The 144,179-nt window shown below is 46.3% G+C and overlaps 3 long non-coding RNA genes across 4 annotated transcripts; 1 reads left to right on the top strand and 2 right to left on the bottom strand.

Annotated features, from left to right (window-relative positions):
* Positions 1 to 38,310: 38,310 nt before the first annotated feature.
* Positions 38,311 to 45,499, bottom strand: LOC135909566 (uncharacterized). The gene is made up of 4 exons (XR_010566740.2): positions 45,340 to 45,499; positions 44,985 to 45,200; positions 43,629 to 43,724; positions 38,311 to 38,779 (listed from the first exon to the last, which is right to left on the bottom strand). It is a non-coding gene; the product is annotated as an uncharacterized lncRNA (long non-coding RNA).
* A 7,178-nt stretch (positions 45,500 to 52,677) lies between these two features.
* On the bottom strand, positions 52,678 to 104,138 carry LOC135909586 (uncharacterized). 2 transcript variants are annotated; one of them, XR_011507549.1, is made up of 3 exons: positions 104,046 to 104,138; positions 89,784 to 89,941; positions 52,678 to 52,946 (listed from the first exon to the last, which is right to left on the bottom strand). It is a non-coding gene; the product is annotated as an uncharacterized lncRNA (long non-coding RNA). The 2 variants fall into 2 exon arrangements; XR_010566748.2 differs by lacking the exon at positions 52,678 to 52,946 and adding an exon at positions 75,626 to 75,773.
* LOC135909585 (uncharacterized) lies at positions 74,453 to 133,989 on the top strand. Its single transcript, XR_010566747.2, has 4 exons — positions 74,453 to 74,646; positions 91,099 to 91,351; positions 93,578 to 93,673; positions 133,699 to 133,989. It is a non-coding gene; the product is annotated as an uncharacterized lncRNA (long non-coding RNA).
* Positions 133,990 to 144,179: the final 10,190 nt, after the last annotated feature.

Below are 144,179 nucleotides of genomic sequence, written 5' to 3'. Positions count from 1 at the left end.
CACTCGTTGCAATGGTTTTGAGACCACTCAAAGACCGTGTCCTTCCTCATTAAGCTTCGCAGTAGCGTTGTTCTTACTGCCAAGTAGAGTATGTATTTACCGAAGTAGTTTACAACCCCCAGCATTCTTTGGACGCCTGCTTTGTCGCATGGCTGAGGCATTTCGCTTAATGCTGACGTCATTGTTGGGTTCGGACTTATTCCGTGTTGGCAGATCACATTACCCAAAAAGTCAATTTTGGTCACCCCGAATCAACTATTTGTTGCATTAAACGTTAGGCCGGCCTTCCTTGCTAAATTCAGAACCGTACGGAGGCGGCTATCATGCTCTTCCCTCGTGCTCCCCCATACGAGTATGTCGTCGATATATATACGCACACCTGGGGCCTGGTCAAATCTTTCATTCATAGTTTTTTTGGAATACTTCCGGTGCGGAAGTGATTCCAAAGGGCAGTCTCAAGAAGCGATAACGACCAAACGGCATTCCAATTGTGCATATCCTTGAAGTGGCATCACCAAGAGGGATTTGATGAAAATCCGAGTACGCGTCGAGGCGTGTAAAAAATGTGGCTCCGGCCAGCTCTGCCTCAATATCTTCTCTTTTTGGCGATTGATGGTGTTCTCGCTTTATGCCTGCGTTAATGCGCCTTGGATCAATGCATATGCGAAGTTTGCCAACCTTTTTCCTTGCCGCGACAAAGGGGCTTACCCAATCCGTCGGCTCGCTGATTTTGACGATAATGCCTGCACGTTCCATGTGGTCCAACTCTTCTCGGAGGGGCTCGCGCAATTTCAGGGGAACCCGTCGCACCGGCTGGACCACCGGTGTTGCTTCCTCCCACAGGACCATATGGTACGGGCGTGCCAGGCAGCCGATACCCTGAAACAACTCTGGAAATTCCTTCGTCATTTGGTCAGTACTGTTCATGTGAACACAACCCACAGTACGCGACATCAGTCCCAAAGTTTCGCTCGCCGACAGCCCAATGATGGCTTGGTTGCTCGCACCGCTCGCTCTGAGTACTCGCTCCGGTTGTTCACAGTCACTGGTTTCGTAGCCACGCCGATATGCTTGATGATGTTGCCACTGTGTGAGCGCATAACAGAGGGGCTTATCTTCAAACATTGATTCACCGTGAGCCTTTGAAAAATGGTGCGAGGCAGCAAGTTGGCTTGCTAGCCCTTGTCTACCTTCAGAGACACCAGTTGGGACTCAACTTGGGCGTCAATAACCCAATCAGCTTTGTTGCCCACGCCAACATCCAGGATTTGAAAATCGGCGTGCTCGTCCCTCACAGCGCTTACTTGAGGACCTTTCCTACAAAAAGCCGAATAGTGGTTAGCGCCACGGCAGGAGAAACATTTTTTTCCAAAGACTGGGCACCTTCCACGTTCGTGGATGCGGTTGCAATTGGAACATTTGAATTGCCTCTTTGTTTTGATCTGCGCTACTTCTGTTTCAGGTTGAGCGTAACATTGCTCGGAGCCCGAGGCAAGTTTCTCGCGCGCCAGACATTTGCACTGCGCACGCTGAACATTCGAACTGCGCATTTCGATTGCTGCCATTGGTTTTCTGCTTGACCCCATGCGTTGTTGTACTCAGCACATACTTCTTCCGCCTTGCAGATTTCTTCGCCTTTGCGTAATGTAACGTCCTTAAACTTCAGCATTTTCTTTCACAATTTCGGGTCAACGGTGCCGAAAACAATCTGGTCTCTGACCATAGAATCAATGAGGTCCCCAAAACTGCAACTGTGGGCTAGCTTACTCAGGTCTCGAGCGAAATGCTCAAAAGGCTCCCCCTCAGCTTGAGTCCTTGTACGGAAGACATAGCGTTCATGCACCTCGTTTTGCTGTTGCCGACAAGATTCTTCAAGCTTTTTCGTCACTGTTCCATAATCCTCTTTACTTTCGTTGTCCGAAAACGAAAAATTGTTGAATACCTCTAGGGCGTCCTCTCTGGCAATGGTGAGCAGGAGCGCAGTCTTGACTGGCTCAGACCTTGGTGCTTTCGCCGTTTCCGTTGCTTGCAAGAACAGCTCGAATCTCTGCTTGAACAGGCACCAATTCCTTGCGGTGTTCCCGTACAGCACCTGTGGTTGCGGCGGCTTCACTAAATCCATCTTGTCGGTTCACTGAGACGCCCGTCTTTCGATGCGTTACTGCTTGCGCAATTCTATCCCACTTCTGACACCATGTTCCGGTGCGTAGTGACGACCACCAGCATGGGTGCAACAAGAACAAGAAGTGCGTTTTATGCAGGGATGCTTACAGGTATATATAGCTTTGGCTGACTGCCCGATAACAGACACGTGCTTCGTTGATCAGTCTAATCGGAAGGGGCCCTTCCAGGAGCGCATGCGCGACCTGACGATACAAACGCGATCAGCGTCCGAGAATCGCACGCTCTTCTAAACCCAGTGCAATGGCATTTCTTCATCACAAGCACCACGCAATCAACAGTTCCAACACATTTCTACGTTCGAAGACTCATTTCATAACTGCGCCCAAGAGTCCTCACCTGACCAAATGCGATCGCTGCGGCGTCGTTACGATATCCATTTGCGAGCGCTGCTCGCTCCAGCGGAGGTGATCTGCAAGCACCTTGGACTGCACAACACACTCAAATACTGCGTACATGCGCTCAGAGGCACCTTCACTGCGCAAGCGATGACAAGCGATGAATTGTGTCGCTGGGAAGCACGAACTTCTTCGCAATGTATCGCAGAGGCTTCGGGAACAAAGATAAACTGGTACATTTTCACTGAACTGCGTCACTACGGACCCTAAAACAACGTACCGCCACTTTGCAGCGACAGTTGCTGCTCCCGTAACTATGACTAATGTGTCGACTTTAGTTGGTGTAGCGGGGGCCTCAATAGCCTAGTGAAACGCCTGCGATCAACAGCCGTACCGCAGCGCTGCGTTTCTATTCCCCTAATAGAGGAAGAGCGATCATGACCCTCCATGGGACAGGAGTGACTTTATTGAGAATAGCACTGCAGCGCACCTTGGCGAATTCTCAGCGCATGAACTCCCTCGCGCGTGCGGCCCTCTTCAATGTATCCGCTTTTAAGCTTTCGCCTCACTTCTCCACACGCGGCAAGAAGCGCAAGATTTAATAATTTGGTCGATGTCCGTTTCTCATAAGAAATTACTAGCACTCAAAACGAAAAACAGATACTTAAAGAAATAAAAATATTTGTAGTTTTATTTGCTGCGTTTTAACGTATTCGTTTGAGCGAAAGGGTAGGTGCAAGTATGCGCCGGATGCACCCTGTTAGCATTAATTAGAGGATAGAAAGATAGTGCCCGAAAGAGGAGGCACGCCTTTGACGCACCCGCGCTCACGGGAAGTTTGCAGACAGACAGCGGGACTGTCACGGTATATCCAAGTTGGGATAATCCGTTCATAATTATAGGAGGCGCTGGCGCGTTTCATTGTGCAGCCTTCTGCGCTTGACACGCGGAAGCAGCGTGCCGCGCAGGGCGCGTTCACGCTGCCATACGCAGCTTTTTGTCTACATATTATTTTGCCTGTAGCTTTTCCGCGTTCCGCGCTATCTCCGTTCTCTGACTGTCGTCGAACAAACTCGGGTAAAACTCGGGTGAACGAGAAATTCGGCGCATCCTGCATTGTGCCCCTGTATAACATAACGAAACAGATTGTAAGAGAAGGCTGACAAGCGAAATTACTATATTAAGAAAACCTAATTATATGAACTACAATTGTGTTTAGGATGCGGAAGGCGACTGCCAACAAAGCACCGTTGGTTCCATCACTGTGTTTGGTAGCTCCTTTTTTCATACCTAAAGCACCCTTTATACGAAACACACGTATGCTGTAAAAACTGTTATGCACGCAAATGAAATGAATCTTCATGCATATTCCATTTACACGAAATAAATGAAGCAAATTAAGAGAAAATCCACGACCGACGGTAGTAGAAGTTCTCAACCTCCAATATCCATTTTGTCGAATTAACAAACCAATAAAATACGAAAATTCTACTTAGAAGAAAAATCGTAATTCATGTATTCAAATTACAGAAGCAATAATTGCTAGAGCAAGAATAGAGAGCTTCATTACAACAACGAAGACCAAGTAGAGACCAGAAATAAGTCGTTTAAAAAGAATGTAACCAACTGGTACAAACAAGAATCTGGTTTGTTGTGTCCCCAAAAAAATGAAAACGAGAAACACGAAAAACTAGCACATCAGATCCATACGCCACAAAAGTCGCAATGAAATATCGAACGTATATAGAGACAAAAATAACAAAGAACTGCGAGTGTACAGTTTAGCCCCATTGCTTTAAGTTAAAGAATAAATTAGCCATGCCCGGCATTACTACCCGAGGAATATTTTTACACAATGCGTGAAATTAGTTTCAAAATCGAGGTAGCCTATTTTGAAGCGAGTGAAGACCGCATGTATAACGGCACGTCAGCACCTTCCAGAATTTTGTCGTCCGTATTTTAGGTGTGCAATTCTTGCGTTATAATTTACCACGCTATATAAAAGCCAACTTTTTCTAGTTTTTATCAATAAGGTAATCCCTGGCTTATCTGTAACTCTAGAAGTAACTGATTCCTAATGCACGGTAGTAATTAAACAAGTGTGCCTGGTATTATTCAAACAACGTAAGAAATCACGCATAAAGCGTTTTTTCAATCTTTAGAAGCCGGATTAGGTTATCCGGCCTTGGGGTTAGCTTTGTGAAAAAACAATATCCCAAAACTATTTCAGCTTTCACAATCTAAATGCTTGAAATGCTATAGGAAGTTCAGTCACCAGGAAATATGCCTATTTCTTTCTGTAAAAATCACTGCCTTTGCCTTTGTACTATTTAACTAGCGTTGGTTCGTATAACAATGAAGATTACAAAGCTTGGTTAGACTTTGCGGAAGGGCCTGTACTTTATGTGGTGGGTAAAAAATACAGGTGTCATGAGCGTAAACTACGAACCTACAGTGCGATTATATATAGACTATACCCCTCCATTGCACTTCAAATACGGTATTTTGAAGACTGCCTGAGGGACCTGTAAGATCATTTTCGTTCTCGTTGACAATACGTCTCTTACAAGAAATAAACTGATACCTTTCGGAAAGATAGCTCTTCATGAATGCGAGGACCTGTGCACGGATACCATATTAAACGAGTTCCTGGTAACGGGTGTTATGTTAATTTTATCGATTACTTCGGTAATATTGATAAAAGCTCCAATCACCAAATATTTTATATTCAATAGTGCCGAGAATATATTTTTGATCTATCAAACCAAGATGGATTTCTCTCGGGAAGATAAACTGACATTTTGTTATAATCTTGTGATTATTGCAAAAAAAGGAAATCTCGTTATCATCACATTTTCTAACTTAAATGAAGCCCTGTCTTGTACATAGAGATGTCTTACTTCTTGCCTTCCTTATGCAGTGGTACAACCGGTGCGAGCTACATTTTTAACGGAAATATGGCTGTATAGACGTTCAAATTTTAGAGATATGAGTTATAACAGAAACAATACGTCACAGGCCTAACTTATGTGCCGTCCAACGTCAGAACTGGATTTTTCAAGTTTATAAATAAGATGCCAACTTCCTTAAGATCAGTCAGTATGCTCTACATGTAACCTACTGATGGATCCCCCTACCTAAAGTACTATAACCTTGTGATACGAGTTTGGAGCATTTGAATGGCATTTGAATGAAAAAACGTGCCACCTCAGCTGCTGTGCTTTTCTGGATTGCCTTTGTTTCAGCATAACGTGTGAGATAGTCGGTTGCCACGATGGCAAAGTGATTGCCTACAGTAGAAGTAAGAAGTGGGCCCGAAATATCCATTCGATTTGATCAAATGGTCTTCCAGGAACATGGACGGGTTGTAGGAGGCCGGCTTGTTTCGATGGAGGCAACTTGCACCTCTGGCAGTCGAAGCAAGTGCGAACGTGGTGTTTCACGGCAGTGGTCAGTCTGGGACAAGACCTTTGCTGCACTCTGACCAACGTTCTCTTGTAGCCTAAGTGACCAGAAGTAACCTCGTCGTCAGAGGCTTGAAGTACTTCCCTGTGAAGAGCTGCAGGAATAACGACCTTATAGGGGGACCCTGTCAAAGACAAGTTTCTTTCGTAAAGGCCTTAGGCTCGCAAACAAAATGACAACAATCCTCTTGCGAAAACTCCAGGGGGTTTCGCAGATCTGCCCTCTAAGTAACAGATGAATTGAAGCAACTCAAGGTCGTCCTGTTGTGGTTGCGCGATGGTGGATGTGTCCAGAACACAAAGAACTGCTAAGTCTTATTCGGGTAGAGCAGGTGACTGTATCGGTGATCGAGACAGGCAGTCAGCGTCCGTATACCGTTTCCCCGACTTAGACATGGCAGTCATTTCAAACTCTTGCAGCCCTAGGCTTCAATGTGCCAGTCGTCCAGAAGGATCTTTAAGGTTTGCCAACCAACAGAGTGAATGGTGGTAGCTGACAAGTGTGAAGTAACGGTCATACAAATATGGGCGAAATTTCATAACTGCCCATGCCACAGTGAGGCGTTCTTTCTCAGTTGTGGAGTAATTAGCTTCTGTGCGTGAGAATGTTCTACTTGCATAGGCAAGCACCCTTTCTGTGTCCTCGTACCGCTGCACAAGAGAAGCTCCCAAGCCAACATTGCTGGCATCAATGTGGAGCAATGTAGGAGTGGTCTCATCAAAGTTAGCAAGCACTGGAGGTGCCTCGAGACGTTGCCGCAAGTTGTTGAATTCACCTTGCTCTTCGTCGCCCCACACAAAAGTAACGTCGTCTCTCGTAAGGCCAGTTAACGGCGTCGCAGTGCGAGCAAAGTCTGCAATAAACCACCGGTAATAGGCGCAGAGGCCGAGGAACCGCTTGACAGCCTTTTTATTGGATTGTGCGGGAGACTGTGCGACGGCGGCAATTTTTTCAGGATGCGGGCGCACACCTGTGTGGCTGGCGACGTGACTGAGAAACTGTAGTTCCACGAAGCCAAAGTGGCACTGCTCCGGTTTAAGGGTAAGGCCGGTGGACCGGGGGACTGCAGAACCGCTTGAAGTAGTTCTAGGTATTCTTCAAATGTTGGGGAGAGCACGATGACGTCATCGAGGTACGCTAAGCAGGTTTGCCACTTCAGGCCTGAAAGCACGCAGGGGCAGAGCACAAGCCGAAAGGCAAGACCTTAAATTCGTATAGGCCCTCTGGTGTAACAAAAGCACTTTTATTGCGAAAGCAATACTGCTCGATGTTTCCGCTCTTGGCCGTCGTCCCGGAGAATCCACCATTGACGTTTAGCGTGACCTATGTGAGACGTTACACCAGCTGTGGAATAGCGGGGCCCCAAATCGGCTGGTCGCGATCGTCCCAGCGAATCCTCCATGCTGCAGCTGCGCGCCGCTGCCGCGAGCCGGGCTCGCTGCACGTGACGTCATGCCAGCTGTGGAAAAGCGGCCCCCAAACTCGCCTCGTCGCATTCGTCCCAGCGAATCCTCCGCGGTATGTCGGATGATGTGTATAAGGTCAAGCTGCAACGATGTGCTGTAGCTAAGAAGCGGCGGCGTGCGGAAGAAACGGATGAAGTGCGGGAACAAGGTTTAGCTAAACGGCATGCATATTATGCAGCCAGGCGAATGCGTTCCTCTCTTGATCTGGGTGCATCCACAAGTATCGTGCATGCTGGCAATGCTGACGCGACTTTGGCGACACCAGGCTTGCTGTCGAACGATTAGGACCTGATCGTTCGACAGCAAGCCTTATGGATGCTTTAGGTGGCGATGAGACTGCATCTACAAGTTCGATGAGCAGTATGGAACTATAGAACCTGAACAGAAGATTGCTTTAGCAATCCACTAGGCTTAGCCAAGCTAAGCCACCGCCAATTTTTTCATGGTCTCTCGGGTCTACGTCGATTGGCCAATATCCGCTTTTTAATTCTATTAAAGAGAAATAATGTGCGTGCTGAAGCCTGTCGAGTGACTCGTGTATACGGCGAAGCGGGTGCACGTCTTCCTTTGTCACCTGATTTAGTTTTTGGTAGTCCATACAGAAACGCAAGCTGCCGTCTTTTTTCTTGACTAGAACGACAGGAAATACCCAGGGACTCATTGATGGTCGGATCACATCGTCTTCAAGCATTTTTGTCACTTGTTGTATGACTACCCGTTCTCTAGGAGCAACACGATAAGGATTTTGGTGAATTGGCCTTGCCGTATCCTCTGTAGTTATTCCGTGCTTTATTAGAGGTGCCCTACCGACGCTGGACGTCGACGCAAAGCAGTCGCTGAATTTGGACAGTAACGTCAGAAGCCGTTCTCGTTCGTGCGGCGACAAAGCATTGCTGACGTGAAGTGCAGGAGTTGGGTTTTGCGCAGGCGCTTCTTCGAGTAGTGAACAGCAGCCGCGAACATCCGCAACACCGCCAGAATAAGCCACAGCCGTGACATTTGGAAGGGGCTGTTGCAGTGTGCTTAAATTTGATAGCAGCAGGTTTGTGTGCCCCTCGGTGACATTTACGATTTTTCGTGCGACCGAGATACCATGAGTGAACAACAAAGTGGTTATTTGGTCGGCAACGCCTTCGCAGTGCATCAGTACCTCACATGCTACCGAAACATGGGTACATGATCGAGGTGGGATGAAAATTTCGTCTTCTGTTAGACGAAAGGAGTGCTGTTGCGACGATGAGCATTGGACTAAAGCAGGACTTTTATAAAACGTCACCATGCGATCCGCCATGTTAATTACGGCGCCATATTATTTCAGAAAATTCATTCGAATAATAAAATCATTAGAGCACACAGGAAGAACGATGAAAGCAACCACGAAAGAAGAATCCCCGATATTAATTCTAGAAGCACATCTTCCAGTAGGCATCAGTAATTGGCCGCCTGCCGTCATTATGTGAGGTTCCATCCATGGCGTTTTTACTTCCTTCAGGCGGCGGAGGAATTCTTGACTCATTATACAGGAGTAGGCACCAGTGTCGGCTAACGCCGTCACCAGCTGCCCGTCCAAGGAAACATCAATGTCGACGCTCACAATTTCTTCGGTGTTTATCGGCTTCACAGCGTTCTGCAGCGGGAGTGTTGGGGGCTTTTTATTGTCTTGCGTCGCGCCTGCAGCATTACCCCCAGCGGTCGCCGCCTTTAATTTCCGCGGCGTGGGCTGGACGACCTTCCCCTTCGAAGGCCAGCAAAAGTACGTCCCGTAGGTGAAGCCATCTGACGTGAAGGGGTTGAATAGCGCGACCAGGGGCCGAAATCAGACCTATCACTGAGCATGGATTCATCATTCTGGTGCGCTATTGGAGGTCCCCAAAAAGCAGCGTCGTCTTGGCGTAGCATGGAATCGTCATTTGCACTTCGGCCATAGGAGCACGCATGAGGCGGTCAAAACGATGTGTCGTGATGCCATCAATTACGCGAAATGTGGCCGGAGCCTCCGCAGTGAAAAGAAAGTGGTCAACTCTCGACGGTGCACCATACGTCGGTTTTCCAGCCGTCCCATAGCATCGTTTTGCGGCACTGACCAAGGCGCGGTGAACGACGGCTGGTGGTGTGACTGCAGTGGCATAGCGGGTGCGCGCCTCGAAGCCTCCTCGTGGGGCGGCCACCAAGCAGTGGCTGTCGGAGGCTCGTGGTACGGCGGTGTAGTTGTGACGGTTGGTGGACATCGGACAGCGGTAGCGTAAGTCATGGGATGCTGGTGACCTTGAAGATCGGCTGCAGGGAACGCCAGCCTGATTTAGTCGCGCACCACTTCGGCGATGGATGCTACGGGTCTATCCAATGTCGGTGTCAGTATCTTTTGCACTTCCTCTCTGACAAGCTTTCTGATCAATTAATGCAAGGAAGTCTGATTCTCGGCAGTCCCAGCGGCGGAATTGATTATAGTGCTGGTGGACAGTCGATCGTTCTGCCGGCACCGTTGATGAAAGGCACACCCAATAGCCGTACCCTCTTTGATAAAGTCAGCAAAGGCGACTAGTGGATTCCGCACAAGCCCCGCGAGCAACTGCTACTTTACACCTCGCATGAGGTAGCGCAACTTCCTATTTTCGGTCACGTTCGGGTCGGCTCTACGAGAGAGGGGGGCCATGTCCTCGGCGAACAATGTTACTGACTTATTATGTTGTTGCGCCCGTAGCTCCATCATCTGCTGGGCGGGGTCGCGTTGGTCGGCACTTCCAAAAGCAAGCGTGATCTTCGGCCGAAAGTCATTCCATGTCGTTAGCCTAGGTTCACGGTTCTCATACCAAGTACGGCCATTATAGATGTGGGAGAGCTTTTGCTGCTCAGTCCACTGCTTAATCTGTGCGACGCATTCATATTTGTCAAGCCAGTCTTCAATGCCTTCGAAGACTGCAATGCGATAGCGATGGGGAATCAGGGGATGTAGAACGGTTACCTGTTGTGGACTGGCAAACCGGCTGCTCTGGGGTGCTTGCGGAGGGCTGGTTTCGGTCATCGCGAGATGTGTGCAGCACCCGGAGAGAGGTGGTCGAAGAGGAGAGAACTCCGGGACAAGGCCTAGCAGTCGACGGCTGAAGCGATGCACGGGTGTCGTATCTGCTTACCGAACGTCCAGGTTAGACGAACGAATTCCAGAAGGACTCCGGAGCATCAGGCGAGCTCATTACCCAGCACTACCACCAGTGTCACGCTACAGCATACAGCACAGACAGACGACAGGGAGACGTTCTTCAAGAACAACAGGACAACCTGTTCAAAAACAAACGGAATAGAGGCACCTCTTTTTCGTCCTTACCCGATCTCAGCCACCCACTAGACAGAGTCCGTTAAAGGGAAGCTGAAGAGTCTGTAGAACTCAATAAGATGGTCATATACGAATGCGGGAAACTTATAAACCATGCAGGTATATTTTTTGGGGGGGAGGGGGGGGAGGCGTTCACTTAGGAGCGACGTAATCGTCCGTTAACATTGCGCTGTCCCTTCGCCCCCCCGTCGAGTGCCGCGCACTGCTGCTGACGCTGACGATGCGATCGGAGACCGGAAACCGCGGCGTAGTGACGTCAGCAGTGGTGTTCCGCTCCTTCGCAGTCTCTGCGACCGTGCCTGACCATGCTTGTTTCTGCGTGTATGCCGTCATAATCTGCTTCGCTCGACCCTGCATTGCTTTGTTTGTGTGCATGTAGAGTGGTAGGTGACTTGCGCAGCATCAATTGAAGTGGTGGGCCGATCACGCTGGCGTTCTGTGCAGCCTACGGTTGCACGAACAACAGCAGCCGCGACGATGTTATGATTTACCGTTTCTTCCCGCAAGACAAGAAGCTATCAGCCGCTGTGAATTGAAAGAATTTCAGGCACTCAAGAACAACAGTGGTGCGCTCTAACCACTTCCGCGACAACAATTGCTATCAGAGTTTATCAATAATGCCTGAATGAGTGAGAGTACGACTTGTTGCAAGCTGGCTTTCTAAACGCAGCTCGAAAAGATCACGGCAACGAACACACAAAGAAGGAACGGGCGCGGGCGGACGGTTGGTAACTGGATTTGGAAGACCTTATGAATACACGAACTCGTCCAAACCTGGGTTTTGATTTACTGCTAGCTCCTTCGGGTTAGCACGCTGAACAGAAGGTACATGTTTATCTGCCGCACTTGGCGCAGGTTTCATCGCAAACCACCGTTATTTTTCTATTTGCACGTGTGTTGTGAAGCAGCCTACATGCAGCTACCATAACACAGTGCAAGTGCAAACTTTACATGTGTTTGAAAGCCGACGCACACCTGGACGCTGCGCTCCCCCTTCTCTCGCGCACAGGGAGAAACCGGCCGTCTCACGTAGCCGAAGGAATTTGCCGCCTTTACGGCTCCGGTTACGAGCAGCGTGCGGATGTTGCACTGATGAAGGTTGCTACACGCGCTACAAGAGCCGGAAAACTTTCCCCGCATGTACACGGTCTGTGTATATTGCCGACAGCTTTCGAGCAGCGCACAAATGCCGACGATGACATCCCCACTTACGTTCCATGAGGAGGCATGCCGGAAAATAACAGTACCGTGGTTCGACCCCAAACGAACTCACTTGATCGCTGAATGCAGCTTTGCTAAAAACATAATCACCAAAGAACATTTCTAACATGAGCAGATGCTAACACTTCGCTTTCGTTCGCGTCGAAAGCACTGCTTCCTACCAGAATCTTTTGCCTCTTGGGGAGGCCGGCTCCTCGCAATCAGCTCGTAGATGTAGAGAGCAACGCCGAACTCCTCAAAGAAACGCAAGCTCTCGAAATTTACCAATACCGTCTCACCAAAACAACAGCGCCAAACAACCTTGCACAATGCTTCATGTGTAGCCGCAGCGGTCGGTCTGGGAGAACGTTATTGTCGACGTCACGAGACGCCCGACTAATCAAAGGCGGAAACGAGGTGCGCGAGCTGCCCCGAGTCTGCTGCTGCATTTCTCGTCAAAATATAATCTGTTTGCGCTTTCTTTAAGTCAATTTCGATGCGATATTCGAATTCGGAGGGTTGAAAACCATGACGTGCAGCTCTTCACTCATTTTTTCGGGAAAACCTTTCAGCTTCCCTTTAATGTCCCCGTCGTCGCTGTCTTCTGCATAGAATACACGCGCAAATGACGATTGAACATCGAAATGAAAACGACAAAAGAAACCTGGTTTATAAGGCAGAAACTGGTGAGTAAGTTCCTCAACAGAAATATCACCTAAGTGCATCGTTCACTGGACTGATGACTTCACCAAATGACATGCGGTACTTAGTCACCTAAGGCAGAAAACTCACTGTCGCTTCTAATAACGTGCACCTATTTACTTCACTCTTTTTGGACCATCACTATCTGAAAGTTAGGAAAAAAAACGGTATTCAGACTTCTTTTGTTCAAAGTATAGCAGATCACAACAGTGTCCTTCAGTCCTAAGTGAGATTTTCACTAAGTACAGGCTCTCACCCTGCTGTCGCATGGCCCTCATTTTCTCATTTCAAGCGTGCATCGCATACTGTCTCACAAACCGAACAATAGCCAGCGTACGTTCTTGTCTAGTCGCCATTCTATGTAGTGATATGCTGTCGCCGCCAGAAAGTCCTGCAACGCCTAGTTTCCCTGAAATCTCCTTTGACTTAGCCGAGAGTTTTCCATGTGTAACATGCACCGGGAATTTCCAAATTTAAGCTCCTACTACGTCACTCCAGATCGACAAGATCTGGCTTCATGTTAAGGTCACCCGTCTCCACATCCCTGTCAATGCTTTCGACCGACGCTTTGATATCTTTAATATCTCTGTCATGCCCCTTTGAGCGCTCTTGAGTTCTGTCCAAACGAAGCTACACTAGCGTTCTATTCCATCCACTTTCTCCTTAAGAGGAAGGGAAGAAGTAAGCTTGCCATTCAACCCTGTTACCCATTGGCACCTTTTTGGGTTTTGTTGTCTGAGCACTGTTCTTTGGACCGCCTGGTGGGCGCGCTACAGACATGCAATTTTTCTTGGCGTGTCCTCTCTTACCAGCACAAGCTTCCCGACTCCAGCCAGAGCATGTCATTCCGCGAAAACTAAATTCGCATAAACTACACGTGATGACGCTGTCGTTTTCACAAATAGGACAACGGCAAATACATCAACGTGGCGTGTTCTTGACAGACAGATAGGCAATATTGCAAAGAAATTAAGGTATGTAGACATTCGCCACCAGAAAAAAAAACACTTCACAGAAGCGCCGGCGTAGCAAATGTCCTCTTCGAGAAATTGGTAAGAACAGTAGCTAAATTAACCTCTAAAACAAAGCAGAGTTAGCAGACGTGCTTCTTCTGCCATTGCCGCGGCCAAAGTGCGCTGCTAAAAAGGACTCTGTTCCGAGCAACCGGCTACTGTGGTGCCGCTGCTTATTATTTTTAAATATTTGGCGCCGCAAAACGACCCAGTTTTTCCAACTAGACAACTAAATTTGACGCGGTAAATTCGAAGTTCAACATAACGATTGTAGAAAGTGTCATGAGTCTGAGCGCTACGAAAGTTTTTGAAGTGAGCGTCCTTAAAATAGAGTAGAGTTACCGTACGTATTCTACTATCGCGGCTGAGCGAATTTAATGCAGTCAAGTATCCTTCAACCTGATGAGAGGTTGGTTGACAACATCAGAACACCCACGCTCCCTCAGGCGATGCTTGCTCGTCGGCAGTATTGAGACGTACGAATCGACGCATCTAATTATAATGATCGGTTATAAGCTGCTTTTGCGACTGCTTCGTGGCTTTATCGAGGTATAGTGAGCAAAAGAAAAAAAAAATGAATAAGGAGCTCTGGGGCCATCGTATTGCTCATTAATAGCGCATGCCGCTGTTAACAGACGAAAGTGTCCGTCAAGGCGCATAAACCAATGACATTAAAGCATATAAAATATGTAATAGATATACGATCATGCATGCAGCCAGGTGTGTCGTGTCAATCGAAGATAACTTGCAATAATAGGAGAAGAAATCCGAGGGCACCTAAGCACTTTTACGAGTTGTGAATGCGAACGCACCAATGTCCAATTGAACGGCGCTGAGTGGTCTTCCGAGTTTAGCGCTGCGACTTATACAACAGCGGTACGTCCTGCCCCAGCCAGCAAGGAGCAGCGCCCTCCGATGCCAGCACCGCATACCACCGCCGCGGTGTTGCCCATCGGGCGACGAGACTAGCGGCGCCCTTTGCCCTCTCGCAAGACTATCGCTACAGCAAGTGTTCTCTTTCAGCCATTCTCCGAGGCGTTGGCTCTGCCCCGGAAGCCTTAGTGACGAGAGCGAGAGTGAGGGAGACGTGGAATAGCGGAGATGCAGAGTCCCTTCAAGGAACATACGGTGCGCTAGAGCAGCAGGCGCTTCCGGTCGTCCACTGTGCTCCTTCGAAGAGCAGTTCTTGACGTGAACTCGCATCCAAGGGCAATGCCAGTTCGACTGCCTCTTCGCTGTGTCCGACGACAGGCGCCGGCTTTTTTGTTCGATGACTCATTTCCTGCTTTCGAATAAAAAATATTATGGAGAAACTCCACAGGAGTTGTCTACATGAGCTTGAGTATTGTGCATGTTCTCTTATGCACGCACACATTGCAATGAAGTATGTTGTTTAACGTGATTGACAGAGCAATGGACGGTTCATTAAATGTATGCTTTATTGATCTTGCAGTCTGTTTTGGCTCTTGGTTAGATCAGTGTATAAACCCTTTTAAGCCCTAATAGGTTGTGATCAAAATGATCGCACTCGATCCAACCATTACTAGCTTTTATCAGTCGTTATCAAATCTATTGCACCTACTTTACCCTTATCAGCCGTTATATTGTTACGTGTAGCTGCAGCTCAGTGCTATATTCAATTTACTTACAGGCACGCTAACGGAAGGCCAACATGGCGACGCTATATCAAGCGGGCCCCCACGTCGTCTTCTTCCTACTTAGTGCAGCCACACTGTGGCGGCTGTTCCGTATCATCACCCCCGGCAGTACAAGCACCGTCCCGGTGCTTAATCTACACATCTGCGGTGAAAGGTGCGTGGTATCACTTGAGTCTTGACACATGAACGATGTCACTTGCAGCCGACGATGACGCTGAGAGGTCGGTGGGGATGACTTCATATGTCACATCGGTCACTTGTTGCACAACACGGTATGCGCCAGTGTAGTGCGACAGCAGCTTTTTGGAGGGTAACCAGAGAAGCACCAGAGAACCCGGAGTAAAGTGCACGTCGCGATGGTGGCAATCATAGAGGCGTCTCTGATGTTCCTGTGGGGCCTCGAGACGCGTGCGGGCGAGCTGGCGTGCGTGGTCGGCGTGTGCGATCGCGTCGCCGGCGTATTCAGTGGCTGAACGTGTGGCCGAGGGCAACAAAGTGTCTAAGGGCAACGCAGGTTCTCGGTCATATTGGAGATAGAATCGTGAATAGCCGGCGGTGTCGGGACGCGATGAATTATACGCGAACGTTACATATGGTAAGTGAAGATTCCAGTTGTGGTGGTTGGTCGCGACGTACTTCCAAAGCATGTCAGTCATGGTCCGGTTGAGGCGCTCCGTGAAGCCGTCGGTCTGTGGGTGGTTGGACTTGCTGAACTTGTGCTTCGTCGAGCAGGAGAGGAGGGTGTCCTCGACGACTGCCGACAGAAAGCTACGGCCACGGTCAGTGAGTAATTTGCGCGGAGCACCGTGCACTAAAATGATGTCATAGAGCCGAAAGTCAGTAACGTCAGTAGCACAACTTGTCGGGAGGGCTCTGGTGATTGAGTACTGCGTAGCATAATCGGTAGCGACGGCGACGCATTTATTTCCGGAGCGCGAGAGAGGAAACGGTCCAAGTAGGTCTAGACCAACACGGAAAAAGGGTTCCGGTGGCATGTCGATTGGCTGTAGAGGTCCAGCTGGAAGTGTGGATGGCTTCTTCCGGCGCTGACAGGGCTCACAAGCGGCAACGTAGCGCCGCACGGAGCTGGCGAGACCGGCCAAAAGAATCGATGTCGTGCACGGTCGTATGTGGGCGAGACGCCCAAGTGTCCAGCCATGGGAGCGTCATGAAGTTGTTGGAGGACAGCTGAACGCAGGTGCGATGGAATTACGAGCAGAATGTCAAGGCCATGTGGATCGAGATTGCGGCGGTATAATGTCCCCTCCTTAAGGAGAAACATACGGAGAGAGGCGTCACCAGGCGTTGACTCCAGATGGTCGATGACGGCTCGTAATGAAGGATCGCAGCGTTGCTCGTTGCCGATTTCAAGCAACGCCAGCGATGGCGTCCGCATCAGCCAGTTCGCGGGATAAACAATCGGCATCCTGGTGCAAGTGTCCCGTCTTATATACCACGGAGAAGGTACATTCTTGCAGGCGTAACGCCCAGCGAGCGAGTCGTCCCGTGGGATCCTGAAGCGAGGATAGCCAGTAGAGCGCATGGCGATCAGTGATGACAGAGAAGGGGCGTCCGTACAAGTATGGACGGAACTTAGCAACAGTCCACACAAGAGCGAGGCACTCGCGCTGTGTGATTGAATAATTGCGCTCGGCGTACGATAGACCTCGACTGGCATAGGCTATAACGCGATCATGTCCACGCTGGCGTTGTGCTAACACTGCTCCTATGTCGTGACCACTGGCATCAGTTCGAACTTCCGTTGAGGCAGACGAGTCAGAGTGGGCCAGAATTGGAGGCGTGGTAAGGAGAGTAGTGAGCTGCGAAAAAGATGCGGCATGGTCAGGTCCCCAAGAAAATGGGGCGTCTTTCTTCAAGAGTTCGGTAAGGGGACGCGCGATGGTCGCAAAATCCTTCGCGAAGTGACGGAAATAAGAGCAAAGCCCTACGAAACTACGAACGGTAGACTTCGGAACAGGAAAGTTCGTAACAGTGCGAATTTTGTCCGGATCAGATATTACGCCTCTGGCGTCCACGAGGTGTCCAAGGACGGTGATTTGGCGGTGAGCGAAGTGACATTTTGACGAGTTCAGCTGGAGACTGGTGTGGCGGAACATGTCAAGAATCGCTGAAAGCCGGTGTCGTTGCGTGTAAAATGTTGGCGAATAAACGATGACGTCGTCCAGATAGCACAAACAGGTGGACCACTTGAAGCCCTGAAGCAAAGAGCCCATCATTCGTTCGAAGGTGGCGGGCGCGTTAGAGAGACCGAAAAGCATCACCTTGAACTGATAAAAACCGTCAGGGGTAACAAATGCAGTCTTGTCTCAGTCAATGTCATCGACGGATATCGGCCAGCCGCTGGACAGTAAGTCGATAGATGAAAAATAGGTAGCACCGTACAGGCAGTCTAGAGCGTCATCAACACGTGGCAAAGGGTACACGTCCTTTTTTGTGATCTTGTTCAGGTGGCGATAATCTACACAAAAGCACCACGTTCCATTCTTCTTTTTGACAAGTACGACGGCAGAAGGCCAGCGACTACAGGAAGGCTCGATATTGTCCTTTGCTAGCATCTTTTTGACTTCCTGTTGGATAACAACTCTTTCGGACTCAGAAACACGATATGGACGTCGGTGAACAGGGTTCGCATCGCCATTGTATATGCGATGGGTTACGAAGGACGTTTGACCTAAGGGTCGATCGTCAAAGTCAAAAATGTCGCGATAGCCTTCAATAACGCGGCAAAGAGCTTCAGCTTGAGCAGGTGTAAGGTCAGAGGAAACCATCTTCTCAATGTCGACGTCAGTACCATGCGATGACGTCATGGTATGGGCTGAGATGTGATGATCTTCCATTGTGAATGGCTCAATTTAATCATCCTGCAAAGCTCTAATTATAGCCAATGAAATCCCCTGAGGCAAAACTTGCGCGGTTAGCGCGAAATCGACAAGGGAAAGGAGGTGCGGGTGCCAGTAATTGTCAGCACAGTGTGCGTCACTGTAACACCACGTGTATACATAACTGCCGGAATTGGTGCGACCGCGTAATTACCGTCAGGTACAGCTGGTGAGGACAACATGTCGACGTATGTCGCAGAGTGAGGTGGTAGGCGAATCAAATCCATGCAGCTCAAACGGATTGGAGGCGGGTCCACAGGGTCGGCAAGAAGAGGCAAGTCAAGGCGAAGTGAGCCGCCCGAACAGTCAATGCGGGCAGAATGATTGGCAAAGAAATCCAGACCGAGAATGAGTTCGTGAGGGCAGTGCTCGATGACGGTGAAGAGAACGACGGTGTGTCTCTCAGCAACGGTGGGTCGGGCTGAGCACGTACCCACAATAGCGACAGTCCCTCTGTTGGCGACTTGTACAAATCGGTTCGGGGCGGGCGTCAGGACTTTCTTGAGCCTTCGACGAGAACGTCCAAAAGATTCTTGGTCGTGGGTAAAGTGAAGCGAGGATTTTGTGCCAATATCGTCATTTCAGCTTCATCTCCAGAAGCTGTACTGTCTAGTCTTCCGGCATGGGGTGCCGCGAGTAGGTCGGAGAAGGAGCACGGCATGACGGAAGCGAACGACATTGAATATGGCAGGGAGAAGGCGAGCGGGAGTAGCGGCGTCGTGTCAAAAGTGTCGTAGGGTCAGCTGATGAAGCGGGCATAGAAGGGGGGAAGGAAAAGGATGCGCTAAAGGGCCGAGGGTGGTAATCAGGAATATAGCGTGTCGGAGAAGTACAGTGGCTGCAGCAGTGGCGAGTGACATGTCCAATGCGTCGGCAGTTAAAACAGATCGGCTTGTCCTGCACGCTTCGCCATTAGGAGGGGTTGTGCTGTCCATAAGAGCAAGACGCGGAGAGATAGGTTCCGAGCATACGGAACGAATGGATTGCAGGCCGACGTTAGACAACTTTTGACGGACGACGGCCTGGATCAAGGAGATCGTCACCGGAGAATGATCAGGTGACGGGAATTAAGGGGCCGCCGGTTGTGCCACTTCAACCTCATGACGAATGATGCGGGTCGAGTTGTCACATCGCGACGGCTGGTGGAAGGGCGCGTCACACGATGACGCAGCAGCTGTGTTGGGAAGTCGCGTGATGTGCTGGGATACCCGGCGGCTTTTAGCATGCTTGAGAGGGCGGCACTCCTTGAGGATCGTATCGATGCTGGTGACGTTCGTAAACACCAGTGAATTGAAGGCGTCGTCATCAATGTATTCAAGGACGTGATTAGCCTTATCGTCCTCAGACATGGTCGGGTCAGCCTTGACACGAAGGGCCAAGATGTGGAGAATGTACGACACGTAACACTCGGTCGATGTCTGTACACGTGTGGCAAGGGCTTTCTTGGCATTGACTTGGCGACCGAACGGATTTCGATCTCGCGATCTCCTCTTCGTGCAGGCAGAGCTCCGTCGAGGTAGAAAAGAACGTTCGCAAGCATAATAGGAGGATCCCACCTGTGATTGGTGCTGACACGTTCGTATAAGCAGGGCCAGTCGTCAACATCAGGACTGCCTACTCCGTTGAAAACACCAGGATCCCGAGGAGGGGGTGGGGGGGGGGGGGCAAACGGTGACGTATGTTGGGGCTGCAGGCGGAGACGGTTGTGTAGATGAAGTGCCGCCAGCAGGAGCCGAAGTTGCACTGTCGCCGTTGCGAGCGCTGCGAAGCTCCATGACGGGTAAGGGGAACATCCACCTCGACCAAATTAATGTTACGTGTAGCAGGAGCTCAATGCTATATACAATTTATTTACATGGAGGCTAACGGAAGGCCAAAATGGCGACGCTATATCAAGCAGGGGCCCCCCACGTCATCTTCTTCCTTCTCAGTGCACCCACACTGCGGCCGCTGTTCCGTAGCAATATCATCATCATTATCATCACGATCAGCCTGGTTACACCCACTGCAAGGCAAAGGCCGCTCCAATACTTCTCCAAATGCGCCAGTCATATAATAATTGTGGCCATGTCGTCCCAGCAAACTTCAAAATCTCATCCGCCCACTTAACTTTCTGCCGGCCCCTGCTACGCTACCCTTTCCTTGAAATCCAGTCCATAACCCTTAATGACCATCGGTTATCTTCCCTCCTCATTACATGTCCTGCCCATGCCCATTTGTTTTCTTGACTTCAACTAAGATGTCATTAACTCGCGTTTGTTCCCTAACCAACTCTGCTCTTTTCTTATCCCTTAAGGTTACTGCGTTATTGAAAAAAAGGATGGTAGCATCAGATTTCGCGTTGATTATGGGCGCCTTAACAAGACCATGCGAAAAAATGTTTATCCGTGGCCTAGAATTGAAGACGCTCTGGACTGCTTGCAACGAACAGAGTTGTTTGCCTTTTTGGGCCTTCCGTTTGACTGGCAGGTCCCTATGAATGCAACTGACCATCCCAAGATTGTCTTTGTCACCCCAGATGATCTATATGCGTTCAACGTGATGCCCCTCGGCGCATGTAATGCGCCTGCCACCTTCGAACATCTCATGGACAACATAATTAGAGGCTTCAAATGGCACACGTGTCTTTGCTACCTGGACGGCATTGTAGTCTTTTCAAGGAACTTAGGCTGCCATCTGACCCACCCGGCAAGAGCCCCGACTTGCCGTTCACACGCTGGACTGCAGCCTAATTTGAAGTGCTACTTTGTCGCCCACTGGCTTACCTTATTAGGCCATGTTATCAGTAGGGACCGTGTCCTTCCCGAGCCTGCAAAGCTTCGCGCGGTCGTCGAGTTCTCCAGCCTGTCTGGCTGAATGAACTCCGTAGCTTTATAGGCCTGTGTTTGTACTTTTGTCGGTTCGTGCGTAGTTTTGCATCCATAATCGCCCCCTTAACGCCAGCTTTTGATATATCCACCTATACTACGCGACATTAACCGGGCGCTCCTGCCAAAATACACACGGACGCTAGTGGAGTTGTCCTCGGCGCTATTCTTGCCCAGCCTAAGTCTGGCTTCGAAGAGTACGTCGTCTCTTATGCATGCCGCACTCTTACCAAAACAGACAAGAATTATTCGGTCACCGAAAAAGAGTGGCTTGCAATCGCTTGGGTAACCACTGAATTTCGAACTTCCGGATATGGCCGTCCATTTAAGGTCATGAGGAATCAACACGTCCTGTCACCTGGTACGTTTGGCGCTGCGCCTACAGGACTGACATCCATGTTGTCTACCAGCCCGGCCGTAAACATTCGGATGCTGACGCCCTTCCGCGCTCACCACTGCCCGATGAGCGTGGTTCTCTATCTGTCTCCAGCTACAATTCTTCGTCTATTTCATTCGCTGACATGCCAGCAGAGCAATGCAGGGATGCTCGGATAGCCTCTCTTCTAGAGTGCTTGTCTCCACTGTCGCCACACACCATCGGCCACTCGCTTCGTCACGCTACTCACCACTTTGCCATCAGCGAAGGGCTCCTGTACCACTGCAACTACCGACCTGATGGCCGTAAATGGTTGCTAGGGATTCCTCGCCATTTACGTTCCGACGTCTGTGCCCCTTTTCATGCGAAACCGCAATGCGGCCATGGCGGTGTACTCAACATATATGCAGGCCTACGTCATCGCTAATACCGGTGAGGGAGGTGCCGCTTCATTCAGCTGTACGTCCACTCGTGCTGCAAGTGCCAACGCTGAAAAAGGCCACGTCGTAAGATAACAGGCTCGCTCCAACCATTGCTTTGTCCTGCCTGGCCTTTCCACCATATTGACATTGATTTGTACGGTCCCCTACCGTACACCCCTTGTGGCAACCGCTGGGTTATCGTCGTCGTGGACCACCTCATGCGCTACACCGAAACTTCAGCGCTCCCGGCGGCCACACAACGTGAAGCAGGCTTGTTCTTCGACATGGTGCGCCTTGCGAGCTACTGAGTGAACGTGGTCGTTCGTTTCTATGCGAAGCTGTACAAGCCCTCCTTCACGAATGCAACATTGTCCACAGAACTACACGTGCCTAACATCCGCAAACCATTGGTATGACTGAACACTCTTACCGTACTCTAGGCGACATGCTCGAAATTTACGTCTCCGCTGACGACACTAACTGGGACCACATCTTCCCCTTTGTTACGTATGCTTACAATACTACCACTCAGTCTACCGCGGAATTATGTTTCTTCTTTATTCCTTATGGTCGCTGTCACGATCCGCCTGCTTTCGTGAAGGAGGGAGGGCTCGAGGCAGCCTCCCTTAAACAGACGCTCCACAGCGTGGTGGTGATGAACGATGACTGAACGCTGAGCAGCCCATTCATCAATGCGATGCAATGAGCAGCAATGTTACCTACCGAGCCTGGAAGGCCACTGAGCATGGCGGGCCAATGAAGATTATGTTCGAGGGGGCGACACCTGCTTGTTACACCCCTTACCTCCAATTTGTTTGTTAACAACAAGAAATGTCAAAGTTAAAGTGCAAGGTACTGTCGCTGTTCCATCCAAGTCGACGGTGCCTTCTATCCAGGCGAGTAACGGTCCGGTGGCCTCCACTGTCGAACCCTCCGCCTGGGCACCGGTGATGACGGGCCAAGTGTGGCAATGCAAGGGTGTGGCCTGAGCCAGCCTCGCTCCGTCCGGGGGGTCCGCAGTGATTGGCCTTGTAAGTGGTGCCGGACTTGAAACCTGCCCGGCGGGTGCCGCACCACTGGTAACGCTTGCCGCCTCCGAGTTAGGCGGCCCTGCGATGGAAGCAACTGGTATTGCCGCTAGTCCTCCTGCTGGCTGGAACTCTGAAGTGGCAGTTGGCGGTATTAGCTAGGGCCCGATGCGAGGCCGAGCATGGTCGGCATGTACAGAGCACGCGGCGGTGTCTGGCTTGCGGACGAGCAGCGATGAGGTGCTGCACCACCAGTCAAGTAGACGAGGGAGGGCCAGGATGAAAGTTCCTGGTGAAGACTGGAGTTCGCAACTCCGGCAAAAGCCCGCGATGGCACCCTCGGTGAGCAGCCAGCTTGTGCTTCAGCTGCTTCAGGAGCGCTGTGGGACCAGAGTTCTGAATGCAAGACGTGCAAGGGTGTCTTGATACACCGACCCAACAGGAGCTCACCAGGGGCCATTACCAGTGACATCATGTAGCGTGGTCGGGTACTGGGGCAGTACCCGGGCAATCTGCATCCGGAAATTCCCAGTTGGCTCTTCTTGAGCTTGTCCTTGACGTTCTGCACCAACCACTCAGCTGCGCCGTTTGAAGCAGGGTGGTATGGTGGAGCCAACATCCGGCGGATTCCGCTCTTCGTCAGCCAGGCCAGGTACTCTGTGCTGGCGAAAGCAGGACCATTGTCGGACACTATGACGACCAGCAACCCCTGAGCGTCGAATACCTGTTGTGGCGCTGCAGTGCTTGCGCCTGCTGATGGAGTGGTGACTGATAGAACCTCCATCCATTTTCAAAAGGCGTCCACCACCACCATGAAGTAATGGCCCTTGAGGGGCCCCCAAAATCCACGTGCAGGCGGGACCAGGGTGTCTTGGGAACGGCCAGGGGATGATTCCGACATGACGTGAGGTCCGCTGGCACTCCGGGCAGATATGGCAGTTCTGCACCATGTGAGCGATGTCCTGGTTCAGGCCAGGTCACCAAACGTGGGACCGGGCAACATCTTGGTCTTTTCCATGCCCGGATGACCCGCGTGCAGCAACTGCAGGACCCTGGACCGGGGACATTGTGGGATCACCACCCTGGAACCCCACAGTAGGCAGCGCTGCTGCAAGCTTAGCTCGGTGGCCTGGTAGCTACAGGCGTGCTGTGGGTACGCGTGCTCCAGCATGAACACTTCAGCAGATTCTGGAGCAGCATCAGGCACCTCTGGCAGGGGCAGGCGGCTCAGAAAATCAGCAGGTCCCAGGTCCTTTCGCAGAGGATAAACCAGCTGGTAACTGGAAGCTATTAGCCTCAAGGCCCACCGTACCACTCGAGGTGATGCCTGCACGGGAACTGCCTTGTGAGGCCCCAGCAGCCACAACAGCGGCTTGTGGTCCACGACCGCCTCGAACTTCCGGCCCCACAGATACTGATGGAAGCGTTCGACCCGGAACATGTGGGCCAAGCCTTGCTTTTCCAGCTGGCTGGAGCGTTGCTCTGCAGCATGAAGCCAACGAGAAGCAAACCGCACACGCCGTTCCTGGCCATCCTTGTCCCGATGCGCCAGGACGGCTCGCACACCATACGGTGACGCATCTACGGTTAGGACGACAGGCTTGGCAGGATCGAAGTGTACCAGCACTGGAGCCATGGTGATTAGCTCCTTGCTGTGCTGGAAGATCCAGTCCTCCTTCTTCCAGACCCATTGTTGACCATCTCGAAGCAGAAGATGGAGCGGCTGCAGATTCTCCGACGGGTTCGGCAGGAAAGTCCTGTAGAAGTTAATGAGACCGAAGTAGCTCTGAAGCTCCTTGTTTATCCGGGGCTTAGGCGCCTTCAGCACAGCATTCTCTTTGCGGGGAGGCGGGGGCTAGGCCAGCCTGGCAAATGACAGGTCCTAAAAAATTAAATTATGGGGTTTTGCATGCTAAAACCACTTTCTGGTTATGAGGCACGCCGTAGGGGGGGGACTCCGGAAATTTCGACCACCTGGGGTTCTTTAACGTTCATCTAAATCTAAGTACATGGTTGTTTTTGCATTTCGCCGCCATGGAAATGCGGCCGCCGTGGCCGGGATTCAATCCCGTGACCTCGTGCTCAGCAGCCTAGCACCATAGCCACTGAGCAACCACGGTGGGTTGACAGGTCCCAAGTACTCAATACTGGGGGCAAGGGAAACGCACTTTTCCAGCTTTAGCTTAAGACCGGCGTCCTGCAACCGTGCCAGGACGTTGTGCAGGTTCTCCAGGTTGTCCCCATCGTCGCTGCCAGTAACCATGACGTTGTCCAAGTACCCCGCCACATGCTCCTGACGAGGTTGTCCATCTCTCTCTGAAATAGGGCTGGGGCTGAGGCAACGCCCAACGGTAAGCGCGTGTACTGGAGGAGCCCAAAAATTGTGGATATTGTGAGATACTTACTGGAGGCATACTGGAGCTCCAGCTGCTTGTAAGCAACTCTGAGGTCGAGCTTGGTGAAATTCTGTGCACCGGACAACGTTGGCCAGTGATCTTAAATCCGGGGCAATGGGTACTTCTCGACGGTAGCGACGGGGCTTCTGGTAACCTTGAAATCCCCGAGACCCTGACACTGCCTGTCGTCCTGACCATACATTCCTAATTTATAGACACCATTTGTGAAGACCCTTATATGGGGGCAAAGGTTCGTGTGCTCAAAAGGTTCTTACGGTTCTCTTGGGCGGAGCCTCCGAGAACCCAATTGAGGACAAAGCCGTTTGTTTCGAACGCACACACAAACGTTTATTGGAACTAAAGGCTAAAAAATAAATAGAAGAAAATAGCAAACATAAAACAAACACTCAAATAGACATCAAGGCACACATTTGGGGCTAGTATGGAGCTAAGTAGTGCGCGAGTGTGGGCTTGCCACGGCGGCAGGGATACATAACAGTCTCGAAGCTGCGACGCTCCGACAAGCTGGTGAAAGGAGTGGTGCGGGTCTTACCAAAGGTCGCGGTCTAAGTTGGTTGACCGGGCGACCGGAGCTGGTCAGCTCTGTCTCGGATAAGTGAACCAGGCGGCTTGGTGGCACAAGCAGACGGCGGCGGCGTTCTGGCCGGGCAGCTGGTTGTAGATCTCGGGTCCGTAGCCCGACTGCTCTTGTCCAGCCCACGGGCACAGAAGCTCGAACGCCGGCCTCGGGCAGCAGGCGGCACGACAGACGGGGGCGGCGTTCTGGCCGGGCAGCTGGCGTAGAACTCGGGCCCGTAGCCCGACTATTCTCGTGCTGCCCACGGGCGCAGAAGCTCGCCGGCCTTGAGGAGCTGGCGGCACGCTCAGGTAGACGTGTGACGCACAGGAGCAGGTTGGCAGGAGGCCCCGGTCGGGTGAAGCCCTGGTGGCTCGGGTCCGGAACCCGACGGCCCGTCTTCAACGCCCGCTCCGGTGGTTGACCTCCTCCTGCCGTCGCTTCCTGGGACTCTCCTGACGTCTCCCCTGCGTCTCCTCTGCGTCTCCTTGCGTGTCCTCACATTCTGCCAGCGCACGACGCTTTTTCTTCTGATCTGGCCGATTTGGCATTTTCCGATTGGCTGCCTGATACCCCGTGGTGTTTCCTAATTCGCTGCTTTTCTTTTTTTTTGTTGTTTTTCATGGGCCGCGCGTTCTCGTGCCGGACGCTCTACGGCGTCGTTGTTTTCCTTCTTCCAGCGTGGAATCCACCTCGGCGCGCGTACACTCATTTTCGTCTGCTCCTGACCGTCCCGATCACCACACCATGTCCCGCGCCACACACCACACCATTCTTTTGTATCGCCTCGACGCTACCGAATCTACGACATTCATGCCAAGGAATGTCGTCAGATCGCTCACTCACTCACTACGCAACACCAGGTCAGCCACAAACATAGGCGTTACGCAAGCTTGACCTTGCCATCATATTCACCTGGAAGACTGGTATGGCTCCGCGTTCCTTTTTCTACTCCAAGTATTTCTACAAAGTTCAGCTCAAGGCATGACGGCCCTTACCGGGTTCTACCACAGGCGTCCCCGGTCATCTACGTCAATGAGTCAATGCAGCCACCTACGGGCCAATGGCGTCGCGGACGTGGAACTGTTCATGTCGACCGACTGAAGCCACACTAAGACCCACCAGTGCGGCCTGTTCCATAGGTCGCTAGGATGGCTCCTTTTTTACTGGGGAGTGATTGTAGTGAGAAATACGAGTGCCAGCATAATACGAAGAGAGGAAGAAGACGGTTCTGGTTGGTACTCGCACTTGCCCCGCTCGGCTGTTGTCTCTTGCTGTGCATGCAATAAAGCGCCGAGCGCATCAAAGGTTAAACGCGTGCTATATACATACATACATACATACATACATACATACATACATACATACATACATACATACATACATACATACATATATATATATATATATATATATATATTAGGTGACAAGCTTTGCCATGAACCACGGCTGCCGCGCAGACATCCCGATGGAAGAAAGACGAGAACGACGTCAGCCAATCTGCCTTGGGACCCCTCAAACCGCGCCTATCGATCAGATTTATATAGTTCTGCATTAAACACCATGGGTGTAACATTATATATATTGTTACGTCCAAGCGCGCAAAAGGGACGCGGTTATCAAGAAGAGAAAAGAAGAGGAAAACGAAGACTGTGCAGCGGTCATTCCTGTTGTGCGTAGCCTGCGGTTCCTGCTCTCGCACGCCTAATACACCCCTTTTCCCCGTGCTTGTAACAAATTTGTGGACGGTGCGGGGTACACCTCGCAACCACGGAACCTACGCTGCTACAACTTCGCCGAAGCCGTCGACTTGCCGGACTTCCGTCACCCTCACCTAATATGCCTGAATACGCCTGCCAGATTTCCGAAGGTTCTGACGCGGCTTCAAGGCCGGCACCTGGCGTTCCGTGGCAATACTACCGGGTACCACTCACTATTGGAGGAAAAGCCGGAGAAGATGTCGACGAGTGGCTCACGAACTACCGAAGGGTGAGCCGATCTAACGGTTGGAACTTGACCGCACAGTTGTCCAATGTTGTGTTTTCTCTTACCGACACAGCGCTCGTCTGGTATGAGAATCACGAAGACACGCTCACTTCATGGGAGCTTTTCGTAGATGAGCTCAGAGCGTGTTTTGGAGACTGTAGCGCAAAGAAGAAACGCGCTGAACAGACGTTTTCGCAAAGAGCTCAGATTCCCGGTGAGACCTGTACGACTTATGTCGAAAAAGCTCTGAAACTGTGTAAAATAGTCAACTCTCAAATGTCTGAAGATGACAAAGTTGGACATTTGTTGAAAGGAATAGTCGAAGACGCCTACAATTTTCGGATCAGCAAGGAAAGCTTGGATTCCGTGTCTGACGTCATTCGCCACTGCAAGACCTTTGAGACGCTAAAGATGAGACGGATAATACCAAAGTTTGGTCGCCTGGCTAATCTCACAATGGTGGCGAGTGTGGACCCGAGTTCGTATGTTGACCTTCCATCAACAATACGGCAGATTGTTCCCGAAGAGTTGTTCCACCGGGAAGAGATGCACCATTGCACACCCGGCATCTCTGGTGCGTACTTACCACACGAGATGAGAAACACGGCCGTTTCGACCGCATGTCAACCCACGGTTTATTCAGCGACCATCAAGTATAGTTCTACCCCACAAACGAGAGGCTCCATAAGCTATCAAGATCATGACTACGACCAACGCTCGCGCCGCACGCTCGCCTCCCGGCGGCCGATGCCTAGCCACGATGAATGGGACCCACCTGCTGGCTATGCGGTCGACAGCAACATGCGTGACTACATGGAAGAACATCGAAGTTTGCGGCATCTGCCGCTGCGTTTCCAATGCGGTGTCGCGGGCCAAATAGCGAGATTTTGCAATCGTCGCCCAACAACGTTGAATCGTCGATCGGGAACTTCAACTAGGACCACACCTCCTACGAGGACAACTCAACAGCCATACACCACCTCTTGGTCAGCTGGCGTCCCTCCTGGCAATGATTACTGGCAGAGAAGCTTCCGGAGCCGCTCGCCGGCATCTGACAGGAGTGTGACACCGCCGCCAACATCTCGTGCACCGCGTTTACGTCAATCTCCATCGCCAGTGCGCCGCTCCGCCTCGCCTTCACAACCGAAAAACTAGCAAGCGCGGCCGATGGGGGTGAGGTCGCTCGACACGTGCTATCGACAGAAATGCCCCCTGCAGTTGCTATGATTAAGAATGAAGTGCATGTACTTCTTGATGGTGTTTCTACAATGGCTCTAGTGGATACCGGAGCAACTGCATCCGTAATGAGTCTCGGTTTTAAAGGTCGGTTGGGGCGCAAAGTTGTATTTCCGTGGGACCAGGCTGCAACGTTTTGTGGAGCGAGCGGCGAGTCGTTGCGCCCTGTTCGTGTGTGCACTGCTGAAGTATCCTTGGCTGGTGGAGTTTTCGCGATGGAGTTTGTAGTTATTCCCCGATTGACGCACGAAGTGATTTTGGGCATCGACTTTTTGCGGCAGTGTGGTGCGACCATTGATTGTCGCACGGGGAAAGTTTGCGCCGACGGCCATGTTTCATCCGGGTCTTAGAGGAGACTTGCAGTCAAGGTGAACTTTGTGCTTCTGCAGATACTGTTGTGCCTGCGTCCACCTCTCTGTGCGTGCCGGTTGCATGTCGCGGTGAAGTTCCAGACAGTTTCGATGCCACCGTAGAGCCAATGCATCTAAATTGTGTGAAAGAGAACGTTTTTGTCTCTCATTGTGTGGTATCCACCGGCAACGGGCGTGCTAGCTTGTGGACGGCCAACTGCTCGGCAGAACCCGTCCTGCATCCAGACGGCTTGAATCTCACCTACTTTACAGAATACAAGTCTTCATCCGTAGCCGTACTAACAGAGCTGTCATGTGAACCTGCTGACCTTCACCACGTCTCAGGCAAAAAGCTTCTGTCTATTAAAAGCAAGTCGCTCAGCACAAGCGAGCGCCACACCTTGTTGGATACACTTTCTAAGCATCTGTCAGTGTTTGACTTTGCGCCGCCGGACAAAGCGTTCTCGATTCCCGAGTCACGAACGCGTCATACTATCGTTACGGGACCTGCGCGCCCGATCAGACAAAAGCCTTATCGGGTGTCGCCTAACGAGCTCAAGATAATTGGAGAACAAGTGAGTGACATGATGAAAAATGGGATAATGCAAGAGTCCTCGAGTCCTTGGGCAGCTCCGGTCGTACTCGTCAGAAAGACAGACGGTAACTGGAGATTTTGCATCGATTATCGAAGATTAAACACCGTGACTAAGAAGGATGTCTACCCGCTGCCCCGGATTGATGATGCAATTGATTGCCTTCATTCGGCCTCTTATTTTTCTTCAGTGGACCTGCGCTCAGAATATTGGCAAATCCCAGTACACCCAGCAGACAAGGAGAAAACAGCCTTCATAACCCCGAATGAATTATTCGAATTTATTGTGATGCCTTTTGGGTTGTGCGAAGCTCCAGCAACCTTTGAAAGGTTCATGGACACCATTTTGCGCCGGTTAAAATAGAACATCTGTATGTGCTATCTTGACGACGTTGTAACATTCAGGCGCACATTCAATGAGTACAATACGCGCCTGGATATTGTCCTCGACGGCATCAGAAACGCCGGCCTGCTTCTGAACTCCAAGGAATGTAACTTTGGTGACCGTCAAACGTTTGTGCTGGGTCATCTTGTTGACAAAGATGGTATCCGGCCTGATCCCCTCAAGACGGCAGCTGTTGAGGCATTCAGTGCACCGCAGTCAGTGAAGCAACTTCGTAGTTTTCTGGCTCTTTGCTCTTACTTTCGCCAATTTATTCCTGGTTTTGCTGACGTAGCTTATCCTCTGACAAATCTGCTATATAAAGACGCACGATTTGAGTGGACACCCGAGTGCGAGTCTGTATTTCGTCAGTTGAAGTTCCTGCTGACCTCCTGACCTATCCTTCGCCACTTCAATCCCACTGCGCCGACAGAAATCCACACACATGCTAGTGGCGTCGGTCTGGGTGCTGTCTTGGTCCGACGTTATGACGACCGTGAACACGTGATTGCTTATGCAAGCCGCTCATTAAGCAAACCTGAACGAAATTACACGGTGACAGAGCAAGAATGCCTAGCTGTATTCTTTGTAGTTCAGCGATTTCGCTCGTACTTGTACGGACGCCCATTCCTAGTCGTCACAGACCACCATTCCCTGTGCTGGCTCGTGAACCTTCGCGACCCTTGTAGCCGCCTTGCGCGCTGGTCTTTGAGGTTGCAGGAATATTACTTCACTGTTGCCTACAAGACTGGCCGAAAACACGCTGACGCAGACTGCCTTTCCCGTATGCCGCTTACTACGACGGATTGCAACGCAGACGATTTTGATCATCTAGTCGCTTCTGTGACATCGACTTTTCCGGATATCGATGCGTTCAAAGCAGAACAATGGACAGACACCAAATTGGAGCCACTCTTCACTTCTGCCCATTCAAGTGCTACAAGCAGCTACTGTCTGCGTGACGGGCTCCTGTACAAAAGGAACTACTCAAGCACGGGTGCACGCTTCCTTCTAGTGGTGCCGGAGCGTCTCCGGCCAGCAATCCTTCAGGTTATGCACGATGACCCTACCTCCGGTCACTTAGGCACTGTGCGCACCCTTTACCGCATTCAAGAACGCTTTTACTGGCCCCGGATGCGACATTCGGTTGAGTTTTATGTCGCCAACTGCATACAGTGCCAACGTCGGAAACGCCCAACCACTGCCCCATCTGGTCTCGTTCAAACTGTGCCGCCTCCCAGCTCACCCTTTCGGCAAGATGGAATTGATCTGTTAGGCCCTTCTCCAAAGTCATCTAAGGAGAACCGCTGGACAATTGTCTGCGCCGACTGTTTCACGCGCTATTGCGAGAGGGCGGCTATACCATCAGCCACCGCCACCGAAGTATCGCTCTGCTTACTTCACGCTGTTGTTCTACGACATGGACCGCCTGGTGTTATCATAAGCGACCGGGGACGTCGATTCACGGCGGACATCGTGGAAGAGCTTGTGCGCTTATGTAACTCGCACCTCAGGCACTCGACGCCGTATGATGCGCAAACGAACGGCCTCACTGAGCGCACTAATCGAACAATCACAAATATGCTTTCCATGTATGTTGCGTCCGATCACAAGAATTGGGATGAAGTTGCACCGTTTATTACTTACGCCTACAACACCGCCAAGCACGAGACAACCGGCTACAGCCCCTTCTTCCTTCTATATGCTGGGCCGCCCCGGTATACGCTCGACAATGTCCTCCCTTTTTACCACCACGACAATCCTACGGTTGCCGATACGCTATGCCTCGCTGAAGAGGCTCAGAGACTTGCGCGACTGCGGACTTTGGCATCACAAGAAAACTCCAAAGCACGCTACGACGCACGACATCGGCCCGTTACATATATATATATATATATATATATATATATATATATATATATATATATATATATATATATATATATACTCAAATCATAGGAAACCGATAAACAGTGTGAACCAAAGAGAGCACAAAATAAATCACTGGCATTCCGTTAATATTTACAAGTAATTTCAACCTATGCTGTCTTTTATGTAATTATTTAATTAAAGAATTAAGTTATGGGATTTTACGTGCCAAAACCACTTTCTTATTACGAGGCACGCCGTAGTACCACCTGGGGTTTTTAACATGCACCTAAATCTAAGTGCGCGGGTGTTTTCTCATTTCGCCCCCATAGAAATGCGGCCACCGTGGCCGGGATTCCATCCCGCGACCTTCTGCTCAGCAGCCGAACACCATAGCCACTGAAAAACCACGGCGGCTGTGTCATTATTTAACGGCTTCTTAGAAACTCTAATATAAAAATTGGGCTCTTCGGTTTTCTTATCACTCAGTTATATTGTAAAGAAGAGATGTGGACAGCCGTTCATCCGCCAGAACGCTGGTTTACATCTCTCGTTGCGACCCTGGTCCCAGCGCTTATGCCCAAGGGCGCATCTTTGTCTTCGCACTCGGCCACGCTGCGGACCTGGAAAAATACAATTCACAGTTCACTTAAAACTTGCCGCTCACTTCAATCACCGGAACCCTTTGTTGAGGCGAGACACGTGCACGGAGAAGTTATTTCTTGTACTCCTGTCGAGGCGGGCACCCAGAACTAGGTGCTTATGCGCCAGTTGTTTTCTTCTATGCGCTCAGTAATTGTGAAGGACCCTGCAAACCTCGGTAAGGAATTCTCGCGTGGTGATCTCACTCCCCTTTGTGCACACACCCCGTCACCACCGTTATACAGCGGAGCAGCTCGATGTTGGCGGTCATAGTGGCTCTTCTGCGTTACTTGTGCTTGTGAAGCTCTTCTCATCACTCCTGTTCTGATCTTTTCGAAAAAAGGCGCTTGATCGGTGGAGCTGGAGATCGTAGCGGGAGTGTCTGGGCTGAAGAGTGCTTTCAGCTGCAGCACCTTTCCAATGACCATCTTATACGTTGCTGTCCCTGTAGACGTCGGAAGCGTCGTGTTAACGGCGTAAGCAGCTCACTGAAGGGGAACGTCTCAGACGCATTCTCTCTTCCCTATTCTCGTAAACGGAGCGAGTCAGCCCCTGATCGTTTTGTTAGTTCATTTCGTAAGGCAGTTTGGCCAGGGAAGAAATGCGGACATGTAATGTTGCTGCACCCTTGCCGTGCAATGATAATTCCTTAGTTCGCGATTGCGCAATGTAGTAGCACGGTCGCATACTAATTTTATTTGCATTCCATGTCTTCGTTCAGGTGTTAGCTTCAGGAAATTGGCCAGGGGACCGGACACGAGAGATGGCTCAGCAGCAACATCTACGTACTTCATAACTTGTCAATCGCCGCAATGATGTAGCAGTTTCCTGCAGTTGTGATTGGTAGAGGCCCAGTGTAGTCGTTGCCAACAATATCAAAAGTAGCTCTTGGTTGCGGAATAGGTGCATTTCTTTATCTTTCTCTGGTTACCGTTTGTCCTCGGCTAACAAATATCAAATTTTATGGCTTAGCGCAAATGCACCGGCATGTATCGGAAGTTTCTCAATTGTTATCGATGGTTCTATCCGTTGTCACAAACCTTCCGTAGTCTGACTGTATGCGCGACGCAAATTGCACAATACTTTCTGGAAAACGCGGGTGCACCAGCGTTTACTCTAGACCCTTCGATTACTCATGTATTCACGGCCTAACAAAGTTAAAAGTTGTCGCTTAGCACAGGATGCACTTGCATGCATCGGAAGTTTCTCGAATATTATCGATAGTTCCATCCATTCTCACTTAACCTTTTTTAATCTGACTGCATGCGTGACGCGAATTATGCTGTAGGTCCTGGAAGACATGCGGGCACCAGAGATCATAGAGGAACCTTCGATGACTCAAGCATAAAAGCCGACGCAATTGTCCCGCAGATCAGATTTCGACTATCGCCGGCTGTGTTCGCCGCTATTGTCGTGCTTTGAGTGTGACGTTTTTGTATTCAGACGTTCACCCAATAAATGGTTCATTTCGTCATTCACTGTTTTGCTACTGTGTTTTTCATCGTCACTACTACATGATAATACTGATTACGCAACTAGCGACGTAGGCGTGGACATTCCTTTCCATCTTCGGCCACCAGAAGCGATTTCTGATTGGTAAATCCGGCACTAGCACTTTGGCCAACCTGCCCATCTCAAAACACGTGCACCTCCCTAACCAATCATTTGATAAGATGAAAGTGAGGTTGCTTGAATCGGGAATTCATTCAAATAACGACAGGGAAGCTCGTGAATCCTTTCTTATTGATGTTTTATACCGTCGCGTCTGGTTTCCATGAAAGTGTGGGAAAATTGAGTTGCCAGTCTTCATAGCCCGTCACATCTTCCCTCTTTTCCCAAATTTTTTAGTAGTAGGTTACTTTTTAAAATTTTTATTTCTTCATTTGGTGTTGCTTGGTTACATAGCACCTATTCGCTAACGTTTTCTGCAATCACCTGACACTTGCCTTTCGAAATTCTTTCTTGTGCGTAACTTCAGATGATTTGTTTGCCGACTCGAATTGTTTAGACATGTATCAGCTGTTCATCGGAATTAGTGAACCGGATCCCGTTCACTCATTTTCTTTGTTTTTAATGTATACATATCTTCACACGGTCTTACATAAACTGCACGCAGCTATACCATGAATCGTATTGTGATGACAATTGGACCCCGGCCGAAACGTAAATAAACCGCTTGATCCGTGCATCGACTTCACTGTAGGCCAACTATAGTCATTGCGTATAGTATATATAAGGTGTATATAGCAACGGATGCGTATAGCGAATTCGTGGGATCGTTCTTCACCTGCAGCAAGTTGTTTTTCCATCCACTTTCATTGCCACTAATTTATCATTTCTCTAATTCAATCAGTAAGTAGAAATTCCCTAATTTGTCTTTGGGGTTTTTTGCTGGCTTCTCATGGCATGGCTTCTCATGGCGGTCCCTACGAGGGACTAGCCGGGTGGCGCGGGGTCTCCCCTGCGTCTTCTCTGGACCAAAATAAAGTTACTTCACTCACTCATCTTAGAATATCGAATCGAATACTGAATAAGTGCATCGTGTTAAAAGTTTGCAAAACGTGGTCACAACCGCTTTGTGACCCTTTAAAAACATAATATTGCATTTTGCAAGGCTGCTGCAGGTCACCAGACCATCATTACAAATAATGCGCTCACTTAATGACAGGTAATGGTCTCACTAAGGTAATGCACCTGTTAATGATTATCAAGAAGGAAAATTAACTGCTCAACATGCACAGAAATAAACGCTCTGTATGCACTGTGACAACATTTCTAACGGTCGAAAATTCACTTGGAACTGAGGTGGCAGGGATGGCAAAGTACTTCTAGGCAAGTGTACTTAAAAGCGGGTACGGGAAGCGGCCAATGGACTGCCATTACTAACAAGGACCCTTGCCCATTTCGAGAAGGAGCTTTTCCGTATAGTCTGTAACTTCCCTCTCAGAGGCAGATACCAAATGTGCGTTCTCCTTGTTCACCACTAGACCGTCAAAAGCTTTCCATACAGTGGATAGCACCAGTGAACACAAACTTTACGCTGGCACGGCAGTGTCCTCACTGGTTTCTACGCCAGCTGCGCGGAGCTCCCTTGTTACAATGTCTTTCAGCCAGATCATCTGACCAGACGCCTGATGAATTGCGTCCTTAAAAGTGCGAATCATGAAACATGGCCAGGTTGGCGACTTCTTCAAATTCGCGCTCAGCAAAACGAGTCTTGATATATTTTGCGAGATTGTTAGCAAACGTTGAGTTGCCTTTGCAATCTGCGAGCCAGTGCAGCATTCCAAAAATAATTTTAATTCGACATGACAATGAGGGGTACTTTCCAGCACTTCACACAGTTGCGTCAAATATGGGCTTCAATGCCTCGAAAAACTCCAGTGCATCTCTTCACTCTGCAGATTTAAAGGTATCTACGCTCGTGTACGAAGTGGTGAGCTCAAGTATGATGGGCTCTTAGAGTTCAAGGAGCCTTGAGAGCATGAGGTACTAACTGTTCCATCTTGCGTCGACATCCTGCACAACAGAGAACACGTCTTTGAACAGCTACGTCTGCAGAACGTTCAGTCCTTTCTGTGCACTAGGGCTACGCTTGTAGTGCCCTACAATCGCTTTCGCCTTCTTGCAGAGTCTGTTCATTGCCCGAGCACATGACATTTCATTGCTAATCACCAGGTGCAGGGTGTGAGCAAAGCAGGCTGGTACGAGCCAAGGCAGTCTCCTGGCAGCACTCGGATATTGCGGCCGCTGTCCATCAAGATGTACTTCACGGAGTCGATTGTTATCTCCCAGTCGACGCATAGCTGCTCCAATGACGCAGCTATGTTCACAGCCGCGTGACTCTCCGGCATATGTCGCATCTTCAAAGTAAACTTTTTCATGTCGAATTTCACCGCAGGAAAATGGCGCATGAGGCTTACAAAACACTCGTTGGCACGCGAAGTCCAGATTTCGGTCGTAAAAGCGAGAGTGCTTGTTCCGTGTGCAAGTGCTTTTCGAAGCTCGTGTCATACCCTTGCGCTTGTGTCGTTGTACAGGTGCGGGACGAGCACACGTGGCAATTTTGTTCCAGATGGATGACTGTAGCACATCTGTACAGCTGCTTCGACCATCGCTCTGAACTGGTGTGGCAGAAATGGTGAACAAATGAATGGCTGCCACATCCTTGTGATGTGCGTTTTCTTTCTTCTGAGGTAATGACTGCTCTCTCTGCTGAAGTATATGATCCAGTATCGGTTGGTTCTTTTTTGTACTTTTCTATCAACAAAGGGTGCTCCGTCATTTAATTTTGAAGAGTAGTGGTTATTCCCGTTGGCACCTTAAGAACATGATCGCACGACTTGCACCGAGCTGTCGACGGCGAGAGTTTTGTGTAGTGCCGCCAAAGGAGACTTCTTCCGGCTTTCTTTTCTTGCTTGCTCGGTGGCTCGTAATCTGCAGTTGATGCCATTCTTGGAGAACATTCTTGATCGAGGGCTGTATCAGCACTGAGATAGTTGCAAATAACACCGTGGCGAAGTTAGCGTGTTTTGCGTTTGTCTCATGGAGCAGCAGCACAGAAGGTAGCAAAGAGTCGGCGATTACATGAAAAAAGGGGAGCACAAGTCGGGAGTCGTCGATGGCGATGCAACGTTCTCCTCGTACAGAAATTGTTTTCTTTTTTAATTTTAAAACATCTGAAAATTGTCCAGGTAACACTTTGTGGGATGCATATTTTATCGCATATATTTGCAGAGCCCTAAAGGACATCATATAAGGTTATGAAAGAGCCATAGAATAAAGCTTGGTAAAAAGAAACTGAAATTGATCGTGTCTCATAGGCATCATGCAGATAGACTAAAACAGAGCATACAAATAATGAGCCGGTCATGTGAAGTTCTCAGTGAATAAGCATGTTCTTAGGAGAATGCGAAGCAAGCATGTAATTCATTACTTGCTCAATTATTCCTGATGTTCGGGAAATGCATATTTGGGAATTTTCGAATAGGCATTTTTCGAATCGAATACGCTTCGAATAAGAAAAATATGCGATTCGTGTGTGAAATTTCGAATATTCGCACACCCCTAATATATATATATATATATATATATATATATATATATATATATATATATATATATATAAAAACACTGTTACGAATCTATCACATTTCTTGCGCACATTTCCGTCATTAAGCGCCATTCACCAAAAGTTTGGTTTCAGTTTAGTGCCTAATTACAAGCTGTCTAAAGGAGCAGCAGGGGTAAGTAGTATTTCCCTAACATCCATCTAAACATTTTATAAATCTAGAATTTAGCAGCTGCACTTCGTTAAGCAAAACAGCAGATCGTTTGTGTTGTATCGAACAGTGCGTATTTATTTTCAGTCATAATTAAAACATCCATAATTCATGTGTGCTTTATTCTTGTCCTGACCTTGTGTCCATTTGTCTCTGATCGTCAAGCGCTAAATGCTTTCTTTACTGCAACTAGGTGATTTAGTTGTGTCCCCATTTGATGAGATTAAATATTGTTTTCGTTAGTCTTAGCCTAAATTTCTCAATCCATAGGGAAAAAATTACGTCATGTTTGACACACTATGGAAACCTTGTTTGCCACTCGAGGTGGAAACCATTGGTTATGTGGGCTTTGCACATGGCTGTTAAAATGTGTTGCCTAGTACTCTTCAGCTTTCGCCTAATTTTCCGGATAGCGACGGCGCTTTGGCGCCATGAAATCATTGCAGTGAACCCAATCGAGCACGGCGCTTTCTGCTTTGTTTTCCTTCACTGTGAACATTGAAGTGCACTCGCCGGAAGCCTGGGAAAAGGAAATGGAAGAAATACATCACCATTCCGTATGACATTGACATGGCTTGTAGTTCTTAGGCAAGTGGGTAATATTAGCTTGTAGCGTTAGATATTTTTGTTTAGTACAAAAATTTGCTAAGTGGCCATGGGCATGGCTTAACCGCGCATTAGTACACTTAGTTTATGAAAGACATAATTACTTCATATGTGAGGTGAATAATTTCCACTAACCGCTCGTTCAAAATACTTCCTAGCAATCTTAATAAAAGGTTGTTTAGCTTCTTCCCTGCACTTTGTTCGTGCTGCCGAAGTATCTATACCATTTCCTCAAGCATCTGCAGAGCTTCTGAAGACATCATTCACTCTGCCGGGTCTTTTTTTCTAAAATGAAGAAGTCATAAAATGCCTGTTGAATGCCCTTGCGATGACCGCAACTAGGCTTTCTGGCTAGACGGACAATACGACAACAACAAAATTTAAAGTTATTTATCTAAAATTTTCGAGCTTTTATGATTGTATTACTAATTATCTTCCAGCGAGACGTTTACATTTCCATTAAAAGCGAATATCATGGAAGCCCAATTCTACATTAGATGTCCAGATTTACGAACAAGGCACGCTGGTTCCAGTTGAATTTCTCCTGAACTGCTAGAATACCTTTGGAAAGCTGTTCACTCAAACTACAGCATAACTTTTAGACAATCACAAGCATGTCTCTTGAAAGCAGAGTTTGTTCTATGCAAATTGCTCTATGTTCTATATAAATAAGCAGACACACCTAAACACTTATCAATTTAGATAATTTGCAGGATTATCGCCTAAATAGGACATGTTACTAACGTCTGTTTAGCCATGTAGCGTAGTTGCAAATAGGGCTGAGGAAACCTTGCAACAGTACTTCATTTGATAATTGTTCCGCGTTATAAAAAAAGGCATTCAGTAGATTAAACATCTCACTTGAGGATTATGATTCAATGAGACCAATTTGGTAGCCTCGAAAACCTAATTGTGCCGTCGCAGCAAAATTGGATCTATTTCGCCCAGCTCTCAAGTCATTTTGCGTTTGATCAACCAGGAAGAAAATTATTTGGTGATGGAGGCCAATCAGTGGACAACACTAGGCATTATAACGAATGTATTATTAAAATATGATCAGAAGCAATTGAAATGGCGAACGAAGGTGTAATAACTGATGCCGAATAGCGCATGACCATGTGAAATAGTTTATTAGCTTGCAGCTTCCCGTGCTGTTAGATGTGGGCAAATATGACCTCCAACTGCAATATGCACGCATAATAATAAGAGCAAAAAGGAGCGTGCATAACAACAAAGGCAGTGGTAAGGAATGTCATTCACCAACCACAAGCAATTTTTCTTCAGAACAACTAGAACATCTCCTTTTTGAGATGACGACATGTATACTGAGTCAGAGTTCTTGGCTATATTTGTTCCTTTCCGATCCTCCGCGTTCTGAGATTGTGCAAAAGGTGTCCAAATAACTAACCCACGCATCTTTTTCTCACTAAACGTATTACCTGCCTCCACGCGGGCTTAGCTCTGTCTACACGAATATCAGTGCCCGTTTGCTGGAAAATTTCTACAACTTTTTTGATGACGCAAACTACACGTCTAACTTTTCAGTCTGCCGGCTCAATGTTGTGAAAAGGGGAGTTATATTTTTGCAAGGTACTTCGTAGATGGTTAGGGTGCCTGGGCTCGTCGTTGTTTTCACTTCACACATGAGCTTTAAAAATTACCACATGAGATTTCTCGGAAAATACGCTGCAAACTACACTCCAGGCAATCAAGGTCTGTATTGTTCATTTAGGAACACAAAAAATATTTCATGCACAATTTCAGTAAAGCCTAAAGTGTGATAACTAAAGTTTTAATGAATTCTTTTTTGTCTCAAAGGCCAAATCTATTGTTTCTCTGCATAGTACGAAAACTTGATTCTATGAAAGAAGCCTAAGGAATGTTATGCGAAACCACATGGTATACTTGTGGATGATTTCAAGCACATTTTTCAGGCATTTTCTTCACTGCCCCACCATCATTATCTTCTGACGTTGAACATAAATTTGAACGGAGTTGAAATCTTTGTCTTATTCTCTGATGATTCTGCTCCTTCCTTGAAATCCCATAGCGACACGCTTACGCTATTTAGCTTCCTTTTTTGTTAATGTTTTTACCTGGTAAGCATGGTTCCAATGTTATCGATTGGCGAAATACGCGTCCCTGTGTATCCTAAATTTGCTGAGTGTTCTTGCAAATTGCATAGCAGCACCGACTCGTTTAATCAGCTTGCATGCGCAATGCGAGAATTGCGTTCCTTTTGAAAACGTAGGCTAGCCCCAGTGATTGCGCTGGAATGTACGAGGATCACGAATAAATAGCTGAGAACTTTGACCTTGCGTGACTGGTTTACCCATAGATCATATATCGATGAGCGATGATAGCGTTCGCCGCTGCTGTTATCTATTCAATGTTACTTGCCTTTCTGCGCAATAAAACGTAGCAATTGTGACTAACAGTTGTTACACTGGTTGGTTTGCCAGCATCACTACCATGTGACGTGCAGCGCAGCTGCTTCCTCCCGTATCAGACAACCCCTTAACAATCGGAGCAATGCTCAAGCCATCAAACAACGTCAGCGTCACCGCAGACCAGCGAGTTTGCCGTAGGCTGCAAGGGCGGGTGCCGGAATAGAAACATCACCCAAGAAAAACAGTAAGACTATGACCTAGTCAAAAGCCATTATTGCAGCAGCCGTGTCGCCTGAAGTCAGTGGTGTAGACACGAGGGCTTTGTTTCTATGTTGCTTCCGCTCGTGATATTCCTTCTGTGCGCCGGCACATTCAATGCGGCCACTCCCTAGCCGGCCATCTCCGTAACCAAATTACCCTCTCGTTCACCCATGGAACTCCTCCAACACATTTCGCTAGCAACTGTTTGTTTAATATTCCAGCTGTATGAGACACTTATCAGATATCCAATTTAACGCACCGCCTGGATTTGGAATCGTCGCTCTGCCTTCCTTACCTGCTACAGCGAAGCTATCATATACCAAGCCACTCGTTTAATAATTTCTAAACAATCTCGCACTGTAACTTTATTTGCTTTCAAAATTTGTCTCAATCTGCCTGACCGGGAGTAATAATAAAATCAATACTTCAATACACAAAATATGTTACACCACTCAGTACCTACAAAATTCATTATTCTCTACTCATAATTACAATTGCGTGCCCACTGACCACAACTTCAAAATGCACGACCTAAGTTCCCGTGCAAATGTTAATGCTAATTCCTATTTGCCAAGGAGAGGAGCAACGTGTAACCGCCGCGTTAGTTCCATAGCCAGCAAGGTGGTTTCATCACTGTTCATAACCGCAATCACTACGTTTTGTATCTAATTCTACTCTTTCTCCTCTAGGTAATGCGTCACGTGACATTAAGAGAACTTATACAAGTAAATAAACAAAAAAATGTTAACAAATAAATAGGCTCCTACGAATAAGTGTGGCTTACTTATCTGCTTACATCCTAGTATTGAACCTATTGTGCCCCTCAAGCAATGAAACACTTCTAGTATAATATTTCCAGGTCAAATGGAAAGTAGTTCCTCCAGCATGACAGTTGTGATAATAACAAAACACAGCTCTTTCGTCACTGCAGACTGGGCTCTCGTAAAACAATCCCAAATTGTTGAAGTGCCCACTTACTACCTAACGAGCAAATAATGTTTTCTCTAAGAGAACAAGAGAAAAGACTTCTCTTTTTTCATCAATCTTCTTACCAGACTCCGTAAGCGAGTTCGAAGATTCACTGTTTCATTATTTTTACGGCAATAAAAAAACACAAAAACATTGAAGTGTGAAACAGTGTAAATAATGTGGCTCTTATATGGAAGTTCCTGCTTTTTTGGTGTTGCTGGTTTGTCTGCAGGCCGTGTAACATTTCAGTTACCGTTTCATAGCCGAATGTCTCGCATGCTAAGATAGCTGTTTTTCCAATCCCCCGGCGTGTGCTCGCCCATTTGAACTCGTTTATGCAGGACGTTTTTGTATAATCTGCCCTGAGAAATCTCTAAGACAATGTAAGCACTTCGCCCGCGCACGGTCTCACCGGCTTAATCTTGGCAGCGATCTGCCTAGTGGGCGCAGTCTGGGCGGGCCGCCGGTACGGAGCTGTGATTTCGCTGAGTTTTCACCCTTAAGTTTGCGCCAAAACTTCACTTCGCTCCCTGCTGCTGCCGCGATTACTCAGCCAGCGTTTTGACAGCGAGTGTCGGCGGTCACCGAGCGTGAAGTGTTCATGTTTGTCCGTGCGCGCTAACACCACGCTACTTAATTCAGCTAGTAGGCGAATATTTACAAGGGGGTGCTTCATTCCGGTGGCTGCTGCTTATGGCGCGGCCGCGAGAGCGCTGCCTTGAATATAATCTGTGATGCGGACCGAGGGCCGATAGCATCGTATGCGCTGTGGCACCCATACTCTGGCGCGTCACCCACGTTCACAAATTGGAACATCACTGTAACTTTGTGGTTGTGCTTGTCAGTCGCATTTTCTGGAACCACCAAACATTTTTTACGCATTATCTCGTGGTATACGCTTCCTTCTGCCGGGTTATTTCATTTTTAGTGTACTTCAAATCGATAAGCAGCAACTAGCTAGGTAAAAAATTTTTTTCTAATAACAGCACAAAGGCAAAACAAAAGAACATATCTTCTGACACGGCCTATTTGAGGATATATTCAAAAAGATTTCTTGTTTGCATACAACAATGCATGTATGCACAAGGCGCACAGCGTAATGCAGGGAACGAAGTTGTCAATGCTCTGAGAGAAGAAACTTACCTTGGGTGTGACTGCTTTGCATTTTGCGGAATCAAATGTTTCATTAACGCTGCATGGCGTAGGCGAGTAAGTAAACTCAATTCTGTGCTTTTCACCCTGTCGGATGACATAATAAAATGCGAGAATAAATGTTCGTTATCAAAAGAAAAAGTACTTTTTCTTTTTCTTACAATGCCTCTCTTGAAACCTTCTATACTGAACATACACATCACTTGATAATCCAAAAATAAAATTCAGAGAACAACGTCAATTGACAGTAAAATAAAATGTTTACAATATGCCGAAAATTTGTGACCACTACTTCTGCGTTTTAAGTGTCCTTGTCTAGAAATTTTGTGAATCCGAAATTGTGCTTATCCATTACCTTGCAAGTCTATTGTACGGCCTCTTTGGGCCCTATGTCATGTTTTCATTTATCCCGCTATACCATATCAGACATAACACTTAGAAAGTTTTCATTCCTTATTCAACTGTTCAGACTAGGGCCAGAGAGACAAACAAACGGGGGAACAAGAGCAATGTTTGAATTTCTGTGGCGTATATTCACTTTTCCTATTTCTGGACAGGCCCTTTTATTTGTCGAATACATGTTTCATGCAACCAGACAGCTCGCTTTTTTCATTTTAATACAGATATGCTGTAAACATTTGCACTACATTGGAGCGCTGGCAAGTTAAATTGGAACATTTTACCGACTGGGTATGTTGGCAAATGATGTCGCTATGTTATATGTTCTACTTGCACAATGCGTACAACATGTGTCTAAATAAACCCACATGACTACATATATACGCTGTGCAGCGCTTCTTCTTCTTCAGAGCTACCAATCGTACATAATCATATACAAGTTTTGTACATGTTTACACCCCTCGCATCAGTAATACCTTTTGTACCTTGACGCAATTAAACAAATTACAAAAACCTTACCGAATAGTTTAGGTGTTTATTTCGAAATAAATGCTTCAAGTGTCCTCGCGCCGGCAAAAAGATGGGGCTGGTATTTCAAAGTTATCGCCACTGAGGCATTTCAGGACTTAAGGGCCAATGGTGCATTCTTCTGTAAATTCCTCACCAGCTGCTCCTATATTCGTTACATAGGGACCCCATATATGTTTTTTTTTTCTGGAAAGGTGGAAAACAATCGGATATGTCGAAACCTCCAACTGTCAAACTGTTCATTTTTAAGAAATTATGCCAATCTGAGGCAATGAACCCCAATATTGGTTGTTTATATCCGAAGCAGTCGGTCATAGGGGTAACGGAAAACATGATTTCAGCTACCAACAACTTTCACGATTGTCCTTTCTCTCGTAGCGATAAATTTCTTTTCGAGAGCACAGTATTTCTTAAGCCTACCTTTTTGTTCACTGATATCACCTCATTCAGCACCTGGTAGAAATCTATATGTTTGGTAAAGTTCGAAGCAGCCTTCGATGCCAGTGTTTTGTACAAAGGATTCCCTTGAGCATCCATTTCCTTCAACAGTTCCGCCTCTGACTTCATCGTGGCCGTTGTTCCGTGCGCTAGTGTGAAGGCAAGCAGCGTGATGGACCAGAACATCATGCTAGCTTTCTGAAAATTGAAATCGACAAATATGCTGCTATGAACTCTGTATTTCGAGAATCTCGACTCCACAGCGGGAATGTTTGAAGGTTATGAGAAAAAATTGCTGACGTGCAAGTGAAATTTAGAAGTATAGTAATCTACTCACATAATGAGAAGACAACTGGCGTGACACTGCTCCTCTCAAGTATACGCGACGTATTATTTGTTTGTACCGTTCTTCGCGTGCGGCAGAATCAGCTGTTTCAAGAGCGCATACATAATACATCTGCGTTTAGTTCCTTTCGCAAACACAAGCGCCTATTCTACCCGTGTACCCAGACTAAGGCGCAACCAAAAAAGCTGTTACGAACTTCGTGGAAAATTAAAATCATCGTGACTTTTTAGCGAATAAAAAACAAAAGACTTTAGCACTTCTTGAAAAGTTGTTGCTTGAACAATAGAAAAGTTGGGCTTCGTTAATGACCACGCCATTTTGCATACAGGGTGGTGCGGTTATTATAGAAGTTTCATGAACGCTTGTTCAGCATTTAACCAAATACCGGCAACTATAACGCCATTAACGAATTAGCTATTGTTAATGACATTCTTTTTAAAGCTGTATACCTCACTCAGCCGCTTTCTGACGAATTGCTTCCACGTTTCACTTAAAGGCCCTCGAATACCTGAGATGATTTAGAAGATCAAATCAACTTTTAGTATCATCACTAAGTCCACTGTTCAGTGCTGCCATACAAACAGATATGTGGTCTTTTTTTATTTCTCTATGCAAGTAGGCCGCAAGCTTACTTTTGTAAAGCCGGGCTACCCTCAACATTCTCTGGCACTCTCAGAAAGACTGAATGCTTTCGTTATGTTTTAGGCCTTCTAAAGCCGCAATTGACTTTTTTTGTGGAATAAAAATGTTTTCAATATTGGAAAGAGTAGTGATACCCCATATAAGGAGACAATCACCAATGTCGCGTCGGCCGCATTTCAATGAAGAGATTCGAAAACACCCATTTTATTTACTTAGATTTAGGTGCACATTAAAGGAGCCCAGGGGGCCCAAATTTCCATAGTCCCTTCTACGGCGTGCCTTATAACCAGATAGTATTTTTCTCACGCGAAGCCCCATAATTTGATTTAAGACAATTATAGATATTTTAATGAATAAGTGAAAAGCCTATATTTCCTATGACTTAATTTCCTTCGAATTATACTTCCTATTTCACGTAATGCTCCTATTACTCTGGATAGCTTCATTAGATGTAATTAATGTGTATTCCAAGACAGGTTCACGCAAAAAAGAAACACCTAGACATTTATTAGAATCCACACTCAACACGCTCTATGACGTCGTTACAAAAATATGATGAGGTATTGCTAGCTATAGTACTACGATCTGTAAAAACGCCGTACTTTGTTTTTTGTTTTTGTTTTCAACTCTAAATGATTTGCATCTGGCCATTCAGTGAATTCGCACAGCCAGTTCTTCGCATGTCTATCTAGTTTTGATAGATTAGTGCCAGAAAAAGAAACATTGGTGTCGTCGGCGTGTAGAGACGCTTTTGTGAGTGGGATAAATCAAATATAATTTATGCACAGTACAAAGGCAGCGGCCTAGATTTAACCCTGGGACACATCCGTCAAAATAGACTCTATGTTAATAGTGAAAGTCTTCATTTAGTTTTTCGAGAACCTGGCCTGTGCGAACGCCGACTAAAGCTTGGCGCTGTCCACATGCATGAATGAATTTCTCATGCTTTTGCTTTATCACTTGCTCTGATTCATCTGTCGACTTATTCCCTTTCGGCAGCTTACGATGCTCCGAAAATTTGACTATGAGTTGGTTGGTACGTCATTCTTCAAAACGAAGTTTGTGCAGCACAAATAAAAAGCCCACAAAAGGGACAAACAGGGTAAATTGATTTTCTCCAGCTATATCATATTGGAAATATCTAATCAACCTCGATGCATGTATGCATCCTATTAATCAATACATTTATATTATTGCTGACCATTACCACAATATTGACGATATAATAAGCAGTCTCTGAATTGTGAACATTGTTCTGTATTACTTCTATTATAAGCTTTATGCACCTATCAAAGTTGCTTTCTTGATTGCATAATAAAATAGCAGCAAGTGAGCACACCTCTAAACTGTTTCCCTTATTTTATATACGATACATTTGTGCTACGCAAATTCTGTCACCGCCAACTTCCTTCCCCATCTCTTCCTTCCCAGAAATACCTTCCTTGACGTGGAGCAGCAATCCAAAGGCATGTCACTGAAACCGATCTCTCAATTTGTTTCTCATTTAAGTTTCTCTCTCGATCTCTATCTCTCTTTGAAGAGAAATAGAAATTCGATAGAGAAGTGTTTCTTCTTTCAATTTGCCTTATGTGCGACCGTTAGCTTTCTTTGTTTATTTCTATCTCTCGACAACACTGAGCAGAAATATAGCTGGTTCAATATAACACGTGATAAGAAAGAAGCACAGCAGCTTTTGAGCAGTGCGAACGTTATCAATTCTTTACCAATATGCGAATAGCGCTCTTGGATACTGCGCCTTGTCCTGACTCCACTATTGGGATTGTTGAGACTCATGTCCTTAATATTTGTGTCACATTCATTATATTGAATGCCGATGTTTTTAAAACCGAATTTCTCGTATAAAGAAGACAAAGTACTAAGGAATTCCAGGCACATAGTCTCAATTGTAGGGTTCACTTCCTTCAGAAGTGTGGTGCCTCCGTTAACTGCAGCACATGCATAATTTATGCGCGAAACCTTTGCAGACACGTGCTAAGGTGAACAGGTTTTTTGGTGTGTTGAGCGATTTGTCTTTACCATCACAGTCGCTTTCACGTGTCACTGTTCTCGGTACTGCTGCCGACTTTTCATTGTCTGACGTGGCATTGCGATGACTTCCTGCTAATTTTGTAGGAAGAGCCACACCTGTTCTGCGTTGTGTCGCAACTGCGAGCGACTGCACGCCGTAATTCTGGGCACTAATTTCCTATTTATTTATTTATTTATTTATTTATTTACATATACTGCCATCTTGCATAGCAAGATATTGCAGGAGTGAGTGCATACATAGGTCAATCAGTTGAAGAATACATTTGAGTGGCAAAAAGAAAACAGACAATTGAAAAAAAACAATATCAGGAATAACTAGTTGATTAATGAACATGATTAGGTAATAGGTTGGCAAATACATCGCTTGGTAACTCGCGCAAGGACCCCTCAAGGCCATTCCAAATCACAATTGTATGCGGAAAAAAGGAAAACCTAAAACAATCAATCGTTGCATTCAAAGGAACAATGTTAAGATGATGACTTCTTCTGGTGGGCCGAGAAGAAGGGTTAGTGAAAACAATAGGTGCGTTGACATAAGTTTTCCCATGAGCAATTTTATGTAGCAGAACAACACGGTCACAAGTACGTCTATGGGCCAGTGGCTTTAGTAGTAGCTTGCTCGCATGTGATGTCGGTGAGAAATGGCGGTCATAACGATTATAAATAAACCTTATGGCCTTTTTCTGAATAGACTCAAGCATGTCTATGTCTTTGGAATGATGTGGCGACCACACTACCGACGCGTATTCAAGTAGAGGCCTTATTAGTGATCTGTATGCCGTTAATTTACATTCTTTAGTTGCATCTCGTAAGGTTCTTTTAAGAAAACCCAGTTTTCTCAACGCCTTGTTGGTTATACAGTTAATCTGAGCATGCCATTTTAGATCAGGGGAGAAAGTAACACCAAGGTATTTAAACGTGTGGACGCTTGCAAGCTTGTGCGCTTCATTAAAATATGTAAATTGTAATGGTTGTTTTTTATTCGAAAAAGTCATTGATACGGTTTTCTTAAAATTAAGTGACGTTTGCCATGTTCTGCTCCATTCGCAAAAACGGGTGAAGACTTCATTCAGCCCTAACTGATCATGATTACTACTTATACTAGAATAAAGGACGCAGTCATCAGCATATAGTCTTATTTTGACAGAAGTGCCCGCGGTTACTTCAACGACATCATTTACATAGACTACAAACAGCAAAGGACCCAAGACAGACCCCTGTGGTACACCGGATGTAACATTGACACGAGATGAGTGAACATTGTTAAATGCAACAAACTGGGTTCTTGTACTTAGGTAGTCCTGTATCCAACCTAGTAATTTATAATCATGAATTATTGCCTTGAGTTTAATGAGAAGCTTTTTATGGCACACTGTGCCAAAAGCTTTACTGTAATCAATAAAAATGGCATCAAGTTGTCCTCTAAGGTTAAGTGTGGATGCAATATCATGGGAGAATTCTAGAAGTTGTGTTACCGTGGAGAATCCGGAACGGAAGCCATGTTGAGCATGCGAAAGAAGATTATGTTCAGATAAGTACTCAATGATATATTTATGAATAATGTGTTCCAATAGTTTACAAGATGTTGATATTAAAGAAATAGGTCTGTAGTTAGATATTTCCTGCTTATTACCGTCTTTGTGAATTGGAACAACTTTAGCACATTTCCAGAGTATTGGAACAGTGGATGATTCTACAGATTTCGAAAAAATTAGGGATAAGTACCGAGAGCTCCATTCAGAATATCGTCGTAAAAACATATCTGGTATATTATCTGGCCCAGTACTTTTCATAGTATCGATCCTGAGTATAAGATTGTGTACACCAGCTGAAGTGATTGCCATACTAGGAAAAGGTGATGACGAAAGAGTAGTGCAAAACGTGGGGGTGCGTCCATCATCACAGGTGAACACTGATTTAAAGTAATTATTGAAAGCTTCAGTAATGCTAAGATTATCTGAGCATGGTTGATTAGCAATTATGAATGAAGGAGAGCTCTCACTTCGTGGACTGATGGTTCGCCAGAACTTTGATGGCTTGTTTTTAATGAAGTATGACAAGGTGCTATTAAAATAGAAACTTTTCGCATTTGACATAGCAGATTTTAAGTTGTTTTTAAGTGTGGTCAATACTGAAGCTTTCATTGGATTGTTTGCATATGGTTGTTTGTGCAGACGCCTGATGCGACGAATTAGGTGTATAATTTCACGTGTGTACCAAGGGTGCTTGGGATTGCGCTTTATACACTTGGTTGGAATGTAATCAGTTATACATTGATTGACAATTGAGTAAAAACGGTTCACTAACACGTTAACAGAGGAATGGTTTACGCAACTCGAAAATTCATCAAAAGAGCATGCGAGCAACTCAGCTATGGAGTTGTCATCAGCACGTTCAAAGTTCAATACTGTCTGATGTGAGGGGCGCTTAGGCATAGTTGCTAAATTCAAATAAACAATGACCCCTTTATGGTCCGAGAGGCCTTCAACGATAGTACTATCGTAACCATTTTGTCTAAGTTGCTTATTTATGAAAACAAGATCTAAAATTGAGCTTTCTCGTGTTGCGGAATTCACAATTTGCGTCAGATCGAAAGAAATAGACATGTTAATCAAGTAATCACAAATGGCTTTGTGACGGCCACCAGCAGATAGCGTTGGCCAATCTATGCCAGGTGTGTTGAAATCACCAGCAAGTAACATTTTACAACAGTTAAGTTTATGTTTGGTTATATAATCGGTAAGATCGGAAAAGACACTGAGATCTGTGTCAGGTGGTCGATAAACAGCTCCTACAGCCAAAGTGAATCCACAAAGCCTTATTTTGCATCATAGTGATTCGCAGTTAGGAACGTCAGGCAATGCTGTAAACTCAATGTCTTGGTTTACGAAGAGTGCCACACCGCCACCGCGCCGGTCACTTCTATCTTTCCTGAGGACGCTGTAACCTGGTGGTAAAATTTCAGTATCTAAGATGTGTTCACCAAGCCACGTTTCAGTCACGCAAATCACAGAAGGATGATAAAATGCCACGAGGTGGTGAAAGTCTTGAATTTTGTTAAGAAGATTGCGGGCATTAACGTTTACCAGCGAGAAATTAGCATCGGAATGCAGTCAAGTTTCATGTACTGCAGAGGTTTGCTTTTTGGTTTTAATCATTGAATCACCTGATTCATTCAGCACATAGCGTACATTGTCTATCAGCAAGGAATCATACTGCAGACGAAGGTAGATGCATTTTTCCTTTGATTTACAGAAAGCCTCCAAAGAGCTTTGCGTATCTTTCGAACCCGTTCAGAGAAGTCCTCATTTATATATATATCTGTACCTTTAAGCTTTCGGGCATTCTTTAATATTGCAATCTTTGACCTGTAGTCCAAAAATTTGAAAATAGCAGGACGTGGTTTATCACCTCTACGCACCCCAAGCCTGTGCCAACGTTCAATGTCTGCACACTGAACACCAAGTTTATCAGATATCAAGTTCGTGAATGCCTCAAGTAGTTGCCCGGAGGGCTCAGAATGGGGTTCAGGTAATCCATAGACAACAAGGTTATTTCTGCGGGACCTGTTTTCAAGATCGTCAGACCGACTTTCCAGCTTCAATACCACGTTTTTAAGATGAACGACAGTTTTTTTCAAGTTCCTGAACTTGCGGAATCACTTCCGCGACTGGCAGTACTGACGTCTCAAGGCTGTTTAGCCTTTATTCAATGGAAGAAAACTTGGCTGTCCAAGAAGATATTTCGGAACGAATTTTTTCCTGCCCTGCGAGCAATTGCAATAGCGTTTCCTGTAACTTATCGGGACCAGGATTGGTCTCGACGTCACCAGATAAGATCAACAACATTCTACGGACAGAAAAAATAGAAAACGCTCTCATCAGTGGGCCAGGCAGCAGCACTACACATCGATCATCGCTTCTATAACAAGGAAAATTGTACTTCGGGCATACCTGAAAGACAGTGCAGACAAGCTTGAACCATGTGCTCATCGTGCCGCTGCAAGACCCACTGAAGAGCATAGCGTCCGTCCTCGGCTTTATAGTGCAGTGTAAACGACCAGGTGACGCTGCGGTAGTGCTCCATGCGCAGAAGGGCTCGCCAAAGGTCAAGCCACGCAGGTCCGGTGCTTCAATCCAACGATGATGCGATGTTTGTATCACGTCCTCCGATATGGCGGTCCTGAGTAACGTTTCGAAGGATGGGCCAAAGGGATCATGCGCAGAGGTAGCACATTCCTGAAGACATCTGGATTTGGTGCAGGCGGCAATCTGAAAGACAGTGCAGACAAGCTTGAACCATGTGCTCATCGTGCCGCTGCAAGACCCACTGAAGAGCATAGCGTCCGTCCTCGGCTTTATAGTGCAGTGTAAACGACCAGGTGACGCTGTGGTAGTGCTCCATGCGCAGAAGGGCTCGCCAAAGGTCAAGCCACGCAGGTCCGGTGCTTCAATCCAACGATGATGCGATGTTTGTATCACGTCCTCCGATATGGCGGTCCTGAGTAACGTTTCGAAGGATGGGCCAAAGGGATCATGCGCAGAGGTAGCACATTCCTGAAGACATCTGGATTTGGTGCAGGCGGCAATCTGAAAGACAGTGCAGACAAGCTTGAACCATGTGCTCATCGTGCCGCTGCAAGACCCACTGAAGAGCATAGCGTCCGTCCTCGGCTTTATAGTGCAGTGTAAACGACCAGGTGACGCTGTGGTAGTGCTCCATGCGCAGAAGGGCTCGCCAAAGGTCAAGCCACGCAGGTCCGGTGCTTCAATCCAACGATGATGCGATGTTTGTATCACGTCCTCCGATATGGCGGTCCTGAGTAACGTTTCGAAGGATGGGCCAGAGGGATCATGCGCAGAGGTAGCACATTCCTGAAGACATCTGGATTTGGTGCAGGCGGCAATCTGAAAGACAGTGCAGACAAGCTTGAACCATGTGCTCATCGTGCCGCTGCAAGACCCACTCACCGTCACCGGTACTATAATACCAGGCAGGAAGCTCTGCATGTTGACAATATAGCACATGTATCATTTACGGATAGTATAGATTTTATGCATGATGTAACTGCTTCAGCATTTCTATGTGCTCATCACCATAGTATAAAAATGATGAGAAGCTTAGCGCCCTCAGATGAAAACCAGTTTCCCTCAAAAGTTTACAAGCAGGCTTCATCCACACATTTATGTCATCATCACATAATTAATACACCATATTCGTCTAACACTTGTGACATGTCATCGACAACGATGATAGTTATCGTTAGGGCGTCGAAAGGCATGCTCCGCAAAAGTGTTTTCCAATAGTCTACTAGCCCGTGGACAGCACAAGTTACCCACTTCACGCACGATAGCTGCTGCAGAAGGATTTATCATATATGCCAGACTAAACGTAGTTGCCAAAATGAATGCGACCTCTAATGCCGCCATCCAAGAACCATCCAGCCCTAATTCACAACATAACAGTGTGCCTGCAATCCTGTGTCTATATTTCATCACTTTATTTGTCATCAGGTTGTTGGCAGATACCCTTGCACCCAATCTACAAAAAGGCATTGGCCTTTGTGACAGCAGGTGGTCTTCAGAATGTCGTGTTTCAGTGACGTTGAAGGAACGCCGTAGCTAGACTGTGAATGACAGAACTAAGTTATTATTGGACAAATTTGTGTCCACAAACGGAAGTGACACTCTCAGCACAACGACAGTCGCGAGCACTACCGGAGATCTCCGAAACATGATCAGCGGGTAGAGCACCTCGGATTTTATACATGAGTCGTCGAAGGTTCCAGCGTAGTCGCTGGCTACCGTGTGCCCTCTTGGGACGTGCTACACAATTTGCGTCGCGCAAACACTCGGGTTACACAAGGTTCAATCACAACAGACACCGCATATAGCCATCGATACCATTCGTAAACTTCTGATATATTTATTTAAAAATTAAATTGTGTGGTTTTACCTGCCAAACAGTACATGACCGGGGTAGTTGGAGAAGTATGGGAGAGGCCTTTGCACTGCAGTGGGCGTAACCAGGCTGATGATGATGGTGATGACGTGCCAAAACCACTTTCTGAATATGGGGCACGCCGTAGTGGGGGACTTCGGAAAGTTCGACCACCTGGCTTTCTTTAACGCGCACATAAATCTAAGTACATGGGTGTTATCGCATTTCGCCTCCATCGAAATGCGGCCGCCGTTGGCGGGTTTCGATCCCGCGACCTCGTGCTCAGCAGTCCAACACCATATCTACTTGAGCAACCACGGCGGGTTCTGATATATTTAGAATAGCTTCTTGCCGGGCGAGTCGGTGCATGCCTTTGCTAGAGAGAGTTGCTCGTATGAAAGGATTAACACAGGAAAAAAAACGTGGTTAGAAGAAATTAGACCGAAATGGTGCTCTTTCCGTCTATTTCGTTTTTTTTTCCTGCGTTTGTCCTTTAATACGTGCAACTCTTCCAAACATAGCTTTCGATACATGCAGGCGCGTCCTGCGCCAAGCGATGACGTCAATCCTCTGGTAAAAAGCAATCACCAGAGAATAATAAATAAGTACATGTGTGAACATGTACTTCTTACAGATGGGCATCTACATGTACATGCCCATCTTAGAAGTCAGTGTGCTGATGCTTCAAAACAAATACAAAAGCAAGAAATCAATGTACCCGTAATAAACATAAAGAAAGACAAAGCAGACACATCTAAAGCGTCTTCAGCGCGCAGGCGTAGAAACGCATAAGACGGTCGCACCACGTGGACGACTTCAGGACGTGAGCGGCACCGCTGTGATAGCGAAATGCCGTCTGGCATGACCTCGTAGTCCAATATGCCAATAGGACCGGTTATCTTGTAGGGTTCGCATTACTGACGCAAAATTTTCTAAATAACTGCTCGTCGGCTGTTGGCTTTCAAACCCCAACTTGGGCTCGGAGCTAGTATTCCACGCAGCTGAGCCGAATACTGTAGTGGCGGCTGTCAGTCCTTTGCAGACTCTTCTTGCGCAGGCAGGCAACATTTCATGCATCCTTCAAATTACTACACTTAAGCGAAGACGTCTGGATTTTCCTCATTGGTGACTTGTGGCAGCAGGGCGTCAAGGGTCGCCGTCGAACGCCTTCCGTAAACGAGCCTTAACAGCGCGATCTGCGTTGTTTCTTGCCCTGCCATGTTGTATGCGATTGTTACGTTCGGAAGGACGGCATCCTATGTCTTGTGCTCGACGTCTACGTACAAGGCTAACATGTCGGTGAAAGTCTTCTTGAACCCTGCCTTTACACCTTCGCGTGGTAGGCTGTTGTCCTACGGTGACTTGTCTGGCTGTATTGCGGAATCGATAAGGTAACGTTAGCTGCAAAGGCCGTTCCTCTGTCGTTAATGAGGACCGCTGGCGCATAATGTTAGAGCAGGATGTCTTCGTCAGGATTTTATCTGCTTCCACCACCCTAACGTTGTGCAGGCTTTCGTTTCCGCGTAGCGGGTAAAGATGACGGTCATCCCGACGATCTACTTGTTTCCAAATATTGACGTCGGAAAGGGCCCCATCAAGTTTATCCCAATCTACTGAAACGCTCGGCCAGGATGCTCGATTGTCTGTAGCTGTCCCGCGGGTGAAGTTGTGTGTTGCGTCGCTGGCAGTCTCTGCACATCTCGCCGTTATGGGCAATGTTAGTGTTCAAGCGTAACCAGTAATACTGCTCCTGAAGCTTCATGAGCGTAGGGGCGATGTGTCTGCAAGTGATCGGTATACCGTGATACCGAGCAATTGGATCATTATGAAAGGCGTGGACAGCTTGTGGCAGCATTGCTGAAGGCGCAACCATAGATAGTTGGTACGGACTAGCGAAAAGTTTTCTTTACAATGGCGTCGTTTTGCAAGGTAAACGAAGACAATGTGTGCCTAAATAACCGTGGGAGAAAGTCAATCCTCAGAAACATATACAAGGGTCTGGGTCTTCTCGCTGCCGTCCGGCGATCCCATCGGCACTTATTGCCCTTGCTGCACTTATTGCCTATTGATGTAGTCGGCATAAAAATGTTTTCGGCCGGAATTGTATATCACAGTGATGTCAAGTTCTTTTACACAGAGGCTCCACTGAGCTAGGCATTCTGAAGGTTCCATTAAATCGGCTAGCCAACAGAGTGCATGATGGCCGGTCATATGTTTAAACGCACTGCCATATAGAGAAAGGCGAAATTTTGTGGTAGCCAACGCTAGACAAGAGCATATTCGTTTTTCATTGTTGAATACCTCAAGTTCGCTTTCGTCAGCGACCAAATAGCCCATTGATATCTCCCGTTGAACTGCCTGTTTACTCTCGACTAGGATAGCGCCGATGGCTTGGCGGCTTGCGTAAGTTTGGTTTGCAATATCGGTGCCCTTCTGGAAGTAGGCGAGTACTTGTGATGACTCCAGGCGCCGTTTTCACCCCTCAATTACCTGAACTTGCCTTCTTGTCGACGGTCTGCGGAAAGTTTGCAATGGCAGCTGTTTTTTTGCAAATCAGGAAAGACGCGTTATTTGCTGATGACGTGGCCCATCAACAGAAGTTCGTAGTAAGCGAATCGACATTTATCCAACTCCGGGGGGAACCTATATAATTTCATGGCCTGTAGTAGTATCGCAAGGCTCTTAATGTGATCGTGTAAGTGTGAGACGGGGACGGCAACATCAGGGTAGACTAAAAAGGTGTGCCATATAAACCGAGTTACTGCCGGGTCCATTACACGCTGCGAAGTTGTGCGCGCCGAGTAAAGACCAAATGGAATGATATTCATTTCATAAATGCCACTTGGCGTGATAAAGACGGTCTTCTCTCTGTCCCTCACGTCAACTTCGATTTGCCAGTAGGCCGTCTTGACAGTCATCGAGAAAAATTACATTGCATTGCAGCGAAGGAAAAATGGGTCGTGTGTCCGTGAGAGGGAATATACGGATGTGATATGATGCGTGCGACATCGGACTTGCGTTAGGACGTTGTGTCGACGATTGCAACATTATCCCTGTCAGAAACAAGCAACAGTCCAGAAATTGTCTCGGGAAAGTCTTGGGTTCGCTTTCCTAAAGAGATTCTATGCGACCAGGCATGCGTCGAACTTGATGGGAGAATGAAGTGAATTGCTGGTAATGAAGCACTTAAGTTTTACGCCGTACCATCGTATGTGCAACAGAATGGTAGAACACTTCAATTGTACCCTGAAGGAGGTGCTGCGATAATTATGCCAGGAACAGCCGAAGTCCTGGGATCGTTTCCTGGCACCCCTTCTCTCTGCATACAAAGAAGTACCTCAAACAAGCCTGGGCGTTTCGCCGTTCGAATTGGCATTTAAAAGGCACGTGAGGGGACCACTGGCTGTTCTAAAAGAGCTTTGGACTAAAGAACACCTAAGTGACTAGATCAAGACTACATACTCTTATGTTTTTTTATCTTGGGCAGCGTCTTGAACGAACCATGGAAGAAAAATATCAGAACTTGCGGCGAGCTTAAAAGACTCAAAGAAATATTTTGACAGTAGTTCGAAGTGCCGGCAACTGAAGGTCGGAGACCGAGCGTTGAGCCTGCTCCGAACAGACAACAACACATTGCTCATGCAATGGAAGGGACGATTCTCGTTGATTGGAAAGAAGAATGATTATGATTACTGGGTGGACTTAGGTCATTGTAAGAAGGTCTTCCACAGAAATATGCTAAAACGCCACGAGGAACGCTTTATCCGACCTTGTCAAGCTTCAGCGTTTGTCATCGTCGAAGAGGCCGAGAGCAAAACACCGCTTCTGAGTTCTGAAATTGAAAAGATCAAGTGAAATGAGGTGAATAATATCTCTGGTGAACAACACAACAGTCACCCTGCCAATTCGCATAGACATTTAAAGATCTTGAAGGACATTTTTTGTGAAATTTCTGCGAGAACAAAGGTATTCGAATGTCGCTTCTAACTGACTACCCCCGAGCCCATCAATACCGCTGAATACCCGCTGCCGTTTGCCTTGAGAGAAGCTGTGGAGAAGGAAGTCGATGACATGTCGAAGCGCTCACAGTCCCCTACAACACGCCTTTGGCCCTTGTACGAAAGCTTGACAGAAGTTACCGCGCATCCATGGACTTTCGCCGTATCAACAATGTGCTCACCGTCAATCCAGTGTTCATCCGGAGAACTGATGTAATTTTTGCGGAAGTTGCTACAAAGACATATTTTTTTCAAAATTTGGCCTAACGAAAGGCTATTGGCAGCCGCCATTAGTAGAGTCTTCAAGGGCCGAAAAGCTTTCTTCACTCACTGCGGTCCCAATCATTTTCTTTTCTTGCCATTTGGGATCAAAACAATATCCGCTATTTTCACTTGCTTGATGAGGACCTTACTTCAGGGCATGAAAAACGTCGTGCATTCTGTTGACGATGTACTGGTGGCAACCTCGACATGGCCAGAACACCTCGAAACTGTACAGTAGCTCTTTTATCGAATACGAATGTCCGGTCTTACGATAGAAGCACAAAAGTGTGAGATCGGAGCGTCGTCGATAACGTGTTTAGGCCATCGCTTAAGTCGCGTACAACTCCTACCTGTAGAGACCACAATCACTTAGATTCTCAATGCATCGAAGCCGCAGACAAAGAAGCAAGTACGGTCGTTTCTAGGCTTGGCGGGATGCTATCGTGTCCTCATTGGACGGCATGCCGAGACAGCACAGCCTCTTCTGGGAATGACGAGGAAAGCGGAGGCAAACAAAGTGGTTTGAGTTTGGCCACCTTCGCGGAAAGCCGCATTCTCCAGACTTAAAGTCGCTCTTTAGTCACGACCCATGATAAGGGCATCCAGATCTTGACAAAGAATTTGTACTCTGGACAGACGCATCCAACACAAATTTGGGCGCAATTTTCCTGCAAAAATACGATGGCATGCTTCACCCAGTCTCATATGGTAGCCGGCTACTTCTCCCACGTGAGACACGGTACTGGGCCATTAGACGTCATCGCCTGGCACTCATATGACCAATAGACAAATTCCACATATTTTGTATAGAACATTTTCCGTTGTGCAGATGGACCATCAGCCGTTGAGATATATTTCCCACTCTAAACATTTATACAGTATGGTGCTGCGTTGCAGTTTGGTCTTGAAGGAATACTCCTTGCACGTGGAACACATCAAAGGATCGGTAAATGTTGGTGCCGACTACATGAGCCTGTGTGACAGTGCAGGGACTTCATTATATATGCATGTACTCTGATCGAAGCAATTATCCTGTGTGAATATTGGGGATCTGCTTGAACTCTGAACACACATGAGCCTGCGTGACAGTGCCAGGACATCATTATAAGTGCATGTACGCTTTTCTTTCTTCCGCTCCATGAACCGACACCGCCTCCTTCGCGCCAATCTTCTCGCCCCACAGCGCACGCTCTCCCGCCTCGTGCCTGGCGCTTCTTTTAGAGCGCAGCTCTTTGGCGTCCGTTCCTGGGTTTCGCGTCGTCGTCGGCGTTGTCGTCGGCCTCGTAACCAGCTCCGCCCCCCTTTCATCCCCCCAGCGCTAGCAGCGACCGACTGATACCGCTGGATGCCGCTGACGCCGCTAGAGAGTCAAGATAACGTGACTGCATAGAACACCGTCGCCGCCATGCAGAAAGAGGAGGAAAGGGTCCCCCCCCCTGTTCTTGTGTGGCGGATAGGGTGCTCTTCAGTTGCCGACGCGCCGGTTATTTCACGTAGGCCCCGGCACGTCGACGAATACGTGACCACCTTCCCACGGCTAGACCTGGTTCTTAGCGCTGCGGAAGCGAGGGTATCATATTGTTTGTGTCGGCATCGGCGGCGTTGTCCCTGAAACCAACTCCGCAGCTGGGGTTGACTCACTATCGGCGTCAGCGGCATCAGTCAGTCGCTGCTATCTCTTCCCTCCTCCCTTTATCGTGTTGTCCGCTTGCTGCGCGCGCTTCTGCCCCCATCGTTTGCCGCTGGGTGTATACGCCGCCCCCCTCCCCCCTCTTCCTGCGAGTCTCCGGTTGTCAAAGCGCCGGCTCGAACTTAATTCCTTTCTTCGCTCCTCCTCCAATGCAACCCCTGTGCGGTGGCAATCAGAGAGCCAGATCAGTGGCGGCGGATCTGTATATGTGCACCGCCCGAGCCGAAATTGCCGCTGCCGTTCGCCCTGTGCGGTGGAAATCAGAGAGCCAGATCGGTGGCGGCGGATCTGTATATGTGCACCGCCCGAGCCGAAATTGCCGCTGCCGTTCGCCACTGCGAAATTATCTGCCAGTTCTTTCTGAGCCATGAGCGAGACGACCGATGGAAGTCCTCCGTCTGCTGCTGCTGCTGCTGCTGCTAAACGAGCTGCCAGAGCAGAGGCCCAGCGCCGTCGCCGTCAGAATCCAGAGGTGCGTGCCGCCGAAGCAGAAGCTTACCGTCGCCGCCGTCGAGATGATCCAGGAGTACGCGTCGCCGAAGCAGAGGCTAAGCGCCGCCGCCGAGGAGACCCTGCCGTTCGCGCCGCCGAAGCGGAGGCTCATCGCCGCCGTCGAGAGCAACCAGCAGTAAGCGAGGCTGAAGCAGAAGCTCATCGCCGCCGCCGAGAAGACCCTGCAGTTCGCGCCGCCGAAGCGGAGGCTCATCGCCGCCGTCGAGAGCAACCAGCAGTAAGCGAGGCTGAAGCAGAAGCTCAAAAAAAGGTGAAACAGCTTATTTGCTGCGCTCAAATTTCGCATTAGGAAGTAACGTAATCGTCGGTAATTTTTTTTTCTTTTTTTTCTCTCGCACATGTGTGTACCAGCATTCTTTAATAAAAAACTGCGTTCAAAGGGGGCGCTTTTCGGATATGATGCGCGTGACGTTGGACTTGTGTTCAGACGTTGTGTCGACGACTGCAACGAAGTTCTTAGGAGAAATCAGCAACAGCCCGAAAAAAGGGAATAGCAGACAGGTGGCTGAAAGCTGAAGATGGAGAAGGAAGAGAAAGAAGCGCCAGGCACGAGGCGGGAGAGCGTGCGCTGCGGGGCGAGAAGATTGGCGCGAAGGAGGCGGTGCCGGTTCATGGAGCGGAAGAAAGAATAGCATGCCTAGGCAGAGCCAGGGGGCCGCCCTGCCATTCCAGGGGACCGGGCTGGTCCAGGTACGTCCAAGAATGATGATCCACGGTCGAGCTGAGCCTGCTGGATGGAGGCGCTGGCCGGTCAGGCGAGAGGACCCATGCCAGCCGTACAACCTGGACCCCGGTGGCCGTTGTTCAACGCTGCTGCAGAGCCCCGGCACGACGACACTTTCCGGAGAGCGCGGCTACGACCCGTGCGCCAGCCATCCTTAAATACCGATCCAGCACCCAACCATACTGATGTCTCCCGGAAAACGCAGCTGGGTCCTATTCAGCGACCGTGCTGGTGGCGACTACCAAGCTTCGCGTTGGGGCCACCGTAGACAACAGACCCTGCCGTTTATCCACTGCCGCATCCTCGGCAACGACCCCGACATATGGCCGACGCAATTTTTCTCGGTGAACCGGCGTGCATGCGATCACTGATTCTGACTTGTCGCCTCATTAATGGGCCTAGTAGTGAAACGTGCAGAGCAACTCTATAGCTGGCATCAAACCCCGCTTGTTGATGCTTGCCAGCTATAACGACGTTTTATTCTGAATGCTCCTGCATATGTGCTGTTAATATAGCTTGTTAAATATTGTGAGACTGCAGTGAGAAAAGATTGCATTTCGCCTGCAAATGCCTCTGTCTAATATTTGCATAGAGGTTGCTCTTGCATGCTAGAAATCCTTTCAAGAACCTGACATTACAACGGCATTTCTCGTGATTTCTTCAGGCAGTCGTAATCAACGCAGAAACGCAAATATCTTTCACTTTTTTCAACCCAAACTACAGGAGACGCACACGCGCTTTTTAAATGTTGGATCATCTAGTCGCACAGCATTTCGTTTACTTGTTCCCTCAAAGATTCACAGTCTCGCGTCCAAATTCGGTAAGCGCTCAGGCTATGTGGCTGAGCGTGTTCATCGGTTACTATTTAATGCTTAACAACAGGTGTTTCTCAAATGTATGATGAGGACGAGAAAGAGTTCTTGTATTGATTGAGGAACCTTATGAGCGCTGCTTGCTTATGAGGGAAAGACACGGATTATTATCGAAGGTGGTTTTAGTAACACGAACTGCCTTTGTAGGTTTCATTGAATCCGAGAGGTCGAATTTATCACTGACTACCATAACTTCTTCAACGCTGTCAATAGTGGTGCCCTGGTACATGTGTTTCAATTGTTGACTCAAGCTTGTCAGCATTTTCACTTTTCCTCCATGCAGTGGAGTGGTTCCACCTGCGAAGAAAATTTCGCACTGGAGCAGTCAATTTAGGTCGCCCACGACGACCCCATCTACGTCTGCGCATGTTTTGGTGCTAATGAAAACAGTAATACTTTAGCGAGGAGGGACGATGACTTGACTTTCTAGCAGATTCAAGACACCCTTACTCAGAGAAATCTGCAATGGTGTTTCTTTGTCTTCGGACAGCGTTATCGACATTGACCTCACGTTGCTGATAGCGCCGTATTGGTTGATACAGCGAGCTGCGGAATTTTGGTGGCTCCCTATGCTGGCGGGGGGGTGTCTGCAACACCAGTGTTGTAGGTGGCACAAGGCTTGTTATCGTGGCTGCTATTGTAGCCGCGCACTTCTCGGTCTTTTCGGGAAGAAGTATTTACTCCGTGAGCAGGTTTTGCAGCACGCAGCTAGCTCGTTGGCACGGGGCGTCATGGTGTTTCCTTCGCGGCTCCCACTTGGTTCACAGCTCAATGGGGGCGTCCGCTACATGAATGCAAAAGTGCCTCCACTAGATGTCGCATTGTAGTGACAGCGAAGGATACGGTAGAAAAATTGTGAATCATGGAACTAACTTTTTCTTGGGCGAAATTGTAACGTCTATAGCAAGTGCCAAACGAAACACAACGATAGCAGGGAGCGCTGTCGGCAAACGTCGAAATCTTATCAGCGGGTCAAGAGCGTCGGCTTTTAAACATAAGTCGTGGAAAGTTCGACAGTAGTCGCTGGTGCTCGCGTGCGATCCAGAAAACCTTAACCATTCGCGTCGCTTATACAATGAGGTTACGCAAGGTTATGTGAAAAGAGACCACGGAACGAACTTTTCATGACACACGACAAACTTACCATACATGCTAGTGCAACCTGCGCCATGCGATGCTATCAGTTAGCTGGTGAAAAGGGGTCGCCAGAAAAAGATGAATGAATACGCTTGTCATCATATCCCGTTCGGCTTTTGCGGAGTGCCAGCGACCTTTCAAGGAATTATGGATACCATTTCTCATGGCCGTCCAGGGGAAATTTTGTTATTATGATGTAGATAATGCCAGTACTTTTGGATCCCGCATTCAGTGACTCTAGCATAATTTCTAGCATTATGTTTGAATGTTTTGAGACAACATTCCTCATATTAAATTCCATTTTATGCCATTACAGTGAAAGCGACGCATAGGTTCTTCGCCAACTGGTATACAGAGGCACCATGTAGAAGATGACAGTCAGCTCCGTCTTACCACCGACATCTGGGCGTGAGCGTAAAGGTTTCTTAGGCCTCTCCTCCAATTTGTATTTCATTTTGTCAAGATTTCTCGAAGTAGTCTACTCAGTGACATCATCATCATCTTCAGCCAGTTTCTGTGTCCACAGCAGGACGGATGCCTCTCCCTGCGATCTCCAGTTACCGTTGTCCTGCGGCAAGTGAATACAACTTTCGCCTGCAAATTTCCTAATTTCTTCAGCCCACCTCGTTTTCTGCCATTCTCGACTTCACATCGCTTCTCTTAGCGCCTATTTTGTAACTCTAATGGTCCGCTGGCTGTCCATCCTGCGCATTACGTGACCTGCCTAGCTCCGTTTCTTCCCTTAATGTGAATTAGCATATCGGCTATCCACGTTTTCTCTCTAATCCAGACCGCTAACTTCTTGTCTCTTAACGTTAAGCCTAACATGCTTAGTTCAATCGCTCATTGCGTCGTTCATAACTTGTTCTCACGCTTCTTTGTCAACCTCTAAGTTTCTGTCCCATATGGTAGCACTGGTAGGTTGCAGTGATGGCGCTCTTCTCTTTTCAATCATAGTTGTAAGCTCCCAGTCAGGATCTGGCAGTGCCTGGCGTACACACTCCAGTCAATTTTCATTCTTCTGTTATATTCCGATCCATGATCAGAACCACTTGTGAGTAATTGACCCAGATAACCGGACTCTTTCACATAGTCTGGAGGCTGAGTTGTGATCCTGAATTCCTGTTTCTACCCCAGGTTACTGAAAACTATTGTGGTCTTCTGCATGATAACCTTCAACCCCACTCTTAGACTTTCTTTTTTCAGGTCCTCAATCATTTGTTTTAGTTAGTCCCATTGTTGTTGAACAGGAAAATGTCAGCTGCAAACCGAAAGTTGAAGAGATATTCACCGTTGAACCTCACTCTTTAGCCTTACCCGTTTAATAGCTTGAACACTTCTTCCAAGGATACAGTGATTAGCATTGGAGATATTATCTCTCCTTGCCTGCCACCATTATTTCTAAGTATCGTTCTGTTTGTCTTGTGGAGAAGCAAGGTTGCTCTGTAATCTTTAGATATTTCCGAAGATATTCACCTGTGCCTCGTGTACTACTTGAATACGTAATGCCTCTATGAGTGCTACTATCTCTATTGAATCAAATGCCTTTTCTTATACTTATAGCCGTATAGATGGCTTGTGTGTACGGTGCACCTTTCTCGATTAACTGAGTCAGTGACACACGTTTTCTATAGGGGCGTTTCTTCCAAAAGGGCACTGCCTTGCGACGACTCTTCCTGAGAGCTCAATTTTCTACGAATGTAGGAGAACACATTGCGTTCTTTTTTGTCGATGTAATGTCTTCTATTGCGGTACACACTGATGCTAGCGGCATCAACAACAGTGCCATGGTAGTGCAATGACATTACATTTGTGAGCACATAAGCGAGTCGCTTTTTGAATAAGTTCGAACGAAATACAACGTCAGTGAACAAGGCATGCGAGCTGTTTCTGCGCTGGTTTGCTATCCTTACTGAACACAAGATTTTACGCTGGCTGATAAATATCTGCAATCTGTGCGGAAGCGCGGTACGTAAGCCTCTACGGAATCAAGTGTAGGATATTGGTCATTTCCTTCAAGTTTTGTCGTCACCATGAAAACGTCGACTGTCATTCCCGTCTTACCGTTATAAGGACGGAAGATGAAAGAGAAAATTTTATAACTTGTTTTGCTTTTATTGTTTTCTCATTTTCAGAAGCTGTGAACGAACGATAAGCAAAGGACATTGCATTCGCTAGAAATGACTTCTTGCGGCTTTTTTTCATCCTGTAGTGACCGGTCAATTTCGGGCTCCATACAGCTGGATTTGCAAAACCATATAATCGTTAATTGTTTCTCACGTTTTCAAAGTGTGCCAATAAATCTATAGGACGCCATGATAAATCTGTAGGACGCAGCATAGATGACGGTCTAAGTACCAATTTTCGATATCCTGCAATCACGGATTGATCGGAAACTTTGCCCGGACGCAATCAGTGTCACCGTCTAGTTTGTCTTTTCAACAAGTGAGTAAAGGTATCTTGGAGCCCTTCTGAAAATCATCCGGCAAATTCCTACTGGTAATAATACGCGTCTATCGCTTCAGCCACTATGCAGAATATTGACACGTGTACTTGTCTTTATCGGGCGACAAGTTTTGCCGCCTAACAAATGTTATCGCACAGCGCGGTACGCGCCTGCATGTATCCGACGTTTCTGGAAAGTTATCGATGCTTCGACCCAGCTGCCTGTTGTCGCCAAACCTTGTGTTATCTGATTTCATCGCGTAACGCGAATGGTGTAGAACTTTGTGGAAGGCACGCGGGTCCGAACGATTAGTCTGGAACATTCGAAGACTGCTCTATAAAAGCCGACGCGCTTGACCCGCTGATCAGATTTCCGACGATCGCCGACCGTGTTCGCCGCTATCGTTGTGCTATAAGTGTAGCCTGTTTTGTGGGCACAGGTTCGCCCAATAAAAGCTAGTTTTGTATTCCACCGTACTGCTTCTTTCTTAACCGTCACTACCACGTGACATCTGGTGGAGGTGCTTGTGCGTTCATGTACCGAACGCCCCCGCAAAGCCGCGATACAAGCCCGAAGCCCGACGACAAAACCAACGTCGCCCAAGACCAGCGTGCTAGCCTCCGACTGCAAGGATTGCCCCCGGAGCACGACGTTCCGCGGATCAACATTGGAGGACCCGGAAACCTGGCTCGAGACGTATGAGAGGGTCGCTACGTTTAACAGTTGGGACAGCGACGACAAGCTGCGGCATGTCTATTTCGCACTGGAAGACGCTGCCAGGACCTGGTTCGAGAATCGAGAAGCCACTTAAACGACACATGGGACCTGTTCCGAAGCGGCTTCTTACAAACGTTTACAAGCGTGGTACGAAAAGAGCGAGCCCAAGCACTACTAGAAACCAGAGTGCAGCTGCCAAACGAGACGATCGCGATCTTCACGGAGGAGATGGCCTGTCTTTTCCGGCACGCCGACCAGGAAATGTCAGAGGAGAAAAAAGTCCGCTTCCTGATGCGGGGCGTCAAGCAAGAACTTTTCGCAGGACTTATTCGTCACCCGCCGAAGACCATAGCTGCGTTTTCTGCCGAGGCATCGACGATCGAGAAAACTCTAGAGAGGTGCACCCGGCAATATAACCGCCAGGGGCTCACGCCGCAGTACGCCATCCAAGGACTGGATTCTGGCGACCTTCAGGAGACCATCAGGGCCATTGTGCGCGAAGAACTCCGCAAGGTCCTGCCTTCGTGGCAGCCCCAAGTGGCTTCGATCGCCGACATCGTGAAAGAAGAAGTTCAGCGATCGCTCGGAGTTCCCGAGTTACAACCACAATCATCGCAGCCCCAGCCAGAAGCGATGACCTACGCCGCCGTCGCCCGCCGTCAAGGTCCCCCTCCACGACCGCGCCAGGGCCCTGCAACGCCGCAATTCCGTCGACCACCGCCGCCGCCGCCAGCACGCCCACCCGTCGCCCAGCGCAGCTACCCGAGAAAGACAGACATTTGGCGAGCCCCCGACCACCACCCGCTCTGCTATCACTGCGGAGAAGCCGGCCGTGTGTATCGCCGATGCCCATACCGCGACATGGAACTGAGAGGGTTCGCCGTCAACGCGCCGCGTCCACAGCTTGGAGAGCGCCCACGTGACATCGCCGACTACCTCGCCGCTACTCAATGGAGCCCTCGACGACCGTCCCGTTCGCCGTCATCAGGCCGCTACCTGTCGCCGCGGCGCCGAGCATACACCGGCCCAGCCCGGGGCCGCTCTGCGAGTCCATATCCGGAAAACTAAAAGCAGCAACCGATGGAGGTGCGGTTGCTGTTCGTCGAACTGACGAAGATCCTCCGCCGCCGACGAAGACGACGAAGAAACCTTCTCGACGACCTAATGACGACACGCCGCCATCCCGAAGATGTCGGGAAGCCAAGACTACACCGACGAAACACGACTTGACGACGCGACGTTCCAGCTTCAGTTCAACACGACGCATCCGTGATCCGACGCCAAGACCCAATTGCAACGCCAGACAAAGAACCACCGACCTCGATGTACTTCTAGACGGCAACGCAGTCACTGCCTTAGTCGACACAGGGGCCGATTACTCCGTAATGAGTGGACACATCGCCGCCCAGTTGAAGAAGGTTAAGACTGCAAGGGAGGGCCCCCAAATTCGGACTGCTGGAGGACACCTAATTACCCCAACTGGAATCTGCACGGCAACAATTACCGTTCATGACCGGACTTACCCTGCCACCTTCGTTATCCTGCAGCAGTGTTCGCGAGACGTCATTCTCGGCATGGACTTCCTGAACCAACACGGCGCAATCATTGACCTGAAGTCGAAGTCCATAACGCTGTCGGAAGATCGAGCGATACCACAGGAGAGCTCTAGTAGTCACCGTGCCTTAAGTGTGCTCGAAAGTCAAGTCAGCATCCCGCCTCGCTGCAGCATTGTTATTTCGGTCAGCACTAAAACGCCTGCCGACGTAGAAGGCGTCATCGAGGGCGACCAACGTCTACTGCTAGACCGTGAAATTTGCAGTCGCAAGAGGGATCGCTCGACTGCATGGAGGGAAAACTGAAGTGTTGCTGACAAACTTCAGCCAGGAGTTCAAGCACATCAACACGGGCACGACGATCGCGTACATCGAGGGAATTCTAGAAACCAGTAATGCGTTTGTCCTCTCGGATTCCGCCGCATCTACCCCGACGACCATGGTTCCCGAACCAGACTACGACATTAATCCCAGTCTTCCCATGATTAAGCAACAGCAGCTCAAAAGTCTGCTCCAACGATACAAAGGCTGCTTTTCGACGTCTTCGAGGATTCGACAAACACCAGTCGCCAAGCATCGCATAATAACCGAGGAAAGCGCTCGACCACTCCGCCAAAGCCCTTACCGAGTTTCGCCGCGAGAACGTGAAGCTATAAGACAACAAGTCAACGAGATGCTGCGCGACGAGATCACCCAGTCGTCGAAAAGCCCGTGGGCATCCCCTGTTGTCTTGGTGAAGAAAAAGGACGGCACCTTACGTTTCTGCGTCGATTATCGTCGACTGAACAAAATCACAAAGAAGGATGTATACCCCCTACCACGGATAGACGACGCATTAGATCTGCTCTGCAACGCAAAATACTTCTCGTCGATGGATCTCAAGTCTGGCTACTGGCAAATAGAAGTCAACGAGAGAGATCGCGAAAAAACCGCCTTCATCACGCCAGACGGCCTCTACGAGTTGAAGGTCATGCCATTCGGACTCTGCTCGGCGCCTGCAACATTCCAGCGCGTCATGGACACGGTGTTAGCCGGATTGAAGTGGCAGACCTGTCTTGTTTACTTGGATGAGGTCGTCGTCTTCGCCGAAAATTTCGACGATCACCTTAGGCGGCTTGCGACAGTACTAGAGGCCATCAAGTCATCAGGGCTCACTCTGAAGCCAGAAAAGTGCCGCTTCGCTTACTATGAGCTTCTATTCCTAGGCCACGTCATCAGCAAGTCTGGAGTTCGCCCCGACCCACAGAAGACAGCTGCCATTGCAAAGTTCCCGCAGCCCATCGACAAGAAGGCAGTGCGTAGATTTCTTGGCATGTGTGCCTACTACAGGCGATTTGTCAAGGACTTTTCACGCATCGCTGAGCCGTTGCTACGGCTAACTAAATGTGATGTTGAGTTCAAGTGGGAAACGCCGCAGTCCGACGCATTTGAAGAACTCAAACGACGCATGCAGTCGCCGCCGGTACTTGCGCACTTCGACGAGTACGCCGATACCGAAATCCATACTGACGCCAGTAGCCTAGGCCTCGGTGCCGTTCTAGTCCAGAGGAGAAACGGAGTCGAACAAGCGATAGCTTACGCTAGCCGGTCGCTCTCAAAAGCGGAAGGCAACTATTCTACGACCGAAAAGGAATGCCTCACCATCGTTTGGGCTACAGCTAAATTTCGCCCTTATCTTTATGGCAGGCCATTCAAAGTCGTCAGCGACCATCGCGCTTTTTGTTGGCTAGCGAATTTAAAGGATCCTTCAGGCCGGCTGGCTCGGTGGAGCCTAAGACTGCAAGAATATGATATCACTGTAACCTATAAGTGCGGACGAAAACACTCTGATGCCGATTGCCTATCACGCGCCCCCATTGACTCGCCGCCGCAAGATGACGAAGATAATGACGCCTTCCTCGGCATTTTAAGGGCAGAAGACTTCGCTGAACAGCAGCGAGCAGACCCGGAATTGAAAAACCTCATCGAGTATTTGGAAGGGCACACCGACGTTGTTCCTAGGGCATTTAAGCGAGGATTATCTTCGTTCTCGCTTCAAAACAACCTGCTCGTAAAGAAGAACTTCTCACCAGTGCGCGCCAACTACCTTCTTGTTGTCCCGCCAGGACTGCGTCCAGAAGTATTCTACGCCCTACACGGCGATCCAACCGCTGGGCACCTTGGATTCTCCCGGACGCTGTCGAGGATACAGGAAAGGTATTATTGGCCGCGCCTGACCGCCGACGTCGCCCGTTATGTCAGAACATGCCGAGACTGTCAGCGACGCAAGACACCACCGACAAGACCAGCCGGATTACTACAACCAATCGAGCCTCCTTGCCGACCATTCCAGCAGATCGGGATGGACTTGTTGAGACCCTTTCCGACGTCAACAACCGGAAATAAGTAGATCGTCGTGGCGACGGACTACCTCACCCGCTTCGCTGAAACTAAAGCACTGCCGAAAGGTAGCGCCACCGAAGTAGCGAAATTCTTTGTCGAAAACATCCTGCTGCGACATGGCGCCCCAGAAGTCCTCATCACCGACAGAGGAACGGCCTTTACAGCGGAGCTCACTCAAGCCATTCTGAACTACAGTCAGACAAGGCACAGGAGGACAACGGCCTACCACCCGCAGACGAATGGTCTTACGGAACGGCTGAATAAGGCCCTCGCCGACATGCTAGCGATGTACGTCGACGTCGAACACAAGACCTGGGATGCCATCCTGCCGTACGTAACATTCGCTTACAACACGGCGGTGCAAGAAACAACGCAGATCACGCCGTTCAAGTTGGTTTACGGCAGGAACCCGACGACGACGCTCGACGCCATGCTGCCGCACGTAACTGACGAAGAGAATCTTGACGTCGCTACCTTCTCCAGCGCGCCGAAGAAGCCGGACAGCTCGCCCGCCTGCGAATCAAGAACCAGCAGAGGACCGACAGCCGACACTACAACCTCCGACGACGCTTCGTCGAGTACCAGCCCGGCGACCGTGTTTGGGTATGGACCCCGATACGCCGACGAGGACTGAGTGAAAAACTATTGCGACGCTATTTCGGACCCTACAAGGTCATCCGACGTATTGGCGCACTGGGCTATGAGGTCGTGCCAGATGGCATTTCGCATTCACAGCGACGTCGCCCACGACCTGAAGTGGTCCACGTGGTGCGTCTTAAACCATTTTACGGACGCTAACGAACTTTACATATTTTGTTTTTTTTTCTCTTTGCTATGAGTGCTTATTTATTACTTTCGTTTGTTTGCAGCATCGGGTCGATGCTTTTTAAGAGGGGGGTATTGACACGTGTACTTGTCTTTATCGGGCGACAAGTTTTGCCGCCTAACAAATGTTATCGCACAGCGCGGTACGCACCTTCATGTATCCGACGTTTCTGGAAAGTTATCGATGCTTCGACCCAGCTGTCTGTTGTCGCCGAACCTTGTGTTATCTGATTTCATCGCGTAACGCGAATGGTGTAGAACTTTGTGGAAGGCACGCGGGTCCGAGCGATTAGTCTGGAACATTCGAAGACTGCTCTATAAAAGCCGACGCGCTTGACCCGCTGATCAAATTTCCGACGGTCGCCGACCGTGTTCGCCGCTATCGTTGTGCTGTAAGTGTAGCCTGTTTTGTAGGCACAGGTTCGCCCAATAAAAGCTAGTTTTGTATTCCACCGTACTGCGTCTTTCTTCACCGTCACTACCACGTGACAATATTTAGCCTTGCCATGTTATACAGCTGCTCTCGTTTACATGTTCTCGTTTTACTTTTTTATCCTTCGTGCTAACCCTCCATGTGTCATCAATAGTTATCGTTGTTGTCTGTTGTTGAGGCGGGGCTAGAATTGCTTCGTCTCTGCGGCTCGTAACTAAATTATTCGACATTCAGCCATACCTAGACCAAAGGTCCTGCAGATCATAAGAATAGACCTTTAACTAACACGCTGGTGATGTGGGCGGTTCCTCTCATCACAAGGACTGAAATTCGTGCTTCCACTCGCCACATATTGTCGTCGTTTTATTCCAGTCGTCTGTATGGCCACAACAGTATCCTTTAACTTTGAAGGCGAGTACTCGATTCCCAAAATGGTGTGAATTGCCGAAAAAGGAAGTGATATCGTTCGCATATCGTTCGTATTTGTAGTGGGGTGTCCCAATGTCAATTGAAGGAGAGCTATGATAGCGGAAAGCACTTTGTCGGAAGGCGATTCTGTCTGGCTCTATAGCGCGTAAAGCAAACGTATCTAATACCAAAGTTGCTGCCCCGCTATACTTATCCATTTGTCGTCGTCGCAGCTGACTTCGGTGATTTGACCTACTTGGTGCCTGACGGGGGCTGGCTGCCGGCCTAACCACCTGACTCCTCGCATGCAGCTCTTTTACCTAGCCATTCTCCAGCAATTGGATTCATCCAGCGGGTTTCCTCTGCGAGCTGGGAATTGCAATTACATGCTATGAAACATCATAAAAAGTAAATGAACACGAAATATAGCTACGCACTCTGTACAAATTCATCACCTAGACTGCAAGTAAGTGATATCATCACGTAACAATATTTGTCGCACGTGCAAATTGTAGTGCGTACGGGTTGCACGTGCACATGCACGTGCAGGCAAATAATAATTTTTCGGCGTATCAAAAAACAGATGTTTTGATGAAATATTCTCCCGTTCTTAAGAATTATTGAAGTATGAAAACGTCCGGAAAGGAGCAGTGAGAAATACCCGATCGTGTTGGGAAAACGTAGGATGCGGAGTCATCTGATGTGCTAACTTGCACTGGTGAAACCCGCAGGAGTACACTTGGCCGCTATAATTCCATAATTATTGCGCTTACATTATTTGACTAAAATAAAGATTTACCTCCAAAACTCACAAAATATTTATATATGGGCGGAATATGCAGAAAATTTGCCAAGTTCGGTACTAGCGGCATCTGTGTTAAAATATGTTGAAGCAGGGACCAGTTAAACATTCTATAACATTAAAAAAGAAACACAATTTTGTGACTGCAGTAAGGCCATGCCGTACTTGTTTGTGTTTCGTCAAAACTACACCAGGCACATTTATTAAGCATTTCCCCCTACATAAAGACAGCCTGGGTGAGCTCTTGGAAAGCGTAAGGTATCTGTAAAGTCGATCGCGCTAGGCCTTCGCAACCTTCGTCTTTCTCCTTCTAAGTACAATTCTCGCCTCGGTCTAGATTTATTTATTTATTTATTTCCTCAGGGGTCTCTTGTTGAGAAATTACATGAGGGAGTTGGCGGTTAATGGCAAACAAAAATACTACAAGTTACAACTGGATATTTTTGATCAGCCGCTTGCATGCAAGTTAGTCGATGAGATAGTGACAACTTTGGTGAGCAGGCCATTCCAGTCTCACTTTATGCGGAGAAAAAATTATTGCTGAAACGTCATAGTATCGGCTTGTGGGAGATATATTTTGTTAGAGTGACTGTTTGGGGCAATGTGACGGGGTTTCTCTAAAGACAAAGAGTGGAAAACTTTATGAAAAAGGTTCAGACATGAGGCTGGAGAGGGTGACCTTATTTGGGCTTTTAGGGCTGAGATGTTTGAATTTTACGAATGATTAGACAGAATAAATCATGTCGCGCAGTTCTGAGGAAACTTGAGGGTGGTATTAAGGTTATTGTGGGTGGGGTCAAAATTAGCATGGGTACATCCAGCTTTGGGAGCACAAAAGTTTGAAAAACAAGTTTTTTAATAAAGGGTAGAGCGAAGATAAGGTTACGAGGTTCATAACTTGGAGTAAAATTAGCAGAATTTATTATGCGGTTAACATGACAGGTCCAAGTTAAGCCCCGTGAGATATATACACCAAGATATTTGAATTAATGAGTTGTGGCAATCTCCATAGTATTGATGCTATAATTAGGCATATCGTAATTACGACGACGATGAATAGACATCACCGTAGTATTAGATGCATTTATTGATATGAACCAAGTATTACACCAGTTTTTTTGCGCGATAGGTCATTTTGTAGCGCGGAATGGTCGGTGGGGTTTGTAATTGCTCGGTGGGCATTTTAAGCTTTCACTAGCGTTCTATGGGGCACGCTGCTATATTTTTTCCCGTAACTTTCAAGATCTGATCCAAGATAATTTCACGGAATGCGTAAAAGTACAATATAGCAAATACGTTCACTTTACATGCTCGTCAAGAATCAGCGTGTTCAGTTGTGTTGATACAACGTATGCGTAGTAGCTTTCGATATTGAAGGCTATATATTTGCGCGCATTCAACAGCACGTGGCTTCCACGAAGACACGCTTTCGTTCGGTGAATTTCTCTGATCAATATGAGGAGCGGGTCACGACGCAAAATAAGGCTTTTGCGAATACTGAATATTCCGAAGTAGAATACCTCCTATTCCTTTTTTATTCGTGCCCAGCTCTCTCTGGTAGAGACAGCTTCGCTTCTGGGTATGCCGGTGCCCCCACCTAACCGATTTTTTTGCATCTATGAGAGCTTCTACATGCTCGTATTTTTGTCCCTGAATCTCCATACTTGGAGTGGGCGTCGGATTATTCACAGGCTACTTTTAAGACCGCTGGCTGGTGAGGGTAAATCAGTAGCGACGTGTTAAAAGGCCCGAGCACCGGCACTTGAAAGAACTGCCAGCATTTGCCGCGGAAATTTTTCGTCGTTCCCCAGGCAGCGTTTCCCTCGACTACGGCAAGAAGCATATTTCGCACCCCTACTGAACATCTGACTGTTTAATACATCAGCACCAAGGTTCACTGCAGGTAAGGCTAATACATAACCGCGTCCGTCAGCCTAGCTTATGCCAATGTCGTGCGTTTCTAACTTTTGCATGATATTCGCCTATAAATAAATGTGGCCACTATTAGTGGTGCATATTACAAAACATACTCCAGCAGTCGCTACCCACTGTATAATTATTACGACCAAATGGATCACTAGCAATTAACTGATGAATATGCGATGAATATTTGGTAGGCCGCCATTCAAATCTGAACCTGGTAAAACGGGTGGCATTGATTTGTTGCAACCTGGTAACACATCAGTTAATCAATTTGTTGACCTGTTATGAATGTATGGCTTTTCAAACAACATTGCTCTGCCTACTCGCGTCTCTGCATCCAGTGAATTCTTTAATGATTTGTGTCTGACTAATTATATTGAAAGTGACGTGAAAGCGGGAGTGCTTGTAAGTGCAATCAGTGATAATTTACCTGTGTTCTGCTTCATTCCTAAGCGCACGTTTCCACAGGTTATCACAGAACACTCGACAAAAACTACGCGGGTGATAACTAAGCGCGCAATAGATAATTTCCGTCAAAATATCCCACCTGTGAACTGGAATGAAATTTTACATAAAGATAAATCTGATTCAAACCTTTTACACCACAGTTTTCTCGTGGAAATCATTGAAATTTACAAACATTCTTTTCATTTGGTAACTGTTAGAAACCTTAAGAAAGCGAGAAAACCTATGACTTAGTCATAATTACCTATGACTTAGTCAAGAAAATCAAAGCACGAGATAGGCTCTTCGGCAACTTCGCGAAATATAAGGGCATAGAAATTATTAAGCAATAAAAAAGTCAGGAAAATGGTAAATGCCGGCATAAAAAAGTCACGAGTTATTTACTACGCTAACAAATTTACGGACATTCTTTATGACCCTAAAAAAACTTGGCGAACTCTGAAGGACCAATTGCGGTACCCAAAAAACAGCGTTCACCAGGAACTTACGTACGGCGATAAAGTGCTAAGCGGTAAATCCCTCGCTGAAGTATTCAATCAACAGTTCTTGTGATTTCGCTCCTTTGACTCGGAAGTTAGCCACAGCTCAAGGACCATATTAACACCAGTTTGCATAATACTATGTATTTTCGTCCTGTTACACCTACAGAAATAGCACACATTCTTAGCAATTTAAAGAAAAGCTCTTCTTGTGGTTATCACGGTATTTAAGTAGCACCAATTAAAGCAGTCGCGGATTTATTGTGCATTGTTCTTTGTGACATAACAAACATCGTCTTTTCTACAGGCACATTTTCGGATAACATGAAAATTGCTAGGATCGTCGTCTTGCATAAAGGTGGCGCAACTGATTGCATCACTAATGGCACATTCACACCGAAAGCGGAGCGTCTAAGCGGCCAAGCGGATCTTCAACGCGGCGAGGCGGTGAGCGCGCGCGCCTGTTCAGACCGGACGGCTTGCCTGGCGGCCCGCGTGACAGCGAAGGTGGAGCATCCGGCGTTCTCGTGGCACACGTGTCGCCATCTCTTGGCACCAGTCGCCCTTCCTCAACGCGCGCGCGCGAGCGTCGTCACCGCGCCACCGTCATCTGGAGGCCCGCTCGCGCTTGCTAACCACTTGTGAAGCAGCTCGGACGAAGACGACGAAATAGTTGGCATTCTACTCGTCGCTACTTCAGGAGCTTTTCAAGACAAGCAGCAGAAAGCTCGAAGACCACCCGCCAACACCGCTGGTGGGTCCGCCCCGCCTTGCAAGAACGAGAGCGAATTGGTCATGTCAGTGCTTTGATGCTTGTATTCAGTGTCCTTGAGTACGTCGTGTCTCTTGTCACATAGCATCGCGCAACATTTAATGGTGTCGATCAAAAGTGCAGCGCAAAATCCAGCTGTCTCGGTGGATGCCTTTTGAGTCGGCTTGTCTTCTCGAGCCCTGGTTTGCTGCGGGAAAGCGGGAAGCTCCGGCGGGGCGGAAAAAATCGGTCCGAGAGAGATCGGGCTGCCCGCCGCGTTTTCCGCCTGCTTTGCCCGCTCGGCGAGGAGGTTTTCGCCGCTTTCCGCTTTCCGCCTGCCCGCTTTGCCCGCCCCGCCTTCGGTGTGAATGCGCCCTAATTATCGGCCGATATTCATACTTCCAGTTTTTTCTAAAATTATTGAAAAAGCACTAAATTCTAGAATAACTGGACACATGCAAAAGTATAACCTTATATCCCTGATTCAGTATGGCTTTTAAAGGGGTAAATCCTCTGAATCTGCGTTACTTGAAATACGTAATAAAAGTTTTGGCAATATAGAAAACCAACGATACACATTAGGCCTACTTTTAGACTTTAAAGCATTTCATTCAATCAAACATCACATACTTTTTTCTAAATTACCCTTTTATGGAATCAGAGGTATTGCTTTAGACTTACTGCGTAGCTGTCTACCACACCGCTCCCAATTTGTGGAAATCAACAGCATAAAATCAGATTTAGCAAACATTAGGTACAGTGTCCCACCGGCTTCTATCTAAGGTCCTACGATTCTCCTGCTTTATATTAATAATATCGTGACAATGCCAGAAACACCCGATATTGTATTATGTGCCGATGATAGAAACGTTTTTTCTCCTCTGATAACATCTGTACTGTAATTCCTCTTATTACCAACTGGTTAAATTCCCTTTCAGTGTGGTTATCGGCTAATCACTTGAGCCTACCTGTTAAAAAAACAAAGTATGTTGTTTTTACTGCTAATAGCAAGTCAGTTAAATTCGCATCTTCTGTAATATTTCAATCTCAACCACTTAAAAGGGTTACCCAGTACAAGTTCTTGGGTGTACACTTCCTTGACAATCTAGGGTGGACGCATCACGTAAGTTATATTAAACGTAGCATAGCACAATTAATCGGTATTCTGAATAAGCATGGCACGCAGTTACCTTTTAACCCTTAAAAGCCCATAGTGCTTCTACTATGAAAAAATTGGCTAAACGTTTCGAAAACAATCTTTATTAGTCTCTCAAGCCATCTTCAAGCAAAAGAATGCATCAGCTTGTATGCGGTGGGAAACACAGCTATGGAAATATTCTTCCCTGTGGGCTATGAGGGCTGTCCTACTTATGGTGAAACTTCATGAAGCAAGGAACAACGCAGAGGTGAACCTTGCACGTTGAACAGATGATCTTTGACCTTTTGTCGTTATTGGCAGAGGAGAAATACCTGCAGCGCTTGTACGATGTTGCCCCTTCTGGGAAGTGGGGTGTGGCGGCAAAGCGAGTTTCATCTGGCACGCGAAGATTTTTTTCAGGCTTTTTGATGGAAGGTCGTCGTGGCGCAAGGGCAGCTGATCTTTTCCTGTTTGTGTAGCCGTTGACAAGCTGCCTTGACAGCCTTATTAGGAAGTGTACGTGGTCATCGCAACCAACATTTGACAGATGGTACAGCACATAGCTGTTTACAAGAGCGCAGTCAAGAATGAAATAAAAGAGACGCATCCACCACTTTCGAGACTTTCTGCTGACCGTGTAGTACTCCCTTAGCTTGTCCAAGCGGTTTACTCCACGCATGTATTTCGTGTACTCGACTATAGCAAGAGGACACTGCAGGTCAATTTTAGTGCCATCCTGTGCTTTCTTAGAGACATTCACTGTGTGGAGGGATTGTGGGCAGTCGTGAGTATGTTCACAAGCCTCTTGTCTTGCCACTGTAGGGCCGCCACATTCCCTTTTACACGGAAGGTGTGATCCCCTTCTTTCATCTTCTTCTTGTTCTTGAGAATCTCGGGAAGCCCTTTCGTTTGCTGTCGTACTGTGTTGACTGAATAGATACCTTCTTCGAAGAGGTTCTGGAGCAGTTCTGGCGACGAAAAGAAGTTGTCGAACACCACAAGACACTCGGTTTGTGCCAGTTCCTCATTGAACTTCTTTACCACACGAGTGCCTAAGCCGCTTACATCACTCTCTTTTCCGGTATAAACGTCAAACTGGATCACAAAACCAGTAGTGGCATCTGCGCGCACCCAGACTTTGAAGCCGCGCTTGATAGGTTTTAGAGGCATATACTGCTTGAAGGACTTCCTCCCCTTGAAACGAACCATGCTCTCGTCAATTGAGTAGCAGGAAGATGGTTGGTAGCACTTTCCAAATTCGCTCATTACTGACGTCATAAGCAGCCGTATCTTGTGCAATGGGTCATGACCTGGCTCACCTTTTGGCACTGACGTTGTGTTGTCATTAGCATGGAGAGCCCGTAAAAGCATAAAAAATCGGCATCTTGGCATGATGCTATTGATCGCAGTTACGGTGAGGTCGCTGTCGGTACACCAGCAATACCTTCGGTTCTCGAGCTTGTGAAAACCCATCTTTATTATCATACCTACAAATGCACGCATCTCTTCGATTGTTGTGTCTTTCCACCCTTTTAACTTTTCTTGTTTTGCAAACAAGTTGGTTTCACGCACAAGAATTTCCTCAGTTTCACCAAACAGTGCATCGAAAATCTGCAGAGGTGTGCACGTCTCGGGGAGCTGTGACGACGCTGGCGGAAATGACGAAAATTTCGGAATGCTTTTTTCATGTGGAAGAGAGCACATGCCCCAATCTTCATCATCACTTTCATGTTCTGCAACGCTATCGCTGCTCCAGTTGGCATCTGAGGAGTTGATGCAAGCTGCAATGCTGTCGTCTAGATCTTTCGATCGGGTAACTGCTGCTGGCTCATCAACATCGTCATCTTCTTCACTATCCGTCGAGTGGTCTATATCGTCAGGAAGTGGAAAAAACAGATCTAAAGCCTCTTCTGCAGTCAGACGTCCGGCCATCTGGAGGCAGAGAAAAGATAGGGACACTGGCCTGAGTTTCCATGCAAAGCCCGTAGGGAAATATGTTCCCACATGACAGGCCTGATTAACACCACATTTTTCTCACATGACAGCTTGAACAAGGCTTTAAAACACTATAATACGTTATAGGAGACTTCAAAATATCGATTGTATATAATTTACTTACTTCACTGGCAGCAGGGGACACAGCATCCGTAATTTGATCTCCTCGTGGCGATCGACGTGCGCCAGGGCACTCGGAACAAAAAAAAGGCGCCAAGTTCCAGAAAACGTGCAGTGGCACCTAGCGGGTCGCAAAAGAAACCATTCTTTTTTTTAGCTACGTTTCCAAGACCTTACACTGGAGGGCGCCACACTATTGTAAGCGAAGTCACATGCCTTCGGCAAGCATAAGCATTTGAATGAAGTGGGAAATATATTCCCTGCGGGCGCTTAAGCGTTAAACTTAAACGCCTGTTATACTTCTCTACTATTCATTCTGGATTCCACTACTGTCTACTTATCTGGGGCGCTACTTCTAAAGCCAACTTGGAAACTCTATTCCAAATGCAGAAAAAGTGTGTTCGTGTTATTGATAACCTATCGATGTACGAACATAACTCTGAGTACTTTCACCAGGACAGTTGCTTGAGCGACGCTAATCTATATAAACAAAAGTTTCCGAAAAAGAACATTTCGAATTCATGAGTAATCGTGAGAACTTTTTTCTATATATACTAATACCACAACTTGCACTTTAAGAGCTAGGAACTTCATTAAGGGAAAAACCAGAAAAAACTACGGCAATCACCTTTTACAGTGGCAGATGCCTAATTAACCTAATGATGAGCATGCTTTATTTTATATCATGCAAGATTCCTCAGCGATTTCAATATTCAGAAATAAATCAAAACTGTATTGTCCGACAATTGACACCTGTTTTTTCTAAATATTTTCTGTTTTTCGACTGATATGCAATTTTATCCGTTGCAACACTTTTGGTTCAAATTTGGCTTTTGGCCTTTCCGTATTCTGTACCTCCTTTATTTCTTCACTTGCATTATTTGTACCTATTGTGCTGCATTGATTTATTGTTTGTATATTTTTGTCATTCTTATATATACATGCATATATAAGTATGTATATAGGTGTGTATTATGTATATATACGTATAAATTTTTGTGCACGGATGTCTGCTATGCTCGTGGCGCCACTGGCCTAGTCAGGCGTGTAGAGTCTCGCCTTTTGCTCCGGCGCCATGACAATCTTGTATTGTCAAAATCATAATAAACTTCAAACGTTTAACGATAGAACATTATCTAGTGAGGCGAGACCAGCAGTGCTATTGGAGGAATTAGAGGTCAGTAAATGGTATATAATAGGGCTCAGAGAAGTTAGGAGGACGAAAAAAGCATATACAGTGCTCAAAAGTGAGCACGTCCTGTGCTACCGGGGCTTAGCGGAGAGACGAGAACTACAAGTCGGATTACTGTGTAATGAGGATATAGGTGGTAACATACAGGAATTCTATAGCATTAACGAGAGGGTGGCAGGTCTTGTTGTGAAACTTATTAACAGGTACAAATTGAAGGTCGCACAGGTCTACGCCCCTACATTCTGTTATGATGACCAGGAAGTCGAAAGCTTCTATAAAGACGTGAAGTCGGCGATGGGTAAAGCCAAAACAAAATACACTATGTTGATGGGCGACTTCAATGCGAAGGTAGGCAAGAAGCAGGCTGGAGACAAGTCAGTGGGGTAATATGGCATAGGTGCTTGGAATAGCAGGGGAGAGTTATTAGCAGAGTTTGCACGACAGAATAATATGCGGATAATGAATACCTTCTTCCGCAAGCGGGATAGCCGAAAGTGGACGTGGAGGAGCCCGAATGGCGTAACTAGAAATGAGGCGTAACTAGACTTTATACTCTGCGCTGACCCTGGCATCATACAAGATGTGGACGTGCTCTGCAAGGTGCGCTGCAGTGACCATAGGATGGTAAGAACTCCAATTAACTTAGACATGAGGAGGGAACGAAAGAAACTGGTACATATGAAGCCGATCAATGAGTTAGCGGTAAGAGTTAAAATTGAGGAATTGCAGATCGAGCTACCGAACATGTATTCGGCCTTAACTCAGGAAGAGAACCTTAGTGTTGAAGATATGAACGACAATCTTATGGGCATCATTGAGGAGTGTGCAACAGAAGTCCGTGGTAACTCCGTTAGACAGGATGCCAGTAAGCTATCGCAGGAGACGAAAGATCTGATCAAGAAACGCCAATGTACGAAAGCCTCTAACCCTACAGCTAGAATAGGACTGGCAGAACTTTCTAAGTTATTCAAGAAGTGTAAGACAGCTCACATAAGGAACAATAATATGGATAAAATTGAACATTCTCTCAGGAACGGAGGAAGCCTAAAAGCAGTGAAGAAGAAACAAGGAATAAGCAAGAATCAGATGTATGCGTTAGGAAACAAAATTGGCAATATCGTTACTAATAAGGATGACATCGTTCAATTTGCTGAGGAGTTCTATGGACATTTATGCAGTACCAGTAGCACCAACGACGATAATATGAAAGTGGATAGTCTAGAGGAATTTGAAATCCCACAAGTAACGCCGGAAGAAGTAAGGAAAGCCTTGGGAGCTATGCAAAGGGGGAAGACAGCTGGGGATGGCCAGGTAACAGCAGATTTGTTGAACGATGGTGGGAACATTTTTGTAGAGACTGGCCACCCTATATAACAATGCCTCATAACCTCGAGCGTGCCGGAATCTTGGAAGAACGCTAACATAATCCTAATCCATAAGAAAGAGGACGCCAAAGATTTCAAAAATAGTAGACCGATCAGCTTACTCTCCGTTGCCTACTAAGTATTTACTAAGGTTATCGCAAATAGAATCAGGAACACCTTAGATTTCTGTCAACCAAAGGGTAAGGCAGGATTCCGTAAGGCCTACTCAACAATAGGCCACATTCACATTATCAATCAGGTGATAGAGAAATCAGTGGAATATAACCAACCCTTAGATATGGCTTTCATTGATAACGAGAAAGCGTTGGATTCCGTCGAAACCTCAGCTGTCATGAAGGCATCACGGAATTAGGGGTTAGACGAGCCGTATCTAAAAATACTGAAAGATATCTATAGCGGCTCCACAGCCACCGTAGTCCTCCATAAAGAGAGCAACAAAATCCCAATAAAGAAAGGCGTCAGGCAGGGAGATACGATCGCTCCAATGCTATTCGCAGCGTGTTTACAGGACGTATTCAGACACCTGCATTGGGAAGAATTGGGGATAAGAGGTTGTGAAGAATACCTTAGTAACTTGCGATTCGCTGATGATATTGCTTTGCTTTTGCTTAGTAACTCAGGGGACCAATTGCAATGCATGCTCACTGACCTGGAGAGGCAAAGCAGAAGTGTGGGTCTAAAAATTAATCTGCAGAAAGCTAAAGTAATGGTTAACAGTCTCGGAAGAGTACAGTAGTTTACAATAGGGAGCGAGGCACTAGAAGTGGTAAGGGAATACATCTACTTAGGGCAGGTAGTGACGGCAGATTTGGATCATGAGGCCGAAATAATCAGAAGAATAAGAATAGGCTGGTGTGTGTTTGGCAGGCATTCTCAGGTCATGAACGGCAGGTTGCCATTATCCCTCTAGGGAAAAGTGTATAACAGCTGTGTCTTACCAGTACTCACGTACGGGGCAGAAACCTTGAGGCTTACCAAAAGGGTTCTACTTAAATGGAGGACGACCCAACGAGCTAGGAAAGAATGATAGGTGTAACGTTAAGGGATAAGAAAAGAGCAGATCTGGTGAGGGAACAAACGCGAGTTAATGACATCTTAGTTGAAATCAAGAAAAATAAATCGGCATGGGCAGGACATGTAATGAGAAGGGAAGATAACCAATGGTCATTAAGGGTTACATACTGGATTCCAATGAATGGAAGCGTAGCAGGGGGTGGCAGAATGTTAGGTGGGCGGACGAGATTAACAAGTTTGCAGGGGCAACACGGCCACAATTAGTACATGACCGGGTAGTTGGAGAAGTATGGGAGGGGCCTTTGCCCTGCAGTGGGTGTAACCAGGCTGATTATGATGATGATGATGGTGATAATGATGATGATGTGGTAAAAGAGAGATTCTGAAAAAAAATAGGGTCGTTCAAAAAGGAGCCGAGTAAAAGCGATAGATGAATGGTTTGGTTTCACTTGCGATCACTTCTCTCTCCCACATTTGGAAGAAGACACTCTAAGTAGGCATATTCACAGACCACACTGGAATTGGACGCTTTATCTATAAATACAAAAGCTGATTACATGATGGTGACAAATTACAGGCATATTTTCATGATTCCCCTTTTGTTCCTGAGCGTCTAACTGAGCGTATACCATGTAATAGAATCACCGTCATAAACGGTGATAAACCTCTAGGATTGGCGCAGTTCGGTCTTGCAAGACGTCCGAAGAATCTGTTCTTAATAGCAAAAAAAGAGGGGACCTTTCGGGAAACAGAGAAAAAAATGTTCACTCTATCCGCGCAAGCGTATACTAAATGTTGGAGTGTCCCACTAGTAACAATTCAGTGTGGGCGTAGCTGTATATTGCAAGAAGAACGCAGTATACAGTTAAACATGCATATGGAGTGGCCCAAGTATTTATTTTTCGGCGAATGTTGTTTTACTGCATTTTATTGGCATTGCGAATATGGACTGGTCCAATATTATATTTTACATGGGCGACAGAAGTGTATTCTTTGCAGGCCCTGATCTATGTATAGATGTGAACTTTAAAAAGAAGGTAACAAGTGGATGCAAAATTGACCTTCGAGTTATATTCAAATAATGTTTTTTTCATAATTAGAAAACAATGTACTTGTATTTAAAGGCTAAACTCTAACACTGAGCGGGGATTCCCTGTCGAATTTGAAGAGCTTTTTCCAACGCTCAATAAATATTGGCTTTGTCGGTGCCCTACTTCAAGAAAATTGCACGTGATCTACTCATGTTCTGTCATTCAGTTGACATTTAGGAGAATCGATTGGAGCAATAAATTTGTTATTGGGCGACAAAGAAATCGAAAGGAAAACAATTCTGTAATTCACTCACGTTTCATCCGATTCTGTGTCCTATGTTATTCAACAACACAGACTAACCTTAACTGCTGCTATTCTTTGCTAAAACGAGCAATTAGAGCCATGATAAATTTTTCTCTCACGGAAGGCACTAAGCCTTACTCTGGATTACATAAATTACTGGAGCTCGACACCTCAGATACAAACTAAAATCGACATTTTTCATGAGTATAAAAAAAGGTTTTTTTTTGACACTAAGTATCCTATTGAGACGTGAGCCTGCACGCCTATAGGACAATCACTCTATAACGTTGTTTAGATATTAACTATGTTGATGAAGAATTGATTGGAGTAAGTAATGTCACAAACACCACATCACCTCTATGTAAGGCAATCTGACTTACAAAACCCTATATATTATGCAGAACGCCTCTCCCAATGATGTGCATGACAATGAAACAATGTATTGACAGTTGAGATTGCTGAAACGATATATATTAAACATATGTAGTGGTTATTTGGATAGTTGCTGTTTGACGGGTATGCTAGATACTCCAATGTCTTCGCACTTTGGAATGAAACTCTCTTGCCGAGGTCGCTTATTACCGTTCAGGCATGGCAACGTCTGTATGACGCTGACGCTGGGATGGTAGAAATATGAAGAACGAATGACATCGATGGAGCAACAAGACGGCGTAGTGACGACTGCTTTGCGGCAATGACATGAAGATTAATAAATAATGATGATGGCATAGTGACGACAAGGCAACGACGATGGCATGGCGAGAAGGAGATGATGATTGCGTGAGTACAACAGTACGATAAAAACCGGTTGAAAAAGCGCAAATGGCCACGACAGCACGACCAGGATGGCATCACAGCGACGGTATGATAACGGGTGCATGGCGACTGTGAGACGACGATGGCCTGACGACGACGGCATGACCAGTGTCAGCTGGCAAAGCAGGAATGACGGCAATGCAATGACCCGACGGCATCGCATCCACGACGACCTCTTAAACCTATTAAACTTAACCTATTAAACTTTGCTATTACATAACTTGGGTGCCTCAGCCGCGGTAGATGGCGTGACAATGATAGCATGCCGAGAATAAAATCATGAGGGTGGAATGACAAAAATCCATGAACATGACAGCATCTCGACCAGGAGCACATACCTCTACAGCACCCCAGATGGTAGACAACTTAAGGCATTGGGTTGGCGTAAGGGGATAGATAGATAGATAGATAGATAGATAGATAGATAGATAGATAGATAGATAGATAGATAGATAGATAGATAGATAGATAGATAGATAGATAGATAGATAGATAGATAGATAGATAGATAGATAGGCAGGCAGGCAGGCAGGCAGGCAGGCAGGCAGGCAGGCAGGCAGGCAGGCAGGCAAGCAGCAACACCATTGAAAAGCTCAAGCAGGCTACGAAACACGCACACGACCACCATTTTATTGCAACATTCCCAAGCTTTTTGAAAAGTAATCCAAAACGATTTTGGAATCACTTTCGTAACCATAAAACGACTACATCTGGAATGTCCCTAGAAGATAAGATTAATACTGCTGATGCACAAAACAATTTCTTCTTTTGAATTTTTACTAAAGGCAAGGGCATCTGCCCCGACTCGTGCGTATCGTCCCATGTAAATATTGAACTGCTCAGAATTACTGATGGTGTGATTCTTAATGTTCTCCTGATCCTAGATCCTAAAACCTCATGCGGACCAGACGATATTCCGCACGAGTTTTTAAAAAGATGCGCAATGGTGTATCAAATACCTTTGAGTCACTTTTGTCGAATCTGTTCCTCATCCTAGAAACTGGCCAAGATTATATCTATTCATAAATCAGGGGGCATTGCTTCACCCTCCAACTGTAGACCAATTTCTCTTGCAAGCACATCATGCAAAATTGTCGAACATATGATTTTGAAGCACATAACCACTTTTATTGAGCACGATGTTATGCTATCACCTAATCAGCATGGATTTCGACATGCACTTTCAACAGTTACTCAACTAACTGAGGTTGTACACGATATAGCACTTAGTATTAGCATCTGTAGCCAGACAGATACTGTAATGCTACATTTCGCAAAGTCATTCAAATGTGTATCACACAATAAATTACTAGCTGAACTAAAAACTGTTATCGTGGAGAGGGAATTACTCTCTTGGTTGACATATTTTTTGTCAGATCATTCGCAGTTTGCAGTTTTCGACCAAGTGCCATCTAAAACAGTTCGCGTTACGTCGCAACTTCGTGAGGTATCCATCCTAGGTTCGCTGTTTATTCTACTATTCATCAATGGCATAACAACTGGCAATAATTGTTGTATTAAACTGTTGGCAGACAACTGCATTCATTACAAAAACATTAACAGCCCCGAAGATCAGTTTCGTTAAGTAGCTCGCCTAAACAAATAACCGAATGTTGCAACACCTGGCAAATGACAATAAACACGCACAAATTCGTTTGTGTGAGCGTAACAAGGAAAAAATAGCCATCATGCTTTTCCCATTCTGTAAATGGCATACCGTTAACAAAAGTGAGACAACATATCTAGGTGTCACCCCATCTTCTGACCTGAGGTGGGACTATCATAATAATGATATCACATCTGCTGCTGTGCGAAAACTTTGCTTCATCAGGAGACGCTTACCACCCACACCAGTACCTACTAAGCTCCTCGTCTACACAACATTCGCAAGCCCAATTTTATAATACGCGGACGCACTTTGGTTCCACAATCAGTCACTGAAATCACAAAACTTGAGGCTATTCAACGCAAAGTGCTACGGATTATTCATAACAAATATAAGCGCACCGATTTACCAGCATTGCTTCCAGCTTCATCTTGCCTTACGAGATCATTAAGAGCAAAACAAAGCACACCTTAATTTTTTGTTTCAATTATGACACAATCACTACAAAATTGGACTGCGAAAATACGTAACCTACTCGCAATCAGGACCATCGCGGCACAAACACCCATGCGCACTAACCGAGTATGCATGCCATGTTGACACGTTGAAGAATTCTTTTTTCCTCGAAATATTAGCGAATGGAATCGCCAGGGTCATGATCCTACTAGTAATAATTCATTATCTTCATTTTTGTCACAGATAGAGCATTTGATGAATCCAGAGCAGCGATGTATTAGTTATGTCTGCCAACCTTTGATAAACCTGAATAATGTATTTCTGACAACCTTTGATTATTTTTGATCTATATTAATGACCTACCGCATAACATCTCATGCATGCGCTTATTTGCGGATGATTGTATCATATATCGCACAATTAGAGATGTCGAAGACCACGTCACTTTGCAAAATGACCTTAACATTATTTCCCATTGGTGCAAAACTGGTTTATGTCCCTTAACCTATCCAAATGCAGGCTCATAACATTCAGTCGCAAACGCAATAATTCTAACTTTACATATGTCTTGGATACTTTACCTGTATCCTAAGTTCCATCATATAAGTACCTAGGCGTGCATCTAACACATGGTCTTTCCTGGGCCTTGTACATCACGACCATTTGCGCCAAGGCTTCCAGAACTTTGGGTTACTTACGTCGTAATTTACCAAACTGCCCGAACAATGTCCGTAAACTTGCCTACCTAACATACATCCATCCTCAGCTAGAGTTCGTATCATCAATCTTGTCTCCTCATCAAAAATATCTAATTTCCATGAGAGAAGCGATACAAAACCATGCTGCTCGTTTCATCTCTCGAAAATACAGCCGTCATCTCAGTATAACTCAAATAAAAACTGATAATACTCTCGAATCTTTAGACACCCGTCGTTCTGTCGCTATCGTTTGTTTGCTACAGAAGTGTATAAACTTCGCTTATCTTTCACCTTCACCCCTAGAATCCCCCATGCGCATGCCCAATCGATTAAACAAACATCCCTCTTTCAAACGCATCTACGGCCACACGCAAGCATTCAACTCATGGACAGTGCCCAGAGCAGTAACATTATGGAATGATCTTAACAACGAAATCTTTTTATAACCGATCACGCATCGTTGCGCAACCAAGTGCATCAATTTTGTACATCCTAAACACTGTAACTATGTCTCGTTGTGATTACGTGGGAGTGTATTGTCGCAATTCTTCTTTTTTTTAACGTACCAGTTTTGCCGTGCGCTTCTTACCTGCCCATTGAACAGGCTGTCTCCCCCCTTGTGTATCTTACATTCTTGCGTTATCGTGCCTTTGCAAACAACAACCTTTTTGTAACTACAGTGCACTCGTGTCATGTTCACCTTTCTTTTATTTATTTAACCCAATTGTATTGTTTAATCTGCGTTGCTTCTCTTAAATTTGTATTTGATTCAATCACCCCCCTCACTCAATGCTCCTGTCGGAACCTGTGAGGAAACCTGAATAAATAAAAATATAAAAATATAACTTTTACAACTTGCCATGTATGCGAAGTTCACTGCTTGTAAAGTTGGGCCTGGTATTGTCAAGGACGTATTCTTATATATCTTCCCGGCGGCCAATTTAACTCTTTTGCCTACCTATATTCGATGTTGCGCTAATTTTGTGATATCCTTCTATGGTATTGCAATGAGACCGGCAGTATTGTAAATAACGGGAACCGAAATAAATAAGTAAATAAGGATTGCGAAATATGAGGTGTTCTTTCTAGGCCCAATATCCCACCAGCGAGAAGTCGGAAATTGAGCGTAATTATCAATTCTCTACATTCCAAATTTCACTTCTAAAAGTTCGATATTTAGTAGGCAGTAAAATTCTGCTATTCATGCGAATAATAGACAGGGTACATTTAGAATGTAGAAACAGTCAGAATACCTTTATTTTCAAACAGACCTAGCACATTACGAGGAAATGAATTGCCATCGGTTTTGAGATTTTTTTATGTGTTCGTTATGCGATACTGGAGCTTATTGAGTGCGGAATGTTAATATCTTTGTAGACACATCTCAGGCACCAAACTTCAAAATAGATTTCAGCCTTTCTTTTAAAGCTGCATAGCCTACTCTGTAGTATTTTCTTAGTTTACAACATGCTTTAAGAAATATCAAGCTGATACAGTTGCTGAACAATTCCTGTTATTTCTATTAGGGAGTAGTGCGCCATAATATGACCTCTTCCTTTCGAATTCGTTGTTTAGATACTAAATAATTGTAACTAATAATGTTTCAAATACGCATTTAAAACACCAGAACTCTGGTGGATTTCTAGTATTCACATACAGGTACGTACATTGACAGACGTCCCTCTTGCAATGGGCCTATTATTAGGTGCTATGGTTACAGTTCAGTAAGAGCCATAATATTCGCGCAGAAAGTAGAAGATCTACTCATACAAACAATATATTCTCAATAATGATATGCATCCTTGGCGTCTTCGCAGAGCAGTGGCTGTAAAAAAATTAAAAGTGAGCAAAATAAATACTAGCCTGTTTTGTCTGCATGTGCACTTAAGATGTCCTACTAATTGTGTGGTATCAGATATTTCCTGTTTTAGATTCAGTACCGTTTCGCCCGTTAGAAAACAAAGACATGAGCTTTCATGCTATGCTTTTTATCCTGTATGTGGCGCGTACGCCATGATTTTCTTCTTCTCCTTGTAATTAGCACATAGCAAAAGGCTAGCGAACTCCATTTAAACTTCATCAAAGCATCTGTTTGTGAAAGAACGCATGTGGTCAGCCCTTAAAAACTGTGGTTCTTTAGCATATTAGTCAACTGCCAGCTATTTGAAAGCAGCAAAGGAGCACGTGAGATGCATTCGATTCATGATTGTTTTGAATGCTGAAATAAAAGAGTGTTCAGTTAGAGTGATGTGGATTTGGTATCAAACTCGAAATTGGATAAAGTAAACGTACAATTGCGATAGCTGTTGGAGGAAGCTCAAAGCAATGGAGACGCAATAATAAGATTTTCTTTCCAATACTATACAAGCAATATATAACACAAGGTATATAATGGAATGTACATGTTGAGTTGTCGTAAACGAAAACATAAGTAGGGGTAAAATAATCGGTAAATCACCGCAAGTGTAATGTACAAATTCGAGTTCTTTCCTTTGCACCAGGTTCTTTGTTCACCTATGTTCTGTTTCATCTTACTCATTAATTTCACACTTCAACTTTCCGCAACAATTATTCTCGACTTTGACCTCTCGGCCTTCATTTCGAGTTTTTTTTTTCATGTGGCTGAATCTAATACCACATCGAGAACCACGGCAGAACTATTCTTCGCGCAGAAGGCCACTTGCTAGAAATTCCATAGAACAGTTGAAATAGCGGAACTATATATAGGCTGCAAAATACTATGTGGTGCCCCTGAACCTGTCAGTAAAACTTCCTTTTCTTTAGGCATTGTAAGAAACGCAGGAGTGCAGGAGACTATAGGTGAGAAATGTTTTGGCAGCATAATGCATAGTGAGCTGATTTTACATATCAAACGGAGAAACTTCGCCGCATCGCGGCGACATCGCGGCGAAGTCCTTCCATTAAATCCTTCCATTTACATTAAATGGCCCGATTTTGTCTGTTTCTGTTGTTCCTGTGTAGGTTATTTATACGGGTCATCATGTTTATAACAATTGGAAGCATATGTGGTCTTCTGTTGCTCATTCTGGCCCTGACTCCGGCGTCGTTGCAAAGCAGCAAGCATGAAAACGATGAAACAAACGGCTGGAAAGAAGTCAAGGGTGGTGCAGGCAAGCCGCATTATGCTAAGATGGCAGATTTCGCAGTTCGGCATTATACAACTGCCGTGGAATACTACCTTGCCGTCAACAAGCTGCAGAAGGTGCAACAAAAGGTGGGGGCTGAACCTTCGTCACAATTTTGCATAGTACTTTTCAGCAAGTTGCATACTCCATCAGCGCGATGTCCAGTACAAATACTGGATGCTCTAAATCCAGTGCTTGCAACTCTCGAGTAAGCCCCATAGCTCACCCGCCGCCTCCTATTCGCGCAACGACCGCTGGCCCTTTGGTCGTCCCAGATGTGATCAACGCAGCTATGCAACTCCACTTTTGTGTCACGGCGCTTCACTGTGCCCATAGTCATCACTTCCTTTCTCTTTTCTTCTTTCTATTCCGCCTTTTCCTCACGCCTAGTGTAGGGTAGAAAAGTGGACGCTCGCCTGATTGACCTTCCTGCCTTTCCTCGCTTTGCTATCTCTCTATCTCTCCCTCATCAATCAAAATTATTTTAGTGCTTGCTACTCAGCGTAAACTTTTTAAATATATTTTTGTGGCTTAGCTTTATATCAAAGAAACATAGCTGCTTTACATAACCTCAAAGCTAAAACTTGGGCGCTATAACGTAAAGCTACTAAAACTGATGCTATTTAAGTTCTGCAGTGAGCCTTCCGTGGCTGGTCATATATTTTTCGGGCTACTCCCCTTTGTCCTGCGACATGAAACGTTTCGGAAACCGCGAGAACTCCCCATCAGATAAGATGTAGGCACAGTTATTATGAAAGATTAGAGCAAAAAAATGAAAACTATTATTATTTCTGAATAGACGCCTTTCATCCATTGCTTTCCGCTAATAGCCTAAAGCTGTCACACTTGCACCGACTTCTCCTTTCGGCCACGTGACGTCACAAAACCGCTATTAGTCACCACGGCAAAGTGACGTTTTTCATGATTTTCTTCGGAATAGTGGGATACAGGTCCCGCTCTCAAATGAATAGATGTCTGCTCATTTATCGCTCTGATATTACTGCATACTCGGAGCTGCCGAAGAGAACAAATTTGTTTGCTGTAAATTTTTGTTACGTGGCTGTATAAGGTTGTTCTGTTATGGAGATAACAATATGGGCTAATAATGTAGACGATGATAACATCACCGAGCCCTTTCAGCACGTGTACGACATACCTCTGTAAATTCTTCCTTAAGGGACCAATTTCGCGGCGTTTTGAAGGTATACTGTGAGCATCTCATTGGTCGGCAGCTTTCATGCCCGTCGATTAAAGCAAAGTTATCATGATCAGAGATGGCTCATACCCCTAAGCAAGCAAAAATTCAGCCTCATTCCCCTCGTAGTGCAGAGGTTACAAGCATTCAGGAAAATGAAAAGAACAATGCATACATTCTTTGAAATTACGCACCAAATGTAGCAAACAGCATAGGCTTCAATAAAAGAAAGCTCAAAGCAAGCAAATGTCATCAACAGAGGCTCTTACCCCTGTAAGCAAGCAAAAATGGAATGGCTCGTGCACCCGTAAGCAATAGCTCATAACCCCGAAGCATGAAAAAAATTCAAAGGCTCAGACCCCCTTAAGGCAGAGGCTACAAGCGCTCAGCAAAGTGAAGTCAACACTGCATACATTCATTGGAATTACCCATACAGCACACAGAACAGCATACTTTTCAATAAAGAATAAGTTCGAAACAAGCATCGAGGCCATCAACAAAGCATTAAATGCCGCCTTCAGCAGTTGTATTGATGTATTTGCAATAGTTTCGATAGACATCTACTTTCGAGACGCATGATGGCGAGTCGCTTCTTTAAATGCGTAAGCATTTCTATACGTACCTAACGAGAGAGAGATTGAAAGAGAAAACATTTATTTGAACCATCGAGGTCGTTGTTCAAGGGGTTGAATGGAAGGCGTCCTCATCCCTGGACTGCATTTGCCTTGGTTGCTCAAGGAACTTGCTGGATGAGCGCTTCTTGGCCCGCCAAGATATCACCGGTCAGCTGTACTTCTCACCGCTCAACTGACGTACTATGTGTCTATGAGTGTTGAGGTTTGCCCCTGCACCTTTAGGAGATCTTGAAGAGTGTAGGACATATGTCGCCCAACCCAAGGAGAAATTTGTCCGTCAATAACGTAAGACTAATGCAGGGGCTCATACGCCCGTAAGCAAGCAAGAAATACAATGGCTCAAATCCACGTAAAGCAGAGGATGCCTATGCCGAATAACTACCTATGCCGAATAATGCACTATCAAATTAATTAGGATGCTGCACTTGTGACCGAATAATTAGCAGGCGCTCTATATAAACATTTCTATTTCTACTTCAATCCAGGGTCATCACTACAAGCTCACATTCTTGTATACCCCGACGCGCTGCCTAGTGACAAAAGTTTTCGAACCTGAACTTTGTGTGGCAACAAGCGCAAAGGTAAGAAAGAAAGAGTGGCCTTATTTATAAAGGTATGACTTAGCATTCATGTATGTTCTCTACTAGCCCACAAAAATAGGAGAAAAAGGTCAACGGAAATGTATTCCATAGACACTGTCCATGAATATGCTTCTCCCAACAGTGAATATTATCAACACAAGTACGGCAAATGGCCGCAAGGGCATGCTATCTACATCTCCAAAATATGTATGGACCCTTGCATATTATTGTATGTGACCTGCAGTTATCAAGTAGCGTGCATAAATAGGTGAAAACACATCCTGGAATTATGGAACGGTTAGATTTCGAACGAGTTCCCATTAAGGAACGCCATCAGCCGTCGCCTGGCTGTCATCATTCCTGGTGGGCATGACCACAATTTTGTTGCCGTCGCAGAGGTTGTCAATCATTTGCACAGCGAACTAGTCGGCTGCAACTAGTGGGTCCAAGGAGAATTGGTTCGCTCAAGGCTCACGTTTGCACCTATAAACATTTTGACCAATCATGCAGGATCTCTAGATTGAAATAATATTTTCACACGATCGGCAACATCATTCTTGCTACCATATTATCTCTGCGCGTCTTATTGTGCTGCAGCTAGTGCAGCATAGTGGAAATGTATTGGTTAATAAACGCTCCTCGTTACGTTTAGAGCCAGCCTCCTTAGGTCTCATACCGGACGTCCCTCCTTGGTTGCAAAATGAGACTAATTACCACTTACGATGTGTACCGGCTACTTCCCTTGCTTGTTTCCAAGCCTTTCACTGCCTATAACAATATATGATTGACAAACTCTGGGACAGTGGACAACTTCTACAATTTTATGTGGGAATCAGTGGCAGTCTGAACTATTGTTTTCATGAGACCAATACCGAGGCCTCATTTGCTGCCCATAAGCAATGTACAGGCAATTTAACAAATGACCGAAACAAAACTAGCTTACAACATATTTTACAACATGTACATTTGTTTAGAATTTCTATGCATTGCTACACAAGCATTCGTGCTGCTTTCCTACACTCTGATCGTAGCTTGAACCTGCGTTTACGAAATCTTGTCTTTGTTTTTCTCTACGGAAGTCTTTCCGAAATTATGTCTAACAGGCGATCCCAAACCCACTTGCGGTTGCCTCCCAGAACTGTACTGCACGCCTGTTACATTTGATAAACTTGGGCTTTCAGCACTACATAACAGCTATACATTTTTGTGCACTTTTATTAAGCTTTAATTGACAAAATCTCGTTATATTTTAAAAATATACCCTTACGAACGTTATACATACGTGTACTTCGGATTAAATGCTGTGTCTGAGCTGGCGCCTCACCGAAAAAATTCACACTACCATAAGTGTTCTCCAACATCATGGCTAAGTCCCACGTGCTTTTCTAAACCAAAGGGTCATCTAAGCTGCATAGTGCGCTGGACTATCAAATGAGGCACACGACACATTTTGCTTTGTCTTACTAACACCTTTCAGCATGACACGCCGAATAAATACCGCGTAACACGTTTTTATGTAGTTTACGGTCGTCTGAGTGGCGCAAAAAGCCAGATGAGTGTCAGATTCACCATCCTGGCAAGGCGTTTATTCGAGTTTAAGAGCCTCCTGTATCCCATTGCACTGGAATTTTCTCAAAGTAGCGTTGTTCTCGTAAATACGAAGCAGAAATATGTGTTGAATAATCCCTGTACTAATTTATTAGCAATATATTTGCCCTTCTCAAAGCGTACTTCATCTGTCAAACACAAAGTGATTTTGCTCGGTAAACAGAACAGTAGTTCATTAAAGCGTATTTAACAAGGCACAACCTTATAGCATTACCATGATGTAGTTTAGGCGCCGTTCAAGATTATTTATTACCGAAAAAGAACGCTGATCAATATTATCTACTGGTATTTATTTTTTCTAGATGATTATAAATCCTTGTCAATAATTTCTATCGTGATTTACTTCCATCATGGCGCAATATGTCAGTACTGATTCTACAAGCAATATGCATGTCAGTGTTATCTATTCCCAGAGTAACAAGCAGCTGCCCGCTTTGTTGAGCCTACTATCGGTGTTTTGTTCCCGACCTCCTTGCACATGCCTAATAATCATGTCCCATAAAGAAAACAAATCACTCAAGCGCCTCTCTATACCAGGAATACGCAACCTAAAATTGAACGCAGTCATCACAACTCTGCTAATCATGCGTAGTCCACACAGGTTTTGGAAATACTTTCGCCCGCGTTTAGGTGTGTCACCCGAACGGTCTCTAGAAGAGAAAACAGCTCGAGCAAACACATTCAACAACTTTTTCTTCTCGGTTTTCACTTCAGACAATGGCTTACTTCCCTCCCTACCCTGCCCACCTAGATCCATTCATTCATTAAGCATTACCAATGCCGGTATTCTTAATGTCTTGCTTAATATCGGCATCAAGAAAGCTAACGGGCCAGAGGATATCCCGAACGAATTTCTAAAAATGGATGCAGAATGGTGTAGCCAATACCTTGCCATTATATACCGCGAATCACTCGAGTCCGCACAACTACCAGATGACTGGAAAAAAGCGAAGGTGATTCCAATACATAAATCCGGCGACAGCAATGAACCTTCCAACTACAGGCCAATCTCACTTATCAGCACATCTTGTAAAATATTGGAACATATTATCTTCAAACACATCACTATATTTCTCGAGCAAGAACATATATTAATGCCTCAACAACACGGCTTTAGAAGTGGCCTCTCAACGGTCACACAATTAACCGAAGTGGTGCATGACCTTGCGCTGACAGAAGCCAGACAGACATGAACCTCCTCGACTTCAGTAAAGCGTTTGATTGTGTAAGCCATGTAAAATTAGTTGCAATACTGGAGGCTGCAGTCAGAGGTGGTCAAATTACTGCACGGATAAAAAACTTCTTATCACATCGAACCCAATATGTTATTGTAGATAACACCCCTTCACGGTCTGTAGTTGTCACCTCCGGTGTTCCCCAAGGGTCAGTACTGGGCCCATTGCTATTTTTGATCATTATTAACGACATTGCTGCTAACATTGAATGTGACATTAGGCTCTTCGCGGATGATTGTATTATTTATAAATAAATTGTCAGTTACGCAGACTACGTATTATTTAACAGAGCACTAGATTTGGTGTCCAATTGGTGTAAAGAGTGGCAAATGTCAATTAACACCACTAAATCTGCATGCATGTCCTTTACAACAAAAAAGAAGCCTTCAGAATTTTCTTACGCCCTCGGTGGCACTTGCCTGAATAAAGTAAATAACCACAAATACCTAGGTTTGACATTCTCTTCTACCCTTTCATGGAACTTACATATTGATAATATTACCTCAGTCGCATTACGCAAACTTTTTTTCCTTAGACGATGTTTACGCCTTGCACCGAAACACACCAGACTACTAGCATATACAACTTTTGTTCGCCCCGTCTTAGAACTGGTTTCCACACACATCAACTAACATATCAAAACTAGAAAAGGTGCAAAGAAAAGCTGCGAGGATCATTTTCAACAAATACAGTCCCTATGACTCCCCTACAAACCTCTGAGCTGATGCAGGTCTTAAAACACTATCTGTTAGGGCCAGACACGCCCGCTTCAAACTCATCTACCAACTAATGCACGACAGTTATAAGATAGACCAAACTAAGTACGTTACTTTGTCTACATCACGGCTGTCGCAAAAAAATCACCCATTTACACTAAACCAGCACAGTATTCGCAATGACACGTTTAAGTTTTCACTTTTCCCACGTGCGATCAGACAATGGAATCTCCTCCACTCAGACATAGTTTCCTCTCCGTCACTTTCATCATTCATCAACCTACTGGAGACATCAAACAGAGAAGACGCCACTTAACACACCCACATATCTATATCTTAACCCACATATCTGTAATACTTATTTCTGTGCGTGGAATTTATGCATTTCAAACGCCAAACTCGCTGCTTCTGCGCGGTTATCTGTTACCTGTATAAGTTCTCTAATCTTACAAGTGTAATTCATTCGCTATTTTTTACATAAATATAGTAATACAATATTTGTTATACATTACATTGTTACATTACATTACATTACAATTGTTAATTACATTACAATACATTGTTATATTGTTATGGCCATATTGTTATACCAACCAAAAGTATTGTATTATTGTTGATTTCTGCAGTAGTTAAGGAAGCGTTTTCCCTTTTTTTTAATGTACCATGTAACGTGACCTGTTTGTTTCTTTCTGTAAAATTGTGCCCACCTGCTTTGGTCTCAACTGAGACTGGCAGTATTGCAAAAAAAAAAACAAATAAAAAGTAACATGTGTGAGAAATCTCATTTCATCGGTCCGTACAAACTTCAGCAGAAAAATTCTCCCATTAATTATCATGTGGCGAAAGTTGTTCCCTCAAGGGACCGCCGATGTCGCGGTACCAACTGCCCGCAATCTTAGTGCTGTTTCAGCAAAGAATTTACAAAATCACAAAGAGACACACACGGGACAGGCGCTAAATAGCGCCTGTCCCGTTCGTGTCTTTTTGTAGTTCTTTTGTAAATGCTCCACTTCAACGGTATTATGTATGGCTTACGAATTAGCCTGAACGAACGCTTTGCTTTGTCTACATTCCTCGAAAAAACCTTTCAGCGCATGTGAAGCAGCAATTACGGCGGCATTTTTTTTTAGTCTCCATTAGCCCACATGAAGACCCCAGGCACAATCCGCGCTTATGATGCGGGCACATAGGCGAATAAGAAGAATGGCACATGTGCAGCGCTCATATTATGCAGATAATGACGAAATAGACATTAAATGTCCTTAACTACAAGAATAACCGCACTATCGATCTTTGGCACATCTATGCCCGTTGCCCTCCTGCTGATTGACGCTTGTAGGCATAGCGAACATGAATTATTTATATTCCAGCAGCAGGGTGACTGAACCCATGACGTCTTGGTAGGACTCAAAATTTCATAATGTGGCAGTCGGTTAAGCCAGAGAAAGATACGACTTCATTATATGACTTCATTTCACTCGATTCCTATGTACTGCGTGATGGCCGATTTTCATCCTGTGCGATGTAGTGTTTACCTGTTTTGTCACAAGTCATGCGTTATCTCCAAATGTGCTTTTATTGGCACAACCGCATTACACAACCTCCATCTGCAAACGGCGCTGGTTCAAATCCATTGTATGGATTCATTGTTTAGGTAGGCTCGCTCCGATCGTCCGTTATGAGTGCCCTTAAAAACAAACCTCTCACAAAGGCATCGTTCAATGTAGCAAGCATTCATTACGATGGCTGAATAAGCTAAAACTAATTCAGTTAGACGTACCTCATAGTCACTTGCGCTAACCTATTAAATGGCCAAGGCGATTGCAGTGTTAAACAGTTGAGCCGTCTGTATTACTTTTTAGAGGGAAGGTTTCTTGGCCTACTTTTTGCTGAATAGCCACCTTGTCGTCCTCGTGGTGGTAGTTGTCGACTGTCATGCTGACTAGAAGCTATCGCTCTGCAGCGACAATACAATCTCTGTCGGAGACACGATTCATTTCGCGAAATGTCGCGTTACTCTTGAAAACAGGGCAGTGGGCTCGTCTGGGTATATGGCTTGCAGGCTATCTAGGAGTGAGTTAAGCTCGCTATCTTCGCCCACTGCCAAGAATGCTTTCGGTCCTCTCTATGAAAGCGCTTGGTGCCGAGCCACTCGAATGTCGCGAAGGTGACATCATCACCAAATTCATCGCTGCAGAATATCTTTTTTAACAGAACGGCGCGTATTTCGACAGAGACAAGGAGGGAGACGCGACAGGGACGAGCGCTGACTTACAACTGAAGTTTATTGCTTGGAACAAAGAACATATAACAGCTCCAAACGACAGGAGAACGCAAAAACATTTATAGATTCACAGTCAATCATAGGTGCCACGCTGAAAAGAGAGATAACAGTAATTATCATCTCCACCCGCTAAGAATGCCACTTCTTTGGACGAAATCGATAAGAAGGGGCTTCTGACACATGCGTCTTTTGACGAGTCGATGTGCGCTGCTTCCATGATTTCACGCTTTAGATGGTTATGATGTTTACTTAGGACCTGTGTTCGAGCGAAGTCAGGGTGCCAAGCATTGCTGTCGCAGTCCTTACAGTGGATGCCAAGATTCCCTTTTACAGTATTATGCGCATTGTTGTTGTGCTCCTTCAGGCATTCATTAGGGCATCTCCCCGTTTGACCAACATAAAGCCTACCACATTACAAGGGAATGGCGTAGACAACACCCCCTTTACAAGAGACGAATTAATTTTCATGTTTGAAGTTGCCATCACTTCGCACGAAGTCGGCACTAACCATTTTACACATATTCCCTAGCTTATCCGTAGCCGAGAAAAGACTTTGACACATACTCTGCTAGCTATATTTTTTTTTACTCAGTGGGAGGCATGATGAATATAAGGCACTATAGTGTTTTCTTTTTCTAATTCCTTTCGGGTCATTGAATCTACCCGTTGTACTTTCCCGTTTTCGCTCAAACTATTGAGGATAGTTTGTGACAGTGACACTAGCAGCTCCTTGGGATAACTAGCCTTTACAAGACGATCAATTTGATGATTGAATCTATCTTGCGTGGAATGCATGCAATATTTGTTAATCGCGTCGTGATAGCCTGCTTTGGCCACGGCTCGGTTAACCAGCATGGAATGAGTGTACGTAAAAGTAGCAATGGCTTTTTGCTTCGTGGCTCGTAAGACCAACACGTGTGATGCTGCATTAAACTGAGTTTGATATAAAATAATCTGATGACTTCGTTTTCGGGCAATTCAGATGTTAGTATGAATGGATGAAGGCACTAAATTAAGGTGTCTCTGATCTGCGTAAGGACTTCGTCAAATTTTCCCACACTTGTGTCGATAAGAACAAGAAGGTTGTCAACATAGCGAAAGCACTGTAAAACCTCTGACCCTTTCAATTTTCTTGGAGTCTTCTACCCTTTTATGCTAATAAGAAGTCACTAAGCACGGGGGCTATGCATAAGCCGATGCAGACTCCCCGTTTTTGCAAGTAAATTCGCTGTCCCAGGAAATGAATGTAGTACTTAAGTACATTTGAAGTAGTTCTAAACAGCCGCTGACCGATACAGTGGCCTTGTTTTGGAATTCAATTGATCCTTGTCGGTTAATACATTCTTATGTGTCGACAAAAACTCGTAATGCGGCAGTGAATAATATAAGTCCTTAACGTCAAAAGAGTATGCCATCAGTCATTTGTTCTTGTTATTTTGTAAAAAGTCGACTATATCCTGTGTATTCTTCACCTGGTATGGATAGTCTAACGTGAGCGAATTTAAAATCTTCTTTAGAAAAACAGCTACAGTTTTTTGCCAAGTGCTCTCTCAGATACAATTACATGAAACGGACACTCTGGCTTGTGGGTTTAGGCGCTCAAAAACACTTGTAAACTGAGCCCTTTACTATTATCTGCTGCTTCAGTTAACAATTCGACGTTAAGTTTTTGCACACTTTCTTGGCCCTAGATATAATTTTTTTTCAAGGAAACGTTCTTGGCAACACAAAATGAAGACGAAATAGCTTCCCTATCCTTCTTGACGCACAGATCAGAGGGTGCCACTAGGAATCCTCACTCCTTATCCGCTGGCAGCAAACGCAGCGAGTGTTCCTGCAAGTACGAAACGATTCCTCGAAAATAGAAGGAATTCGCTGGAGCCATGCAACGCTACAGCGCGTCCACTTCTTCAGACAAGTACCTGTCGGACTATGCCGCCGGAGTCAGCCGGGACACCTGCCTCACGAGTCTAAGTTCGGCAGGCGAGCTTTTGTGTTCTGTGGCCTACTTCGGCCCCTCGGAGACAACACGGTGCATTTCTGTGGGCAGTGACACGCTCCTTGCTGTATAAATGACGTTCGCAAAACATCATCCATACCGCTTAGTGACTTGTTATTAGCAAAGAACGGTAGAAGACTCCAAACAAAAGTGAAAGCGTCAAAGGTTTTACAATGCTTTCGCCATGTCGACGACTTTCTTGTTCTTATAGACACAAGTTTTGAAAAATTTGACGCAGTCTTTGTGCAGATCAAAGGCACCTTTGTTCAGTGCCTTCATCCGCTCATACTCACATGTGAATTGTCAGAAAACGAAGTCATCAGATTTTTGGATATCAAACACAGATTAATGCACACACGCGTTGTAAGTAAGATCACACGGGTCAGTCTTACGAGCCAGGAAGCAATAAGCCAGTGCTACCTTTCCCGTCATCTCATTCCAAGATGGTTAAATGAGCCGTGGCCAAATCATACTATCACAACGCGCTTAACAAATCTTCCATGAACAAATCTTGCATGTACTCTATGCAAGATAGCTTCAAACTTCAAACTGATCATCTGGTAAAGGCTGGTTATCCCTAGCAACAGCTAGTGTCTGTGTAAGAAACTATCTTCAGTAGTTTAAGCAAAAACAGAAAAGGACAACGGGTAGATTCGATGACACGAAAGGAATAAGAAAAAAGAAACACTGTAGTGCCTTATATTCATCATGCCTCCCACAGAAAAAAAAGATAGCTAGCAGAGTATGTGTCAAAATCATTTTCACGGCTCCGGATAAGCTTAGGAAGATGTCCAAATGGTTCACACCGATTTAGTTCCAAGGGCGTGCAACATCAAACGTGAAAATAAATTCGTCTTTTGGAAAAAGGGTGTTTAGGCCATTCCTTAGTCATGTGGCAGGCTTTATGTTGGTCAAACGGGGAGATGTCTTAATAAACGCCTGAAGGAGCACAACAATGTGCATAATACTGTAAAAGGGCGCCTTGGCATCCACTGTAGGGACTGTGATAGCAAGGCTTGCCACCCTGACTTCGCTCGAACACAGGTCTTAAGTAAACATGGTAAGCAACTAACGCGTGAAATCATCGAAGCAACGCACATCGCCTGGTCAAAAAACGCATGCGTCAGTAGCCCCTCCTCATCGATTTCGTCCAAAGAACCGACATTCTTAGTAGGACGGATATGATGATTACAGTTATCTCCCTTGGTCAGGGCGGCATGTATGACTCACTGTGAATCTATGAAATTGTTTGTGTTTTCCTGTCGTTTGGAGCTGTTATATATTTTTCGTTTCAAGCAATAAACTTCAGTTCTAAGTCAGTGCTCGTCCGTGTCTTGTTTTCCTCCTTGTTCCTTTCAAAATACGTGCTGTTCCGTTTAAGATTGTTTACCAGCTCGCCCAAACGTCCGCTTTGTCGAATATCATCCCTCATTAACGGTTCCCTCTAGGCTGCTTCACCGTGTTTACCCCACAGCGTCTGATGATCCTTACGGCAGATTAAATGGCATTCTGTTTCACTTCCTCACGCAAGCAAGGGACACAGTGGACTGCATCTCCATGAACTTCTTCTTTCGCGGAATGAAAGGTCCTTACTACGAAGGCCAGCACTACGTTTTAGCCGCGCGCATTAAAGAGTGAGATAACCCCACAGGTAGTGGCTTATTACCTCTACTTAATACCAGCGAAATTGGTACGACTAAAAGGCTGTGCCATGTCTTTCCATTTGAATCAGCTTTTCAAACTCTTCAAATGACACGTTTGGTGGTTTGAGATGGCATACCATATTCTCCAATGCAGCACTTTTGGCGTGCGAGGATTTGGTTGCTCATAATAGAAGAAGGACATGCAGCGCACGAGATTTGGTGCACAATAAAATCGCACTTTGTTCTACTTCCGTGAATGCATATCTCCAAAGTGGCATTAGTTCAACCTTCAAAACGCCCTGCAGTATCAACGTACCAGGGCATTTATACAAGGCAAACGATGAAAAAATATCATATGTCTTGTCAGACTAGCTATTGAGCCCAGATTTCTTGCGGTTCTGTTGATATGATCTTGGTTCCTGTATGTTTCTGTCAGTCATGTCAGTTTCTGTCAGTCAGCCGCTTTCATTTGGCGACGAAGGTCAAATTTGATTGGTTACGATAATACGCACTAACTAAAGCCAAGTGACTAGCACCTCACTTACCTCTACATTTTTGTCTATTCACTGGTGTTCACTTTTCAGCTGTCTTTCTTTCGTGAATTTCAAGTTAATCAATAATTTTTTTCCTAATAAATCTGCGGGCAGCATTGATCCGAGGTAGAGGTTTTACCGTAGGATAAATTACAAGAGCTTTCCAAAAGCGAGAAAGATCACTCAAAGCGGAACAGGATGCACTTTGGGCAAGCAGTTGCAGCGTCGTCTGTATTTACAATCATAATTGCACACACCCACAAACCTCCCTTGCTTCAACATGTGTGTAGTTAACAATGAGAACGAAAAAATTTGGTGCGCAGTTCTCACGCAACGATAGCATAGCTTGCATACCGCCTCGGAAGTATTCGTAATACCCGGCAGCGTCAAACGGGGTAAACGTATGTAGCCAAGAAATTCGTCCAATGTGCTTACGACGCGTGTTTTAATCCGAGAGATCGTTTCGCAGAAATTGTAATTTTTCTTTGATTTCATATCGCCGGTTCCAATGGGCGCGGATGCTTTAAGCCACCGAGGCCAGCTGTGTGCGTGAGCTTTTTATGGAGCTATAATTCTTGTAGGAGCATCTCACTGGCCGCGAAGGACTAATGCATACGATCGTGGGAGAAGTGAAGGTCACGCCAGCTGTTCTCGGAGCAGAGAAAATGGGCATTTGCTTTTGTCTAGAATAAGTTTAACAAACTTGCTGCAGTCTATAGGAAGCATTGCGCAAGCCCGTCAAATTTAAGAGGAGTATTACCAGGGGGACCTGTGCGCTACCCGTTCACCTAAATCAATATTGGCTACTTCTTTTTAAAGCCAAAACACCTTCCTAAGGCACAAGACACTGCAAAATAAGCGACAAGACCCTATGTTACAAACACAATATGCTCAGAATTTTAGGTGAACCTTTCTTGGTCTGCTCTCCTTGATTTCGCATGGCTACTACAGCTTCTTCTAGTGGATACGTTGATATCATGGTTTATATAATTATATATATGAACGAGAAGAAAGGGGGTTAACCGAAGGGCAACAAACAAAGACACCAACAAGAACACAGCGGGAATTACTTGTACTTACTAATTGAATGAAATAAATCATCAAGTAACGCTCTTTCTTCTCGTTCATAGGATTACAAAAGTCTCGAATCGGCAACATTCATGCCTTCAGTCAGCATGTGTAGGTTTATTGATCAGTTGCCTTCACCAGAAAGGATTACCTACTCGTGACACCTGCAAGAAAAAGGATGTTCCACATCCGCCGCCAAGATCTGTGAGTGATGTCGCTGGCGAACACTCCCGGGATTAGTCCTATTAGTAACAAATATTTAACCCAGAAAGTGGATGGGAAGACGGAGCCGCGGTAGCCCAATTGGTAGAGCATATGCGAAGACGTGGTATCGGTCCCCACCTGCGGCAAGCTGTTTTTTCATGCCCTGTCAAGTCCGTTAATTTATTATTTCGTTCATTCAATTTGTAAGTACAAGTAATTGCCCCTTTGCTCTCCGTAGTGTCCTTGTTGGCTGCTAATGATGTGTATATATATATATATATATATATATATATATATATATATATATATATATATATATATATATATTCTACAGTGAGCACAGGACACGACACGAAAGCAGCAGGAAACGTTGGCAATCTTTTTCAACCAGAGCTACGCAGGCAAAGCCGCACTCGCGCCACCTCGGGGACTCGCGATTTGGTTGAAGCGCTGAGCATTTCTCTTCGCTCCAATCATCCTGAATAGGAGTAAAATGGCACCAACCTGGTGACTCAAGTTGAACGTACTATCAGAGGGCCGTAATTTGCTTTACGTGCTATACGTAGGCAGTTTCACGTCCACGGCAGCAATGGTGTGCAGGTGGCGTGATAGGCTCGGCAATAAAGTTCACAGATGTCTGCGCCACAACATGGTAAGGTCTGTGATATTTGGAGACAAGTTTAGATGAGGGGCCAACAGGAAGTGCTGGCACGCTGTCACTCAAGAGATTCTGGATGAAAGCGACAACGCGGATGGCGGTCACTGTTGCGTTCAGATTTTTGTTGCCATTGGTCGAGGGGTGTGAAGGAGGCCAGCTGACGACATTCCTCAGCGCGGTGGGCGGCTTCAGAGAGAGGCCTACACTCGGATGAGTCGGGTGTGTACGGGAAGAGGGGTGTTGATTGTTGTCGAAGGTTCGCAGCTATGCAAGAGGAAAAGTGGCGAAAAGTTCGTGGTCGCCTTTGGTGCAGTGGTGCAGGCGTACGGGATTAATGATAAAGTAATATCTCAGTCACTGTGGTCAAAAGCTACGCATTCGTAGAGAAAGTTGCCAAGAAAGCCGTTAACTAGGGCCATCAAACAATGAGCGTGAGAATGGTAGGCGGTGTTGGTGCGATGAAGGAAGCGACATTCAGCAAGGAGAGCGCTTGTGACTTCGGAAAAGAATACACGTCCTTTATCACATAAAAGGTTTGCGAGGCCTGCCATGAGAGAGAATAAAGTTTTTCATTGGGAGCAATGCGATATCACAAGCTATGACAGCACGCAGAACGGCTGTTTCAGCGTATAGCCTCAAGTGGGCGATGGTGACGACTGTCCAGTGGTTTTCAAAAGCCACGCTCCGTAGGGGTCCATATAGGTCAATGCCAATGTGATGGAAGGGTGCGACAGGGCACGGGATTGGCTGGAGTGGACCACAAACATGCTGAGCAGGAACCTTGCGGCATTGCTAGCGAGGTTAGCATCGAATGTACATGCACGCAAAGGTGTATATGCCACGCCAATAAAATCTGGAGTGAAGCCATCTTCAAGACACTCGCAGGTGCACACGGTGGATTATTGTGGAATGCCGAACATATTTCCCCACGAAGTTGTCGAGGTCTGACCAGCAACCACTTTCCAACATCGAAGATGTAACTCCGGTGATAGAGAAGGACATCCTGAAATTCGAAGTACGAAGCTTGACGGTGCAAACTCGACAAGGTGAAAGGAGACTCGACGGGTTTGAATCTAATCAGGTAAGAGCATTATTCTAGGCATCATTGCGTTGCTGCGAAGCCACATCGCAATCCACCTGAAAAGAATAGTGCTAGGAAAGTGGTGCTAAGAGAGTACTTCCTCAACGGGAGACACACATACAGCGCTTTCACTGACACAGGTGTGGTTGCAGCCAGTCGTACAGACAACACGCAGGCGAAATCTTGCAACCGCAAACCCCATCGAGCTAACCGACCTAAGAGACCCTTCAACATGGACAGCCAACAAAGCGCATGGAGCTCGGTAATAAGGTCGTATGGGTGGTCAGTGAGGTAGGGTTCAAATTTACCGAGTGCCCAGAGAATTACCAAACATTCATTCTCCCTGACATAATAATACCTCTCTGCTTTGGTAAGGGTGTGGCTTGCGTATGCAACGACGTACTCGTCGAATGTAGATTTGCTGAGCACGAGCCCAGCACTCAGTCCAACACCCGTACCGTGGGTGTGTAGTTTGGTCGGAGCTACAGGGTCGAAGCGATGCAGTATCGGCGGCGAGGCTAGTAGACGACGCATCTGTTGGAACGCATCGTCAAAACGCACGACCAGGCCTAATTGTGGAAGTCGCTCCGTATAAGCTCATTCAAGGAGGTGGTGATGAACGCAAAATTCCGAATGAAGCTCTGAAAGTAAGAACAGAGGCCAAGGAAGCTGCGTAGTTCTTTTACGGAGGAAGGTTTGAGACAATTAGAAACTGCATGGAGATTGGCGGAGTGGGGAAGAATACCGTGTTCAGATGCTACCAGCCAAGGATGGTGAGCTTACTTGCGCTACAGTGGCATTTCTTCAGGTTGAGTTGAGGGAGGCGTCAGTTAGGCACCGTAGCACTTCCTCTAGCCTACAGCGTTGGGCAGTGAAATAACCACACCATATCAGCAGCAGAGGCACGTTCTTCATTTCAGACTGCACAAAAGGCTGTCGTTCAGGCGCTAAAATCTTTCGGGGGTGTTGCAAAGCCCGATAGGCATGGCGAGAAATTCATACAGCTCATCTGGTGCGTGAAATGCCGTTTTAGGTTGATCTGCCGGTGCCGTGGGTGTCGCCACTGGCCGCTCCACCATCAGATAGAAGAGAAGAACTCCGCTCCTTGGAGGCAGTGAAAGGCATCGTCGATTCTCGTTAGATGATCAACTTTTGTTAATACGATGGTAATCGACACAGAATCGAATCGATCATTTCTTCTTAACAAGAACAACTGGGAATGCCCAGGCGCTGTCCGAGGGCTGAATGACGGCGCGCTTGAGCACGTCAGCGCCTTGGTCGTCGATAACACGGGGTTGTGTTGCGGATACACGATATGGTCTGTGTCGCAATGACGCATTGGTACCGTGTCGATGCGATGACAAATAGTAGACATACAGACAGGCTTAAAACGCGTGAAGTACGGAAAGAATGCTACTCTTTTTGAAAGCGGGGGAACCAAACTTACGATGGCTGTTGATAGTTATGCGTTTAGAGTTCAATCATTAACCGGACATATTTCCACCATCGAAACGAGCTGTTTATAAGGCCTGCACAACTGTGGGATTCTTCATTCGCCCTCCCCTAAGACCCCGCGCTGCCATCTAGCGCTGTCGCTGCGAAGCCTCCACGTGGCCTCGGAAGTGCATGGCATACCAGTGCGTGCGAACAGTGATAAACGCACCATATGCCATCTGATATTCTTTATCGCGTTTCTTTTTGTGCACGCCGTGGTATCTAATGGCACTTTGGAGAAGTATGGGGATGCCCTCTTCGACGACAAGCATGGCGCGCCGGTGCCTGCGTACGCTCATAATTTTTTCCAGAGTTGCAACGCACTCACTGGCACGTACACAGTGACATAAGTTGGCGAGAGTTTGAATAAAACATTCGCCGACGATTACCCTTCTTGATACGGCGACCTTTGAGTGCAGCTGTTTCCTTATTTAAACAACAGGCAACTGTATACGGAACACGCAGTACCGAAGGTAGGCGGTTCTGCGTTTTGGGTGGGGCACAGTGTCCGCGATCCACTGTTATCGAGCCGGCGCTCCGGCGACGCGCCATCGCGCTATATCATAGTGGGTCACTGCCGTGGAGAGGGGGCAGATTAGTAAGTATTACTAAATGTTTCTTCTGAGGTGGGCTGAGGAAACGGGTGGAGAAAAGGGGTATTGAGTGGAGGTCACACAATCATTCACTCATAGAAAAGCTTCAATTTGACCGCACAAGGTTGGGGCGGGAAGTATAAGTAAAAGGACGAAACGCTATAACTGTCTTTCACGTTACCGCAACAGCACTGCGCTAGGTAAGGGTAAGAGCGGAGGCGGGAGAAGGACAGCCAGGCGTAAGCACTGCCAGGGGCGAGAAATGCCACTGAGGAACGCGCCCAGTAAACGGAGAAGCGAGAGACGCGGCTGAGAGCAGTACAGCCATGCGACGCGGAGACGGAGGATCGGAGAGTTGTGGATTATGTTGCTGTCGGTCTTATATAGGGCAGACACGTAGATGTCTGAACGTTAGGTTGCCAGAGCATAGCAATAAAGTGTGCAAAGGACGGGAGCGTTTCTAGGGGTCCATTGCGCACAATGCGGCTGTATTCGGCTTTTTCAAAAAGAAACCATCTTAGGTAGGCATCCTAATGGATGCACTAGATTTATCATTGAAGCAGCAGCAATCGCTGAAGGTGACTTCGTTACTAAGCCGTCAGTTGCATTACCAGATAAAGAACGCTTTTTTTTTTTTGAAGTCTCACATGCGCTCTCATTCACCTTAAGGCGGCGGTCTTGGTTTCTTTGAATTTTGAATGCATACGCATGTCAAATGTATGCTTTGTGTGGGGGGGGGGGGGGGCGCTTTTGTGTTGGTGTCTCGGTATATATGCATGTTACTCAAAATAAAAATCTGTTGGAAGTCAGCGCTTGTCTTCGTCGTTGTTTTGGTCCGTGTGTATGTACGCGTTGCAAGTTGATGTTAATGGGCAGGCCTGATTCCGGCCTAAGCCTCAGCCCTGCCCGGTCTTTCGGGTCTGCCCGAATTCGTGCAGTGCTCTACTTTCTGCCATATCCGCATCGTTACCGCTCACCGCCACGTGTACTCATTGTCTGCTTCAGTGCTATGTAATGCTACTAATAAAAAATGAGTATTAGTCCTACGTTTTAGTTTAGTGTGGGCGCGGCAGCAGTGCCGAGATGCATCGCTCAAATCCATTCTTGTTTGCCGTCCAGGTTACGCTTGGTTTGCTGCTCACTGTATCCGGACCTTTACCAGGAAATTCGTCGACGCAACTGTTCCGCCTACCTGATATCCCCGGACGTGACTGGCCTTATCATCGGACACCAGATGGTGCCAGAGGCTACTTGCCCCCGACCACTTCAACTTTACCAGAGCACAGGACCATGACGTCACGGGAATGCTATTTAAGGACCTGCTTCTGCGAAGGATCCTTCAGTGGGCGCGGCAGCAGTGCCGAGATGCATCGCTCAAATCCATTCTTGTTTGCCGTCCAGGTTACGCTTGGTTTGCTGCTCACTGTATCCGGACCTTTACCAGGAAATTCGTCGACGCAACTGTTCCGCCTACCTGATATCCCCGGACGTGACTGGCCTTATCATCGGACACCAGATGGTGCCAGAGGCTACTTGCCCCCGACCACTTCAACTTTACCAGAGCACAGGACCATGACGTCACGGGAATGCTATTTAAGGACCTGCTTCTGCGAAGGATCCTTCAGTGGGCGCGGCAGCAGTGCCGAGATGCATCGCTCAAATCCATTCTTGTTTGCCGTCCAGGTTACGCTTGGTTTGCTGCTCACTGTATCCGGACCTTTACCAGGAAATTCGTCGACGCAACTGTTCCGCCTACCTGATATCCCCGGACGTGACTGGCCTTATCATCGGACACCAGATGGTGCCAGAGGCTACTTGCCCCCGACCACTTCAACTTTACCAGAGCACAGGACCATGACGTCACGGGAATGCTATTTAAGGACCTGCTTCTGCGAAGGATCCTTCAGTGGGCGCGGCAGCAGTGCCGAGATGCATCGCTCAAATCCATTCTTGTTTGCCGTCCAGGTTACGCTTGGTTTGCTGCTCACTGTATCCGGACCTTTACCAGGAAATTCGTCGACGCAACTGTTCCGCCTACCTGATATCCCCGGACGTGACTGGCCTTATCATCGGACACCAGATGGTGCCAGAGGCTACTTGCCCCCGACCACTTCAACTTTACCAGAGCACAGGACCATGACGTCACGGGAATGCTATTTAAGGACCTGCTTCTGCGAAGGATCCTTCAGTGGGCGCGGCAGCAGTGCCGAGATGCATCGCTCAAATCCATTCTTGTTTGCCGTCCAGGTTACGCTTGGTTTGCTGCTCACTGTATCCGGACCTTTACCAGGAAATTCGTCGACGCAACTGTTCCGCCTACCTGATATCCCCGGACGTGACTGGCCTTATCATCGGACACCAGATGGTGCCAGAGGCTACTTGCCCCCGACCACTTCAACTTTACCAGAGCACAGGACCATGACGTCACGGGAATGCTATTTAAGGACCTGCTTCTGCGAAGGATCCTTCAGTGGGCGCGGCAGCAGTGCCGAGATGCATCGCTCAAATCCATTCTTGTTTGCCGTCCAGGTGAGGAAGCGGTTCGGCAAATCCTTTCGTAGCAGTAATGTTTGTCTTGTTTTGCTGCCGTGCCCACACGCTTTGCTTGAGTGGTTCTGTGATCTGTCGAATTCCTTGCGGTTCCTGTTGTTGCTGGCAGGGGACGTCGAGACTAATCCTGGGCCCGGGGACCTTACGATTGAAGAGCAGCTTAAAATGATTGCAAAAGACATCCAAGAGATAAAGAATGAAAAACTGGTGACCAATCAAAAACTTGGAGCGATAGATAAAAAGCTGGAAAAAATAGGCAAAATGGAAAAGCAGATCTTGGAATGCGTAGAAAGAGTTGACAAACTCGATCACCTGATACTGTCCTTGACTAAGAAAGTCGACGAATTAGATAACAGAGGCCGCAGGTCTAATCTTGTCGTATACGGTGTTAAGGAAGTCGAAAATGAGAGCCCCCAGGATCTGCTCGATGCTGTTGAGAAAACAATCTTTGAAGATACGATAGGAATAAAAACGGCTGGCATTGAAAGAATCCACCGTCTTGGGCGAAAACAAACGATTGATAATCCCAAGCACAGACCTGTCATTTTGAAATTATTTGACTACCGGGATAAAGCTACCATACTTAGCAATTGCAGAAAGCTAAAGGGAACTGAATATTCAATTAGTGAGGATTATTCGCCTGCAGTAAGACAAATTAGAAAGAAGCTATGGGAAAGAACGAAAGTACATCGAGACCAGAAAGAGAAAGTTTTTTTGTCCTACGATAAAGTCAAAATAAATAATCGCCTGTACGCCTGGGATGATCAAGCGAAAGACATAGTGGAAGTTGCAAAAAACGAAAGCATGCACAACGGTCCAGCCACGCGAACTCGAAACCGCCGTCGACCCTAGTTGTTCTCAATGTTAATGCGCGCAGCCTCTTGAACAAAATCGAACAGCTAGAGGCGATTCTGATCGCTCTTGAACCTGACATTATCTGTGTGACTGAGACATGGCTGCACGCTGACATCGCAAACCATGAAGTAGCCCCTCCGGGCTACTCCATTGTCCGAAAAGACCGAACAACTAGAGGTGGTGGTGTTGCTTTGCTCATTGGCCAAGGCATAAATTACTCAGTGATGCCAGATGTCCCTGGTGTGGAGGCGGTCTGGTGTAGAATTCAGCTGGGCCAGACCCACGTCTATGCTGGCGCCGTCTACAGACCACCCCAAGCCGAAATCTCGTATCTCGAGCAGCTTCTAGAGTACATGTATCAACACATGCTGGGGAACGCCATAATAATGGGAGGAGATTTTAATCTTCCAGAGATTAACTGGGAGTCGCTGAGCCCATCCAATGTAACAAATAACACCTTGCTGAGCTTTCTGTTTACCTTCAACCTGACCCAAATAGTATCCAAGCCCACCCGTGTCCAGGGCACTTCAAGCTCAATTTTAGACCTTATTTTCATAAGCGATTTCTTTTCCAAAGAAGATAACAAAGTCGAAATTCTTGAAGGACTATCGGATCATCACATGGTTTTTTGCACATTCACCATACCAAACCAAATCCGCCAACGTAACACTAGAAAGCGCGTGTACGCATTTAACAAAGCAGACGATGACGCCATTATGACCTACCTTGCACACGAGTACTACGACTCTAACGAGCTAATCTCAAAGGGCTCGGCCAACATCGACGAAATTTGGTTGCTGTTCAAAACACATGTTATGCACTGCTTAAGGCAATTTGTCCCACAAATACAAAAGAACACCAATAAGCACAACCCATGGATTACACGTGACGTAATTCATTTCAAACGTAGAATAAAAAGGTTGCGGAAATCTAACAAATTGTGCCCAGTTCCAGACTTCTGCCAAAAAATAAACTCGTTAAACAGACTACTAAAGGAAGCAACAAAAGTAGGAAAACAGCGCTTCTGCAGTACAACACTTAGCAACTTTATCAAAGACTCACCCCAAAAATTCTGGCGTTATGTCAGGCAAAACGATAACCGTACAAAACCGTTATCGCCGACAGAAGAAAAGAAACAAGCGGAAGCGTTTAACACATTCTTCCATTCTGTATTTACCCCCGACAACGGCATTACGCATGCTTACAGGCCAGAAAATATAAAGCACAACGAAACACTGAGCGCTCCAGTCGTAACTGAAGCAGGCGTGTTCGCACTATTATTAAATTTAGATGATAAAAAGTGCAACGGTCCTGACGGAATCCCGAACTGTTTCCTGAAACGTTATGCCGAGCCTGTAAGCAAATACTTATGCCTTATTTACAATAAATCAATCTCTGAACAATGTATCCCAGCAGAATGGAAAATTGCTAAAATAGTGCCCGTCTACAAATCAGGCAATATTTCTTGTCAGTCAAACTATAGGCCTATTTCTCTCACATGTACATGCTGCAAAATCTTGGAACATATTATCTTAAAATCCGTTAAACAGTTCATTGAGGCAAACAATGTCCTCCATCCATGCCAACATGGCTTCAGGACCGGTCTGTCTACCATTACCCAACTCGTTGAGATATTACACGATTTCGCCAAAGCAATTAACGACCAGACACAAATAGATGTTATTTACCTAGACTTCTCAAAGGCCTTTGATCGTGTCTGCCATGCTAAACTACTCCTAAAGCTTAAACATATACTAGGAGATGGGCCAATTTTTCGTTGGATTAGCAATTACTTATCTGACCGCCGCCAGTTTGTTCAGTTAGGCTCCCACGCTTCTGAAACTGTACCAGTTCTTTCTGGTGTACCCCAGGGTTCCGTTTTGGCCCCTATCCTGTTTCTTTTGTTCATAAATGACATAACTAATCAGATTGAATCCAAAATTAGGTTATTTGCAGACGATTGCGTCCTGTATAGAAAAGTACTAAACCGGCAAGACCAAATTAGTCTTAACAAGGATTTTTCTCTGATAGTGCAATGGTGTGAAGACTGGCAAATGGCCATCAACTTCGATAAAACAGTTTCAATGTCAGTAACAAAAAAGAAATCCAAGCTTACTTTTTCATACGGCTGTGATAATACTATACTTAACACTGTCACTCAGTACAAGTACTTGGGTGTTATCATATCATCAGACTTAGGATGGTCGGCTCATGTAGAGTACGTAGCAAGCAAAGCGATGCGAAAGCTTATGTTCTTAAAACGGGCCCTGCGATACTCTACGAAGGAGGCTAAGCTCTTGGCCTATGTTACAATCATACGTCCTATCTTAGAATATGCGAACGTGGCGTGGTTTCCCTTTGCCCAAAATCAAATCGCCACTCTTGAGGCTGTCCAGCGAAAAGCCGCGCGGTTTATCTGTAACCGATTTCGGCGCACCGACTCGCCTACTCAGATGCTATACGAAATTGGCCTTCACACACTAAGCAGTCGTTCGATGCTGTACCGACTCAAACTTTTGTATCTCATCCTGCATAATAAGGTACATGTGGATTCTAACACCTATATTTCCTATAACACATCCAGAGAAACCCGTCACAAGCATCACCTAACACTCCAAGAATATTCTTGCACTAACAATACATTCAGCTTCTCGTTCTTCCCGCGAGCAGTTCGCGATTGGAATGCTTTAGCCCAGACGTTGGTCGCTCAGCCTACTGTTGACAAATTTGTTGAAATAGTTGGCGCAACAGTATTGTCAATCACTACTAAATGATATGTTATCATTGTCTTTATCATTGTATTGTCAAATGTTTTTGGAAATGTGTGATGTGAAATGATGTATGATGCTATCAATTGTATAACCATATGCTTATCCTTCTTTTGTCTCTTGCAAAATATCATATGACATTGAAACAAGCTCTTTGTGCGTTATGTTTTTGCCATATTATTGCTCTTAACATAGGTCCATGAAACTCTACTCTTGCCAAGTGCCCTTTTGTATTCTTATATATATGCCTGTACTACTATGTCTACAGACCCTTCTAACCCACTCCTGTAAAAATCCCTGATGGGATTGACAGTATCACAAAATAAATAAAATAAATAAATAAAAATAATAATTTCATAGTGGATCCAGTGCATTTAGCACCAGTTTAGCGCAAGCTAAATTTATTTGCAGTTTGTCTTTAGGAAAACAACCTCTATAATCATCATCATATATTTTCCCTTAAAGACCCTTATCGGGGTATTACATAATGGTAGAAAAAAGATTCAAACGTTAAGGATAGGAACAAACATATGGTTACAATTTCTTACAAAACTCAGCCTGTGGATTTGTATTAGAAAGAAAACAGAGAAAAGCCAAACTTCACACTGAATAGAATGCAAAAGCAAATGAGCGGAACAGTCACAATGTGAGATGGCAATCGCAAAATAATGAAGGCACAGTACGGTCATTGTAAGGTAAGGGTTTAAGGTGATCAATAAGCAGCTGCTTGAAGATAATTGGTTTCTGCTCATTGACAACTCTGTCTGATAAATTGTTCCACTCAGCGATGGCGCTAGGCAAAAGCGATTGATTAAAGGAAAGTGTTGAACCATGCAAGCGCTGGATGCTGCAAGAGTTAAAAAGGCGACGAGATGGACGGGTTGGTTGGATTAGAAGCCTTCCGTGCAGTTCAGGGAAGTTATAATAAAGTCGGTGGAAAAGGCACAGTCTAGCAGTTTTCCGACGCAACACCATTGGTTCGAGTCATAGAGTTGATTTAATTGCACTGACGCTTTCTTAACAGCTGTACCTGGAAGTTATGAATATAGCGGCACGATTTTGAATTGATTCTAATATATTAATTAAGTAAGCTAGGTGCGCATTCCAAATAGCTGAGGCATATTCAAGTTTACTTCGAATGCAAGTTTCATAAGCTTGTCTTCTTGTGTATAACGGGCACAGCGCAAGGAGACGTCTGACGTAACGAAGTGATTTATTGGTGTCGGTAGCCAATTTTGTTGTATGGTTGGATCAGGTCAACTTGCTATTACTAGTGATACCTAGATAACGATATGATTCAACCGTGCATAGGGCTGTCGAGCTTTAAATGTACGGGTGATCCTAGTTAGAGTGTACGGGATACCTGCAGAATTTTACATTTGCAGATGTTAAGTTTCAATTAAGGGTTGGAACACCAGGTTTCTAATAAACGTAATACTTTTTGGAGCATTGCATGGTCGATTGGCTCTCTATTGCGACGATAGATTACGCAGTCATCTGCAAAAGGTCGGTTATAGGATGATCTGCCGTTAGGAAGGTCATCTATGAAGATAAGAAAGAGAAGGGGCCCGAGGATAGAGCCCTGTGGTACTCCGGAGATGACGCTATCAGTGGTTGAGCAATGATTTCCGTCAGCTGTGTACTGAAATGGATTAATAAGAAAGCAACGGATCCATAATAGTACGAGAGGGTCGAGACCGTGGCATGAAAGTTTGGCCAAAAGCCACTGATGGGGAACGCTGTCAAATGCTTTGGCAAAGTTTAGGTATATGACGTCACCTTGAAGGGATGAGTCTAAGTTGAGGCAAAGTTCAGTCATAAATTCAAAAATCTGTGTATCGCATGACAAACCAGGCCGGAAACCGTGGTGATTGTGAATAAAGAAAGAATGATCACCGAGATGACATGCTATTTGCGAATATATGTTCTAGGAGTTTACAGGGAATACTCGTTAGGAAAATGGGGCGATAATTGGAAGGATCAGAGTATCTGCCTGACATATACTGGTACCAGTTCACTAATCTTTCAGTGATTTTGAAGTGAACTATCCGTAATGGACTGTGTAAAAAGTGTTTGTAATATTGGACTGGAAATGTCTTTCTAAGTTTTATAATCTATGTTTCTACATAAAAATGTTTGAATCTGAGCAATTTCGCTGACGCTTAAAGCTTATTAGTCACGAAATCATCTTTTCACCGTGATGTAAATAATGAGAGCCGTTGACACAGCGGCAATTTGTGGTGCGTCATCATCCAAATTTTCAAAAAATTCACCGACGATTACTATACCAACTAATGCGAAGTTTGAGCGCAGGTGTTATGTGCTTTCAATTCGCGATATATTGTGCCAAATAATTTGATTATGAGTGACAGCATACCTCACAGAGGTCACGCTGAGCCTCGGCTGTGGCAGCTTGTTTAGACGAAGTATCTCCACCAGTAGCGTCGGTCATTGTTCAGAAAGAAAGCGTCAACACGGGAGCACGCCGTTCGCGTAGAGTGCATTCTCTAGCAGAGGCGGCGCAGGGAAAGTAGCACTTGCGCAGTAGGTTCGAAGCACGCGCCGCACTCGCAGCAAGCCTGGTCGCAGCTGGGGAGCACGTCGTGTGCGGAACTCTGCTTTCCTCTTAAGCCTTTTGTCATATATTCCACGGCCATTTTCCACCTGATGCTTCCACCGCACAGTTGTTGCACCGTCTTATTCCGCTTTCTTCGCGCTGTCTTCGCTATCGCTTTCTTTTATCTCCCACTGTTCTCATTCCCCCGGTGACGCCAACCCTGACACTCAGCGCAGGAACAGGTGCATAACAGCTGCGCCTAAACATAAAAATAGGTTTGTTGAGAGCTCTTCTGGTTTCTCATTGGCGGTCGTTATTGCTTTCTCACCGTGTCGAACATTTTTGGTTGAGTGTGGAATGATAGAATAATGCAGAATCCGTCGGCTACCATTGCGAGCGCTTTAGCTCGGTGCAGATGAGACGATATGGGTGCTTGGATAGCAGCGCCACCAAGGTAGTATGGAGGTACCCTGCTCGCCGATTGCCATTACACACTCTAGAGAGGCGTCAAAGGCTACATCATGCTTCAGGGAGGACAACTGCACAGACGACACACTGGCCTTTCTTTACCTTCAATGCCATCGTCAATACAGCAATCCAATGCTTCCGTAACACGTGTGACATGACATGAAGAGAATGTAATGTGATGGATATCATGATGCGACATACTTGACATTGACGCATGACATGTCATGACACAAAACACATACACTGCATGACAAATATCACCCGCGGTGGTTGCTTAGCGCCTGTGGTGTTGGACTGCTAAGCACGAGGGCTCAGGATAGAATCCCGGCCACAGCCACTGCATTTCGATGGGGGTGGGATGCGAAAACACCCGTGTACACACCCGTCTGCACCCATGATTTAGGGGCACGTTAAAGAAACTCATGAAGCTAAACATTTCGACAGAATTGCCTGTCTGGTTGGGAAATTGATTAGAACTTGAGACTGACTCCAACCAAATAACTGAATTTTATTAGTCCGACGTTTCGGAGCCCATTCGGCTCCTTCTTCAGGGGGTTGTTCTTCGGGGGGTGGCGGTGTGCCGCTTTTAAAGCGTCTTTTTTGAAGAAAGGAGGGGGGGGAACACGGGAGGTGGGGAGACACTCCACAGACGGAAAGGTGGGGGGGAACAAAAGGAAAGGGGGGTTTGTGTTGTTGACCGCTTCCAAGGTGCTGCGATGACCGGTGCTGGGTGGAGTGCTCACGAGGGTGCCCTTGATGGGCCGCGGGTGGGGGGGGGGGGGAGAGGTTACAGGGTCGCGCCGACGTTCTGTGTTGGTGAAACGAGCGGGAGTCTATCTGGCTGTGCGTCCTTTTCTTCTTTTCGTCATGTCGCCAAGGCCATGGACATAGACCGAGGGTAGGTTGCCCTTCACACGGTTTATGTTATTCTCCGTATTCTGAATGTGCCATGACTCCAGTAGTAGTCTCTTTCGCCAGTTCGTTTCTGTTTGAAGGATTTCAGTTTCCTTGAAAGCAATTTTGTGGTCGGCGACTTCAGAGTGTTCAGCGACGGCGCTGCGAATACGGTTGAATGTCCTGACGTCGTTCTCGTGTTGTCTGATCCTTTCTTTTAGATTTTTGGTTTCCCCGATGTACCACGCCGGACAGTCAGCACAACTGATTTTGTAGACGACGCCTTGAGCTTTTTCTTTTGGTGGACGATCTTTTGGTTTAGGGAGGAGGATATTGAAAGTGTTTATTGGTTTGTGCGCCACTTTGAGGCCTTCTTTTTTTAATATACGGCTGAGCGCTTCGCTGGTACCTCTGATGTACGGGATGGACACTCGCTTCTGGGGTTGGGGAGAAGTAAACGGCTGAAGGTCCCGCATTTTGCTTCTTCTTTTTTGTTGTCTGGTTGTCTTTCGAATGAAGTCATCTGTGTAGCCATTCCTCTTAAGTTCGTTGAGAACCGTTCTGTTTTCTTTCTTTAGATCTGATTCCGATGAGGAATGAGTTTCGGCTCGTTTGCATAAAGAATTTACAACAGACGCCTTGTGGTTTGCCGGATGGTCGGATTGGAAATGAAGATAGCGGCCTGTGTGGGTTGGTTTTCGGTAGACTGAAAATTTTAGAATGCCGTCTTTTCGTGTAACTTGTACATCTAAGAATGGGAGTGATCCGTTCTGTTCGCGCTCATATGTGAACTGTATATCCGGGTCTATGGAGTTTAAGTGTTTCTGCAAGTTTTCGACTTGGCTCGTCTTCACGATGCAAAAACAATCATCCACGTACCTGAGGAAGACTTTTGGTTTCGGGAAAAAAGTATTTAAAGCTCTCTCCTCGATGCTCTCCATAGTCAAGTTAGCCATGGCAACGGAAATTGAGGCCCCCATAGGAGTTCCTTTAACCTGTTTGTAGTAGCTGCCTCGGAAGGTGAAATAGGTATTGGACAGGCACAGTTCGAGAAGGCGGCAGATCTCGTTTACACTCAAAGGGGTTCTCTCACTGAGCGTATCGTCACGTTCCAGTGCATCTCTAGTTGCGGAAACAGCCAACTTAATGGGTACTCTTGTGAACAGAGAGATTACATCAAAAGAGACCAGACATTCATCATCTTCGATACGGATTTTTGATGTGAGTTTGATGAAATTCTCGGAGTCGCGCACGTGCGATGCTGTCCTTCCGGTGAGTGGTGATATGATCTGATGCAAGTAAGTGGATAGTGATCGTAGTTGGGAACACGAAAAGTCTACGATTGGTCGTAAGGGGATTCCGGGTTTATGGAGTTTTGGCAAGCCGTAGAAAGCTGGAGCGGATCCGTTCCTACAGATTAATTTTAGGTAGAGATTTCGAGAATTTGGGTGGCTGCGGAATATTTCAATCAGCGTCTTGTTCAGCAACGACTGAGTTCTCGTAGTGGGGTCCTTCTTTAGTCTCTCGTAATCTTGGCTGTCAAGTAGGGCGGACGCCTTATCCTCGTAGTCCTTTATGTTCAAAACAACGGTTGAGTTCCCCTTGTCCGCCGGTAGGATCACAATGTTGGTATCTTCTTTCAGCGTTCTCACTGCTTTTATTTCGTCGGAAGTTAAGTTGCGTTCTCTTCTGCGGTTGTTATTGGACCTTATTATGCCGATTGCTTTCAGTCTGACCTGTTCCCGCACTTTGGGGTCTAGTTGCTGGATGCCGCTCTCAAGGGCGGCGATCATCTTGGGGAGGGGTGGGTTATCTGTCGTAACATTGAATTTTTGACCTTTTGCCAGGATTGAAGTTTCTTCGCTTGTGAGCTTTCTCGATGATAAATTGGTTACTGTGTGCTTGTTTAACACTCCTGTTTTCTCGTTTTTGTTGATTAGGGAAGAGAATTTCTTCTTCTGCGTTTGACTGTGTTTCATTTCCTCTGAGGACGCTACGGCCTTTGCAAACGATTCAATTGATGAAAAGAGATGGGGTACCTTGTGTTCAAGTTGTCTTCTGGCGAAGAACGCGTCGACTTCTTTCTTCCGGATCAACATGTGGCACTCATGTATCCGTGCTGTCACCAATCTTTGCTGGGCCTTGTCGATGATGTCCCGGCCTTCTGGTGTGTTGATTGGTTGGCGTAGCTGGAGACTTCGTGGCACGACGTTCTTGTCTTTGCATTTCCGGGTGAAGTCTAGGTGTGTCTTGAAGGTGGGTATTCCTTTCACTGCTTTTATATAGTTCTTTGCAAGTTGCAATGCCTCTAGCCCGAAGTCTGCACGTAAAGACTTGAAGCTAAACATTTCGACAGAATTTCCTGTCTGCTTGGGAAATTGATTAGAACTTGAGACTGACTCCAACCAAATAACTGAATTTTATTAGCCCGACGTTTCGGAGCCCATTCGGCTCCTTCTTCAGGGGGTTGTTCTTCGGGGGGTGGCGGTGTGCCGCTTTTAAAGCGTCTTTTTTGATGAAAGGAGGGGGGGGGGACACGGGAGGTGGGGAGACACTCCACAGACGGAAAGGTGGGGGGGAACAAAAGGAAAGGGGGGTTTGTGTTGTTGACCGCTTCCAAGGTGCTGCGATGACCGGTGCTGGGTGGAGTGCTCACGAGGGTGCCCTTGATGGGCCGCGGGTGGGGGGGGGAGAGGTTACAGGGTCGCGCCGACGTTCTGTGTTGGTGAAACGAGCGGGAGTCTATCTGGCTGTGCGTCCTTTTCTTCTTTTCGTCATGTCGCCAAGGCCATGGACATAGACCGAGGGTAGGTTGCCCTTCACATGGTTTATGTTATTCTCCGTATTCTGAATGTGCCATGACTCCAGTAGTAGTCTCTTTCGCCGGTTCGTTTCTGTTTGAAGGATTTCAGTTTCCTTGAAAGCAATTTTGTGGTCGGCGACTTCAGAGTGTTCAGCGACGGCGCTGCGAATACGGTTGAATGTCCTGACGTCGTTCTCGTGTTGTCTGATCCTTTCTTTTAGATTTTTGGTTTCCCCGATGTACGACGCCGGACAGTCAGCACAACTGATTTTGTAGACGACGCCTTGAGCTTTTTCTTTTGGTGGACGATCTTTTGGTTTAGGGAGGAGGATATTGAAAGTGTTTATTGGTTTGTGCGCCACTTTGAGGCCTTCTTTTTTTAATATACGGCTGAGCGCTTCGCTGGTACCTCTGATGTACGGGATGGACACTCGCTTCTGGGGTTGGGGAGAAGTAAACGGCTGAAGGTCCCGCATTTTGCTTCTTCTTTTTTGTTGTCTGGTTGTCTTTCGAATGAAGTCATCTGTGTAGCCATTCCTCTTAAGTTCGTTGAGAACCGTTCTGTTTTCTTTCTTTAGATCTGATTCCGATGAGGAATGAGTTTCGGCTCGTTTGCATAAAGAATTTACAACAGACGCCTTGTGGTTTGCCGGATGGTCGGATTGGAAATGAAGATAGCGGCCTGTGTGGGTTGGTTTTCGGTAGACTGAAAATTTTAGAATGCCGTCTTTTCGTGTAACTTGTACATCTAAGAATGGGAGTGATCCGTTCTGTTCGCGCTCATATGTGAACTGTATATCCGGGTCTATGGAGTTTAAGTGTTTCTGCAAGTTTTCGACTTGGCTCGTCTTCACGATGCAAAAACAATCATCCACGTACCTGAGGAAGACTTTTGGTTTCGGGAAAAAAGTATTTAAAGCTCTCTCCTCGATGCTCTCCATAGTCAAGTTAGCCATGGCAACGGAAATTGAGGCCCCCATAGGAGTTCCTTTAACCTGTTTGTAGTAGCTGCCTCGGAAGGTGAAATAGGTATTGGACAGGCACAGTTCGAGAAGGCGGCAGATCTCGTTTACACTCAAAGGGTGTCCATCCGAGTGTCCATCCCGTACATCAGAGGTACCAGCGAAGCGCTCAGCCGAATATTAAAAAAAGAAGGCCTCAAAGTGGCGCACAAACCAATAAACACTTTCAATATCCTCCTTCCTAAACCAAAAGATCGTCCACCAAAAGAAAAAGCTCAAGGCGTCGTCTACAAAATCAGTTGTGCTGACTGTCCGGCGTCGTACATCGGGGAAACCAAAAATCTAAAAGAAAGGATCAGACAACACGAGAACGACGTCAGGACATTCAACCGTATTCGCAGCGCCGTCGCTGAACACTCTGAAGTCGCCGACCACAAAATTGCTTTCAAGGAAACTGAAATCCTTCAAACAGAAACGAACTGGCGAAAGAGACTACTACAGGAGTCATGGCACATTCAGAATACGGAGAATAACATAAACCGTGTGAAGGGCAACCTACCCTCGGTCTATGTCCATGGCCTTGGCGACATGACGAAAAGAAGAAAAGGACGCACAGCCAGATAGACTCCCGCTCGTTTCACCAACACAGAACGTCGGCGCGACCCTGTAACCTCTCCCCCCCCCCCCACCCGCGGCCCATCAAGGGCACCCTCGTGAGCACTCCACCCAGCACCGGTCATCGCAGCACCTTGGAAGCGGTCAACAACACAAACCCCCCTTTCCTTTTGTTCCCCCCCACCTTTCCGTCTGTGGAGTGTCTCCCCACCTCCCGTGTTCCCCCCCCTCCTTTCTTCAAAAAAGACGCTTTAAAAGCGGCACACCGCCACCCCCCGAAGAACAACCCCTTGAAGAAGGAGCCGAATGGGCTCCGAAACGTCGGGCTAATAAAATTCAGTTATTTGGTTGGAGTCAGTCTCAAGTTCTAATCAATTTCCCAACCAGACAGGCAATTCTGTCGAAATGTTTAGCTTCAAGTCTTTACGTGCAGACTTCGGGCTAGAGGCAGTGCAACTTGCAAAGAACTATATAAAAGAAGTGAAAGGAATATCCACCTTCAAGACACACCTAGACTTCACTCGGAAATGCAAGGACAAGAACGTCGTGCCACGAAGTCTCCAGCTACGCCAACCAATCAACACACCAGAAGGCCGGGACATCATCGACAAGGCCCAGCAAAGATTGGTGACAGCACGGATACATGAGTGCCACATGTTGATCCGGAAGAATGAAGTCGACGCGTTCTTCGCCAGAAGACAACTTGAACACAAGGTACCCCATCTCTTTTCATCAATTGAATCGTTTGCAAAGGCCGTAGCGTCCTCAGAGGAAATGAAACACAGTCAAACGCAGAAGAAGAAATTCTCTTCCCTAATCAACGAAAACGAGAAAACAGGAGTGTTAAACAAGCACACAGTAACCAATTTATCATCGAGAAAGCTCACAAGCGAAGAAACTTCAATCCTGGCAAAAGGTCAAAAATTCAATGTTACGACAGATAACCCACCCCTCCCCAAGATGATCGCCGCCCTTGAGAGCGGCATCCAGCAACTAGACCCCAAAGTGCGGGAACAGGTCAGACTGAAAGCAATCGGCATAATAAGGTCCAATAACAACCGCAGAAGAGAACGCAACTTAACTTCCGACGAAATAAAAGCAGTGAGAACGCTGAAAGAAGATACCAACATTGTGATCCTACCGGCGGACAAGGGGAACTCAACCGTTGTTTTGAACATAAAGGACTACGAGGATAAGGCGTCCGCCCTACTTGACAGCCAAGATTACGAGAGACTAAAGAAGGACCCCACTACGAGAACTCAGTCGTTGCTGAACAAGACGCTGATTGAAATATTCCGCAGCCACCCAAATTCTCGAAATCTCTACCTAAAATTAATCTGTAGGAACGGATCCGCTCCAGCTTTCTACGGCTTGCCAAAACTCCATAAACCCGGAATCCCCTTACGACCAATCGTAGACTTTTCGTGTTCCCCACTACGATCACTATCCACTTACTTGCATCAGAACATATCACCACTCACCGGAAGGACAGCATCGCACGTGCGCGACTGCGAGAATTTCATCAAACTCACATCAAAAATCCGTATCGAAGATGATGAATGTCTGGTCTCTTTTGATGTAATCTCTCTGTTCACAAGAGTACCCATTAAGTTGGCTGTTTCCGCAACTAGAGATGCACTGGAACGTGACGATACGCTCAGTGAGAGAACCCCTTTGAGTGTAAACGAGATCTGCCGCCTTCTCGAACTGTGCCTGTCCAATACCTATTTCACCTTCCGAGGCAGCTACTACAAACAGGTTAAAGGAACTCCTATGGGGGCCTCAATTTCCGTTGCCATGGCTAACTTGACTATGGAGAGCATCGAGGAGAGAGCTTTAAATACTTTTTTCCCGAAACCAAAAGTCTTCCTCAGGTACGTGGATGATTGTTTTTGCATCGTGAAGACGAGCCGAGTCGAAAACTTGCAGAAACACGTAAACTCCATAGACCCGGATATACAGTTCACATATGAGCGCGAACAGAACGGATCACTCCCATTCTTAGATGTACAAGTTACACGAAAAGACGGCATTCTAAAATTTTCAGTCTACCGAAAACCAACCCACACAGGCCGCTATCTTCATTTCCAATCCGACCATCCGGCAAACCACAAGGCGTCTGTTGTAAATTCTTAATTCAAACGAGCCGAAACTCATTCCTCATCGGAATCGGATCTAAAGAAAGAAAACAGAACGGTTCTCAACGAACTTAAGAGGAATGGCTACACAGATGACTTCATTCGAAAGACAACCAGACAACAAAAAAGAAGAAGCAAAATGCGGGACCTTCAGCCGTTTACTTCTCCCCAACCCCAGAAGCGAGTGTCCATCCCGTACATCAGAGGTACCAGCGAAGCGCTCAGCCGAATATTAAAAAAAGAAGGCCTCAAAGTGGCGCACAAACCAATAAACACTTTCAATATCCTCCTCCCTAAACCAAAAGATCGTCCACCAAAAGAAAAAGCTCAAGGCGTCGTCTACAAAATCAGTTGTGCTGACTGTCCGGCGTCGTACATCGGGGAAACCAAAAATCTAAAAGAAAGGATCAGACAACACGAGAACGACGTCAGGACATTCAACCGTATTCGCAGCGCCGTCGCTGAACACTCTGAAGTCGCCGACCACAAAATTGCTTTCAAGGAAACTGAAATCCTTCAAACAGAAACGAACTGGCGAAAGAGACTACTACTGGAGTCATGGCACATTCAGAATACGGAGAATAACATAAACCGTGTGAAGGGCAACCTACCCTCGGTCTATGTCCATGGCCTTGGCGACATGACGAAAAGAAGAAAAGGACGCACAGCCAGATAGACTCCCGCTCGTTTCACCAACACAGAACGTCGGCGCGACCCTGTAACCTCTCCCCCCCCCCCCCCCACCCGCGGCCCATCAAGGGCACCCTCGTGAGCACTCCACCCAGCACCGGTCATCGCAGCACCTTGGAAGCGGTCAACAACACAAACCCCCCTTTTTTTGTTCCCCCCCACCTTTCCGTCTGTGGAGTGTCTCCCCACCTCCCGTGTTCCCCCCCCTCCTTTCTTCAAAAAAGACGCTTTAAAAGCGGCACACCGCCACCCCCCGAAGAACAACCCCCTGAAGAAGGAGCCGAATGGGCTCCGAAACGTCGGGCTAATAAAATTCAGTTATTTGGTTGGAGTCAGTCTCAAGTTCTAAAGAAACTCAGGTGGTCTAAATCTCGGGAGTTCCACACTACAGTGTGCCTCATAATCAGGGCGTGGTTTTGGCATGTAGAACACGAAGCCAGCCTATACCGCCGGCATTTCAATGCATACAGCAGCACAGCAGCGCTAGATTTCCCTCTGGATAATATAGATACAAACTCTATGCTCGAGATGACGCGAGCGCCACGATGTGACTATGCTCCAACAATAGGTCGTATACAGATATAGCATCGGTCGTATACGGTCGTATACGATACAAGAGTATCCTAAAATACAGATACTGGCACACGTCTTGCCGGACGTATTATGATACAGATACAAGATACCCTAAGAGTATCTAAGATGGTATCTAAGATACATGTATTGAAGCGGTATGAGCCTTCGAATAGAAGATGAAGAAGCGCGAGAACCGGGAGACAGGAGAAGAGAAGAAGGAAGTGGGAATAAAAATGTAGGCAAGATGGACGCCAGTTCCACAGCAATGCTTTACGTCTACTGTGTCCTTTAAATAGGAACGCTACATTATTTTGGCGCAGCCGACAGCGAACTCCAACATGTGGGTGAGATTTTTCCTTGAGGAGACCTCCGCGGACAAGATCATCTTTTCGAGATACCGAGCGGAAGATGAACCAGCGGTGGAACTACCTCGCGAACTCAACTCGGCAGAACTCATGAACCTGGTTTTAGAGAAGGCTTCCATGGACCCTGATGAACTACGTCGGAAGGGTGCTGTGAACGTGAACTTGCCTCTGGTGATCTTCGACGAATTAGTTCTTCAACCGATGCGTCGACAGGACTCTGGATCACAGTCGTCGACGGAAGAGGTGAGCCTCGTTTTGAAAGCACTTCGGCTACAACAAGAACAGATTTCGCAACAAAACCAGCTGGTGACATCGCTTATAAGCTCTTTAAACGCTGAGAAGCCAGTGACTAAATTTGTAGAACCCGATGCATTCGACGGCATGTCATCAAGTCCAGAAGGTTGGCTTGAATTCTATGACTATGCTGCTGGGAAGAACAACTGGCACTCTAATGAGGACAAGATTACTAACATGCGTAGTTACTTAAGTGGTGTTGCACGGAAGTGGTATGATTTGCACGTTATTGAAGAGGCTGGCAACTATTGGAATCAGTGGAAAGAAAAATTCTTGACGACATTCCAAAGCAACCCAGTGCAAAGGTGGGACGCCGCGCTTAATTTCAAATTCAAGCAAGGCTCCCTCGTCGAGTATTTCTTTGACAAATGCCGCCTTTTAAAGCTGGCCGAGCCTCTGCTTCCTCCATCTGCCGTAGTAGCACTAATAATGCACGGACTGCACGCGCAAGTCCTGAAGCAAGTGCAAATACGGTCACCTAAAACTATGGACGGGCTCCTGGAGTGCCTTCACGACATATCATTTACTTCAGAAGAAAATATAAACGCTAGCTCAAGCGGTCGCTTCACACGGTCCGGCGCGGATTGGTCAAGCCGTAATCAGCGAGAACCGCGCCGCCTTGCAGGCGGCACAGAGAACTTGGGTTGGCGCGCTCCCAGAGGTCGGGTGCATAACGTCGACAGCGACCCATTTCCCCTCCTTTCGGACGCTGAAGAGGCTCCGACGACAACAAAACTGATAAACAAGGGTGATCAGTCCGACCCGATGACCACAACTGACACTGTTTATTTAACTTGCTCTAGCCTACTTCACATCCCTGTCAAAGTGGGAAACAGACATATGATGGCTTTGGTTGACAGCGGTGCCTCTGTGTCTATAATTAATGCCAAGCTGGTAGATGCAAGTCACCTGCATAGTGGAAGAGTACTACGGGTGCAAGGCTACGACGGAAAAGTGACAATGCATAATCAATGGGCCTCAGTAAACATCGAGTTCCAAGGTCATCAAATAGAGAGTGAAGTACTGGTGATTGAGGGGGTGACGTATGACTTTCTGCTATCCAGACCAGATATAAAGAAACTAAAAATCAACGTTTACTGGGACGATGCTGTTTTAGTGGAAGGACTATCAAGGCAAGAGACACAGCCTGATAGAAAAGATAACCTGCGAGTTGTCAAGTGCGCGAGGGATATTGCAACGACCTATCCTGAACTGGTATGCATAGGAAGCTACCCACCAGCGATGACGTCACACAAGGTGCCTTTCGAACTAACCGACAAGACTGTCATCCGAAAATCGCCTTATAACATGTCAAGAGAGCGCAAGATTTGGTTGAAGAAGGAATTGCAGGAGATGCTAGACGCGAATATAATCCGGCCTTCGGTGTCACCCTTCGTCTCTCCCATAACTATTGCGCCGAAAGAAGATGGAACTTTCAGACTGTGCACAGATTACAGGGTTCTCAACCGCCAGACAGAGCTTATACCATTTCCCATGCCGAAGATAGACACGATTATAGATGAGACAGGTGGCTGCCGATGTTTTTCACGTATTGACTTGTGCAAAGGTTTCTGGCAGATCGCGCTAACCGAAGAAACAAAAATGTACACTGCTTTTATCACGCCCTTCGACCTGTACGAGTATAACCGGCTTCCTTTCGGCTGGAAAAACTCACCAGCATGGTTCCAGAAGATAATGAACGAAGTCCTGAAGCCTTTCCTAGGTGTCTTTTGTAACGTGTACATCGACGATATTATCGTCTTCTCCAAAACAGAGGCAGAGCATCAGGAACACCTGTCCCAGGTATTAAATGCCTTGAGCTTGGCACACCTCAAGGTTAATTTTAAGAAAAGTGCGTTCTTTCAAAGAAAAGTTGTGTTTCTTGGAAGAGTCTTTGATGGGACTACCAAAAGCACGAAACAAGAGTCCGTTGAGAGGATATCCCAACTGGTAAAACCATATGACGTCCACTCATTGCGTGTGTTTTTGGGATTAGCAGGACATTTCAGACCTTTCATAAAAGACTTTGCCATAAAAACAAGATGCCTCACGCGCCTAACGCAGAAAGCAGTTCCATTTGAGTGGGATGAGGAATGTGAGAGAGTCTACCGTGATCTGGTGCACAGAATCTCTGCTGACCCTATTCTACGCATACCAGATTTCACCTTACCCTTTGAACTGAATACCGACGCCTCACATTATGGAACAGGTGCAGTCTTGTACCAGAAATGTCCAGAAGCATCCGGCCGAGAAAAGCGACACGTAGTAGGCTACTACAGCTACACCCTCAAGCCACCTGAAGTCAACTACACCACTACTGAAAAGGAAGCGCTTGCAGTCCTTAAAGCAATTCAGTACTTCCGTACGTACCTAGAAGGTGCGAAGTTTACTTTGTTCACCGATCACCAGGCCCTCACTCATCTCTTGAATATGACTCAACCTAAGGGACGTATCGCCAGATGGGTGAACTATTTGCAGCAATTTGATTTCACCATCTCCCACAGACCTGGACCCCTTTTGACTGATGCAGATGCATTGTCTAGACTGATGATACAGGCCGAACAATCTGAAGAAATCAATGAAGTAAAATTGTGGGAAGGCACTGAACAATTGATGTTTATGGAAGGTCGCTATCAAGTCCCGCCAACGCTGATTTCAAAGGTTCTTTATTTGTACCACGATAGCCCAGAATCTGGAGGACACGACGGATTTTGGCGCACCTACAACAAGCTAGTCAAGAGATTTACGTGGCCTCACATGAAAGAAGACGTCAAGCAATACGTTCGTTCATGCCACCTTTGTCAGGTCAACAAAGTGAAATATAAGCAGCCTACGGACGCCATGATAATACCTTGCCACTCGAACGTGCCTTTTGAAGTTATACACCTTGATTTTGCCGAGCTGAATAAGAAACGAGAAGGAGTCCGAAAAACGCAAGCTTTTCTTCTGGCCATAGATGAATGCACCAGGATGGTCGCGGCACGGGCAGGAAAAGAAGATGCGAATAGTGTCATCGCCCTTCTCGAACGGGAAATGTTTAGGACAACCAGGACGATTGTATGTGACAACGGTCCAGCGTTCAAGAGTGAAAAGCTTGCAAGATGGGCTCGAGACCATAATATATCAATCAAATTCTGTGCGCCATACCATCCCGCAGCGAATGGGCTTGCAGAGCGTGCTATACGAGATGTAAAACAATACATCAGGATGTACGATAGTTTCCCTGGTGGTTGGAAATGCTCTTTAGAAGCAGCTGTACGACATCACAATCGCTCCTACACCAGTGGCTTGGGATGTAGCCCGCAGTTCGCGTCTTCAGGAGAGACCCCTATTCTTCAGGCGGACCGTGAATTGGGGCTGTTAGAAAATCTCAAGATCGTCGAGGAGAGGAAACAAAAATCGCAGGAGGAGAGGTACCGTAAACGAATGAAACAAAATTTTGACAAGAGACATTGCGTAGATATCCCAGACATTCAAGTCACCGACCTCATTCTAGTTAGGAAAGGAGTAAGAGAATCCAGTGTCAAATTTTATGGTCCTTACTCTGTGACAAAGACAGCCACTCAGAAAGGAATATTGAAGACTGTGTGGTACATTGGTGAACGGGGCACAGTTGAATGTGCTTCGATTGGAAACGTTTTCAAGTATTACCCCAGGAGGGGTTAGCAAAAGAAACCTGGAAGGGTGAAGCGGTATGAGCCTTCGAATAGAAGATGAAGAAGCGCGAGAACCGGGAGACAGGAGAAGAGAAGAAGGAAGTGGGAATAAAAATGTAGACAAGATGGACGCCAGTTCCACAGCAATGCTTTACGTCTACTGTGTCCTTTAAATAGGAACGCTACATGTATTATCAATACTGCCCAGCACTGGCTGTCACCTTGCGCCAAGCGGTGGTTATACTGAAAAGCAATCGCGAAACGCTTGATGCAATGGTGAAATGGTGCAGTTTGGCCCAGCGTTCTTGGAAATACTTGTTCGGCGCCTTATGTTGATGATGCGCCGCAAAAAATTATCGCATATGACGTGGTTGGCGCCACCCTCACTTTCCACCCCATTTCACAGGCTTTGCTGGGATCATGAGTGGTGCATGAGTGAGCGCAGTATATTCCGGCTAAAAAACTAGGGAAACTTCGTATGCACGCCCATTCCCTTTGCTTGTATATGAAGGCTCTATAAATAAAAAAAACCGCTTATTGAATTCATAGGTTGAATATATGTCCATATATGCGATGTCTCTTCGGCCTCATACAAAGAATAGGTAAGGGGAAAACACGAACCGTGACTGGGAGGCCCGATGCGTGAAGAGAGTGCCGTCTAGAACTGGTGTTTTAGCCTAAATTTCCTTTCAGTCAAAGTAGGTCTTTGTATAGATTTGCTACCACCAAGCCCTTTCTACGTACTTCTCTCGTTTCCGTACCTGCATCTACTGAACTGCAGCTGTCAAGTGACTCCACACTTGGTGCATTTCATTGTTCTCGGCTCCGGAACAACTGCACGTTCAATGGTACCCGGCTAGAACTGACTCCAGCGCCATTTTTTCCTGCAGTTTCCCCAGAGCGTACCGCTTTATACGGCATTCAGGGTCTTTGTCCTGAATCCGTCATTTTAGGGCTGCGGCTTGCTGTTCGTAATGAGTTGGCTGCCTACAGTTATCGCAATCGCTTAGCAAAATTTAGATGCAATCCAGTACATAGTGCCATTGAGCAGAATAAGGCCGCCAGGAAATGATGTGAACAGGGCAGAAGCTGTCACGATGAGGACAGTAAAGCGCGTCAGTCCTGCCCGCATCGTGATTGCCTTGGCCCTGTCCCCGTTGTTTTTCCCGCCCTTGTACCGGTCAACGGCAATACATGATGCACCAACTCGCCCTACAGTTAGCGCTTCCAAACGAGCCACTGGTCCTACTTTTGAACGTCGGATGAAAAACGATTCGGGCGGGTAGACTGGCCGCGATTGCACTAGCAGACTTCTCTACTCGCGTTGCTATGTTAATAAAAGGCAACTGGGTGTGTTTCTCACCGCATGGTGCAAGTGCTGGAGTCACCTTCCTAGGGTACTTTTCTTGTCCGTTAATCCAGCCCCTTCGACTTCTTTTTCACATAGGGGTGCATGCTTTCTCTGTGAGAGAAAATTATGAAAATGATATCAATTTTACTTTTTTTTATTCGTGGCTCACTCGACCGTGCGTTGTAATGAGGCATCGATGAAGTTGTCAACATATTCTAGCATACGGATTTGAATTAGAAGAGTAAAGTATAACTTGTGTATACAGTTTTCTACAAAGGTTGTTTTACGAGGAAACCATACATGCAGAAAATATGGCAAATTGGCTCCTCACCACACGATTGGCCGTGCAACGTATATCTGTAAGCCACTGCGCATGTTTAGCACCACGTCATTCCCTCAATTAGGACGGGAGTTCACTGACTGCTATCATAAACAAGTACTAATCAAGAGCAGCCGGCTCTTGCTTCCTTATGAGCGCTGTCATGTGTAATATATCTAACGGCGATCATTTGCGAGATTGTCATCCAAGCTTAGGAAATCCGTTCTGAGACGTGCGTCAAAGATGTCACTAACTGCTTCAAAGATGTAACAGGTTGCTGCCGTCATCGCTGTAACCAATCTCTGAGTGTAGGGCCCTTCAAAAGCACAGTATGCGTGAAACCACCAGAGTCTAGATTGATTTCGATGCATTAAAGTAAGGTTTCACAAAATTTGATCCACTTCCAGTGACTGAGAAGAAAAACAGACAATTTTTGTAGAATAATTTAAACTCTTGCCCGTCATATATGGGGAACAGCTTTATATGAGTGCAAAATTTTCTGACGGAAAGACGTTTCCTTACTACATTGTCGGGCAATGCTGCAGTCTTCAATAGATAACACAAACCTACAGACGTTCCGCGAGCAGTTTAAAAGGCTCTGGCTTGCCTCTAGTACCTCAGATTATTCTTTGGTAAAATGGTAGTTACCTACACTCTTGTTTTTTTTTACCATACTGAAATAAAGCTCTAATACAGGTAACAGTTCTTCGTTCGTGTGGAGTCTCACTAGAGCGCAGTAAGAGCACTTCAAAAGGCTTCACGTTTCCCTGAGGTTACCGACTGGAAATCACTCGAAAGCGCCTTTTCCGTAACTGGACATAACCATTCAGCTGGCAACGCTGCCACATGCACATGTGCCACAAGTAAAATCATTTTACATATATACACACAGAAATGGTCCATTTGAAAAAAGAACGGGAAGAAGCATTTCGGTGGCAGGCCGCTTAAGTTTATGTTGCAGTTATTTCTTAATTTATTAAGTTCTTTTTTCTTCTTGTTAATTAGTCCTTGCTTATTCAGGATGAATATCTGCTTGCTTTTTATTGTGCAGCCGTCGGGAAAATGTCAAGCATTTGTCACCGAGAAGAAGAAAGGCCCCTTTGTAGACTGGATTGACTGCGACGGTTTTGACAAGAAAGAATCTCGACGAGCTGGCGTGCAACTTCCGAAAAAGCAGAGGCGGTCAATTGTCCCAGGGAGGAGCTCTTCGAATTAGTGTCGGGACCTCCAAGGCCCACCTTCAGCCACGTGCGCACTGCCACAAAAGCGCTTGAAGGTGCAATATCTTGGAATGTTATGCTGCCGATGCACATAAAGCATGACAAAAGTTTATTTACCGTTATTAGACTTCATGCATATGATTTTTGTCTTCTTTATTTATCCAGAACCACACTGCGGTCAGGAAAATGCTCAATAAAAGGTTTTAAAATGCGCAATCTCAGACTAGACATAAAGAAGTTTGATTTTAGTGACAGCATTGATGGTTCTTATCCAACTTAGCGTACCTAAGCGCTGATATTTGTTCTACAAACACGCAATCCAACGGCAAAATTCAGGTACTCCTAATTCAATCTCAATTTCTACGCTTAATCGGCCGACCTTTTTATGTATGCGTAGCATTGCTGCTCAATATATTCTCAGCCCATGAGAACATTGCCTCATCTAGGATACGTTTGAAGCTGCTGCTGTGCTCGACCAAAAGCTTCTAATAAACACTCACGCCACTATAACCACCCTTGAAGCTCCCGTAGATTTATGCTAACTGCATTGGGTAACAACAGAGTACATTTTTGAACATCTTGATACTTTGAGGGTTTGTATGCATGTAGGTATGTAATTATGTGTACGTGTACGTGTCAATACGCATAAAAGTAAGTTTGAAGACTTCGTCAGACTCCGTCGACAGCGACGGCGTCGCTGTAGCGCTAAATTAGCTGTTTTTATGTGTTTCTGCAGATGTGCAGACAGTCCTCGCTAGCTGCGAGGTAAAAGAAACGTCGTAAAAAAGTCAGTAACTTAAAGAAAATACAGCGTTAATTTGTCGGTAAAATCTTCAAACATGGGAGGGTAGTGCAAGGGGGACGTCACTGTAAGACTCTAGGCCACTTGGACTCTACTAGGACAAATCCAAGTACACATTGCAGGTCACTAACGCTCAGACACTCCAGTAAGCCATGAGTATTCGTGTAATTAGTCTCCGTAGCTTCTATAGAATGTAGTGCGAGTCTCAGGGAACAACGTAGAGTGTGAGTTAAAATGAAGTGTCCTTTTCAATTAAACAAATCGAGTGCACAAGCATCTCAGCTTGAAAATATGGCAAAGTGAGTCCGTGTGCTTGCATAAATTGATTGATTGGGATGATTACGATGGGTGTGTTCGAGTCTTTGCCTTTCGGACTTTTCCTTAGTTGACGCACGAGTGAGGGTAAGCTCAAGGAAGGCCTAGTCGCCTTTCATTCAGAGCCTCCATGACAAAGATATTACTCTAAAAGCACACTAAACTACCATAAATGGCAAACAGATGCGATAATTAGCTGCTTTTTAAAATCATCCATGCGAACTCTCTTCTATGATTCATTGAACGAAGGGATGAAATATATATTTTTGCAAATATTTTCTCGCATGAAGCACGTATGTTGAAAAATTAAGCTTGCGTGTTTTCAGGAGCACTGCATAAATTTAATATTTTACTGAAAATGCAGCTAGGTGATAAAACGAACGTCCAGCATAGCACTGCTTTAGAAGTGGTGCACCAGTTGATTGAAACTTGTCATAAAAGTGTTCTTTTGAATACTTGCCCTAGAGCTGAAAGTTTTGTTCTTTGACGAGTACTAGACACATCACAGTGAAATGCTGCCAGCACTAGAAGAACCATAACCTAAGGTTATGCCAAGCTGTCTCTGTTCCATTCCTACAAGAACCCTCGGTATTGTTGCAGCATTTTCTGGGCCACCTGACTTGGGCAGTCTGTCACGCGACGTCACGAAAACCACCAAAGCTACCTATATACCCGCATACCAGAAAAAATATTGTCTCTTAAACACATTTTTTGCGATAAGCCTCCGCTATTAGGATTAAACGATTGAGCCCATTTGATATGTCTGTCACGCGACGTAATAAAACAGCAGAAACTATAAGTACGTGAAAGTGTCGTGTACGCATTATAGGTGCAGTGTTACAGCTAACAAAACTAAATTTGGCCCTGAACACTAGGATGCTGTCCCGTACTGAAAGTAATACAGGATGTCTGCCCGCCGATCACTCATGCGCTATCTACTCACAGCTCCAAAGGGGGGGGGGGAGACAGAATAAACTTTTATTGTAGAACCAGTGCTTTATAATGACCGGACCCAAGCCTCCCAAGAGGGGACGTCGAGGGCTTGCTTCGCCGCCGCCTCACGAGGGTGCTGGGTCACCCAGGTTTGGTCGTGGAGGGCGGAACTCCGCAGAGCCTCATGCAACCTCGACGAGAGGGTCGTGGTGTTAACGTGTGTGTACTGTGCTGGGCACTCCCACAGCAGATGCCGAAGCATAGCCTGGTGAACTGAGGGTATTGTAAACGTCTGGGAATATAAAGTGGAGGTGGGTAGGTGAAGGGTACGTGTTTGTTTGTGGCAGACGCAGGGTCGTAGCCTGCGCCCGGCTGAACTTTGGGTGAGGTGGGGGGAAGGTTCGGCGACTGAGCTCCCCGAGGCAATGGACTTATTTGCTTATGAGCGTCTAATAAAAATATTTTGCTTTGCAGTTTATCGGAATCGATCACTTTCGACATATTCGGCCCGTTCATCGGCGTATCTGGCAACCCCCTGCACGCCTTTGCCTACGCCTCGCTGGATCAGCCGGCTATCAATGGCCTCCGCGCTGCTATTATGTCATCTACCGAGGATTTAAAAGCGTTGCCCCCAGCGCCCTTCTTCAGTGGGCTAGGTGACAGCAGTACCGGCAAGATGCTCACCCGAATATTTTTCTTCGTGCAGCTTCTGGATTGCCTGGCTGTTCCCGCTGAGTGCTGTGCTGCTCCCTTTGGCTTCAACATTTCTTCATGTCCAGCTGGCCTCTGCTCTCAAGGTCGGCACGTGCAGTGCACTGACGATGCGCGTCTGAACTGCCCTATCACCTTGTGTGATAGCCCTGGCCCGTTCATCGGCGTATCTGGCAACCCCCTGCACGCCTTTGCCTACGCCTCGCTGGATCAGCCGGCTATCAATGGCCTCCGCGCTGCTGGTACGTCATCTACTGAGGATATAAGAGCGTTGCCCCCAGCGCCCTTCTTCAGTGGGCTAGGTGACCGTAGTACCGGCAAGATGCTCACCCGAATATTTTTCTTCGTGCAGGTATGTTACCGCAAAGGCGCTCATTGTATTAGATCCGACGATAGGTTTCTACTGCTGTTCCTATGCCCACATGATGTTGTTTCCTGCTCTTCACAAATGATGTATTGCTTGAGTCGTCTTCTGTTGAGCGGTGACGTGGAAGTGAACCCTGGCCCTCCAAAGAAAAATCCTGGTCTTCACCCTTCGCCCAAAATTCAAATGGCTTCAAGTAGCCTTACGAGAACCGCGGCAGCCGCTGCTTCCACGTCACACGCCGACGCAACGGCCATTGAAGCTAATGACACTATGATTGCCAAAATGCTGTCTGAACTGTTAGATGGACAGAAACAATTAGCTCGTGACATAGCCGACATAAAGTCATTCCAGAAAACTGTAGCCCAGCGTTTCGAACGTCTCGACTCTCATGTGACTGCGCTTGAGTCTTCACCACCGGAAAACTACGACGTCTTACGTGCTCAACTTGATTTCTTGACTGTTGCTGTGGAGCAGCTGAGTAAGAAAAATGATGATCTCGAAAATAGATCTCGCAATAACTTAATCTTGCATGGAATCCCAGAAGACCCAAATGATGATGGGGACGACTTATTAAACAAGATGTGAAACGTCATCTCAGAGAAATTGTCGATCCAATGTCCAAGAATCGAACGCTGCCATAGGCTTGGTAGGGTACGCGAGGACCGTCCACGTCCTGTTATTCTGAGAATTTTGGACTACTCCGAGAAAACAACCATACTAAAAAACGCGCACAAATTTAAAGACACTGACTACCATGCAACCGAAAACTTCTCCTTTAAAATTGGTGCACTCAAAAAAAAAAACTTTGGGAAGCTTCCCAGGTATATCGCAACAATGGCTCTGAGGTGAAGCTTCGCTTCAATTACACTATCATTGATAAATCTCGTTACGTCTGGAACACTGATAAGGATGCCCTTGAAAAAGAGCACAGGCCGTCCCTCAAACGCACAGCCTGACATTCTACTACGCCTTCTGTTTGACGTCCTAAGCACAAGCATGAAAAGCTCTCGATTATGAATATTAACGCTAGAAGCATTATAAATAAATTTCCTGACTTGTCTCTTGTGTGTTCGCACTCCCCACATATTGTGGGCATTACGGAAACGTGGCTTCACAATGGCGTCCATGATTCTGAATTCACTCCCCCAGGCTATCTGGCGATACGAGCGGATCGACAGGATAGCAAATGCGGAGGGGTCGCTCTTATCGTTCGATCTGACATTAAGGTCTCCGTTATGAATGCGCCAGCAGAAATTGAATCTGTCTAGTGCAAAATTTTTCTTAATGAACAGTTCTTTGTAATAGGCATTCTCTATCGACCGCCAGGTTCTTCTGTCAATGTATTACGCATCCTTAATAATTATTTGAACATACAAACATTCAAACTGTCTAATCTTATTTTGATGGGCGATTTCAACGCACTAGGTATCCATTTGCCATCATTTGCGTTTTCTGGTCGGGATACATCCATCTGTCGAGAATTGCTGAGCATTTCCTTGTTCTTCGATTTAAAGGAAATTGTTATCGAAGCAACAAGAGGTGACTCGCTGCTTGACTTGGTCTTTCTAGGTTCAAATATTTGTCAGTGTGGTTTTGAATGTGATATTTTTGATGGAATTTCGGACCACAAGGCTGTGGTAGTCACTAATAACTGTCCTGTTTTAGCACCGCTGTCGACTTCCACCACCTTTCCTGATTTCGCTCGCGCTGACGATATTGCTATCACCGATTTTCCTGCTTCTTCTTTCGATGCATTTCAAACGATTAGTCACATGGGTGACGTCAACGAATTAGTCAGCAAATTTAAGACTATTGTCAGTGACTGCATGCAACGTTTTGTTCCATAAAAACAAAGAAAAAGAACCTCAAAGTACCCTGGATGACACGTGATATCCTTCACGTATCACGCCGCGTTGGACGCCTCAGGCGCGTGTAGTGTTTATCAGACCCTGATATTGCCATCAGGTTTCGTAGGGCAAAGGAAGAACTGCGAGTAATCACGAAATCGGCAAAAGATCGTATTTTCAATGTCCAGTTAGGAAATATTCTAAAAACTAATCCTTGCAAATTTTGGCGCTTTGTCTTGCCAACAGAGTCTACATCGGCATCTATAATCGTCAATGATGAAACAACTAATGATCCGTTAATAATAGCTGATGCTTTTAATGCCTACTTTAAATCTGTATTTTCATCACACACCCACGAAGTTCCATACTTTGACCCTCCTAAAGTGACAACTCCGATTACTAAACTAGAAGAGAGGGGGTTAACCAAGGGTCCCGATTTTTATTATTCATATCATAAGAAGCGAACAAACAATGACACCAAGGACAACATAGCGGAAATACTTGTGCTTAATAAATGAAATAAAGAAACGATATAGCAATGGAAATTAAAGTGGATGAAAAAACAACTTGCCGCAGGTGGGAACCGAACCCACAACCTTCGCATTTCGCGTGCGATGTTCTACCAGTTGAGCTACCGCGGCGCTGTTTCCCCATCCACTTTCTTGGGTACTTATGTGTACTAGTAGAACCCTGGGAGTGTTAGCCAGCACCACCACTCTTAGACCTTGGCGGCGGACGTGGAACGCCCTTTTTGCCGCAGGCGCAACGAGAACGTGATCTTTTTGGGTCAAGGCAACTGGTCAATTAACCGCGGTAGCTAAATTAATATAATCCTAATCCATAAGAAAGGGGACGCCAAGGACTTGAAAAATTATAGACCGATCAGCTTACTGTCCGTTGCCTACAAACTATTTACTAGGGTAATCGCAAATAAAATCAGGAACACCTTAGACTTCTACCAAGCAAAGGACCAGGCAGGATTCCGTAAAGGCTACTCAACAATAGATCATATTCACACTATCAATCAGGTGATAGAGAATTGTGCGGAATATAACCAACCCTTAGATATAGCTTTCACTGATTACGAGAAAGCGTTTGATTCTGTCGAAACCTCAGCAGTCATGGAGGCATTACGGAATCAGAGTGTAGACGAGCCGTATGTAAAAATACTGAAAGATACAGCCACCGTAGTCCTCCATAAAGCAAGCACCAAAATCCCAATAAAGAAAGGCGTCTGGCAGGGAGATACGATATCTCCGATGCTATTCACACCGTGTTTACAGGAGGTATTCAGAGTCCTGGATTGGGAAGCATTGGGGATTAAAGTTAATGGAGGATACCTTAGTAACTTGCGATTCGCTGATGGTATTGCCTTGCTTAGTAACTCAGGGGACCAATTACAATGCATGCTCACTGACCTGGAGACGCAAGCAGAAGAGTGGGTCCAAAAATTAATCTGCAGAAAACTAAAGAAATGCTTAACAGTCTCGGAAGAGAACAGCAATTAACAATAGGCAGCGAGGCACTGGAAGTCGTAAGGGAACACATCTACTTAGGACAGGTAGTGATGGCCGATCCGGATCATGAGACGGAAATAATCAGAAGAATAGGAAATGGCCTGCGGTCCGTTTGGCAGGCATTCTCAGATCATGAACTGCAGGTTGCCATTATCCCCCAAGAGTAAAGTGTTTAATAGCTCTGTCTAACCAGTACTCACCTACGGGGCAGAAACATGGAGGCTTACGAAAAGGGTTCTATTAAAATTGAGGACGACGCAACGAGCTATGGAAAGAAGAATGATAGGTGTAACGTTAAAGGATAAGAAAAGAGCAGATTGGGTGAGGGAACAAACGAGAGTGAATAAAATCTTAGTTGAAATCAAGAAAAAGAAATGGGCATGGGCAGGACATGTAAAGAGGAGGGAAGATAACCGATCGACATTAAGGGTTACGGACAAGATTCCAAGGGAAGGGAAGCGTAGCAGGGGGCGGCAGAAAGTTAGGTGGGCGGATGAGATTAAGAAGTTTGCAGGCACAGCATGGCCACAATTAGTGCATGACCGGGGTTGTTGGAGAAGTATGGGAGAGGTGTTTGCCCTGCAGTGGGCGTAACTAGGCTGATAATGATGATGTGGTCTGCCCAGGAGAGGTTGTCGGTGAGGTGAACACCCAAATATTTATATGATACTGTATATAACAATTCTTTATTATTGACTTTGTACAAAAATGTGAGTTGTCACGCTTACTACTAAAAGAAAATGCCTGACTTTTTGATACATGTAAAGTCATAAACCAAGTGTTACACCAATTATGGATCAGGCTAATATCATTATGAAGGGCCACATGGTCGTCAGTACTGTTAATTGATCTGTAAATAATGCGGTTGCCAGCGAAAATACATAAGTGAGAAAAAAGATTACGTGGCAAATCACTTGTGTAAATTAGGGAGAGTAATGGGCTCAGAACGCTGCCCTGAGGCACACCAGGAGTAACGTAAGAAGGAGATGAAGCTGTATTGTTAACTACTGTGAACTGTAGACGATTCTAAAGAAGATTAGAAACCATGTTAGAGTGACGGAGTCAATTCCATATATATATATATATATATATATATATATATATATATATATATATATATATATATACACGCAACATCGAAATTAGTAATACAATAAGTGAAAAAGACCGGAAATGCGTCTGTCAGTAGTGTTTGACAGTCTTACACCTTCTTACTAATCACACGTGGCGGACCATGTGGGCCCGCACAAATATTTGAATTTGCGTATATTTCTTGCAGCTATATAAAATCTCCAGATCATACCAGGAAAAAATGCAATGAGTGCCTCAGAAAGGTCCCGGATCCCACCCAGTAGCAGCAGTACAGCGTACATAAATATACGCATTTGCTACGATTCCATTATTTCAACAATAATTTGTACTCGGTGTTTGGCTCTGTAGCATAAATGTATCGCCAGTTTACTTCAAAGTATTGTCGAGGTTATGCGCTGCGAAGTACAATGAACATTAATTACTTGCAATACTTGCAAGAAAAGAAAAGACAGCCTCCCCTCCCTCTAAGATGTGTGTGACCTTGAGTATATTAAAACCCGATTTCCAGTGGAGCCGTTTCTTTCCAGCAGTTCCAATAAAAGTTTCAGTTTCTTGAATCGATATCACATACTTTAAAAAGTTGGCCGTATATACATAACTCTCCCGTTTCATATCTTCCGCGGATGTAATGCTTTGGAGCACTTCGTCTTGGGAACTGTTAAAAATCCAGTATTCATAAACGCAATGTTGCTTCGTCATAACATTGCCATGGTGTTCTGTATCCCTTCTTTCCCCATCAACTCAATTTCCGTTACATTTGAAATTTGTTGAGCTCACAGTTCTCAAAGGGCAACAGAATAAATTATTTGCTCGCAAAACACATTCATAAAGCTAGGGATCGCTTGCATGTGTTTTTTATTGGAAGTGCCATAATTTGTCCCCTGCCTTTTGAGTTGACATACATATTGCCCATAACACACCCCTTATTTTTGCCAATTATAAACAAGATATCTTCTTTAGTTCACCAAGCGTATCGCTGATACCCTGTCGGAACGTGTTATGCAGCTTGAAAATATAAGGTAAAGAAAAATGACGGCTGAGTAACTGCTTCCAACGCTTCTAACTGGACCAGGAACGTAATAGTTTTGTCACCCATTGCAGTCACCATGTCATCTCTCCACTTTCCCCAATATAAAAACCTTTTGTAACCTGCAGCAATGTCGTTACAACGGAAAACGTAGCTGACAGCGGCCATATCACACGCTCTAACATTTCGGTAAGAATTTGCTAGAACAACTGTGTCTAATCCAACCATTCTTCGAACATAAGCTTTGCATAGTGTACCACCAAATATCAGTAAATCTGGTCTTGGAGGCTTTTATAGTTCTGCCAAGGCAGCGGTATCAGTTCGCCGGCGCTCGTTAGACAATGACAAACACGTTGTAAAGTCATCAGGCCGAAGCTCCACGAACTTGCCCCTGCCTGCTACGGTGTACACCGACTTCGGGCACCATGGAGGAGTCAAGTACCTATCGAACTGAAATTTAGATGTCTTTCAAGCCCCTTCGAGTTCACTAACGACTGCTGTAATGACACAAATCAACGAAACAGCCCCAGCTGCACCTACTCCAGAAGTCTTACTACTCACAGGCATATCATGCTCTCAGGCTTCCAACCTACCGTTATCTCTGAAGTGCCACCATGGACACTGCATAGACGACTGGCGCGTCTTAAAATACACGACATTTCAAGTCGCGTACCCTTTCAGTGGCCTAAAACAACGCACTTTGGCTCATTCGCTGGACTATACGATGGCTCTGTGCACTTACACACAGACGGATTCGTTACTTCATGCGCCTCGACCGCGGCCTGTGTGACTCCTCAGCTCGGCGCATGCCGGGAATAGAAAGTATAGTATAAATCGTCTTCAATTGCTGCATAAATTGCTGCAATACAGCAAGCTCTCAACCTTTACTCGTACGTAACACCAAGTACATGCACTGTACTTTCTGACACAAAATCAGCACAGTAAGTCATCGATTCTCTTTCGAGGAGAGACCAGTTTTACATGCTCCCATTACACGTCCTAGAGATATTTGATCTTACTCACAGGAGGGTACACTCAATTACCTTCAAATAGGGACCTGGTCACTGGGACTTGGCCGGCAATGTGCCAGCTGATGCCGAAGCAAGAACCACTAGCTATAAAGCCATCGATTTCAAGATACCATAGTCACGAAGCGATGTAAACTCTTTGTTGACTGCGCTAATGCTTGATTGCACAACACATTATTGTGCTCAACCAGACCAACGGTACAGGCGCCTGCGGAAAATAGACTCTGACAGGACTTTTCTCCACCCGTCAAGCCTGGTGGCCTCCTTCAGTCTTTGGATCGGCATCCGGTATGATTCCAGTAAGTGAGAATGGACCTTCTTGGTCTGTTCCCCACGTCATCCTTGCAAAACAAGTGGATAGTCGTGACAACTGACTATTTAACTCGTTCTGCGTAGACGAAAGCTGTGCCGCCGGGAACAGCTGCTGAAGTCGCCAGCTTCTTCCTCCACTGCATCGAGCTTCCTCCCGGTGCACCCGCTCTATTCAGTACTTACCGTGGTGCAGCATATACAGCAGAGTTATTAGAGACATTTAGCGTGTCCGCTATTCCGGCAAACCGGGGCGGTTTGGGCGGATTACCGGATGGTCGGGGGCGTAAACGTGACCACCCGGAGCGATGCAGCCGCCTGGTGTTGTAGAGCTCCTCATAGAAACACAGAGCTAAAATTACAG

Source organism: Dermacentor albipictus, chromosome 7, assembly GCF_038994185.2.
Source record: "Dermacentor albipictus isolate Rhodes 1998 colony chromosome 7, USDA_Dalb.pri_finalv2, whole genome shotgun sequence".
In the NCBI taxonomy this organism is placed as follows: Eukaryota; Metazoa; Arthropoda; class Arachnida; order Ixodida; family Ixodidae; genus Dermacentor; species Dermacentor albipictus.
Note: the sequence above shows the minus strand (reverse complement) of the source record. Positions and strands in the feature narration are given on the sequence as shown.